The sequence below is a fragment of the Hyperoodon ampullatus genome (assembly GCF_949752795.1).
Source record: "Hyperoodon ampullatus genome assembly, chromosome: 14".
In the NCBI taxonomy this organism is placed as follows: domain Eukaryota; kingdom Metazoa; phylum Chordata; class Mammalia; order Artiodactyla; family Ziphiidae; genus Hyperoodon; species Hyperoodon ampullatus.
In genome coordinates, this window is record NC_136927.1 from 73,651,585 (window position 1) to 73,793,885 (window position 142,301).

The 142,301-nt window shown below is 47.9% G+C and overlaps 6 protein-coding genes across 10 annotated transcripts in view; 5 read left to right on the top strand and 1 right to left on the bottom strand.

Moving 5' to 3' along the window:
- The window catches only part of DBNDD2 (dysbindin domain containing 2), a gene marked incomplete at its 5' end in the record, with an annotated part of 4,472 nt that extends 457 nt beyond the window's left edge, over window positions 1-4,015 (top strand). Inside the window, 3 exon segments of the mRNA XM_079719829.1 lie at window positions 1,503-1,649; window positions 1,883-2,020; window positions 3,362-4,015. Coding sequence (XP_079575955.1) covers window positions 1,503-1,649; window positions 1,883-2,020; window positions 3,362-3,567 — 491 coding nt within the window. The 3' untranslated portion in view covers window positions 3,568-4,015.
- A 4,938-nt stretch (window positions 4,016-8,953) lies between these two features.
- PIGT (phosphatidylinositol glycan anchor biosynthesis class T) lies at window positions 8,954-22,136 on the top strand. Of its 5 annotated transcripts, none has more exons than XM_079718414.1 (12): window positions 8,954-10,226; window positions 10,778-10,955; window positions 12,736-12,863; window positions 13,166-13,266; window positions 13,421-13,537; window positions 14,035-14,122; window positions 14,231-14,328; window positions 14,430-14,595; window positions 15,275-15,475; window positions 20,150-20,315; window positions 20,432-20,515; window positions 21,462-22,136. In XM_079718414.1, the coding sequence occupies exons 1-12, from the start codon at window positions 9,773-9,775 to the stop codon at window positions 21,712-21,714; spliced, it is 2,034 nt and encodes a 677-aa protein (XP_079574540.1). In that variant the 5' UTR covers window positions 8,954-9,772; the 3' UTR covers window positions 21,715-22,136. The 5 variants fall into 5 exon arrangements, with proteins under 5 accessions (XP_079574540.1, XP_079574541.1, XP_079574543.1 ...); XM_079718415.1 differs by having other exon boundaries at window positions 13,421-13,507; XM_079718417.1 differs by lacking the exon at window positions 15,275-15,475 and having other exon boundaries at window positions 13,421-13,507.
- Window positions 22,137-40,391: 18,255 nt separating this feature from the next.
- On the top strand, window positions 40,392-45,111 carry LOC307062828 (serum basic protease inhibitor-like). Its single transcript, XM_079718710.1, has 3 exons — window positions 40,392-40,495; window positions 43,874-44,065; window positions 44,525-45,111. Exons 1-3 carry the CDS (start codon window positions 40,402-40,404, stop codon window positions 44,533-44,535), a joined length of 297 nt encoding a protein of 98 aa, XP_079574836.1. The 5' UTR covers window positions 40,392-40,401; the 3' UTR covers window positions 44,536-45,111.
- A 5,951-nt stretch (window positions 45,112-51,062) lies between these two features.
- On the top strand, window positions 51,063-55,781 carry LOC307062896 (serum basic protease inhibitor-like). Its single transcript, XM_079718806.1, has 3 exons — window positions 51,063-51,165; window positions 54,544-54,735; window positions 55,195-55,781. The coding sequence occupies exons 1-3, from the start codon at window positions 51,072-51,074 to the stop codon at window positions 55,203-55,205; spliced, it is 297 nt and encodes a 98-aa protein (XP_079574932.1). The 5' UTR covers window positions 51,063-51,071; the 3' UTR covers window positions 55,206-55,781.
- A 5,952-nt stretch (window positions 55,782-61,733) lies between these two features.
- LOC307062975 (serum basic protease inhibitor-like) lies at window positions 61,734-66,471 on the top strand. Its single transcript, XM_079718939.1, has 3 exons — window positions 61,734-61,841; window positions 65,221-65,412; window positions 65,872-66,471. The coding sequence occupies exons 1-3, from the start codon at window positions 61,748-61,750 to the stop codon at window positions 65,880-65,882; spliced, it is 297 nt and encodes a 98-aa protein (XP_079575065.1). The 5' UTR covers window positions 61,734-61,747; the 3' UTR covers window positions 65,883-66,471.
- Window positions 66,472-102,806: 36,335 nt separating this feature from the next.
- Window positions 102,807-119,677, bottom strand: LOC307063127 (thrombin inhibitor hemalin-like; the record flags this gene model as incomplete). The annotated part of the gene is made up of 5 exons (XM_079719104.1): window positions 102,807-102,844; window positions 102,938-103,180; window positions 106,811-106,969; window positions 116,137-116,307; window positions 119,584-119,677. The coding sequence occupies 5 exons, from the start codon at window positions 119,675-119,677 to the stop codon at window positions 102,807-102,809; spliced, it is 705 nt and encodes a 234-aa protein (XP_079575230.1).
- Between the last annotated feature and the right edge of the window lie 22,624 nt (window positions 119,678-142,301).

Consider the following 142,301-nt stretch of genomic DNA (forward strand, 5'->3'; position numbering starts at 1 on the left):
AAGAGGGAGCGCTCCATCCCACTGGCCGGGCCCCTGGCCGCCTCCGGCCCCCCAAATCTCTTCAGCTCTCTCCACCCCTCTCCCCTGCACCTTCAGTTATGTAAACAACCCCCTTCCTCTCCCCGGAGCTCAGCTCCGCACCTCCCCAGGGGGCAGCCCCTCCAGTTTCCTGAGGTTGATGGGGTGAGGGGGAAAGAGAGGGGGCGTCCCGGAGCCCGTGGCCCCCTCCAGCTCCCCGACCCCGACGCTCTTTGTCGCCCTTCCCCGCCCCCAGACAGCCCCAGAGGCCCTGGGTATTTTTAGTATTGTGACCTGGGCGGCAGCGCTAAGAGCCTTTCCCAGGAATCGGCGTCAGCGCCTCCCTCCTCCGCTGCCAGCCCCGGCCACATGCTCTCCCCACACTTCCTTGGCCCTGCCTGGCCCACTTGGGTTCGGGTCTCTCGCGGCCCACCCCAGCGCCGGTGGAGCCGGCCAGGGTCTCAGATATGCCGAGTCCAGATGAGGTGGGGAAGGCAGTAGGCGGAGGATGATGATCTGGTCCTCAAGCTTGATACTCCCTTGCCTCCGGTGATGGGCTCAGGAAGGGAATGGAGCGAATCCGAGTGAATGGTGTTCTAGAAAGCTCTCAGCACTGGGGCCCAGAAGGCCTGGTCTGAATTGCACCCTTCCGATTGCTACTCGATGCCTAGTGGGGAGATGAGTGAGATGTGTCAGAGGAGAGGAGCTCAAATAAAGAGCTGTGGGGGGCAGAGAAGAGATGATGTCCTCTAAATAGCACGGGGACCAGAGCTTTCCGTTTTACAGAGCACCTTCACCGGCTGTGTCTTGTGCTGGACGCAGGTCGGAGGATGATGCCATTTTCAGATGCGGAGACTGAGGCTGGAAAGCTGACTTCCTTAGGGGCAGAGCCAAGTCTAGAAGTCAAGTCTGTGATTAAAGAGCAGGGTTTGGAGGGGATGCTGGTGGTGTGTGTGTGTGTGTGTGCGTGTGCGTGTGTGTGTGTGCGCGCGCGTGTGTGTGTGTGGAGAGAGGGAGAGTAGGGGAGGGGGTACTTTAGCTTTCGTCTGGGTTTTGAAGAACGGCCAGGAACCAGAGCTGCAGCCTGGAGGAAGGGACCTTCTTCTCTGTCCTCTTCCCCAGCCTTCTGAGGAGAGGCTGGGTCCATTAAGCGGAAAAAAGTGCCTCCCCCATTTGAGCTGAACCAGCCCTTCCAACCCCTCTCCGAAGGGCATGATGCTGAGACTTGGCCATTGACTGCGTTCCCTGAATACAGAGGAGCCTCTTTTGCTGTGCCTGGAACTGGCATCCCCTTTGTGGAGCTAGCGTCAGCCCCGCCTCTGCGTGAGACTTGAAGTTTGTAGTAATGGACTTTGTTTTAGGAAAGGGGAGGAGGTAGTCAAGTCCAGAGGCCCCAGTGCTGGGATGCTGGCTGCTGGGGGGCTCCCCAAGCCCAGACCCCACAGAATCCCCTCTCAACTTCATAGCTGTACTTGCTCTTCCAGGAGCTGACATGGACCCAAATCCGCGGGCAGCCCTGGAGCGCCAGCAGCTCCGCCTTCGGGAGCGGCAGAAATTCTTTGAGGACATTTTACAGCCTGAGACAGAGTTTGTCTTCCCGCTGTCCCACCTGCATCTCGAGTCGCACAGACGTAAGTTCTGAGTCCTGGGGAGAGGGACTAGGGTGGGGCAGGGAGGAAGTCCTATAGGTCCTGAATCTTGGTACCTCCCCCCTGGTTTTCTTGGCCCTCTAAACGTCTATCGGTACCTCCCCCCTGGTTTTCCTGGCCCTCTAAACGTCTATCTCCAGACCTGACATATGTCTCTGACCATCCTATCAGCTCTGGCCTGGCTCCTCCTGACTTGCCCCCTTCTTGATCTGCAGCCCCCATAGGTAGTATCTCATCCATGGAGGTGAATGTGGACACACTTGAGCAAGTGGAACTTATCGACCTTGGGGATCAGGACGGAGCTGACGTATTCTTGCCTTGTGAAGATCCTCCACCGACCCCCCAGACGTCTGGTATGCCCCTCTACTTCGGGCACTTGGGCACCGGTTAGCCAGAGCCGGATGTCAGGGCTCTGAAGTGAGGTTGCAAGGCTGGACTGGGGAAGTATGCATGTAGGGGCTGGGAGTGGGCATTTCCACCCATGAAACAACTGTCTCTTCTGATTTTAGGGAAGTTGACCTTGAGGGAAGCTGGGTTACAGATTCCTAATCCAAAACTCTAGGAAGGCCCAACCCCCTTAGCCTTTGTCAATTTTATATTTGTGAAATTAATGTAGTTAATTAACATAATTAAAATAACATAAAAATATGGTTTTTAGGGCTTCCCTGGAGGCACAGTGGTTGAGAGTCCACCTGCCAATGCAGGGGACACGGGTTCGTGCCCCGGTCTGGGAATATCCCACATGCCGCGGAGCGGCTGGGCCCGTGAGCCATGGCTGCTGAGCCTGCGCGTCCGGAGCCTGTGCTCTGCAATGGGAGAGGCCACAACAGTGAGAGGCCCGCGTACCGCCAAAAAAAAAAAAAAAAAAAGATTTTTATATTAGACAACTTAAGCAGTTTTAGTCATCTTAATATTAATATTTATTTAGCACTTTATTAGGTTTCTAATACTGTGCTAAGGTATTTTACATATATTATCTCAGTCCTTACAATGTCCTATTAGGGCAGGTGGGATTATTCCCATCTTATAAAGAAGGACATTAGAGGGACTTTCCTGGTGGTCCAGTAGTCAAGACTCCAAGCTTCCAATGCAAGGGGCGTGGGTTCGATCCCTGGTCAGGAAACTAAGTTCCCACATGGCATGTGGCCAAAAAAAAAAATATATATATATATATGTATATATAAAAGAGGGACATTAGACTCAGAGAAATTGTTGTCACATAGCCAGAAAGTGGAAAAGCTGGATTCGAACCAGAGCTATCTGACTCCAAAGCCCACATCCTTAACCTGTAAGATAGATATTCTCTTACTTAAAACTGCTATTTATTGGTGGTCTATGTGCCAGACAGTTTATGAGCATTCTCAGATTTCATCCTCAAAACCCTCTGGAATGTCGGGGTTCCTTTTTTACAGAGGAGGGGCAGAGTCCTTGAGAGGGAAAGTAAGTGACTTGCCCAAAGCTACTCAGTAGCAAGGAAGTGACGTAGGTAGAATTTGAACTCTGGACTTGATTGACCTGACTCTAGAGCCCAGATGTGGTGCGGTGAAGTGGAAGGAACTGGGAGTCAGGAGCCTGGCTGGGTGACTGGTCAAGTCCCTGCTCCCCTCTGGGCCTCAGTGTCTCCTGGCCAGAACGCCTCTAAGGGTCCTCTGAAGCCCTGTTCGTGGCCCTGACAGGCTCTTCTCTCTGGGCAGGGGTGGACGACCGTCCCGAGGAGCCGAGCCTGCCGATGCCCACGGCAGACAGGACCACATCCCGCGCTTGCTCCTTGTCCTCTGACTCCTCCACCAATCCGCACAGCCCGGATGTCAGTGACAGCGGAGCAGACACGCCCTTGGCACAGTCTGACGAGGAGGAGGATGGGGGAGATGGCGGGGCAGAGCCTGGAGCCTGCAGCTAGCATTGGGCCCCCACCTACGGACTGATTGAGCTGTCTATTCTCCACTTGAGACCCCAGGCCCAGCCAGAGCGCTTCGGAGAAGACCAGCCTCTTTACCTGCAGCAGGCACCAGAGGGAGGAAAGGATGGTGGGTGGTGTACCTTTCTGGGAATTAACCCGCTCCTGCTTTGCTGCTAACCTTGCCCTGCTGCAACCTCCCTGCCAGGTTTTGGCTTACTCCTGAGGTAGGGCCTGCAGGTGAGGAGATGGAAGATGAGATAGGACAAGATGCCACTGCTTTTCTTAGCACTCTTCCCTCCTCCAAACTATCCTGCACTCTCCTGATAGAGTCTCCTAAACCAGTGTCTCTCAATGGCCGTGAACTCCTTAACACTCCCAGTGAGGTGGTACTCCAGCCATTCCGCTTCCTTACATCCTCTTTGGAACAGGGCACGGTATGAATAATAAACAGATAATAATATGCCAACCATTCCACTTCATCTGTTCACATTGTACAGATATCAAACCCAATACATTTCTTTAGCTCTCTAACCAATACCATATTCCCATGACTCATTTACTCCATTTATTCAAGACGTCGTTACTTGGAATTAGCTGCAGATTTGGAATACAGTTTTGAACAAGACAGGCTGCCTGCCTTCATGGAGGAGAAAATCAGGTAAACACCACAATTCACAGCATCATAAGTAGCATGCTGAGGGACTGTTCTGTTACCAGAAAATGGGCATCTTAACCGAGCTTTTATGGTCATTGAAGAGCTGACTTTTAAGCTGGGATGCAGAGGATGAGTAGGAGTTAGCCAGGTGGGGCTGTAACCCAGGCAGAAAGAGCAGCTTAGAAAGACTTTAAATGGAGAGAAAAGTCCTGAGGAACTGAAAACCATTCAGCTTGACTGAATTGTTGAATTTGAGCAGATGAAAGGAGAGGCAAGATTGACAAAGGTCAGGTCATGAAATGCTTTGAAGCCTGTATCAAGTTTCAGTTTGCTAGTAAAATATCAGTGACTTAAGATATAAATTTGGTTTCCTCATATAAAAGAAGTCCAAAGTACAGGACTATATGGTTGTTCCACAGTTATTGGACACCATATTAGAAAAAATAAATCACCAGGGTCCTTCTTGGCTCTTTTTGCTCAGCCATCTAAGGCCCATGGCTGGAATTCTCATTGATACCTCATGGCTAAAATGGCTGTTGAGGCCCCAGCCATCATGTCTCTGAAGCTGGTAGAAAGCAGGAGAAGAAATTAAGGATGGGCCAAAAAGGCACGGCCTGCTGCCTAGTCCCACTTCAACAAGCATTTTTGGAAGTTCTAACCAATAACGTCCACTTACATCTCATTGGCCAGAAGTTGGTAACCTGAGGGATGTTTCATTTACAGATGTTTTATAGACATAGGGACACAACATTATCTAGAAGAAAGGGAATTCTGGCATTTGGAAAGACAATAACCCTTCAAGTTTCAATTACCAATGCGTCTGATTCCTATACTTCCTGTCAAACCTCTCAGAAGCACCCTGGCTACTGCAGAGGCTGGGGTAGTCCTTTGGTAGGGCACCCTGCTGTCTTGATAAAATCAGGGTTATGTTACTGAGAGATAAGAGGACAGCAGTCATTGGGTAGATAACTAGCAGTTTACACGTTTCGACTTTGAACTTTATTGGGAGTAATGAAGGATTACAAGTGGTTGATGTTGCTTGTTAAAGAGATAATTCTGGGGCTTCCCTGGTGGCGCAGTGGTTGACAGTCCGCCTGCCAATGCAGGGGACACGGGTTCGTGCTCCGGTCCGGGAAGATCCCACATGCCATGGAGCGGCTGGGCCCGTGAGCCGTGGCCGCTGAGCCTGCGCATCCGGAGCCTGTGCTCCGCAACGGGAGAGGCCACAACAGTGAGAGGCCCACGTACCGCAAAAAAAAAAAGAAAAAGAAAAAAAAAAGAAAATTCTGGCTGCAGTGTAGAGAACATACTGGAAGAGGACAGGCTCCAGACAGACATAACACAGTAATCCAGGCAAGGGACAATGGTGGCCTAGAAGATAGTAGTGATGATTAGCTTAACTGGGTTGAGGCAGGGTATGAGCAAATAAATGACATTCATTCAATAAATATTAAATGTCAGTGTTTAACATGTGTAAGACACTGCCCTTGGCCTTGGGAATGTGGTAGTGGCACAAAAAAAGAAAAAAAGACCCCGTCCTGCTCTTGTGGAGTTCAGGGTCTATTGGGGGCCCAAATGTAAAACTGCAGCTAGAACTAGTGCTAGGAAGGAGTTAATAGCCGATTAAGAGAGGTCATGAGGTGTTTGCCTGGAGGAAGTGGTTTTGAGCTGAGATCTGAAGGTGGAGTAGGAGTAGTTTAGGGGGAGAATGGCTGCAAGGACTCCTGGTAGAGATGTACTGATTGGAGGGGACCAGAATGGATGCCTGGAAGCCAGGAGATGATTGCAGCCATCTAGATAAAAATGGAATAGGGTGGAGGTGGGGTGGGTTGTAGAAAAGTGGAAGGAATGGAGAGATATTGGGGAGGCAAATTTCAAAATATTCTCATAGGTGGGTGTGAGAGAGGAAGGGCTCAGGGGTGCCATCCTTGCTTCTGCCTTGTGCAGCAGGATGATTTGGAGGGTTCTTCATCCAGATGGGGAGTTTAGGACAGCACCAGGTTTGGGGAAGAGGCCATAAGTTGGGTTTCGGACATGTTGAGTTCAAGTTGCTTTTGAGACCAGGAGGACATTTTGAGTAGGCACTTGGACCCATGAGAGTGGAATTTAGAGGATTGGGCTGGAAAATCAGTAGGTGAGTTTATCAGTGCATAAGAGGTAAGTTTAGGTATGGGTGCAAGTGAGCTTGCCCAGGGAGAGACTGGAATAAAAGGAGGGTTGTAGGACCTAGCCTTAAGGAACATCAAGTCATTTTTCATATTAGAAAAAATAAATCATTCCACCTCCCTTCATACATCAAACCATCCATGGAGTCAGTGACCTTTGGCCTAAATTCCAAAGCTCTTTGTACCATCCAAGCTGAGTGACAGGGGTGCAGTCTTCCCAATAGCCCCATTTTGCTTCCACCCCTGTAGGAGGCCATTGTAAGTGACAGTTCTTAAGTGCTTTTCCTAGCGCTACTGAAAAACTTGTGGGAGTTCTGTGTTCCTTTTGTCTAAAAGTGTCTGTGTCAAAGTTGAGATCATCCACTAAGCTGGGCCAGGGCCCAGCTTCATGTTAAATTTTGTTTCTTCTGGGTTGCTGATGACTTTGCTGCACACAGAAGACGTGGTTTCTGTCCTCTTGTTCTTTGTCCCTTCCTTTGGAGTAGCGAGGCTCACCCTCCTGTCTGAGTACGGCTGAGTCTTCTCCTGGGGTGCACCCCATAATATCCACAGCTCAGCTCTGAGAACTTCTCAGCTCCTGGGATCTCCCCATTCTCCTCCAAGGTGAATGACGGGAAGCTAGCCTAACTTGGTTGCTGTCAGCGTGTCAACAACCCCAGGCACACAATGCTAAGATCTGTGGGGTCTGGGGCAGGGAGCCTGTCCGGGGAGACGGATCTGAAGCCCTCTGGAGAGGTGGAATTGTTTGTGAGCCTACGGGGAGCCTCCAGTTCAGCTGCTATGAGCCCCAGCCCTGCCTGGGAAAATCTAGGGTCAGCTGAGACCCCAGGACCACTTCCTGTTTGGACAATGACCTCTTCTTCTGCCAAACCACAGGGGCTTGGCTGGCCTTCAGAGCCAGAGCCAGCATCTCCAGCTGACTGTTTTATTTGAGGCCACACAGGGCCCTTGGAGATGGGGGATGATTGGGCTCCAACTCCGAGGCAAGTAGCCCAGCTATCAGTCTCCAAGCCACCGTGTGGTGTCTTCTGTCCATTGCATAGACTTGTCATAGACTCTGGAGAGGAGGGAAGAAGACAGACTCCTCCTGTAGAATCCTGTGCTCTGGAGGAAATAGGAGGGACCACATCTCAGGGGAAGATTCCCAGGACGGCTCACACTGTAGCAGCCCCCAGGGGTGCACAGAACTTGATATTGTGAACAGTATGGCGGTGTGGGGACAACATGGAACAGTGTTATGATGTTTTCTTGTTTGTTCATGCAAACATTACTGAGCCCCCACTATGTGCTAGCCTCCTTGCTTACGCAACAGAAACACTAAGGTGGCCAAGAGTTCTTCCAGGAAGAGACATGGCCACAGATAATGGAACTATAATGTGGGCTGTAGCACACTAGAGAGGGAGAAGGCAAGTCTTCTCTGGGGGTGGCTGGGTCTTGAGTGATGGGGACAGGCAATTTCAAAAGGAAACAAAGCATAGAAGTACAAGGCAATCATAATCATAACAGCAACTCCCTTAAAAATTTGTTTTTGAAGTTGATAGTGTGGACTCGAGTTCTGGCTCCATCACTCACTGTGATCTTAGGCAATTATCGCAGTTTCTGTACTCAGTTTACTCATCTGTAAGATGGAGATAATAGTGCCTGCCTCATAGAGCTCTTTGAGTAAAGGTTAGTAGAGGCTATTAAGCACTTACTACATTCCAGATTCTACATTCCAGCACTTACTAATTTCTGATCCTTACAACAACCCTGAAAGCAGGTTTATCCATTTTACAGAGCAGGAAGAGTGGCACTCAGGTTGCTCGTGCTCATATGGATTAAAGGCTGGCGTGGGGATTTGAACCCACGTCTGTCTGACATCTAAGCTCATGGCCTTCCTTCTACTCCATGTCTAGTGGGGCAGGAACACTAGATGTAAGTAGAATGAGGGCATAATGAGACAAAGACATCTTTTTGACACTTCCTCTCCAGTTGGTCAGGGGTATATCTAGGCAGACCTGGCAGACACCAAATCTCTGGTTCTTCAGAGCCAGATGGTTGTCAGTTTTACCAAAAGACTGTCTACAAAATCCTTCATGAATGTGTACCCCGTTAGGCAGGTGGAAAAACCAAAGCAGGAATTGCTTGGAACTCCTACAACTCAAGTCAGCACAAAAGGGGAGAGGTGGAAAAAGATTTTAACAGATCTTTCGCAAAAGAAAATATATGAATGGCCAAGAAGCACATGAAAAGCTGTTCGACATCACTAGGTACCAAGGAAATGCAAATTAAAACCACAATGAGATACTACTACAAACACGCCCACGTGGCAAAAATGAAAAAGCCCCCCAAATTAAATGTTCACCAGGACGTGGAGCAATGGGGACTCTCATACATTGTTGGTACAAGTATGAAATGACACATTTTGGAGAAAGATCTAGCAGTTTCTTGTAAAATTAAACATATACCTATTCTTTGACCACTCCTAAATATTTACCTAAAAGAAATGTAAGCATACGCCTACAAAGAAACTTGTATAGCAGCAAAGCTCATAAGAACTAAAAACTTGAACGAGCTCAGGTGTACATGGACAGGAGAGCAGATAAACTATGGTATATTCAGACAATGTATGAATACTACACAGAAATGAAAAGACACAAACTGCTGATACATGCAAGAACATGAATGATTCTCCAAAACATTCTTCCCATGAAAGAAGCCTTTTACAAAAAAGTACACATACTATATGAAGATTTCATTTATACGAAGCTCTAGAACAGATCAATCCATTTTCTGGAGAAAAATCAGAACAGTGGTTGCATCTGGAAGGCAGGGGTCACAGACATTGACTGGCAAGGGGCATTAGTCAACTTTCAGGGATTTTCCAAACATATCTTGACAAGAGTTACACAGGTGAATCCATTTGTTGAACTCAATGAATGTGCACTTCAGAGTTGAGCATTTCATTGTTTGTAAATTTTACCCCGGAAGAAAAATGTAAACAACTATTGAACTCTAGTTAATGATATGCATGCTGAACTATTTAAGGGGAAGTGTCCTTATGTCTGAAATTTCTTTGAAATGCATCAAAACATAAGATAAACTGGGGGAGATAGAGGCTGTTATGTGACAAAACAAGTGCAGTAACATGTTAATAGTGGAATCTAGGTGATGGGGATACAGATGTTCATTGTAACAGGTATTCAACCTTTCAACTTTGTTGTATGTTTGAAATTTTTCTTAATAAAAGGGTGAGTTATTTGAGGGTTTTGCAGGAAAGTTCTTGGCTAGGCTTAGGACAGGGCAAATAGAGACACGAAGCTCAGGGAGACAGGAGCCCGGCAGTGTGAACTTGCAAAAGTAATAACATTTTTCAGTCTGTTTCTTCAACTATCACGGAGGCACAATGGCGGTCGGTATTATTAAGAACCTTGTCGTGGGGAAGGGGGACCTCAATCCAGGTCCCAGCCACGCCACGTGCCCACGGCCCTTTGTGCCCTATCAGCGACCCTTTACACCCAGCAGCCCTTCAAAGGCCTATCCTGGCAGTCGCTGTGGTAGCCGCACCCCGGCTTCCGGGACGGCACCGGAAGTCACTTCTCAGACGCTCTTCCTATTGGAGGCCGGCCTTTCGCGGGGGCGGGGCCATTGGGAGGCGGAAACAGCCGCAGGTATGGCGGCAGCAGCGCAGCTCTGTCTGCTGGTGCTGCTGCTTCTCGGGCCGGGCGTCTGGGGCCAGACAGAGCCCCCAGGCGACAGCCTGCGGGAGGAGCTCGTCATCACCCCGCTGCCTTCTGGGGACGTAGCCGCCACATTCCAGTTCCGCACGCGCTGGGATTCGGAGCTGCAGCGGGAAGAAGGTGAGGAGAGCACACTGACGGGAGAAAGATACTGTGGCACCTGCCGGGAGTGGGGTGGATGCTAGCCTTGGGGGCGAGGACTGATCCCTCGGTGAGGTTCTGGTCCCTGGGCTTGGGGCCTGACAAAGATGGTCCTTGCAGAAGGATGGGATCGTTTTTGAAGAATCCCATTATACCAGTGAAGGAACTGAGCCCCGGAGAGAGGCAGTGACTCTTCCTGACTTCTAGTCCAGTGCTCTCTCCGCAGCTCCAGGCTGCCACTCTAAACCTTTAGTTAAAACCCTCTGTTGACAACACTGATGATGATGCTATTGACGGTTACGGTTTATCGTGGGTGCTGGGCACGGTGATAAGTTCTGTGAACGGTTACAAGGAAGAAATTGGAGGTACAGAGAGGTAAGGCACCTGTCCAAGATCACATCGCTTGTAAGTGACTGAGTCTGGTCAGGAATCTAGATTCTTCTGACCCCAGAACTGGGGTGTATTGTCTCTTTGGGGTGGCTGAGAACCCTCCCTCCAGGATCATCACTCACCTGCACCTCCTTCTCCAGTATCTCATTATAGGCTCTTCCCCAAAGCACTGGGGCAGTTGATCTCCAAGTATTCTCTACGGGAGCTGCACCTGTCGTTAACCCAAGGCTTCTGGAGGACTCGATACTGGGGGACACCCTTCTTGCAGGCCCCATCAGGTGCAGAGCTGTGGGCCTGGTTCCAAGACACCGTCACTGAGTGAGTGCCCACCTTGAAGCCTGTGGCAGGCCGTGGTGGGAACATGGCAGGGCAGGTGTTGTCCTCCTGCTACTGCCCTTGGGGGCAGCAGTTCCATGGGGGTAAATATGGCGTTGGAAGTAAGAAATATTATGACTTAGTGGCATTCTTTACTTGGCTGAATATACTTCCTTCCCCTAATACTTCCAGACCTGAGGTAGTGTATGTGTATATCTACAGAGGCAGATAACAAATATCTGAAGCTTACTTGGATGTAAGGCAGTAGGAAGCTGTGGCAAACTGGATAGCCTTTTAAAAGACATTCATTCACATAATAATAACAAAATGCCACAAGGGCCAAACAAAATATATGTGGGCTAGAATTGGCCTACAAGACACCAGATCTCTGTATTAGAAAAATTGCTTTTATTTGCGGGGCAGGGTGGGGGGGGGTAGGTACTGCGGTTGGACCACAGTGTCCTCTTAATCCGACTATGGGAAATCAGTAGCACATGTATGATTAAAAAAAAAAATTGGAGTCAGAATAGGGAGTGATGGGGACTGTGGCAGAGCTTGGGAGGACAGCTGCCACTCAGCTCCTATGGATTGTTGCCACGTGGGAATAGGGGCCGAGGGTCGTCAGATACTCTCATTTTTAAAGAGTTACCAGCAGTCTGGATTTTAATGTGAAAATTGGCAAATTTAAATATCAGCAAGTAATTTAAAAATTTAAGAAATGCCACATGGGTTAATGTTGTGCATGTCAAATGAAACATGGCTATGGTTTGGGTAGAGCTTTCAGGCTTCCAGTTTGCAGTCGTTTTTTGAGGCCTAAGGATTGGAGCAGTTGGAAAGCTCTGAACAGAGGACTATTGAAAACCCCCAGGACGGCTCTAAGGTGATGTCAGATGAGGAGCAAACCCCACAGTAGCCAAGGCTTCCTCTCTTGTCTGAACCCTGGCTTCTTTGCCTTTTATCCCAACTGCTCTGCTGTCTCTGTCTCCCCTCATAATTACCTATAATATGGAGGTGATGCTCAGAATTCTAGTTTTATTCTCTTATGAGTATAAAGAGCAAATCTGTTTTGGTATTTCTCTAAGAAAAACATCTAATTTAATTTGATGTTTCTGTGGGGTCCTAGAATGCTTGTTTTCCCTTGCTCAGTGAGCCTCGTAGATGTAAGAGTTCCCACCCCTGAGGGGAGAACCAGGATTCACCCAGGGTATTCTGAGGGAAGTATGTCGTTTTGCCCAGCTGAGCACACCTCAGCGTGGATCAGTGAGCTGATCTCAGCCCCTGGCATGGGGGGCGTTTTGCATAGCATTGTGGGAGGTACGTGGGTGACCCAGACTTGCTCCCTGTCCTCAGGTTGCTCACAGCCTAGTTGAGGAGAAAAGATGCTTAGGACGCGATGCTGTTGCCACCCAGCCATTTCCCAGGAGGACCCTGGTGAGAGGCTCGGATGGTCAGAACTGCAGCAGCCCAGGAGGAGGCTGTGGTTGAGGAGGGTGGGAAGGCTTCCTGGAGGAGGGAACCTCTTCGAAGGGGAGCAGAGAGGAGTTAGGAGGGCATTACTAGGTGGGAGGAGGAACCACCCAAGGAGAGGCCTCTGGGGATGCAGGGGTGTCCAGAGGGGAGTGAGGACGAAGGGGCTGATTGGGGCGACCCAGGAAGCAGGCCGGACGGGGCAGTTCCGGCTCCAGCAGCTGGCCGGCCTCATGGCTTGGCAGCCAGCTGCAGGCTTTGAGGGAGGAAGCAGACGCAGCCCCGGGACAGTGAGCGGGTTTGTGTCTCCGTTTAGCGTGGATAAGTCCTGGAAGGAGCTCAGTAACGTCCTCTCGGGGATCTTCTGCGCCTCTCTCAACTTCATTGACTCCACCAACACAGTCACGCCCAGCGCCTCCTTCAAACCCCTGGGGCTGACCAATGGTGAGACAGCCTCCGCGGCCCCTTCCTTCTTCCTGTTCCTCCTACCCAAGCCTTTGCCTCCTTTCCCCTCTGCTTCCTTCTTCCTCAGCGGGGCCAGGTCATAAATCCCCTGGGTGTGCAGGCCCCAGAGGAAGGTTTCCCGAGACTCTGCTGTCTCCGCATTGCCTTCTCCCAAAGGGAGGAGGGTGTCCTCCCCGCTTCCCCCTGAGCTGACGCTGTTAGGGCGGTGGTGCTAGAGAGTATGTGTGGGTCCTGAGGAGGGGCGCCCCGAGAGCCTCCCCAGACAGGCTTCCATCTCTCAGGCACAGATCACTCCTTCCTGCGCTATGCGGTGCTGCCTCGGGAGGTCGTCTGCACTGAGAACCTCACCCCGTGGAAGAAGCTCTTGCCCTGCAGTTCCAAGGTGAGGCCAGAGGGGCCTCAATGTAGGTGGGAGCCCCAGAGAGTGGATGGAGTCGGCAGATGCCCCCTCACTGCCTGACAGATAACCTCGGCCCCATGCCCGGGTGCCCTGCCGTGCGGGGCACTGACCTTTTCTCTCTTGCCACCTCCTCCAGGCAGGCCTCTCCGTGCTGCTGAAGGCCGATCGCCTGTTCCACACGAGCTACCACTCCCAGGCAGTGCATATCCGCCCTGTTTGCAGAGTAAGTCACAGGGAACAGGTGATGGGGGCCGTCCAGAGGCTCTGAGAGAAGGTGCAGGTAGAGCACATAGCCCAGTGTCTACCGAGGGCTGAGCCAGTAGTCATTGGCAGATGTGATGATGATGATTCAGGGCACTGGCCACGCACCAAGGAAACCGAGTGGTTGCCTGGCAAGCATTCACTCAGTGTTCGTCGTGGTTAAGAGTGATAGCCGTGTGGGTGCAGCTGCTAGCTCAGCCACTCGCCAGCTGACTTGACCTTGAGTGAGTCATTTTATTTTCCTGGTTTTCTCATCTGTCAAATGAGAATAATAGTAGTATCAGTTCCTCTGGTTGTCGGCGATGGTTCATCCCAGTGATGCGCATAAAGCTGCTGGCACAAGGGCAAGTGCTCGGTAGTGGATGGTAGCAAATTGATGGGTGGGGAGATACAGAATAGACAAGGGACTGAGTCCGGGTAGTAGTCCCTGGGGCTGTGTGTCTGGGGGAGTGGTAGGTCCTCACTGCTGCCTTCTGGCCCTCGTGGTAGGATGCACGCTGTGTCAGCATCTCCTGGGAGCTGAGGCAGACCCTTTCCGTTGTATTTGATGCCTTCGTCACGGGGCAGGGGAAGCAAGGTAAGCTACCTTGGCAGCCCATCTCTGCCCACCCACTGCCAGCCCCACCCCACTGACGTGGAGCAGGCCTAGTCCCGCCCCTGCTCAGCGCCTCTCTCTGCTCCTCAGACTGGTCCCTCTTTCGGATGTTCTCCCGAACCCTCACGGAGCCCTGCCCCCTGGCTTTGGAGAGCCGAGTCTATGTGGACGTCACCAACTATAGCCAGGTACCAAGACTAAGGCCTCCAGCCACACACATCGTCCCCCCCAGCCCCCAAGGCCAGCCTGCCCCTCTGCTCGCTTCTCAGCCCTGCCATTGTGTCCCCAGGACAATGAGACATTGGAGGTGTACCCGCCCCCGCTCACCACATACCAGGACGTCGTCCTGGGCACCCGGAAGACCTATGCCGTCTATGACCTGCTGGACACGGCCGTGATCAACAACTCGCGCAGCCTCAACCTCCAGCTCAAGTGGAAGAGACCCCCAGGGAGTGGTGGGTGGGAGGTGGGCGGCCGCAGCCCCCATAGGCTACAGAGGGTTCAGCTACTGGGGGAGACTCACAGTCCTGCCTCTTCACCGCGAGGTAACAGGCTTGTATTTAGACCCAGAACTCTTGAGTCAGACGTCCTGGTTCTAACTCCACCTCTTCTAAGCTCTGTGCCCTTGGCAGGTTCCTAACCTTACTGCCTGGTCTTGAAAGCGGGGACAGTAATACCTAGCAGATCAGATGAGGTAATTAATGGAAAACATGGAGGTCACTCATGCATTCATTCATTCAGTCAACAAAATTTTTTTTGAAGACAGAAGTACCCTGCTTTCAAGCAACCTTAGCATCTGATAGTTGAAGCAGGCATCAAACAATTGTGATTATGTTCAGTGTTACCAAGGAAAAATGTGGAATATCGTGAGGAGCACTTGGTTTGGGTTGGAAGAAGCTCGGCCTGTATAAGTACTTAGTAAATATTTGTAATTCTGTTATCACTGCTGTGGGTTGGGGAAGCCAGGGATGGTTCCAGAATGCAGGTTTCCTAGTTCTGATGGCAAAGCATTACCCCCTCCCCTCCCTGGCTTTGAGACTCTGAACCTGGCCCAGGGAGTGAAGGTGGGGAGTGATGCTTTTTTTTTTTTTTTTTTTTAAAGGAGTGGTTAACTGTTGACTTTACTCTGAACAGAGGCCCCACCCACGCCCTTCCTGTACACCCAGCGGTACGTGAGCGGCTACGGGCTGCACAACGGGGAGCTGAGCACGCTGCTGTATAACACCCACCCGTACCGGGCCTTCCCCGTGCTATTGCTGGACACTGTGCCCTGGTACCTGCGGCTGTACGTGCACACCCTCACCATCACCTCCAAGGGCAAGGAGAACAAACCAAGTGAGTGCCGAGTCCCGACCCAGCCCCCCACCTCCCCTCCAGGTCCCCCAAAGCCTCAGTTCCCAGTGTCATTCCGGAAGTGCCTCAGCAGTCTACACAGGCATCACGAGTTAGGAATAGTTTGAGAAATGGAAAGGGTAGCCTCACCAGTGCCAGATCTGGAAGTATTTATAAAGCCAAAAGAGTTAAACCACGTAGTTCTGGTGACTCTTAATAAGACTTGATAAGGGCAGGAGTTTCCATATCTTTTTCATTTGCTTCCTCCTGCTTCCTGGTGCTCTGGGCACATGTTTTTGTTTTCTGATGATTCATAGGCTCTTTCAGGTGGAGAACGGGTCAGCAAGAAAAACAGAGTACTGGAAACGAAGAAGATAACAGTTGGAATAGATGGTTTTGCTTCCTCGGGTGGGGTAAAGAGGTGTGATTTTTAAAATTTGTTTTTATTTTCTATTATTTTTCTAAGGAGGAGTTAATATTTACTGAGTGCTTTCTAAGAGATGCCAGGCATAGCACAAAAGCACTTGTTTTCCTTTGGAGTGGAGGGAGACTAGTAATACAGAAGACGACTTCCTAGGAAGAGGTTACAGCACATCCCAAACAGCTAGACTTACAATCTTCTCTAAACCCCTCTGTTGTTTCCCATATTTTCAAGCCTGTGGTTAATAGTTTTACTTATTTTCAGCCCCACTATCTGTACCACCTTCAAAATCTCTACTTCGAACATCCTACCTATGTATTTCGTAGGTTTTTTGGTTTTTTCTGTTTGTTTCTTTGGTTTTTTTAACCTTTCGCTCTGGAAAATTTCAAACACATACCCATATGGAATAGTGTAATGAACCCCCCATGTACCCATTATCCAGCCTCAGCAGTCTCCAGCTTCATCTACTATTTTTTGTTTGTTGTTGTTGTTGATGTCTTTCTTCCAGTTTTATTGAGATATAATTGACATATAGCACATTATAAGTTCAAGGTGTTCAGCATACTCATTGAACTTACATCCGTCATGAAATGATGACCACAGTAAGTTTAGTGAACATCCACCATCTTGTACAGATACAAAATTAAAGAAATAGAAAAAAAATGGTTTTTTCCTTGTGATGAGGACTCTTAGGATTTACTCATAACAGCTTTCATACATAATGTACAACAGTGCCTATTATATTTACCACGTGGTACATGACATCCCTAATTCTTAGAACTCGAAGATTGTGCCTTTTGACTGCCTTCATCCAATTCCCTTTCCCCCTGCCCCTCACCTCTAGTAACCACAAATCTGATCTCTTTTTCTATGAGTTCATTTATTTCTTTATTTTTAAAATTTATTTATTTATTTATTTATTTGGCTGCAGCGGGTCTTAGTTGTGGCATGCAGGATCTTTGTTGCCGTGTGCGGGATCTTCATTGCGGCATGCAGCATCTTTAGTTGCGGCATGCGAACTCTTAGTTGCGGCATGTGGGGTCTAGTTTCTAGACCAGGGATGGAACCCGGGCCCCCTGCATTGGTAGCGTGGAGCCTTAGCCACTGGGCCACCAGGGAAGTCCCCTTTTTTGTTTATTTTTGAAGTATAATTGACCTATAACACTATGTTAGTTCCTGGTATATAACATAGTGGTTCAGTGTTTCTGTACATTTCAAAATGACCGTCATGATGAGTCTAGTTACTGTCTGTCACCATACAAATATTATACGTAGTTACTGACTATATTCCCCACACTGTGCATTTCATACCTGTGATTCATTTATTTTGCAACTGAAAATTTGTACCTCTTACTCTCCCTCACCTATTTCTCTCCTCCCCCCCACCCACCCCCCAGCCTCTGGCAACCACCTGTTTGTTCTCTGTATTTCTGACTGTTTCTGTTTGGTTATGTTTCTTCATTTGTTTTTATTTTTTAGAGTCCACATATAAGTGATATCATACAGTATTTGTCTTTGTCTGATTTATCTCACTTAGCATAAGATCCTCTAGGTCCTTCCATGTTGTTGCAAATGTCAAGATTTCCTTCTTTTTTATGGCTAATATTCCATTATTTATATGTATCACATCTTCTTTATCCATTTGCCTATCGATGGGCACGTATGTTGTTTCCATATCTTGGCTATTGTGAATAATGCTTCAGTAAACGTTGGGGTGCATACATCTTTTTGAATTACTGTTTTCATGTTCTTCAGATAAATACCCATGAATGGAATTGCTGGATTGTATGGTAGTTCTATTTTTAATTTTTTGAGGACTCTCCCTGCTGTTTTCCATAGTGGCTACACCAATTTACGTTCCCAACACAGTGCACCGGGGTTCTGTTTTCTCCACATACTCACCAACACTTGTCATTTGTTTTTTTTTTTGTTTTTGTTTTTTTTTGTCTCCGTTGGGTCTTTGTTGCTGCATGCGGGCTTTTCTCTAGTTGTGGTAAGTGGGGGCTACTCTTCATTGCGGTGCGCAGGCTTCTCATTGCGGTGGCTTCTCTTGTTGCGGAGCATGCGCTCTAGGCACATGGGCTCCAATAGCTGTGGCTTGTGGGCTCAGTTGTTGTGGGTAACAGGCTTCAGTAGTTGTGGCACCTGGGCTCAGTAGGTGTGGCTCGTGGGCTCTAGAGCACAGGCTCAGTAGTTGTGGTGCACGGGCTTAGTCGTTCCACGGCACGTGGGATCTTCCCAGACCAGGGCTCGAACCCATGGCCCCTGCATTGGCAGGCGGATTCTTAACCACTGTGCCACCAGGGAAGTCGCTATTTGCTGTCTTTTTGATGATAGCCATTCTGACAGGTGTGAGGTGATAATCTCATTGTGGTTTTGATTTGCATTTCCCTGATGATCAGTGATGTTGAACATTTTTTTGTGTGCCTGTTGGCCATCTGTATGTCTTTGGGAAAATGTCTATTCAGGTCCTCTGCCCAGTTTGTAATTTTTGTTTTTTTTTTTACGTTGAGTTGTATGTGTTCTTTGTATAGTTTGCATATTAACCCCGTATTGGATATATCATTTGCAAATACCTTTCCCATTCAGTAGGCTGTCTTTTCATTTTGTTGATAGTTTCCTTTGCTGTGCAAAAGCTTTTTAGTCTAATGTAACCTCATTTGTTTATTTTTGCTTTTGTTTTCCTTGCCCGAGGAGACACACTCTCCAAAATATTGCCAGGTCAAAGAGCATACTGCCTATGTTTTCTTCTAGAAGTTTTATCTTTCAGGTTTTACATTTAAGTCTTTAATCCATTTTGAGGTTTTTTTGGTGTGTGGTGTGAGAAAGTAGTCCAGTTTGATTCTTTTGCATGTAGCTATCTAGTTTTACCAATACCATTTATTGAAGGGGCTGTCTTTTCCTCATTGTATATCCTTGCCTCCTTTGTCATAGATTAATTGCCCATATAAGTGTGGGTTCATTTCTGAGCTCTCTATTCTGTTCCACAGCTTCCTGTCATTTTTGTTTCATCTCTCCCTTTATTTATTTATTTTTTGGTTTGGTTATGTTTCTGCTGGAGTATCTTAAATTCTAGACATTGTATCAATTCACCTTTAAATACTAAAGTACACAAATATATAATCTATCATTGTCACTCCTGTTTCCCCAGTGTTCTTGAAAATAATTTTATAGTTGGTTTGTTTGAATTGGACCAAAGTAACCTTGTCACATTACATTTGCTTGATATGCTCTTAAGTTTCTTTCCCTCTCTTTAAGGTAATAGACTTTATTTTTTTAGAGCAGTTTTAGGTTTATAGAGAAGCTGAGCAGAAAGTATAGGGCTCCTATATACACTCCCTGTCACCCCCATTTCCCTTGTTATTCACGTCTTGATTAGTGTGGTACTCTTAAATCTCCTTTAACCTATAAAACAGTTCCCAGGCTTTTTTTTTTTTTTAATTTATTTGTTGGCAAAACTGGGTCATTTGTTGTATAGGATGTTCTACATTCTGGATTTGCCCGTGTTTAACACGTTCCTCTGTCCCTTGTGTATTCTTGGGTTCATCAGTGGTTAGATTTAGAAATTTGATTAGATTCAGGTCTTATATTTTTGGCAAGAAAACTTCCCAGGTGGTTCTGTGGACTCCCTTTCGCATCACGTGAGGCACCTGATGTCTGGTGGCCCAGTTTTCATGATGTGAAGATGGATTAGTTTGAACACGTCCTGGGATGGCTGCCCTGGAAACACCTTTTCCCTTTTCTGTGATCCTCCTCCCTCCTGTGAGCCTGCCTGGCTTCTGTGATCCAAAGCCCTCCTTCTAGGCACCCCGATCCAGGCCCCAAGGCTTTGATAGGTAGGGATGAGAGGTGCAGATAGTCTGAGCCCAGGAAAGAGCTATGGGTGGGATTTCCCTGGTGGCGCAGTGATTAAGAATCCGCCTGCCAATGCAGGGGACACGGATTCAAGCCCTGGTCTGGGAAGATCCCACATGCCACGGAGCAGCTAAGCCCGTGCGCCACAACTACTGAGCCTGCGCTCTAGAGCCCACGAGCCACAACTACCAAAGCCCGCGCGCCTAGAGCCCACGCTCCGCAACAAGAGAAGCCACCTCAATGAGAAGGCCATGCACCGCAACGAAGAGTAGCCCCCGCTCGCCGCAACTAGAGAAAGCCCGCGCGCAGCAACAAAGACCCAGTGCAGCCATAACTAACTAACTAACTAACTAACTAACTAACAAAAAAAGAGCTATGGGTGGCCCCTACCTGTCCCCCAGGTTACATCCACTACCAGCCTGCCCAGGACCGGATGCAGCCCCACCTCCTGGAGATGCTGATTCAGCTACCGGCCAGCTCGGTCACCAAGGTCTCCATCCAGTTTGAGCGGGCGCTGCTTAAGTGGACCGAGTACACCCCGGACCCCAACCACGGCTTCTATGTCAGGTGGGCTCCCCCGACCTGCTGCCCCCACCCTCCTGACCCACCCTCTCTGCCACTTACCCTTGATGGAGGCACCGTGAGGAACACGGCTCAGAGAATATCTGTCTGCTTCCCTGCAGCCCATCTGTCCTCAGTGCCCTCGTGCCCAGCGAGGTGGCCGCCCGACCCGTGGACTGGGAAGAGAGTCCCCTCTTCAACACCCTGTAAGTGTGACCTCAGCCGCTGGGCTTCGGGGTGACACCAGCACAGAGGAACAGGTTCCTGCGGGCTGGGCTGGGGCTAGATGCTGCCTCTTCCAAAGTAATGAGTAGGTTCCCTCGGTCCTAATTAAAATCCTAGTGGAACAGGTTCCTGCGGGCTGGGCTGGGGCTAGATGCTGCCTCTTCCAAAGTAATGAGTAGGTTCCCTCGGTCCTAATTAAAATCCTAGTGGAACAGGTTCCTGCGGGCTGGGCTGGGGCTAGATGCTGCCTCTTCCAAAGTAATGAGTAGGTTCCCTCGGTCCTAATTAAAATCCTAGTGGAACAGGTTCCTGCGGGCTGGGCTGGGGCTAGATGCTGCCTCTTCCAAAGTAATGAGTAGGTTCCCTCAGTCGTAATTAAAGTCCTGGTGGTCTCTAATATTTGTACAGTCTTTATGGAATGATCCTAAAGAGCTTCTAGGAGAATCAATAGGTGAGAAGCGCAGTACATGTAGCCCAAGTTTACTCATTATTTCTCCTAACAAACATTTCATTGAGCGCTTATCAGATGCCAGGCACTTCAGAGAGCACCATGTGTAGCACAGTAAACAAAACAGACTCGCCCCTGCCCTTCTTGTGCTCAGTCTAGAGGGGAGCTGCTAGGGTCACTGGGGAGTAGTCTGGTGGGTAATTCAGGAAGGCTGCTTTGAGGAGATGGCCTTTAGGCTGAGACCAGAAGGCTAAGGAAAAGGCAGCCAAGCGAAGGCAGGGCCCCTTCCCTCTCCCTCAGCACACCGGAGCTGCTCTCCTGTGATCAGATTTCTGTGTTGAGCTTTAAAAGGCTTTGAAGCTAAGAAGGCTTTGAAAACCCTTACTGCCAAGACTGGCCCAGTGCGGCCTGAGGAGGCGGTGGCGAGACGGCGCGGGGTAGCAGCCGGTCCAGCCTCACCGCTCCCTCCCAACCCCCAGCTTCCCAGTGTCCGACAGCTCCAGCTACTTCGTGCGGCTCTACACGGAGCCACTGCTGGTGAACCTGCCCACGCCGGACTTCAGCATGCCCTACAACGTCATCTGCCTCACGTGCACAGTGGTGGCCGTGTGCTACGGCTCCTTCTACAACCTCCTCACCCGAACCTTCCAGATCGAGGAGCCCAGCAAGGGCGGCCTGGCCAGGCGGCTGGCCAACCTCATCCGGCGCGCCCGAGGCGTCCCCCCGCTCTGAGGCGCGCCCTCCTCACCGCTGGGCTGCTGCTCCTGTCCGAGGTGGGTGGTGACTGACCCCCAGGGCTGCTTCTGCCGCGTGCCCTCCCCCGAGGCAGTTTTTGAACCAAGCTGACCCCTGGATTGGGCCGGGGCCTAGAGTGGCGCTCTCAGGACAGTAGCCGCGAGCCAGGTGTATGTTTGAATTGAAATTAATTTAAATTGAAAGTGTACTTCCTCAGCCGTACTAGCCCCATTTCAAGTGCTCGGTAACCAGAAGTGACCAGCAGCTGCAGTACTGAGTAGCGAGGACAGATGTTTCCGTCCCTGCAGAAGGTTCTGTCACGTGGTGGCCTGGATAATAGGATGTGCTGAGGAATTCGTATTGCTCTGCGGTAGGTGGAGTTCACTGGGTGTGGAATAAAAAGTGCCTCATTCCTTGGTTCTTTGCCTCCTGTCCCTGAGGCCTGGGAAGAGCTGGGGACTAGGGCGTGTCTGCTGGGTGCCTGAACAGCACCTCCTACCCCATTCCCTACTCCCCACCAAAGAAACAACCAACCAACCAAATAAAATTCCCCTACCTCCTCCCACCCCTGCCAGAAATTCCTTCTCGTCTCCTGCTTCCCTCCCCGCCCACCATCGTCTGACTGTAATTCCCAGAACTCCCTGGGTTTGGCTGGGAGTGTTTTATGTCAGCATTTCCATGACCATGAAAATGAATCATCCTGCGCCTTTGAGGAGCCCTGAGAACCAGTCCCCTATCACCAAGGGTAGGGCTGGAGAGATGGAAGAACTCCGCCTGGTGGTTTTCCAACCAGACTGTGTATTAGAATCATCTGGGGCTCTTGTGAAATAGTGCAGATTCCTGGGGTCCAGACCCTGTGAATTCAGTCGTTCTGGGTGTAGCCTAGCCTTCGAGTTTTTATGTTTTTATCAGGCTCCTCTGGAGCTTCTGTTGCAGGTGGTCCTTAGACCACCCACAGGCTTTGAAGCCCACCCCTGCCTACCTCTCCTGGTCGTATAACCCTGGATTCCTGTAAAACGAGTCCTTAGGCAGATGTCTGCCCTGCCCCCATCGTCTGTCTGTTCTTCTGACACACTTGGCATCAACTGTATAAGCTACTTGTGGTCTGCCCCTCCCTCCCCCAGTTCTCCCATCATGATGGTTTGGTGGATTCCCCATCAAACAGAATGCCCTCCTCCACCACACACGCCCCCCTCAACTGCTAGGTTCACTCTGACTTACAAAACCAGGTGGGATGTTGCTTCCCCCAGGAAGTCTTCCCTGATACACCGAGCTGCTGTGTGCCCCTCCCCTCCTTGGACTTAGCTTTCATGTTCCTTATCACCCTGGCTGTTACTGTCCTTTAGACTACTGTCCATTAGACTAGGAGCTTCCTGGAGGCACAGGGGCTGTCCTCCATCTGGATCTGACTGCACTCAGGACAAGTTGTAAGTGCTCAGTCAACAGACGTAAATGTATGAATGGGTGTGGGCTATTCTGGCTCGGGGTCTGGGATCTAGAGGTAGGGATGGGTAGGGTGAGGGGCTTTCTAGAAACCCCACAAGTATGAGTGCAGAGTCTTTAACACAGTAGGATTGGTCATGTCTGTACAGCTAACATAGATGGGGCTGTTCAAGTTACCTCTGAAGGTTTTCCAAGAGCCTCTAGAACATACAAACGATGTGTGTGTGTGTGTGTGTGTGTGTGTGTGTCTAGGAAGGGAGGTGATGTGAGTGAGCTAGTCCAGACCATGGGCAAAAGCAACTGGGTCAAGATGCTTTTACTCAAGTTTACTTCCAAGCAGTAAATACACAGGGTGTAAGTGAGATAAGAATGCAGGTGGGTAGATAAGGGAAGTGGTCTTGGCTGCCTGCATGGAGCAGGGTGTCTGCCAAGTCAGAAGAGCACAGAGTTGTGGCCTGGCTGTCTTTTATACCCCCAGCCAAGTCAGCACCTAGAAGTGCCCTCCACTACCATGTCTTATGTAATCTGTGTACAGACAGCACCCCATATCCTTAGTCTAGACCTCCTCCCTGAATTGCAGGTTCATTTACCCAGCTGCCTACTTGCCATCTCCACTTGGATGGCTAAAGGCATCTCAAATTCAATATCCCCCAAACCAAACTTCTGATAATCTCCACCCCCACCCCAAACATGCTCACCCGTCATCAGCTCGTCTCTGCTAATGGCAGCTCTCATCATTCCAGTTGTCCAGGCCAGAAACCTTGACTCATCCTTGATCCTTCTTTTCATTCCCCATTGTGCTCTGTCAACAAATCTGTTTGCTCTCCCTTCAAAATAAATGCAGAATCCAACTCCTCTCCACCACCTCCACCATCAAGTTATTGAGGTCTTCCTGGCCACCCCGATTTTAAATTGTTGCTCCAGCCACCAGCTCACCACTTGCCTATCTTGTTTTCCTCTGTAGCCCTCACCACCATCTAACGTGCTGTGTGTCTTACTTATCTTGTTTATTGACGATTACTCTCTATAAGGGCCAGGATTTGTCTTTTGTAGCTGCAGTGTCTGAAACACTGCCTGGCATGTCGTTAAGGCTACCCTCACTCTCATCTTCCAGAGCTCAGTCTCTGGTAACAGTTCAGAACACAAAAGAGAGTGGGGAAATAAAGAGAAAAGCATGCCCTTTGTCTCAAATATATATATACTCATGCCTATTTAATTTAAGTATTTCAGGCCTTGGATAAAGCCCAAGCGTCCATTCAACTTTTTTTTTTAAGATTTTTTTTTTTTGATGTGGACCTTTTTTTTGTTTTTAAGTCTTTATTGAATTTGTTACAGTACTGCTTCTGTTTTATGTTTTGGTTTTTTGGCCGTGAGACATGTGGGATATTAGCTCCCCGACCAGGGATCAAACCTGCACCCCCTGCATTGGAAGGCGAAGTCTTAACCACTGGACCACCAGGGAAGTCCCAGTCCATTCAACTTTGGATTCCCACTTTGAGCCTAGGGCAAGGCTGGCTACTCAGCATGTCCTTCCTGACGTGATTTCACATGATCTAGATTGGCTCCTGGGCAATAGGATATCTGAAGGGGATGGAGGTGGGAAGGGCACACCAAGGGTACCAGTGATATCACCAGGACAGGGATCTAGTCTAGGGATTCCAGGTTCTGGCTTCTAGTATTGCTCTTTGACTTTGGGCAGCAGTTTCCCTTTCAGCAAGAGGAAGTGGTTAGATTAGACGCAGGACAGGAGGAGACAGTTACAGGGGGTGGTGGGCATGGTGGTCAGGCAGGCCTGTCCGGTTTTCAAAAATGTATATAAGAGTGGAATATTATTTAGTCTTTAAAAGGAAGGAACTTTTGGGAATGCCCTGGCGGCCCAGTGGTTAGGACTCCACGCTTCCACTGCTGGGGGCACAGGTTCGATCCCTGGTTGGGGAACTAAGATCCCTCATGCTGTGCGGAGCAGCCAAAACAAAACAAAAACAAACAAACAAAAAGAACAAAAACCAAAAAAGGAAGGAAATTTTGATACAGGCTACAACATGGATGAACCTTGAGGACGTGATGGTAAGTGCAACAAGCCAGTCACGAAAGGACAAATACTGTGTGATTCCACTTAGATGAGGTTCCTAGAGCAAACTCAGAGACAGAAATTAGAGCGGTGGTGTCCAAGGGTTGCGGGGAGGGGGAAAGAGGAGTTAATTTTTAATGGGTACAAGCTTCAGTTTGGGAAGATGAAAAAGCTCTGGAGGTGGGTGGTGGTCATGTTAGCACAACAGCGTGAGTATACATAATGCCACTGAGTTGTACACTTAGAAATGGTTAAAATGGTAAATTTCATGTTGTATTTTACCACAATTTAAAAAAATATGTAAAAATTTCATTTTTCCAGTATCCCCCTGGGTGGAGAGGGGAGTGCCACCCCAGCTGGCCAAGATTCCCTGAATTTCCACCCCTCGCCACACTCCTCCAGGCCATGGTTCCTGCTGGACAGGAAGGACCTTCTGGCTCGTCCTGCAGCCCCGGGCGGGAAACAGCAGCAGGCCAGCATCTAGGGACAGACTCAAGGTCCCCAGATTTCCATTCAGTCTGGCTTGCGTGAGGACCCCTGGCAACAGGGGAACTTGTGTCCTCTGTCCTCATCTTCATTCTGGGGACACAGGGCAATGCGGGTCTGAAGGAGGTTAGGGGTGGGGGTGATGCAGGTTTGATTGCCCCTGTGGCTGTGAGCAGTTTTGGAGGACAGGCCCAGGGCCCTTGTAGGAAGGCTTCAGGTCACATCAACTTCGAACACTTTATTGACTCAGTCCCGGAGGGTTACAGGATGGGCTCAGAACAGGGCCTCTGCGCAGGAATGGCTGCCGAGCCAGCTTTCGGTCAAGGCCTGGGAACGTGCAGGTATCACCTTCAGCTGCTCTTGACCTTGGTCTCTGTAATGGAGATGACAGCCAGCTCCCTATTTGGCTGGCCTGTTGGCGGCCTAGAGCCAGAGTCGTCAGGCTGGACTCCTTGCCCAACCCCTTCAACACCCACGAACCTGGGGGCCTCCTCATTTCCATCACTTCCCACTGTGATCAGTGCTACAATCTCGTTCATCACCTCTGTCAACAGGATCACCCCTGTGAAAGTTGCATTGCTGTCTTCACCTTTACGAGCCCCACCATGTATTTTAAAAGGGCTTACTGCAATAACCAAGCTTCCTTTCATCTTTACCATCCATGCCACCATCCACCGCAGCCTTACTGTCTACACCTCATTACCACCATCACCAGCCCATCTCTTACTCCCATTATTCTCATCATCACCAACTTCCATATTTACATGATCATCTGAATCACTGCCAGCATCCTCACCAACACCACCTCCCTTCACATGCCCAGCATGCTGTCACCTCCATTACTCCTGTTTCCATCAGAGGACTCACCAGGGGGTTTGCAGACCCTCAAACAGGTCTCTGTGGTCTCAAAATTGTTGGCATTGCCCTGACAACCACCATAGGTAAAGGGCTCACACTCAGTGGACGTAGAGTTGTAAAAGTATCGGTGCAAAGAGGCTTTGCAAGGGCCCCTCACTGGGGGGAGCTGGCAGAGGGCAGGGGGAGTCTCTTGCTGAAGATTGGCTGCAAGGTAAAGGAAGAACAGGATTGTCACGTATGTGTCCTTTTAAAGAACTGATAAGTATTTTTTCCCCAGTATTTATTCTACACCAAGCACCTCCTAGGTGTTTGCTATACTTGCCATTATTTAAATAACCTAATGGAGAGGGTATTACTGTCCCCACTTCACAAGTGAAGAAACTGAGGCTCAGAGAGGTTTGGTAATTTCCCCCAAATCATAAGACCTGTAAATTGAGAGAGGCTTGGGATTTAAACCCAGATCCAATTTCAAATCCCAAGTGCTGTGTCCTACAGCCTCTCATAACTTGACATCAAGATGTTTGTTGTAGCTTTGTTTATAATTGCAAAGAATTATAATTTGGAAAATATGTAAATGTTCACCAACGGGGGATCCATGGGCCATTATGCAGTCACTAAAAAGCATAGTGTTGGGACTTCCTTGGCGGTCCAGTGGTTAAGACTCTGGCTTCCACTGCAGGGGCACTAAGGAAGTAAGATCCCGCATGCTGCACAGTGTGGCCAAAAAACAAAAGCATAGTGTTGATCTATACGCATCAGCATGGAGAGAGGTCCATAACTTTTGTTGAATAAAAAAACCAAATTACAAAATAGGAGATCTAGTATGATCTGTGGATGTAAAATATATGTATAAACCAGTAGAATGATGACATGAAAGTTGTTCAATATATTTAGAGTAGTTACCTCTAGGTGGTAGAATTTGAAGGGATTTTTATTTTCTAAAAAAAATTTTTTTTTTGGCTGCGCCATGTGGCTTGCGGATCTTACTTCCCTGATCAGGGACGGAACCCGGGCCCATGGCAGTGAAAGTGCCAAGTCCTAACCACTGGACTGCCAGGGAATTCCCTAAAAATTCTTTTTAGTTATCATTTGAATGCCAGTGAACAGGTATCATTTTTTATAACTAGGAAAAAGATATTTACATTAAATAATCTTAAATATCCATGAGTAATCAGCAAATAAGGAAACTGGCCTCTTTTACTGAATCACTTGTTATTTTAACTCCTAACTACATCTAGGTCCAGTTATCACACAAAGGAATTTATCAAACACTCACACACACCCTCCCTCAACCATTAGCCTTGGACACTCAGGACTTTTTATGGGATGCAACAAACTCCACTTTGATAATTACACTTTCCCTAATAAGGACAGCATCCCTCAAACAAATAAGCACATGGGTCCACTCACCTCTACCGAACCATTTTGTGAATCTTCACTGCATATGACACTGACCATGCTGAATATACTGGGAGAAACTTAACCCAGAATAAGGAAGAGGCCATTCTAGGAAGGGAATTCGAGACCTTCTGTTAGGCAGCAATTCTCAATCTTGGTTAGAATATTAGGATCTCTTGGGGAACTTTTAAAAAATGTCCCAATGCCCAGGCTTCATCCCAGACCAATCAAATCAGAATTTCTGAGTGTGGGACCCAGAGACTCCTCAGGGCACTTCAGTGTGCAGCCAAGTCTGAGAATCTGGCCTCATCTTCAAAGAAGTATGAACATTTATTTTCTTGCTTAAGAATTCTAGGGAGTAGGATTCTGGAGAGCAGGATGGTTGGCGCTGTGTAAAACGGGACCCACTTTTTAAACTTCGTACATTTACATATGGTTTGTCTTTAACACAAACGTGTATTGCTTTTTAAGAAAAATTAGAATTCGGTGAAGATGTCACATAGACACCGGGGAGGTCTGGTCCCACATTTTCCTGAAGCCAGATGGTGACCCCATGGGAGCCCCTTCCCATACCTAGGCCCTGGTTTCCTCCTGAGGGGGAAGAGACCAGGTGGCCTCTTGGATCCAGCATCCTCCCAACCCATAGGCTATGATCTCAGGGACCCTTTTCCCAACCCCTCAGCTCACCTAAGGTCTTTCCTGAGCTGGCCAAGCCCACCAGGCAGAGGGTGAGGCAAAGGGCAAGGAGGCGGCCGGGCTTCATGGTTGTGAGTAGCTGCTTGTTCTGGGCTAAGGCTGGGAGGCGGGAACTTATATCTGCAGCTGAAGGAGAAGGGGTCCTCTTCCCCAGGGCTGAGGGAAGTACTCGCTTTTCATTACTTGGAATAGGAAGCACCCTGGGCAAGGGGTGTGGGCTGGAAAAACTGGACTTCTTACCTGGAGGCTGTGCCACTGGCCTTGGATGGGCTCTTCATGGCTATTGAGCAAGTCCCCTAAGACGGTGCTTCTGTAGCATCCGGAACGCAGTCCGCAGCCTCATCTACTGCAGACTCGAGTCTCTGTGACCTTGGACTGAAAAGGGACCTTTGGGGACCTTGGTTTCCCTCTCTGTAAAACAGGTGGGCTAGACCACATGGCCTAAGGGCTCAGCACAGCTATTCTCCATTCTGTTATTATTGGTTCCTATCCAGAGCCTCCCAGCTAGTGTCAACATCCCAGGAGAGAGAACATAGCTCTTTGTTCATTGGCTTATTTATTTAATTTTGGGATAACGAGTTTATTGTTTAATAGAAATCATCATATTTATTTTTAAAAGATCAAGCTATACTGAATAGCATAAACAAAAGGCAAAATCACTCCCCACAGATTCTACCATAGTGCTGTGCAGCAGAAATATAATGCAAGCCACAGAGAGAATTTTAAATTTTCTAGTAGCAGCATTGTTTTTCCCACACTGCATAGCCTGTGGGATCTTTGTTGTTGTTGTTATAAATTTCACTTATTCATTTATTTTTGGCTGCGATGGGTCTTCGTTGCTGTGCATGGGCTTTCTCTAGTTGTGGTGAGCGGGGGCTACTCTTCGTTACCGTGCGCGGGCTTCTCATTGCGATAACTTATCTTGTTGCGGAGCACGGGCTCTAGGCACACAGGCTTCAGTAGTTGTCACACGCGGGCTCAGTAGTTGTGGCTCGCAGGCATAGTTGCTCCACAGCATGTGGGATCCTCCTGTACCAGGGCTCAAACCCATGTCCCCTGCATTGGCAGGCGGATTCTTAACCACTGTGCCACCAGGGAAGTCCCAGCTTGTGGGTTCTTAATTCCCCAACCAGGGATTGAATCCGGGCCCACGGCAGTGAAAGCACTGAGTCTTAACGACTGGACCGCCAAGGAATTAGCAGCTTTTTTTTTTAGCAGCAGCATTTTAAAGATTAAAAAGAAAGAGGTAAAACTAGTTTTAATAATAGTTTAACTCAATAGATCCAAAAATAGTATAATTTCAACATATAATCAACATGTAATAAAGATTAATATGATATTTTACTTTTCTTCGTACTAAGTCTTTGGAATCTGAGTGTATTTTGCACTTAAGGCACATCCTGATTCATACTAGTCATATTTCCTGTGCTCAGTAGCCACATGTGGCTAGTGGCTACCATAGTGGACAGTGAAATTCCACTACGTGAAATAAATATCTCTACTTCAAGTTATCCTCATAAACATTTTGTTAGGTAGATAAAAAAATAATAATTCTAAAAAACAAAGGGTTTACAGGTATTGTTTTCCCTGAATTTTTGCATATTGCCTTTATATTTCAAGGACAATTTGATGGGATAAAAAATCCTGGATCAGACTTTCTTTTCCCAGAACAATTGTGGACCTGGTTCCACTGAATTCTGCCATGGAGTGTCGCTGTGAAGTGGCCTGAATGTTTTTCTCCCTTAGGGGTGACTTTTTTCCTACCTGCAAAGCTTGAAGACCTCTTTGCTTATCCTTGAGATAACGTATTTTGGTATCATTCTGCATCATTTTTTTTTTGTACTGGAACATGGAATGCTTTTTCCAATCTACACTTTTTTGTAAGGGAAATTTCCTTGTATTACATCTTGAAATAAAGTTTCTTTTCCAATTATTGAGTTTGCTATATGAGGTATCAGTTATGTTAGATTATCTTCACTTGTGCTTCAGTAGTTGTTAAAAACCTCACCATTGGAGATGGAGGAATTCTAATTCCAGCTTTGCTATTCACTATCTGTGTGACCTCAGACAAGTTATTTACCTTCTATGGTTATAGTTTCTACTTGGGGATAACAACGGAAACTGTTGCCGAAAACCCGGCCTCTCTTCACCAGTACAGTATAGAAACCCGGAGACAGAGCTTTGGAGGAGTAGAAAGGAGTAGCTTTATTACTTTGCCAGGCAAAGGGGGCCACAGCAGGCTAACACACTCAAGGCTGTGCCCCGCTTCCTGGGAAGTAGAAAAGGGTCTTATAGTTTCAGGGTGGAAAATAGGGCTGTAGATAAGGATCGGGGCTGATGTAGTTTGCATCCTTCTTTCCTCCTGGAGACATTGAGATCGTTAGGGCTGGCGTCACGTGGTTCCAGAATAGGTTCTGGTGGTCCTCGAGATTATCGTTCCGTGACCTTCTTTTTGGAATGAAGAACGCTCACAAAGGAAAGGAGTGTTAGGGAGGGTTGTCTTGGAGAAGTGAACATCAGGTGCATAGTGCAACCTTAGCTAGAGGGCAATCATTTTCAGAGTGCAGTTAAGCAAGAAAAGGGGAAAAACATCTGTAGGAGACAGGTGGAATGGGTGGAGGTCTAACATAATGGGGGTGCCTCAACTATTTTCTGCTACAGCAAGACTACTTGTGTTTGGAGTTCACAAGACCACACTCAGGTTTAATTCATAAAAGGACTCACAGGACACAAAGGTGTTATACTTAAGTTTATATCAAATGGATGCAGAGTAGAATCACCAAATGGGGAAAGTGCATGGGGTGAAGCTGGAGGAGCACAGGCACAAGCTTCTGCTTGATTCGCTCAGCCCAACACATCGGAGGTGTTGCCAACCAGGGGAGCTCACTCCTGTCTGGGAGTCTTGGGTTTTTACTGTGGTCAGGCATGCAGGCATATACTGCCTGCACAGCTGACCTCAGGGAAGCCCCAGACCCCAAAGGGAAAGCAGGCATTTCCCTTGTCTAAAATGATTAAAGAAGACAGTTCAGGTGATACAAACTTAACACTTCATGAAGTGGGCAGTCTCCAACCCCAAGGGTCCAAAGAACTGTAGATCATTTACAAGAATAGAGAATTAAGTTTCAACTTGCTGACATGGCACCCCAGACATCTTGGGTCTAGATATTTATTTCAACACAGGCCTGAGATCAGATCCAGACGTTCCTACTGGGAGTTGGGTGTCATGTTGATGATCACAAGAGGAGCCCTGAATCTTTGAGTATTTACCACCTGGAGGCACAGAGCTGAGCATTCTCTATTCATTAGTCGCAAATGCGTTCACAGCATCTCAAAGAAATGGAGTTGATTTTATAAATAATCCCGTTTTACAGATGAGGGCACCAAGGCCCAGGAACACTAAGTAATTTGCCAAACCCAGGTCCTCCTACTGTTGTTGGGGAGGAAACCTTTCCCTGTTTCCCTTCTAGGTTCCTTGGCTGGTTTGGTAATTCAATCAACATAAGACAGATGAACAGGAGAAAACCAAATTTCATATGTAGAGCACCCCCAAAGACATGGGACCCAAAGACGGTCAGGCAGTTGAGGCTTATATGCCATCCTGAGTGAAGGAGAAGGGGATGGAGATCTAATCAATCACTTCATCCACGGGGAATGGAAGGAGACTCATGTTTGTTTTTACAAAAGAAGTCCTGTGACTTGTACTTGTCATAGGCCACCAGTGTGTGATCATTGCAAAGAATTAAGGTGAAGGCAGAGAATTAGGCAGAGTCGCAGGTTAGTGGGAGAGAATGCGGGGCTTTCTGAGATTCAGCTCTTCCCGACCTTGGCTTCTCCGCTCTACTTCCCAAGGTGCGTGGGAAAGGCAGCTTTTCTCTGCACCTGCTACCCTTCTCCTCCACCCCGGTGAGTCTCCTCCAGGCTTGCTATCAAATTGTGGTCCTGTGGACCATCTCATAGGAGGGGAAACTGGGACTGGGGACACACCTGTAACGGTGAGCCTGTTAGGAATGCAGCTTCTCAGACGTCACCCAGACCTGGGGGATCAGAATGTGTATTTACTTGCACAAGACCCACAGGCAGAGTCAAGTTTGAGAAGCGCTGTTACTGGGCATTTGGCCTCAGCAGGCAGAAGCAGGAACCCTGGTTACGTGGGAGGAGAAGCATGAACAGCATTGACCCCAGATCCTCCCCTTCCTCACTCCCCTCCTCATTACCTGATCCCACCCCTCAGCTGGGATATGAAAAGCTCGGTCAGCCCCCAGCTTCCCTCAGAAGCCCTCCTGCCAGGCCACGAACATGAGCCAGCTCTGCTTCTCCATCGCCCTTCTCGTCCTTCTGGTTACCCTGGTGGCTGGCACCCCGGGGGGTAAACACAAGAGCCGTGCCAGAGATAAGTCCCGGCTCACCTCTCCTCCACAGGCTGGGGGAGAAATGAGGCTAGTCCATTGTCGACTGAAAAAAGTGTGCAACCTAAAAGTTGAGAGTTGTTTTACTCAGAGGAAATTTTTTGAACTTCAAGCCTGGGAGGCAGCATCTCAAGTAACCGTGAGAGAACTGCTCTGAGGAGGTGAGGGGGGAGCCAGGATATATAGAAGGAAGTTTTCCAACAAAGGGCAGGTAGTCTGAATGTCAAAAGATTATTGTATATTAAAGAAAACCAGATATCCCAAGTTAAGGAATTTAGCACTTTTATTTAAATTAAAAAAATTAAAAAAATTTTTTTTGTTTTTAACGTTTTTTCCCCTGTAATTTATTTCTAATCTCATAGCATTGCGGTTGGAAAAGATGCTTGATATGATTTCAATTTTCTTAAATTCACCGAGGCTTGATTTGTGACCCAAGATGTGATCTATCCTGGAAAATGTTCCGTGTGCACTTGAGAAGAAAGTGTAATCTGCTCTTTTCGGATAGAATGTCCTATAACTATCAATTAAATCTATCTGGTCTATTGTATCATTTAAAGCGTGTGTTTCCTTATGAATTTTCTGTCTGCATCATCTGTCCATTGGTGCAAGTGAGGTGTTAAAGTCCCCCACTATTATGGTGTTACTGTCGATTTCCTCTTTTATAGCTGTTAGCATTTGCTGTATGTATTGAGGTGCTCTTGTGTTGGGTGCATATATATTTATAATTGGTATATCTTCTTCTTGGACTGATCCCTTGATCATTATGTAGTGTCCTTCCTTGTCTCTTGTAACATTCTTTATTTTAAAGTCTATTTTATGGTTCAGAAGAACCTAGGGTCAGGACAGGAATAAAGATGCAGACGTAGAGAATGGACTTGAGGACACTGGGAGGGGGAAGGGTAAGCTGGGACGAAGTGAGAGAGTGGCATGGACATATATACACTACCACATGTAAAATAGATAGCTAGTGGGAAGCAGCTGCATAACACCGGGAGATCAGCTCGGTGCTTTGTGACCTCCTAGAGGGGTGAGACAGGGAGGGTGGGAGGGAGACGCAAGAGGGAGGGGATATGGATATATATATATATATATATATATATATATATATATATAGCGATTCACTTTGTTATACAGCAGAAACGAACACAACATTGTAAAGCAATTATACTCCAATAAAGATGTTAAAAAAAAAAAAAAAGCTAGGTGGCTTCCCTGGCGGTGCAGTGGTTGAGAGTCTGCCTGCCGATGCAGGGGACGCGGGTTAGTGCCCCGGTCCGGGAGGATCCCACATGCAGCGGAGAGGCTGGGCCCGTGAGCCATAGCCGCTGAGCCTGAACGTCCAGAGCCTGTGCTCCACAACGGGAGAGGCCACAGCAGTGAGAGGCCCGCGTACCGCAAAAAAAAAAAAAAAAAAAAAAAAAAAAGCTAGAACAATATTATCCAAAAATAAAAAAATAAAGTCTATTTTACCTGATATGAGTATTGCTACTCCAGCTTTCTTTTGATTTCCATTTGCATGGAATATCTTTTTCCATCCCCTCACTTTCAATCTGTATGTGTCCCTAGGCCTGAAGTGGGTCTCTTGTAGACAACATATATATGGGTCTTGTTTTTGTATTCATTCAGCGAGCCTGTGTCTTTTGGTTGGAGCATTCAATCCATTCACATTTAAGGTAATTATCGATATGTATGTTCCTATGACCATTTTCTTAATCGTTTTGGGTTTGTTTTTGTAGGTCCTTTTCTTCTCTTGTGTTTCCCATTTAGAGAAGTTCCTTTAGCATTTGTTGTAGAGCTGGTTTGGTGGTGCTGAGTTCTCTTCGCTTTTGCTTGTCTGTAAAGGTTTTGATTTCTCCATCGAATCTGAATGAGATCCTTGCTGGATAGAGTAATCTTGGTTGTAGGTTCTTCCCTTTCATCACTTTAAATATGTCCTGCCACTCCCTTCTGGCTTGTAGAGTTTCTGCTGGGAAATCAGCTGTTAACCTTATGGGAGTTCCCCTGTATGTTATTTGTCATTTTTCCCTTGTTGCTTTTTTTTTTTTTTTTTTTTTTTTTTTTTTTTTGTGGTACGTGGGCCTCTCACTGTTGTGGCCTCTCCCGTTGCGGAGCACAGGCTCCGGACGCGCAGGCTCAGCGGCCATGGCTCACGGGCCCAGCCGCTCCGCGGCACGTGGGATCCTCCCGGACCAGGGCACGAACCCGTGTCCCCTGCATCGGCAGGTGGACTCTCAACCACTGCGCCACCAGGGAAGCCCTCCCTTGTTGCTTTTAATAATTTTTCTTTGTCTTTAATTATTGTCAATTTGATTACTATGTGTCTTGGCATGTTTCTCCTTGGGTTTATCCTGCCTGGGACTCTCTGTGCTTCCTGGACTTGGGTGGCTATTTCCTTTCCCATGTTAGGGAAGTTTTCAACTATAATCTCTTCAAATATTTTCTCAGGTCCTTTCTCTCTCTCTTCTCCTCCTGGTACCCCTATAATGTGAATGTTGGTGTGTTTAATGTTGTCCCAGAGGTCTCTTAGGCTGTCTTCATTTCTTTTCATTCTTTTTTCTTTATGCTATTCCGTGGCAGTGAATTCCACCATTCTGTCTTCCAGGTCACTTACCTGTTCTTCTGCCTCAGTTATTCTGCTATTGATTCCTTCTAGTGTATTTTTTTCATTTCAGTTATTGTATTGTTCATCTCTGTTTGTTTGTTCTTTAATTATTCTAGGTTTCTGTTCTTTAATTCTTCTAGGTCTTTGTTAAACATTTCTTGCATCTTCTTGATCTTTGCCTCCATTCTTTTTCCAAGGTCCTGGGTCATCTTCACTATCATTATTCTGAATTCTTTTTCTGGAAGGTTGCCTATGTCCACTTCCTTTAGTTGTTTTTCTGGGATTTTATCTTGTTCCTTCATCTGGTACATAGTCCTCTGCCTTTTCATTTTGTCTGTCTTTCTGTGAATGTGGTTTTTGTTCCACAGGCTGTAGAACTGTTCATCTTGCTTCTGCTGTCTGCCCTCTCTATTTTTTATTTTTAAATTTATTTATTTATTTTTGGCTGCATTGCTGCATGTGGGCTTTCTCTAGTTGCGGCGAGTGGGGGCTATTCTTTGTTGCGGTGTGCAGGCTTCTCATTGCGGTGGCTTCTCTTATTGCAGAGCACAGGTTCTAGGCATGTGGGCTTCAGTAGTTGTGGCACGCGGGCTCAGTAGCTGTGGCTCATGGGCTCTAGAGCAGAGGCTCAGTAGTTGTGACGCATGGGCTTAGTTGCTCCGCGGCATGTGGGATTTTCCCGGACCAGGGCTCAAACCTATGTTGCCTGCGTTGGCCGGCAGATTCCTTTTTTTTGTTTTTTTGTTCAAAAATAATTTAAAAATAGAACAACATAGAGATAGAAACTATTTATATATTTTCCAATGCCTATTGTGACCCAACAAGGTTCCTGCAAGGGCTGTCCTCCCAACAGTTTCCTGAATTCTGTATTTTCACCATTAAATACCACAATAAAGTTGGAAATCCATTCACCATTTTTAAATACATACTGATGTATTTAATAAAATGGCATGGACTATATCTTTTTCATTCCTGAATCCCAGCATTAAGTACGGTGCCTACCATGGACCAGGTTCTCAATACTTGAATGACACATAAATAGCCGAGACCAGCAAGTGTTTTCTGGGTGGGCTTGACAGAATTTCTGTACTTGTTGGGGTCACCATGAAATCCATGGTCTTCAGCTTTGCACTTTCAGCAACGTAGCTTTATCAAGTTATCCTCAGGTGAGTAGTGAGACTCTTGGGAGCTGTTTCATGGCAGGGTGGCTTTGTAACGTGTCACCTTGACTAGACTACGTTTCCCAGTACTCCCTTCCTCGTACGCTTCTGGTTAGAATGGGCCACAAGAGACATTTTGCATGATAACTGGAGGGCAGAAGTGAAGCAGCAGTGCACTCGGAAGGTTGGTGCAGTGGCACCAGGCACTGTTGCAGTTCACACATGTCATTTATCTGCTGGTTCACCTCGTTGGTATGGGGCAGCAGTCAGGCCTGCAGCTGCTTCACCTTCCCCAGGATCTTCCTTTGGCTTCGCTAATTCCTGGGCCAGATGCGTATTTAACTCTGTGATGAAGGGCACCAGCTTCTTCTGCAGGAAACCCACATCATCGAAGTTAGGGGGGGGTGAGGGGCTGACATGGGTTCTGGGCCATCCGCGTGGTTTCCAGCTTGTACTCGTGGGTGCCAGTGTGTCCTCGGTCTCCCACTCTTTACGTCCATCTTCCCTTTCCGATTGCCTGTCCTTGGCAACCATACTGCTGTGTCCTGGAGGCAGGTTCCACCCAGGCTGAAAATCTCCATGATCACAGGCGTGTCGCCCCTCCTACCTCCTCCTCTGGGGCCAAGTCAGAGGTGGAGTCATCCCTGTCCTCCTTAGGGTCAGGTGGCTCTTGCTTCACAGGTGGCAGGCCAAGGGGAGCTTCAGGGTCTGACCCGGACAGGGCCTTCATATAGAGCCAGGCCTGTTTCGACAGAGGTAAGGTGTGGGTGGCCCTGTGCCATCCTCGGACCCTGGCAGGCAGATTCATAACCACTGTGCCACCAGTGAACTCCCCAGACTAAGACATCGTGCTGGAAATGGATAGCAACGGCCATGGAATTTGAAAGAACTCTTTATGTGACGATGGGTAATCCCTTCCTAGAACCTGCGTGGCAGGTGTCACCTGTCTACATGGGGAAACTGCAGATACGTGAGTGGCCCCTGGTCACTTCGTGGTGAGTGGTAAGTTCAAGTCAAGACACTATTCTGTCAAAATCCAGTCAGTGAAGCACCTGACATCTGCAGGGACTTGTTAACATGCAGATAATGGGTAAGAGTTTCTGGATGCACTGCCCCACACTCATTCCTCCCCTGTCCCGAAGCTGCATCTCAGCCACCAAAGCCCAGCGACGAGTGGGTCTGGGGTTTTTTCCCCCAGACACCAAATCCATGGTGTCTCTACCAACACCAACCAACTCTCCGACACCCACTGGGCATCCCCCAAGTCAATTCCCTTCTGACATTAAATCCCCAGAGTTAGACTAAAGCCCACAGGTGGAAGACTCTGTGCCACAAAACTGCCCCACTTCAAGGGCCAGCCACAAACCCGTCCCGTCCTCTGCAGCTCATCACCCAGCTGTGTGCCTCTGTGACACTTGGCTGGGCTTGCTCCTGGGGCTTCTGGGCATTGAGCCAGCTCCCTTCTCCTTGACCCTGGAAATGGAGCACAGGGTGTGTGTGTGTGTGTGTTTGTGTGTGAGAGAGAGAGAGAGTGTGTGTGTGTGAGAGAGAGTGTGTGTGTGTGTGAGAGAGTGTGTGTGTGTGTGTATGATTGCCTAGAAGGCTAGACTGCGGTCTTGTTTCTACTGCTGATTAGCAGTTTGGTGCTGGGTGATGCCTTCACCTCTCTGTGCTGCATTTCTTCTCCTCTGTGATAGGTGGTAAGGTAGAAATATACCCTAGAGAGGAGAGATTTGATGTGATCATGAAAGGAGATAAAAGATTTACACAGAGGGAATTGTAATCAGCACATCTCGGCAGTGTTAGCTGTTAGTGTGTGTGTGTGTGTGCGTTAGTGGGAGGATGCTTGTCTGTGTGTGGATGAGTGAGTGTGTATGGGGGGCCTTGCTGTACACGGTTGTAATTGGGAGTGAATAGATGGGACAAGTGGAGAGGGGAGGGTATGTAAGCCTTCACACGTGCCTGCACTTTATACCTTACAAAGCAGCCGAGTGCATGGTGCGCAGACTCTGAAGCCGGTTTCCTGGGTTCAGGTCCTGTTCCTACCCAGCATGACCTTGGGCAAATTACAGATTTCCTGTTGCCTCAATTTTCTCCTCTGTATTGTTAGGAAATATTAAGATTTCTTCGCCCTCTTTTAGGATTATCGTGAGGATGAGATGAGTTAATATACGTCCAATGCTTAGGATAACGCCTGGCACGTGGAAGGAGCTAAGTGTTTACTGCTGTCCTTACTCATTATTCTTCTTCTTGTTAAAAAATTAATTAATTAATTTTCAGCTGTGTTGGGTCTTCGTTGCTGCACGTGGGCTTTCTCTAGTTGCGGTGCGTGGGCTTCTCATTGCGGTGGCTTCCTTGTTACAGAGCATGGGCTCCAGGCGTGCGGGCTTCAGTAGTTGCAGCACACGGGCTCAATAGTTGTGGTGCACGAGCTTAGTTGCTCTGTGGCATGTTCGAGTCCGGACCAGGGCTCGTATCCGTGTCCCCTGCATTGGCAGCCGGATTCTTAACCACTGCGCCACCAGGGAAGCCCCTGTTATTCTTATTACAAGGACTGACTTTGCAGGGAGAAGGAATATATGTCTGTTGACTCCACTGCTTCCATAGCAACCCCACGACGTGGGCAGCATGGATCTCAGATGACACCTGACAACACAGGGCTGTGGGAGATTTCTGGCCACAGGTCACAGAGTTAGGGAAAGGGAGAGCTGGGATGCAAATTGACATCCTCCGACCCCAAAACCACAGGTGGAGAGACCCGAGAAGGGGAGATGTTGCAGGCGATCTTTGCAGCCTCCCACAGATCACTCCAGCCCCTGCGGTCCGCTCAGGCAGGCAGCTCTCCTGTTGGTGTAACCAGGTGCGGGGTGGTGAGTGGTCGTGCTGTGGAGACGTGTTCAGCTCCCTGCTTCCCCTCTGCCCACGCCCCTTACTCTTTTTTCTACCCAGAAAACCAGGGTTTGTCTCCCAGGAGAACATTGCCTTCCCCCAGCTCAGCTTCTGCTTGGACCAGTGCCAGGTAAATAGCAAGTTCCATCCAGCTGAGAAGCTGTGGCAGTGGTTGCCGGAAGGTGTCCTGTGTCACGCCTGTCTTCGGAGGTTAGTGAATTTGGGGTGGGGGGTGAAGGGCATTGATGCCCAGACGTGATGACATCAGCAGGAGGCTGAAAAGGAGGACCAGAGCTAATGCACTCCCGTTCATTTATCTGTCCTTTGATTTGCTCTCATCCACTCACTGACCATCCATCTCCTGCCACGCACTGCTCTAGGTGCTGGGATGCTCCCTGAGTCAACATATTGGACAAAACTCCACCCGTGGAATCACAATCTGTGTTTCCACAAGACCCACAGGCAGAGTCAAGTCTGAGAAGTGCTGTTACTGGGCATTTGGCTCCAGCAGGCAGAAGCAGGTTAGGTGGGGAGATTACGCAATAAACAGGACTGAGCCCAGCTCCGCCCCTTCCTCACTCCCCTCCTCATTGCCCGTCCCACCCCTCAGCTGGGATATGAAAAGCTCAGTCAGCCCCCAGCTTCCCTCAGAAGCCCTCCTGCCAGGCCACAAACATGAGCCGGCTCTGCTTCTCCATCGCCCTTCTTGTCCTCCTGGGCACCCTGGTGGCCTGCACCCCAGGGGGTAAACACATTAGCCATGTTAGAGGTAAGTCCCGGCTCACCTCTCCTGTACAGGCTGGGGAGGGATGAGGGGAGTCCATGGAAGGGGTGGGGCGCAGGGGTGGGGTGGGTGCTGACAGCCTCTCTGGATTTCTCCTGGGAAGCTGGGCAGTTGGAACTCCAGGGACATTTCATGACTCTCAAAAGGAATCATTATGTCTCAGCTTTTAATAAAAGTATCCCACCGAACTCCACCAGACCAGGGACCCCATCTCTGAGACTATTCCTGGTCACTGCCTTGTCCCTGACCCTCACTGTAGTGTAATGAAAAGCTCCATATTTGATCCTTGTCCTGGTTCCTGGCCCAGATGTCCTGCAACCCTTGGAATTTACTGTCTTCTGTATGGTAATGCGATGAGTCAAGGAAGGGGACCCAGGATAGCTTAAGGATGGGGCCCATCTCCAAAAAGTCTCATCAGGTGCTTAGAGAATTAGAACTTTCAACCTGTAGTACTTCTGGGGAGAGGAGAGGGTAAGTACTGAGGCTGAGTTCAATCATCAGTGACCAATGATTCAATCAATTTGCTGACCTATTGAAACCTCAATAAAAAACCGTAAACTTCAGGGTTTTGGAGAACGTCCAGAGTGGTGAACATTCGAGGTGATGTGAGGGGAGAGTGTCCTGAGAGGGCATGGAGGCTCTGCACCCCTCAACCCCCCTTTGCCCTATGTGTCTCCTCCATTCAGCCGTCCCTGAGCTTCAACCTTTGTAATAAACTGGGAGCAGTAAGTAAGGGGCTTTCCTGAGTTCTGTGGGTGGTTCTAATAAATTACTGAAAATGGGAAGTAGGGTCATGGAACCTCCGAATTTATAGCAAGTTGGTCACATGTATGGGTGACCCCAGGACTTGTGACTGGCATTTGAAATGGGGGCTGTCTTGTGGGACTGAGCCCTCATATTGTTGAAGCTGCACTAACTCTGTGGTTTTAGTGTCAGAAGTGAATTGACTCGTGGGACGCCCAATTGGCGTTGCAGAATTGGTTGGTGTCAGTAGGGACACCACATATTTGCTCTCAGGGAGAAAACCCGGAGTCACTCTCCCCTTTAATTTGGTGACTGTGGCTCAGGGGCAGGGTTGTGTTTAGTATGCGTCGGTGCTCCCAGAAACTCTTATCAGTTATCTGTATTTTCAGAATTCCTGGCAGAATCAGGTAGTTATCAAATGGGTTGTGACATGATAGTATCATGGTGACCTAAATACTTACCTGCTGTGTGTGCTGGGGCAAGTCGTCTGTGGTTTCCTCACCTGACTGGGGACACGTGTTACACAGGTTCTCTGAAGGGATAACCAACCAATCATGAATTTCATAACCAATGATGTCCATTTCCCCCCAAGAGGTATTTATCTGGAAGACTTAGTCTACTTATCTTCCCCTTCCCAGACCAAAATATTTAGGTGTCAAATAATGATTATTTCTCTATTATTAAAATTAATCAGAAAAGTGCGGGGCGGCTGAACTTCTGCTCTGCCTGAGGCAACTACAGGGAGGGCAAGAAATCTCGCACTGCTGTGAGTCTGTTCGTGGACCGAAGGCTGCTTTCCTTCCAGGCGGGAACAAGATTAGTCAAAACTCAATGCCCTCCCCCTTGCTCCCCGTCCATCACTTTACTATCCTCTCAAGATATAGAACGTTAGAGCTAGATTCATGGTTCTATAGCCTTGCCTCCTCATTAAATAGACTTTTCACTAACAGCAATTCAGTGATATCCATTGTATTCAATGAACGTACACTTAGCATGAGCATGAACTGAGAGGTCAATTCCATTAACAATATTTCTCAAGTCCTTGCAAGCATTGTTCTTGATGTGGGGAAACAGCTGTACACAAAATAGCAAACTAACTTGCCTCCTAAGAGGGAGACAGATCACAGAGAAAGGGGAAAATAATATGCCAGGTCGTGAAGAAGAGTTTGAAGAGAGTGATGGGGATAAAGGAGGCTGTGCTCTTTCCACAGACTGGTCGGCAAACCTTCTATGATCAGGAGGTGCTGGAGCAGAGGCTGCAGTAAACCGTGCCTGGTGTGTTTGAGCAGCAGCCAGGACCCGGGTGGCTGGAGCTGAGTGGGTGAAGGGGTGGTGGTGCGGAAGGGCATGAGGCAGAGGGGCCATGGGGCAGGTCGTGTAAGATAAGAGTCAGAATTTGACTGAGAGGGATGAGGGCTTGGTCATGGGAGCAATGGGATAGGATTCAAGTTGTAACAGGGTCCCTGCGGCTGCAGTGTGGAGAGTGGCCTCTAGGGGGCCAAGGGCAAAGACAGAGGCCCATGGGCAGGCTGCTGCAGGGGTCCAGGTGAGCCATGATGGAGTGTGTACCTATGTTGTTCCCTGGGTCCATCCCAGTTCTTCTGAAAAACATGAATGCCTTGGTGTGTTGAGGGTTTTATGCAGGTTTCACTACCTAGTCATGGCCACTGGTGATTGTTCAACCTCCAGCCCCTTTCCCCTCCCTGAGCGGGGCTGGGGGAGGCCATGGAGGAGGGTGGGAATGAAAGTTCCAACCCTCTGGTCAGGCAGTTAGTTCCTGTGGTAACCAGCGCCCATCCTCGGGTTACTAGGGGCTTCCCAATAGTCAGTCACCTCCGTCCCATAACAAAAGACAACTTATAGCTCTATTCACTTTGGCAATTCCAGGGGTTTTAGGAGTCTGTTACCAGAAATGGGATGAAGGACAAATATATATTTATTATAAATCACAATATCAATATTCCCTCAATATTCCATTATTCCAGTCCCCATGAGGTAACCAAAGCTAACACACTGTTGTGTTTTCTTTCGTGCCTTTCTCCGTTACATCGTGATTCCTTCACACATTTTTTTTTTTTTTTGGCTGCACCACTCAGCTTGTGGGATATTAGTTCCCTGACCAGGGATCGAACCTGGGCCCCCTGCAGTGGAAAAACGGAGTCCTAACCACTGGACCACCAGGGGATTCTCTTCACACTTTTTTTTTTTAACAGTGGAAACTTTCAACCATTCAATTAAGTACAGAGAATAGTGTTATAAACCCCATTTACCCATCATCCAGCTTCAACAATTATCAACATGTGGAGAATATTATTGATGTGGGTCCTCTTTTTTTTGTAGACTGTTTCAAAACTAATCTAAGGTATTATGGCAATTAATCCATAAATACTTCATGAAGAAGATATAATTTTTTAAGGTGATTACCATATCGTGGTCACACCACAACATTAATAGTAATGTGTCGGAGCACAGGCCCTCGACTGGCCTTTTCACACTTCACACCCCTGCACCCCAACATTCTCTATTGCAAACAAGCTGGGTGTTGCTGTTGTTGACCTTATAGACCAAGCTTTGATGACCATCCTCATAACTGACCTAGAGTCCCTCCCATCCTTGCAGACCCACGGCCTGCCTTCTGCCTGGACCCTCCCTACACTGGTCGCTGCATGGCCATATTTCCGAGGTACTTCTACAATGCCAGCTCCGGGCTCTGCGAGATCTTCGAATATGGCGGCTGTGGGGGCAGGCAAAACAACTTCCTGACATCAGAGGACTGCATGAAGACCTGTGGTTTTTCCAGTGGTTTTTTGAGTAAGACAGGGGCTGGGCAGGGTGGGAGGGGAAGGGCTGGGGAAAGAGAAGGGGCTCAGGGGACCACCCACCATTCACAGCTGCTCAGTGTCTTTCCTCCTCGCTGCCTCCCAGGAGAAGTGGCTGCAGTGTCCTGTGAAACCACACACTGAGCAGATCCTCCACGGGCCAGCTTGGCCGAAGGTCACCCTAGAAGCCCCGTCATGAGAATCTGAGCCTCCTCACATGCTCCCCTTTTTCAGATGGGAACACTGAGTCAGCCCCCCTACAGAGCAGGTCTGCAGAGTTCCTGAGCACCCCACCTAGGCTTGGAAAACTCACTTCCTTCTTGTTGGTCATCCTGGTTCTGGGAGGACTGTGGTTGCTCATTTCTGGGATGGTCTAGGACCCAACAGAGTGTACCGTGTCCAAGTCTGGGGCTTCAGAGATGTCATTCAGCCAGTCCCTTTCTTTTTGCAGAGGACCAGTGAACTGTGCTCCCTCAACATGCTGAAGTCCAAGGAGGACCCACGCAGGGCTGGCTGCGGCTGCTTCTGAAACAGTTCAGCCTCCCCGGCTCCCTTCTCAACCTCACCCTCCTCAGCAGAACCCTGGCTCTCTCCTTCCCCACATGGGTCTACTTGCTTTAGCTCTGTCTCATCCAGTCAGCTCTAAGCGCCATGAGAGAAAGTCTTCCCTTTATCCCTAGCGCTTAGCACGGTTCCTGTCACAAAGTAGACCGTCCATAAGTATTTGAGGAAGGAAGGAATGAATGCAGGAGCACATTCCTCATGAGTGGAGTGACTACAGGGCTTGGGATTTGAAGCAAGTGTTCTAGTCCTAACCCTCATCCTCACTGCATCCTCACCTTCATCCCCCTCCCCACCATCACTATTCTCCTTGTGGGTATCGTTGGTATAATTTCTGGAATCTAGTTCTGAGAATCAGTGATGGCAGAAGTCTTTTCATTAAAGAAGTCCCTTTCCCCCACCGTGATGTTGAACATTTTCCTATCTGTCATTTAAAATTCTACATCCTTATAATCAATAAAATAATTTCCTAATTAAGCTAACTTGCGTGGAATCTGATTTTTGCACCTAAGAACCTTATCCAACACTGTCCATGGAGATGGTGGTCCTTCTCATTATTCTGCAGAGCAGTGGACACCTCCCCTCTTTCTGCCCTCAGACTGGGCCCTACCAAGTATTGGAAGAAAACCTATTACAATACCATCTACCTCTTAACGGGCACCCCAAGCTACAAAAATATCTGGGAGACACCTCAACATGAAAGCTTTCTTTCTTTACTTCTTGGGCCAGGTCAAATTTGGGGGCAAGTTGTTCTCCTGGACTCTTAGAAGGACAAAAGAAGAAGCATGAGGCTCAATTGTCCATTTTCCCAAGGAACACCCTTCCTCAAGTCATTTGTATGGAGAGTGGGCTTCTTACTTCTGTTAAAGAAGGGCAACTAACCTTTTTTGTGAGACTGGCCACATGCCAGGCTCTCTGCTTGTCATTTTGCCCGAATTATTTCTTTCGATTTTCCTAATGATACTGCGAGGGAGGAAATGGGAGCACGGAGATGTCAGTTAGCTGGAGGATTAGTTTCCTGGGGCTACTGTGGGAGCCGAGATGTAGGCCCTGGCTGTCACCTGAAGAGGTCCAGGCCAGCCTCCCTGAAGAGGTCAAGGCCAGCTTCTCTGAAGAGGTCAAGGCCAGTTTCCCAGAAGAGGCGATGACTGAGCTGAGTTTGGAAGGGTGAGTGGGATTCTGTCAGGTAGAGAGAAGAGGGCAAACAGGAGCTTTGGGGCAAGACAAAGAGGCAGAGATGAGAACAGAGATTGTACATCCGTCCATTTCCCAGGTCGGAGTCTGTATTGGTTTCCAAGTAGCCTTTGAGCATCACGAGGAGACCTCAACTTGTTCCTCAGAGCCCACCCAGCCCTGAATACAATGAACCTGGGAGTCCCCCTGTACAGAGTAGGGGAGCAGAAGTTACCTACGAGGGGTGGGGGAACCACCGTATTTGCATGAGAGCCCTGGTTCCACAGCTTGAGTTTTCTGCTCCCTTCTGCTAGTCCCAGCTCCTGAGGGGAGGGAGGCAGCCGCTTTTATCATCTCTAAGAAGCAGACTCATTAGAGCTGAGCCATATGGGTGTGTAGAGGTACCAGTGGAAGAGAAATTCGGTTTTGGAAAAACACTGGAGAAGGCTTCTGAATAATTAAATGTTAAAATTTCATAGAAGGTAGCTAGTCAACCAACCTCAGTGTTTTTTACCTCCTGCTAGGGGGAGCTCACTTTCTCTTGGGCAGCAGGTGCCAGCTGGTAGCATTCATGAATAGAACACTCTTCTGTCCTATTGAACCAATAAGAGTCCCCCTCCTCTCTGGCCCTGTGTTTCCACATTGGTCCTGATTCTCTTCCTAAGAACCCTACAGACAAATTCTGCTGTCTTTGTTAGTTCTACAGACATTGGGAGATGGCTGTCAGGGCAGTACCCCTCCACCACCATCCAAGTCTCTTTTAGTTTCTTAACATTTGCTAAGTCCCTTTCACCATCTTTCAGATTCTCAGGACTCAGAGTTAAGGGAATGACTCTTTAGAGCTCCATACAATTTATGCTGCTAGGATGGTTGGCACCTTCCTGAGGTGCCCGCTCACTCGGCTGGAGATGAGGTTAGTGTAAGAATAAGAGGATGGTCAGTAGGATCACAGCTCCCAGGTCACCCTCCAGTCTTTTTTTGTTGTTCTTGTAATTTATTTAATTAATTAATTTTTGTCTGCGTTGGGTCTTTGTTGCTGCGTGGGGGCTTTCTCTAGTTGCAGTGAGCGGGGGCTACTCTTCGTTGCGGAGCACGGGCTTCTCATCGCGGTGATTTCTCTTGTTGCGGAGCATGGGCTCTAGAGCACAGGCTCAGTAGTTGTGGCGCATGGGCTTAGTTGCTCCGCGGCATGTGGGATCTTCCCGGACCAGGGCTCGAACCCGCGTTCCCTGCATTGACAGGCGGGGTCTTAACCACTACGCCACCAGGGAAGGGAAGCCCCACCCTCCAGTCTTCCTTTCCCCAGTAGGTCAAGGGCTGTGGCAATCAGATACTGTGGAAATATGAACACCTAAGTGAGGGTGGCTGAGAGGAGCGGGTAGGATGTAGGTGGGGCAGGAATCCAAGGCTTATGGAGGTATTTCCCAGGATGCACCACACTTCAAGTTCATTATTAGACCTTCCCAGCTGCAAGGCATTGTGGGAATGACTTGTTTAGAATCCACTGGGTTCTCAGTCAAAAGGAGGTCCCAGCTCTCCCAAGCCAAGCCACTTTGACAATGTTTTCATGCCCCTGCCTCTAGGAAGACGTGAGCTGGAGAGACCTTTGGAGAACAGTGTCTAACTGCATCACTACAGATAAGGAAACTGATGCATAGAGACTCACATAGCAGGGTCTTTAAATATGAGAAAATAGAAAGAGCTGGTTCTGTCACTTACTACCTTATAGTCTTGGGAATATCTCTCCAAATCTCTGAGTTTCTCTTTCCTTTTTTACAAAATAAGGCTAATGATTCTACCTCTCAACGTCTCTAGCCACACACCTCCAGAAACACTCCTGTTGCCGGTTGAACCAGTTGGGTTTATTACTCACTACAGTAAGGAGAACACACACCTTGGGGAACCACCTAGCATCTCATTAAGAGGATGTTAGAAAAGACCTAAAGAAATGTGCTATGGTTAGGTGATTTGAGGAAGGTTTCATAAGCTGGCTTTGCTTTGGATGGATGCTGTCAGGAAGTGGGGCAGTTCTCTGAGTATGTATCATAATCTTAACTCTAAGAAGAGAGGACAAGATAGAGTTTAGAACTGTATTTGGTAAAGCAGCATCAGTCACTCATATGAGGCAGAATAGGGAGATGCTTGGTCATTTTGGTGGCTTGTTAACTTAGCTTGTTTTGTCTGTGTTCAACCATGATTACAGGGTGTCCATTTATTTATTTGTTTATTTGTTTATTTATTTGTTTCTGGCTGTGTTGGGTCTTCATTGCGGCACGCGGGCTTTCTCTAGTTGAGGTGAGCAGGGGCTACTCTTCATTGTGGAGCATGGGCTTCTCATTGCGGTGGCTTCTCTTGTTGTGGAGCATGGGCTCTAGGCATACGGGCTTCAGTAGTTGTGGCTCACGGGCTCTAGAGTGCAGGCTCAGTAGTTGTGGCACACAGGCTTAGTTGCTCCACGGCATGTGGGATCTTCCCGGAACAGGGCTCGAACCCATGTCCCCTGCATTGGCAGGCAGATTCTTAACCACTGTGCCACCAGTGAACTCCCCAGACTAAGACATCGTGCTGGAAATGGGTAGCATTGGCCATGGAATGTGAAAATATTCCTTATGTGATGATGGGTAATCCCTTCCTAGAACCTGCGTGGCAGGTGTCACCTGTCTACATGGGGAAACTGCAGATACGTGAGTGGCCCCTGGTCACTTCGTGGTGAGTGGTAAGTTCAAGTCAAGATACTATTCTGTCAAAATCCAGTCAGTGAAGCACCTGACATCTGCAGGGACTTGTTAACATGCAGATAATGGGTAAGAGTTTCTGGATGCACTGCCCCACACTCATTCCTCCCCTGTCCCGAAGCCGCATCTCAGCCACCAAAGCCCAGTGACGAGTGGGTCTGGGGTTTTTTCCCCCAGACACCAAATCCATGGTGTCTCTACCAACACCAACCAACTCTCCGACACCCACTGGGCATCCCCCAAGTCAATTCCCTTCTGACATTAAATCCCCAGAGTTAGACTAAAGCCAACAGGTGGAAGACTCTGTGCCACAAAACTGCCCCACTTCAAGGGCCAGCCACAAACCCGTCCCGTCCTCTGCAGCTCATCACGCAGCTGTGTGCCTCTGTGACACTTGGCTGGGCTTGCTCCTGGGGCTTCTGGGCATTGAGCCAGCTCCCTTCTCCTTGACCCTGGAAGTGGAGCACAGGGTGTGTGTGTGTGTGTGTGTGTGTGTCTGTGAGAGAGAGAGTGTGTGTGTGTGTGAGTGTGTGTGTGTGTGTGTGTGTATGATTGCCTAGAAGGCTAGACTGTGGTCTTGTTTCTACTGCTGATTAGCAGTTTGGTGCTGGGTGATGCCTTCACCTCTCTGTGCTGCATTTCTTCTCCTCTGTGATAGGTGGTAAGGTAGAAATATACCCTAGAGAGGAGAGATTTGATGTGATCATGAAAGGAGATAAAAGATTTACACAGAGGGAATTGTAATCAGCACATCTCGGCAGTGTTAGCTGTTAGTGTGTGTGCGTGTGTGTTAGTGGGAGGATGCTTGTCTGTGTGTGGATGAGTGAGTGTGTATGGGGGGGCCTTGCTGTACATGGTTGTAATTGGGAGTGAATAGATGGGACAAGTGGAGAGGGGAGGGTATGTAAGCCTTCACACGTGCCTGCACTTTATACCTTACAAAGCAGCCGAGTGCATGGTGCGCAGACTCTGAAGCCGGTTTCCTGGGTTCAGGTCCTGTTCCTACCCAGCATGACCTTGGGCAAATTACAGATTTCCTGTTGCCTCAATTTTCTCCTCTGTATTGTTAGGAAATATTAAGATTTCCTCGCCCTCTTTTAGGATTATCGTGAGGATAAGATGAGTTAATATACGTCCAATGCTTAGGATAACGCCTGGCACGTGGAAGGAGCTAAGTGTTTACTGCTGTCCTTACTCATTATTCTTCTTCTTGTTAAAAAATTAATTAATTAATTAATTTTCAGCTGTGTTGGGTCTTCGTTGTTGCACGCGGGCTTTCTCTAGTTGCGGTGCGTGGGCTTCTCATTGCGGTGGCTTCTCTTGTTACAGAGCATGGGCTCCAGGCGTGCGGGCTTCAGTAGTTGCAGCACGCGGGCTCAATAGCTGTGGTGCACGAGCTTAGTTGCTCTGTGGCCTGTTCGAGTCCGGACCAGGGCTCGTATCCGTGTCTCCTGCATTGGCAGGCGGATTCTTAACCACTGCGCCACCAGGGAAGCCCCTATTATTCTTATTACAAGGACTGACTTTGCAGGGAGAAGGAATATATGTCTGTTGAGTCCATTGCTTCCATAGCAACCCCACGACGCGGGCAGCATGGATCTCAGATGACACCTGACAACACAGGGCGGTGGGAGATTTCTGGCCACAGGTCACAGAGTTAGGGAAAGGGAGAGCTGGGATGCAAATTGACATCCTCCGACCCCAAAACCACAGGTGGAGAGACCCGAGAAGGGGAGATGTTGCAGGCGATCTTTGCAGCCTCCCACAGATCACTCAAGCCTCTGAGGTCCGCTCAGGCAGGCAGCTCTCCTGTTGGTGTAACCAGGTGCGGGGTGGTGAGTGGTCGTGCTGTGGAGACGTGTTCAGCTCCCTGCTTCCCCTCTGCCCACGCCCCTTACTCTTTTTTCTACCCAGAAAACCAGGGTTTGTCTCCCAGGAGAACATTGCCTTCCCCCAGCTCAGCTTCTGCTTGGACCAGTGCCAGGTAAATAGCAAGTTCCATCCAGCTGAGAAGCTGTGGCAGTGGTTGCCGGAAGGTGTCCTGTGTCACGCCTGTCTTCGGAGGTTAGTGAATTTGGGGTGGGGGGTGAAGGGCATTGATGCCCAGACGTGATGACATCAGCAGGAGGCTGAAAAGGAGGACCAGAGCTAATGCACTCCCGTTCATTTATCTGTCCTTTGATTTGCTCTCATCCACTCACTGACCATCCATCTCCTGCCACGCACTGCTCTAGGTGCTGGGATGCTCCCTGAGTCAACATATTGGACAAAACTCCACCCGTGGAATCACAATCTGTGTTTCCACAAGACCCACAGGCAGAGTCAAGTCTGAGAAGTGCTGTTACTGGGCATTTGGCTCCAGCAGGCAGAAGCAGGTTAGGTGGGGAGATTACGCAATAAACAGGACTGAGCCCAGCTCCGCCCCTTCCTCACTCCCCTCCTCATTGCCCGTCCCACCCCTCAGCTGGGATATGAAAAGCTCAGTCAGCCCCCAGCTTCCCTCAGAAGCCCTCCTGCCAGGCCACAAACATGAGCCGGCTCTGCTTCTCCATCGCCCTTCTTGTCCTCCTGGGCACCCTGGTGGCCTGCACCCCAGGGGGTAAACACATTAGCCATGTTAGAGGTAAGTCCCGGCTCACCTCTCCTGTACAGGCTGGGGAGGGATGAGGGGAGTCCATGGAAGGGGTGGGGCGCAGGGGTGGGGTGGGTGCTGACAGCCTCTCTGGATTTCTCCTGGGAAGCTGGGCAGTTGTAACTCCAGGGACATTTCATGACTCTCAAAAGGAATCATTATGTCTCAGCTTTTAATAAAAGTATCCCACCGAACTCCACCAGACCAGGGACCCCATCTCTGAGACTATTCCTGGTCACTGCCTTGTCCCTGACCCTCACTGTAGTGTAATGAAAAGCTCCATATTTGATCCTTGTCCTGGTTCCTGGCCCAGATGTCCTGCAACCCTTGGAATTTACTGTCTTCTGTATGGTAATGCGATGAGTCAAGGAAGGGGACCCAGGATAGCTTAAGGATGGGGCCCATCTCCAAAAAGTCTCATCAGGTGCTTAGAGAATTAGAACTTTCAACCTGTAGTACTTCTGGGGAGAGGAGAGGGTAAGTACTGAGGCTGAGTTCAATCATCAGTGACCAATGATTCAATCAATTTGCTGACCTATTGAAACCTCAATAAAAAACTCTAAACTTCGGGGTTTTGGAGAACGTCCAGAGTGGTGAACATTCGAGGTGATGTGAGGGGAGAGTGTCCTGAGAGGGCATGGAGGCTCTGCGCCCCTCAACCCCCCTTTGCCCTATGTGTCTCCTCCATTCAGCCGTCCCTGAGCTTCAACCTTTGTAATAAACTGGGAGCAGTAAGTAAGGGGCTTTCCTGAGTTCTGTGGGTGGTTCTAATAAATTACTGAAAATGGGAAGTAGGGTCATGGAACCTCCGAATTTATAGCAAGTTGGTCACATGTATGGGTGACCCCAGGACTTGTGACTGGCATTTGAAATGGGGGCTGTCTTGTGGGACTGAGCCCTCATATTGTTGAAGCTGCACTAACTCTGTGGTTTTAGTGTCAGAAGTGAATTGACTCGTGGGACGCCCAATTGGCGTTGCAGAATTGGTTGGTGTCAGTAGGGACACCACATATTTGCTCTCAGGGAGAAAACCCGGAGTCACTCTCCCCTTTAATTTGGTGACTGTGGCTCAGGGGCAGGGTTGTGTTTAGTATGCGTCGGTGCTCCCAGAAACTCTTATCAGTTATCTGTATTTTCAGAATTCCTGGCAGAATCAGGTAGTTATCAAATGGGTTGTGACATGATAGTATCATGGTGACCTAAATACTTACCTGCTGTGTGTGCTGGGGCAAGTCGTCTGTGGTTTCCTCACCTGACTGGGGACACGTGTTACACAGGTTCTCTGAAGGGATAACCAACCAATCATGAATTTCATAACCAATGATGTCCATTTCCCCCCAAGAGGTATTTATCTGGAAGACTTAGTCTACTTATCTTCCCCTTCCCAGACCAAAATATTTAGGTGTCAAATAATGATTATTTCTCTATTATTAAAATTAATCAGAAAAGTGCGGGGCGGCTGAACTTCTGCTCTGCCTGAGGCAACTACAGGGAGGGCAAGAAATCTCGCACTGCTGTGAGTCTGTTCGTGGACCGACGGCTGCTTTCCTTCCAGGCGGGAACAAGATTAGTCAAAACTCAATGCCCTCCCCCTTGCTCCCCGTCCATCACTTTACTATCCTCTCAAGATATAGAACGTTAGAGCTAGATTCATGGTTCTATAGCCTTGCCTCCTCATTAAATAGACTTTTCACTAACAGCAATTCAGTGATATCCATTGTATTCAATGAACGTACACTTAGCATGAGCATGAACTGAGAGGTCAATTCCATTAACAATATTTCTCAAGTCCTTGCAAGCATTGTTCTTGATGTGGGGAAACAGCTGTACACAAAATAGCAAACTAACTTGCCTCCTAAGAGGGAGACAGATCACAGAGAAAGGGGAAAATAATATGCCAGGTCGTGAAGAAGAGTTTGAAGAGAGTGATGGGGATAAAGGAGGCTGTGCTCTTTCCACAGACTGGTCGGCAAACCTTCTATGATCAGGAGGTGCTGGAGCAGAGGCTGCAGTAAACCGTGCCTGGTGTGTTTGAGCAGCAGCCAGGACCCGGGTGGCTGGAGCTGAGTGGGTGAAGGGGTGGTGGTGCGGAAGGGCATGAGGCAGAGGGGCCATGGGGCAGGTCGTGTAAGATAAGAGTCAGAATTTGACTGAGAGGGATGAGGGCTTGGTCATGGGAGCAATGGGATAGGATTCAAGTTGTAACAGGGTCCCTGCGGCTGCAGTGTGGAGAGTGGCCTCTAGGGGGCCAAGGGCAAAGACAGAGGCCCATGGGCAGGCTGCTGCAGGGGTCCAGGTGAGCCATGATGGAGTGTGTACCTATGTTGTTCCCTGGGTCCATCCCAGTTCTTCTGAAAAACATGAATGCCTTGGTGTGTTGAGGGTTTTATGCAGGTTTCACTACCTAGTCATGGCCACTGGTGATTGTTCAACCTCCAGCCCCTTTCCCCTCCCTGAGCGGGGCTGGGGGAGGCCATGGAGGAGGGTGGGAATGAAAGTTCCAACCCTCTGGTCAGGCAGTTAGTTCCTGTGGTAACCAGCGCCCATCCTCGGGTTACTAGGGGCTTCCCAATAGTCAGTCACCTCCGTCCCATAACAAAAGACAACTTATAGCTCTATTCACTTTGGCAATTCCAGGGGTTTTAGGAGTCTGTTACCAGAAATGGGATGAAGGACAAATATATATTTATTATAAATCACAATATCAATATTCCCTCAATATTCCATTATTCCAGTCCCCATGAGGTAACCAAAGCTAACACACTGTTGTGTTTTCTTTCATGCCTTTCTCCGTTACATCGTGATTCCTTCACACTTTTTTTTTTTTTTTTGGCTGCACCACTCAGCTTGTGGGATATTAGTTCCCTGACCAGGGATCGAACCTGGGCCCCCTGCAGTGGAAAAACGGAGTCCTAACCACTGGACCACCAGGGGATTCTCTTCACACTTTTTTTTTTTAACAGTGGAAACTTTCAACCATTCAATTACGTACAGAGAATAGTGTTATAAACCCCATTTACCCATCATCCAGCTTCAACAATTATCAACATGTGGAGAATATTATTGATGTGGGTCCTCTTTTTTTTGTAGACTGTTTCAAAACTAATCTAAGGTATTATGGCAATTAATCCATAAATACTTCATGAAGAAGATATAATTTTTTAAGGTGATTACCATATCGTGGTCACACCACAACATTAATAGTAATGTGTCGGAGCACAGGCCCTCGACTGGCCTTTTCACACTTCACACCCCTGCACCCCAACATTCTCTATTGCAAACAAGCTGGGTGTTGCTGTTGTTGACCTTATAGACCAAGCTTTGATGACCATCCTCATAACTGACCTAGAGTCCCTCCCATCCTTGCAGACCCACGGCCTGCCTTCTGCCTGGACCCTCCCTACACTGGTCGCTGCATGGCCATATTTCCGAGGTACTTCTACAATGCTAGCTCCGGGCTCTGCGAGATCTTCGAATATGGCGGCTGTGGGGGCAGGCAAAACAACTTCCTGACATCAGAGGACTGCATGAAGACCTGTGGTTTTTCCAGTGGTTTTTTGAGTAAGACAGGGGGTGGGCAGGGTGGGAGGGGAAGGGTTGGGGAAAGAGAAGGGGCTAATGGGGCCACCCACCACTCACAGCTGCGCAGTGTCTTTCCTCCTCGCTGCCTCCCAGGAGAAGTGGCTGCAGTGTCCTGTGAAACCACACACTGAGCAGATCCTCCACAGGCCAGCTTGGCAGAAGGTCACCCTAGAAGCCCCGTCATGAGAATCTGAGCCTCCTCACATGCTCCCCTTTTTCAGATGGGAACACTGAGTCAGCCCCCCTACAGAGCAGGTCTGCAGAGTTCCTGAGCACCCCACCTAGGCTTGGAAAACTCACTTCCTTCTTGTTGGTCATCCTGGTTCTGGGAGGACTGTGGTTGCTCATTTCTGGGATGGTCTAGGACCCAACAGAGTGTACCGTGTCCAAGTCTGGGGCTTCAGAGATGTCATTCAGCCAGTCCCTTTCTTTTTGCAGAGGACCAGTGAACTGTGCTCCCTCAACATGCTGAAGTCCAAGGAGGACCCACGCAGGGCTGGCTGCGGCTGCTTCTGAAACAGTTCAGCCTCCCCGGCTCCCTTCTCAACCCCACCCTCCTCAGCAGAACCCTGGCTCTCTCCTTCCCCACATGGGTCTACTTGCTTTAGCTTTGTCTCATCCAGTCAGCTCTAAGCGCCATGAGAGAAAGTCTTCCCTTTATCCCTAGCGCTTAGCACGGTTCCTGTCACAAAGTAGACCGTCCATAAGCATTTGAGGAAGGAAGGAATGAATGCAGGAGCACATTCCTCATGACTGGAGTGACTACAGGGCCTGGGATTTGAAGCAAGTATTCTAGTCCTAACCCTCATCCTCACTGCATCCTCACCTTCATCCCCCTCCCCACCATCACTATTCTCCTTGTGGGTATCGTTGGTATAATTTCTGGAATCTAGTTCTGAGAATCAGTGATGGCAGAAGTCTTTTCATTAAAGAAGTCCCTTTCCCCCACCGTGATGTTGAACATTTTCCTATCTGTCATTTAAAATTCTACATCCTTATAATCAATAAAATAATTTCCTAATTAAGCTAACTTGCGTGGAATCTGATTTTTGCACCTAAGAACCTTATCCAACACTGTCCATGGAGATGGTGGTCCTTCTCATTATTCTGCAGAGCAGTGGACACCTCCCCTCTTTCTGCCCTCAGACTGGGCCCTACCAAGTATTGGAAGAAAACCTATTACAATACCATCTACCTCTTAATGGGCACCCCAAGCTACAAAAATATCTGGGAGACACCTCAACATGAAAGCTTTCTTTCTTTACTTCTTGGGCCAGGTCAAATTTGGGGGCAAGTTGTTCTCCTGGACTCTTAGAAGGACAAAAGAAGAAGCATGAGGCTCAATTGTCCATTTTTCCAAGGAACACCCTTCCACAAGGTCATTTGTATGGAGAGGGGGCTTCTTACTTCTGTTAAAGAAGGGCAACTACCCTTTTTTGTGAGACTGGCCACGTGCCAGGCTCTGTGCTTGTCATTTTCCCCGAATTATTTCTTTGGATTTTCCTAATGATACTGCGAGGGAGGAAATGGGAGCACGGAGATGTCAGTTAGCTGGAGGATTAGTTTCCTGGGGCTACTGTGGGAGCCGAGGTGGAGGCCCTGGCTGTCACCTGAAGAGGTCCAGGCCAGCCTCCCTGAAGAGGTCAAGGCCAGCTTCTCTGAAGAGGTCAAGGCCAGTTTCCCAGAAGAGGCGATGACTGAGCTGAGTTTGGAAGGGTGAGTGGGATTCTGTCAGGTAGAGAGAAGAGGGCAAACAGGAGCTTTGGGGCAAGACAAAGAGGCAGAGATGAGAACAGAGATTGTACATCCGTCCATTTCCCAGGTCGGAGTCTGTATTGGTTTCCAAGTAGCCTTTGAGCATCACGAGGAGACCTCAACTTGTTCCTCAGAGCCCACCCAGCCCTGAATACAATGAACCTGGGAGTCCCCCTGTACAGAGTAGGGGAGCAGAAGTTACCTACGAGGGGTGGGGGAACCACCGTATTTGCATGAGAGCCCTGGTTCCACAGCTTGAGTTTTCTGCTCCCTTCTGCTAGTCCCAGCTCCTGAGGGGAGGGAGGCAGCCGCTTTTATCATCTCTAAGAAGCAGACTCATTAGAGCTGAGCCATATGGGTGTGTAGAGGTACCAGTGGAAGAGAAATTCGGTTTTGGAAAAACACTGGAGAAGGCTTCTGAATAATTAAATGTTAAAATTTCATAGAAGGTAGCTAGTCAACCAACCTCAGTGTTTTTTACCTCCTGCTAGGGGGAGCTCACTTTCTCTTGGGCAGCAGGTGCCAGCTGGTAGCATTCATGAATAGAACACTCTTCTGTCCTATTGAACCAATAAGAGTCCCCCTCCTCTCTGGCCCTGTGTTTCCACATTGGTCCTGATTCTCTTCCTAAGAACCCTACAGACAAATTCTGCTGTCTTTGTTAGTTCTACAGACATTGGGAGATGGTCGTCAGGGCAGTATCCCTCCACAACCACCCAAGTCTCTTTTAGTTTCTTAACATTTGCTAAGTCCCTTTCACCATCTTTCAGATTCTCAGGACTCAGAGTTAAGGGAATGACTCTTTAGAGCTCCATACAATTTATGCTGCTAGGATGGTTGGCACCTTCCTGAGGTGCCCCCTCACTGGGCTGGAGATGAGGTTAGTGTAAGAATAAGAGGATGGTCAGTAGGATCACAGCTCCCAGGTCACCCTCCAGTCTTTTTTTGTTGTTGTTGTAATTTATTTAATTAATTAATTTTTGTCTGCGTTGGGTCTTTGTTGCTGCGTGGGGGCTTTCTCTAGTTGCGGTGAGCGGGGGCTACTCTTCGTTGCGGAGCACGGGCTTCTCATCGCGGTGGCTTCTCTTGTTGCAGAGCATAGTCTCTAGAGCACAGGCTCAGTAGTTGTGGCGCATGGGCTTAGTTGCTCCACGGCATGTGGGATCTTCCCGGACCAGGGCTCGAACCCGCGTTCCCTGCATTGACAGGCGGGGTCTTAACCACTGCACCACCAGGGAAGCCCCACCCTCCAGTCTTGCTTTCCCTAGTAGGTCAAGGGCTGTGGCAATCAGATACTGTGGAAATATGAACACCTAAGTGAGGGTGGCTGAGAGGAGCGGGTAGGATGTAGGTGGGGCAGGAATCCAAGGCTTATGGAGGTATTTCCCAGGATGCACCACACTTCAAGTTCATTATTAGACCTTCCCAGCTGCAAGGCATTGTGGGAATGACTTGTTTAGAATCCACTGGGTTCTCAGTCAAAAGGAGGTCCCAGCTCTCCCAAGCCAAGCCACTTTGACAATGTTTTCATGCCCCTGCCTCTAGGAAGACGTGAGCTGGAGAGACCTTTGGAGAACAGTGTCTAACTGCATCACTACAGATAAGGAAACTGATGCATAGAGACTCACATAGCAGGGTCTTTAAATATGAGAAAATAGAAAGAGCTGGTTCTGTCACTTACTACCTTATAGTCTTGGGAATATCTCTCCAAATCTCTGAGTTTCTCTTTCCTTTTTTACAAAATAAGGCTAATGATTCTACCTCTCAACGTCTCTAGCCACACACCTCCAGAAACACTCCTGTTGCCGGTTGAACCAGTTGGGTTTATTACTCACTACAGCAAGGAGAACACACACCTTGGGGAACCACCTAGCATCTCATTAAGAGGATGTTAGAAAAGACCTAAAGAAATGTGCTATGGTTAGGTGATTTGAGGAAGGTTTCATAAGCTGGCTTTGCTTTGGATGGATGCTGTCAGGAAGTGGGGCAGTTCTCTGAGTATGTATCATAATCTTAACTCTAAGAAGAGAGGACAAGATAGAGTTTAGAACTGTATTTGGTAAAGCAGCATCAGTCACTCATATGAGGCAGAATAGGGAGATGCTTGGTCATTTTGGTGGCTTGTTAACTTAGCTTGTTTTGTCTGTGTTCAACCATGATTACAGGGTGTCCATTTATTTATTTGTTTATTTGTTTATTTAATTGTTTCTGGCTGTGTTGGGTCTTCATTGTGGCACGCGGGCTTTCTCTAGTTGAGGTGAGCAGGGGCTACTCTTCATTGTGGAGCATGGGCTTCTCATTGCGGTGGCTTCTCTTGTTGTGGAGCATGGGCTCTAGGCATACGGGCTTCAGTAGTTGTGGCTCACGGGCTCTAGAGTGCAGGCTCAGTAGTTGTGGCACACAGGCTTAGTTGCTCCACGGCATGTGGGATCTTCCCGGAACAGGGCTCGAACCCATGTCCCCTGCATTGGCAGGCAGATTCTTAACCACTGTGCCATCAGTGAACTCCCCAGACTAAGACATCGTGCTGGAAATGGGTAGCATTGGCCATGGAATGTGAAAATATTCTTTATGTGATGATGGGTAATCCCTTCCTAGAACCTGCATGGCAGGTGTCACCTGTCTACATGGGGAAACTGCAGATACGTGAGTGGCCCCTGGTCACTTCGTGGTGAGTGGTAAGTTCAAGTCAAGATACTATTCTGTCAAAATCCAGTCAGTGAAGCACCTGACATCTGCAGGGACTTGTTAACATGCAGATAATGGGTAAGAGTTTCTGGATGCACTGCCCCACACTCATTCCTCCCCTGTCCCGAAGCTGCATCTCAGCCACCAAAGCCCAGTGACGAGTGGGTCTGGGGTTTTTTCCCCCAGACACCAAATCCATGGTGTCTCTACCAACACCAACCAACTCTCCGACACCCACTGGGCATCCCCCAAGTCAATTCCCTTCTGACATTAAATCCCCAGAGTTAGACTAAAGCCAACAGGTGGAAGACTCTGTGCCACAAAACTGCCCCACTTCAAGGGCCAGCCACAAACCCGTCCCGTCCTCTGCAGCTCATCACCCAGCTGTGTGCCTCTGTGACACTTGGCTGGGCTTGCTCCTGGGGCTTCTGGGCATTGAGCCAGCTCCCTTCTCCTTGACCCTGGAAGTGGAGCACAGGGTGTGTGTGTGTGTGTGTGTGTGTGTGTGTGTGTGTGTCTGTGAGAGAGAGAGTGTGTGTGTGTGTGAGAGTGTGTGTGTGTGTGTGTATGATTGCCTAGAAGGCTAGACTGTGGTCTTGTTTCTACTGCTGATTAGCAGTTTGGTGCTGGGTGATGCCTTCACCTCTCTGTGCTGCATTTCTTCTCCTCTGTGATAGGTGGTAAGGTAGAAATATACCCTAGAGAGGAGAGATTTGATGTGATCATGAAAGGAGATAAAAGATTTACACAGAGGGAATTGTAATCAGCACATCTCGGCAGTGTTAGCTGTTAGTGTGTGTGCGTGTGTGTTAGTGGGAGGATGCTTGTCTGTGTGTGGATGAGTGAGTGTGTATGGGGGGGCCTTGCTGTACATGGTTGTAATTGGGAGTGAATAGATGGGACAAGTGGAGAGGGGAGGGTATGTAAGCCTTCACACGTGCCTGCACTTTATACCTTACAAAGCAGCCGAGTGCATGGTGCGCAGACTCTGAAGCCGGTTTCCTGGGTTCAGGTCCTGTTCCTACCCAGCATGACCTTGGGCAAATTACAGATTTCCTGTTGCCTCAATTTTCTCCTCTGTATTGTTAGGAAATATTAAGATTTCCTCGCCCTCTTTTAGGATTATCGTGAGGATGAGATGAGTTAATATACGTCCAATGCTTAGGATAACGCCTGGCACGTGGAAGGAGCTAAGTGTTTACTGCTGTCCTTACTCATTATTCTTCTTCTTGTTAAAAAATTAATTAATTAATTAATTTTCAGCTGTGTTGGGTCTTCGTTGTTGCACGCGGGCTTTCTCTAGTTGCGGTGCGTGGGCTTCTCATTGCGGTGGCTTCTCTTGTTACAGAGCATGGGCTCCAGGCGTGCGGGCTTCAGTAGTTGCAGCACGCGGGCTCAATAGTTGTGGTGCACGAGCTTAGTTGCTCTGTGGCATGTTCGAGTCCGGACCAGGGCTCGTATCCGTGTCTCCTGCATTGGCAGGCGGATTCTTAACCACTGCGCCACCAGGGAAGCCCCTATTATTCTTATTACAAGGACTGACTTTGCAGGGAGAAGGAATATATGTCTGTTGAGTCCATTGCTTCCATAGCAACCCCACGACGCGGGCAGCATGGATCTCAGATGACACCTGACAACACAGGGCGGTGGGAGATTTCTGGCCACAGGTCACAGAGTTAGGGAAAGGGAGAGCTGGGATGCAAATTGACATCCTCCGACCCCAAAACCACAGGTGGAGAGACCCGAGAAGGGGAGATGTTGCAGGCGATCTTTGCAGCCTCCCACAGATCACTCAAGCCTCTGAGGTCCGCTCAGGCAGGCAGCTCTCCTGTTGGTGTAACCAGGTGCGGGGTGGTGAGTGGTCGTGCTGTGGAGACGTGTTCAGCTCCCTGCTTCCCCTCTGCCCACGCCCCTTACTCTTTTTTCTACCCAGAAAATCAGGGTTTGTCTCCCAGGAGAACATTGCCTTCCCCCAGCTCAGCTTCTGCTTGGACCAGTGCCAGGTAAATAGCAAGTTCCATCCAGCTGAGAAGCTGTGGCAGTGGTTGCCGGAAGGTGTCCTGTGTCACGCCTGTCTTCTGAGGTTAGTGAATTTGGGGTGGGGGGTGAAGGGCATTGATGCCCAGACGTGATGACATCAGCAGGAGGCTGAAAAGGAGGACCAGAGCTAATGCACTCCCGTTCATTTATCTGTCCTTTGATTTGCTCTCATCCACTCACTGACCATCCATCACCTGCCATGCACTGCTCTAGGTGCTGGGATGCTCCCTGAGTCAACATATTGGACAAAATTCCACCCGTGGAATCACAATCTGTGTTTCCACAAGACCCACAGGCAGAGTCAAGTCTGAGAAGCGCTGTTACTGGGCATTTGGCTCCAGCAGGCAGAAGCAGGTTAGGTGGGGAGATTACGCAATAAACAGGACTGAGCCCAGCTCCGCCCCTTCCTCACTCCCCTCCTCATTGCCCGTCCCACCCCTCAGCTGGGATATGAAAAGCTCGGTCAGCCCCCAGCTTCCCTCAGAAGCCCTCCTGCCAGGCCACGAACATGAGCCAGCTCTGCTTCTCCATCGCCCTTCTCGTCCTCCTGGGCACCCTGGTGGCCTGCACCCCAGGGGGTAAACACATTAGCCATGTTAGAGGTAAGTCCCGGCTCACCTCTCCTGTACAGGCTGGGGAGGGATGAGGGGAGTCCATGGAAGGGGTGGGGTGCAGGGGTGGGGTGCGTGCTGACAGCCTCTCTGGATTTCTCCTGGGAAGCTGGGCAGTTGGAACTCCAGGGACATTTCATGACTCTCAAAAGGAATCATTATGTCTCAGCTTTTAATAAAAGTATCCCACCGAACTCCACCAGACCAGGGACCCCATCTCTGAGACTATTCCTGGTCACTGCCTTGTCCCTGACCCTCACTGTAGTGTAATGAAAAGCTCCATATTTGATCCTTGTCCTGGTTCCTGGCCCAGATGTCCTGCAACCCTTGGAATTTACTGTCTTCTGTATGGTAATGCGATGAGTCAAGGAAGGGGACCCAGGATAGCTTAAGGATGGGGCCCATCTCCAAAAAGTCTCATCAGGTGCTTAGAGAATTAGAACTTTCAACCTGTAGTACTTCTGGGGAGAGGAGAGGGTAAGTACTGAGGCTGAGTTCAATCATCAGTGACCAATGATTCAATCAATTTGCTGACCTATTGAAACCTCAATAAAAAACCGTAAACTTCAGGGTTTTGGAGAACGTCCAGAGTGGTGAACATTCGAGGTGATGTGAGGGGAGAGTGTCCTGAGAGGGCATGGAGGCTCTGCGCCCCTCAACCCCCCTTTGCCCTATGTGTCTCCTCCATTCAGCCATCCCTGAGCTTCAACCTTTGTAATAAACTGGGAGCAGTAAGTAAGGGGCTTTCCTGAGTTCTGTGGGTGGTTCTAATAAATTACTGAAAATGGAAAGTAGGGTCATGGAACCTCCGAATTTATAGCAAGTTGGTCACATGTATGGGTGACCCCAGGACTTGTGACTGACATTTGAAATGGGGGCTGTCTTGTGGGACTGAGCCCTCATATTGTTGAATCTGCACTAACTCTGTGGTTTTAGTGTCAGAAGTGAATTGACTCGTGGGACGCCCAATTGGCGTTGCAGAATTGGTTGGTGTCAGTAGGGACACCACATATTTGCTCTCAGGGAGAAAACCCGGAGTCACTCTCCCCTTTAATTTGGTGACTGTGGCTCAGGGGCAGGGTTGTGTTTAGTATGCGTCGGTGCTCCCAGAAACTCTTACCAGTTATCTGTATTTTCAGAATTCCTGGCAGAATCAGGTAGTTATCAAATGGGTTGTGACATGATAGTATCATGGTGACCTAAATACTTACCTGCTGTGTGTGCTGGGGCAAGTCGTCTGTGGTTTCCTCACCTGACTGGGGACACGTGTTACACAGGTTCTCTGAAGGGATAACCAACCAATCATGAATTTCATAACCAATGATGTCCATTTCCCCCCAAGAGGTATTTATCTGGAAGACTTAGTCTACTTATCTTCCCCTTCCCAGACCAAAATATTTAGGTGTCAAATAATGATTATTTCTCTATTATTAAAATTAATCAGAAAAGTGCGGGGCGGCTGAACTTCTGCTCTGCCTGAGGCAACTACAGGGAGGGCAAGAAATCTCGCACTGCTGTGAGTCTGTTCGTGGACCGACGGCTGCTTTCCTTCCAGGCGGGAACAAGATTAGTCAAAACTCAATGCCCTCCCCCTTGCTCCCCGTCCATCACTTTACTATCCTCTCAAGATATAGAATGTTAGAGCTAGATTCATGGTTCTATAGCCTTGCCTCCTCATTAAATAGACTTTTCACTAACAGCAATTCAGTGATATCCATTGTATTCAATGAACGTACACTTAGCATGAGCATGAACTGAGAGGTCAATTCCATTAACAATATTTCTCAAGTCCTTGCAAGCATTGTTCTTGATGTGGGGAAACAGCTGTACACAAAATAGCAAACTAACTTGCCTCCTAAGAGGGAGACAGATCACAGAGAAAGGGGAAAATAATATGCCAGGTCGTGAAGAAGAGTTTGAAGAGAGTGATGGGGATAAAGGAGGCTGTGCTCTTTCCACAGACTGGTCGGCAAACCTTCTATGATCAGGAGGTGCTGGAGCAGAGGCTGCAGTAAACCGTGCCTGGTGTGTTTGAGCAGCAGCCAGGACCCGGGTGGCTGGAGCTGAGTGGGTGAAGGGGGGGTGGTGCGGAAGGGCATGAGGCAGAGGGGCCATGGGGCAGGTCGTGTAAGATAAGAGTCAGAATTTGACTGAGAGGGATGAGGGCTTGGTCATGGGAGCAATGGGATAGGATTCAAGTTGTAACAGGGTCCCTGCGGCTGCAGTGTGGAGAGTGGCCTCTAGGGGGCCAAGGGCAAAGACAGAGGCCCATGGGCAGGCTGCTGCAGGGGTCCAGGTGAGCCATGATGGAGTGTGTACCTATGTTGTTCCCTGGGTCCATCCCAGTTCTTCTGAAAAACATGAATGCCTTGGTGTGTTGAGGGTTTTATGCAGGTTTCACTACCTAGTCATGGCCACTGGTGATTGTTCAACCTCCAGCCCCTTTCCCCTCCCTGAGCGGGGCTGGGGGAGGCCATGGAGGAGGGTGGGAATGAAAGTTCCAACCCTCTGGTCAGGCAGTTAGTTCCTGTGGTAACCAGCGCCCATCCTCGGGTTACTAGGGGCTTCCCAATAGTCAGTCACCTCCATCCCATAACAAAAGACAACTTATAGCTCTATTCACTTTGGCAATTCCAGGGGTTTTAGGAGTCTGTTACCAGAAATGGGATGAAGGACAAATATATATTTATTATAAATCACAATATCAATATTCCCTCAATATTCCATTATTCCAGTCCCCATGAGGTAACCAAAGCTAACACACTGTTGTGTTTTCTTTCATGCCTTTCTCCGTTACATCGTGATTCCTTCACACTTTTTTTTTTTTTTTTTGGCTGCACCACTCAGCTTGTGGGATATTAGTTCCCTGACCAGGGATCGAACCTGGGCCCCCTGCAGTGGAAAAACGGAGTCCTAACCACTGGACCACCAGGGGATTCTCTTCACACTTTTTTTTTTTAACAGTGGAAACTTTCAACCATTCAATTACGTACAGAGAATAGTGTTATAAACCCCATTTACCCATCATCCAGCTTCAACAATTATCAACATGTGGAGAATATTATTGATGTGGGTCCTCTTTTTTTTGTAGACTGTTTCAAAACTAATCTAAGGTATTATGGCAATTAATCCATAAATGCTTCATGAAGAAGATATAATTTTTTAAGGTGATTACCATATCGTGGTCACACCACAACATTAATAGTAATGTGTCGGAGCACAGGCCCTCGACTGGCCTTTTCACACTTCACACCCCTGCACCCCAACATTCTCTATTGCAAACAAGCTGGGTGTTGCTGTTGTTGACCTTATAGACCAAGCTTTGATGACCATCCTCATAACTGACCTAGAGTCCCTCCCATCCTTGCAGACCCACGGCCTGCCTTCTGCCTGGACCCTCCCTACACTGGTCTCTGCATGGCCATATTTCCGAGGTACTTCTACAATGCCAGCTCCAGGCTCTGCGAGATCTTCGAATATGGCGGCTGTGGGGGCAGGCAAAACAACTTCCTGACATCAGAGGACTGCATGAAGACCTGTGGTTTTTCCAGTGGTTTTTTGAGTAAGACAGGGGCTGGGCAGGGTGGGAGGGGAAGGGCTGGGGAAAGAGAAGGGGCTAAGGGGGCCACCCACCATTCACAGCTGCTCAGTGTCTTTCCTCCTCGCTGCCTCCCAGGAGAAGTGGCTGCAGTGTCCTGTGAAACCACACACTGAGCAGATCCTCCACGGGCCAGCTTGGCCGAAGGTCACCCTAGAAGCCCCATCATGAGAATCTGAGCCTCCTCACATGCTCCCCTTTTTCAGATGGGAACACTGAGTCAGCCCCCCTACAGAGCAGGTCTGCAGAGTTCCTGAGCACCCCACCTAGGCTTGGAAAACTCACTTCCTTCTTGTTGGTCATCCTGGTTCTGGGAGGACTGTGGTTGCTCATTTCTGGGATGGTCTAGGACCCAACAGAGTGTACCGTGTCCAAGTCTGGGGCTTCAGAGATGTCATTTAACCAGTCCCTTTCTTTTTGCAGAGGACCAGTGAACTGTGCTCCCTCAACATGCTGAAGTCCAAGGAGGACCCACGCAGGGCTGGTTGTGGCTGCTTCTGAAACAGTTCAGCCTCCCCGGCTTCCTTCTCAACCCCACCCTCCTCAGCAGAACCCTGGCTCTCTCCTTCCCCCCATGGGTCTACTTGCTTTAGCTTTGTCTCATCCAGTCAGCTCTAAGCGCCATGAGAGAAAGTCTTCCCTTTATCCCTAGCGCTTAGCACGGTTCCTGTCACAAAGTAGACTGTCCATAAGTATTTGAGGAAGGAAGGAATGAATGCAGGAGCACATTCCTCATGACTGGAGTGACTACAGGGCCTGGGATTTGAAGCAAGTATTCTAGTCCTAACCCTCATCCTCACTGCATCCTCACCTTCATCCCCCTCCCCACCATCACTATTCTCCTTGTGGGTATCGTTGGTATAATTTCTGGAATCGAGTTCCGAGAATCAGTGATGGCAGAAGTCTTTTCATTAAAGAAGTCCCTTTCCCCTACCGCGATGTTGAACATTTTCCTTGAACATTTTCCTATCTGTCATTTAAAATTCTACATCCTTATAATCAATAAAATAATTTCCTAATTAAGCTAACTTGCGTGGAATCTGATTTTTGCACCTAAGAACCTTATCCAACACTGTCCATGGAGATGGTGGTCCTTCTCATTATTCTGCAGAGCAGTGGACACCTCCCCTCTTTCTGCCCTCAGACTGGGCCCTACCAAGTATTGGAAGAAAACCTATTACAATACCATCTACCTCTTAATGGGCACCCCAAGCTACAAAAATATCTGGGAGACACCTCAACATGAAAGCTTTCTTTCTTTACTTCTTGGGCCAGGTCAAATTTGGGGGCAAGTTGTTCTCCTGGACTCTTAGAAGGACAAAAGAAGAAGCATGAGGCTCAATTGTCCATTTTTCCAAGGAACACCCTTCCACAAGGTCATTTGTATGGAGAGGGGGCTTCTTACTTCTGTTAAAGAAGGGCAACTACCCTTTTTTGTGAGACTGGCCATGTACCAGGCTCTGTGCTTGTCATTTTCCCCAAATTATTTTTTGGATTTTCCAAATGATACTGCGAGGGAGGAAATGGGAGCACGGAGATGTCAGTTAGCTGGAGGATTAGTTTCCTGGGGCTACTGAGGGAGCTGAGGTGGAGGCCCTGGCTGTCACCTGAAGAGGTCAAGGCCAGCTTTCCTGAAGAGGTCAAGGCCAGCTTCTCTGAAGAGGTCAAGGCCAGCCTCCCTGAAGAGGTCTAGGCCAGTTTCCCAGAAGAGGCGATGACTGAGCTGAGTTTGGAAGGGTGAGTGGGATTCTGTCAGGTAGAGAGAAGAGGGCAAACAGGAGCTTTGGGGCAAGACAAAGAGGCAGAGATGAGAACAGAGACTGTACATCCGTCCATTTCCCAGGTCGGAGTCTGTATTTGTTTCCAAGTAGCCTTTGAGCATCACGAGGAGACCTCAACTTGTTCCTCAGAGTCCACCCAACCCTGAATACAATGAACCTGGGAGTCCCCCTGTACAGAGTAGGGGAACAGAAGTTACCTACGAGGGGTGGGGGAACCACCGTATTTGCATGAGAGCCCTGGTTCCACAGCTTGAGTTTTCTGCTCCCTTCTGCTAGTCCCAGCTCCTGAGGGGAGGGAGGCAGCCGCTTTTATCATCTCTAAGAAGCAGACTCATTAGAGCTGAGCCATATGGGTGTGTAGAGGTACCAGTGGAAGAGAAATTCGGTTTTGGAAAAACACTGGAGAAGGCTTCTGAATAATTAAATGTTAAAATTTCATAGAAGGTAGCTAGTCAACCAACCTCAGTGTTTTTTACCTCCTGCTAGGGGGAGCTCACTTTCTCTTGGGCAGCAGGTGCCAGCTGGTAGCATTCATGAATAGAACACTCTTCTGTCCTATTGAACCAATAAGAGTCCCCCTCCTCTCTGGCCCTGTGTTTCCACATTGGTCCTGATTCTCTTCCTAAGAACCCTACAGACAAACTCTGCTGTCTTTGTTAGTTCTACAGACATTGGGAGATAGCCGTCAGGGCAGTACCCCTCCACCACCACCCAAGTCTCTTTTAGTTTCTTAACATTTGCTAAGTCCCTTTCACCATCTTTCAGATTCTCAGGACTCAGAGTTAAGGGAATGACTCTTTAGAGCTCCATACAATTTATGCTGCTAGGATGGTTGGCACCTTCCTGAGGTGCCCCCTCACTGGGCTGGAGATGAGGTTAGTGTAAGAATAAGAGGATGGTCAGTAGGATCACAGCTCCCAGGTCACCCTCCAGTCTTTTTTGTGTGTGTGTGATTTATTTAATTAATTAATTTTGTCTGCGTTGGGTCTTTGTTGCTGCGCGGGGGCTTTCTCTAGTTGCGGTGAGCGGGGGCTACTCTTCGTTGCGGTGCACGGGCTTCTCATCGCGGTGACTTCTCTTGTTGCGGAGCATGGGCTCTAGAGCACAGGCTCAGTAGTTGTGGCGCATGGGCTTAGTTGCTCCGCGGCATGTGGGATCTTCCCGGACCAGGGCTCGAACCCGCGTCCCCTGCATTGACAGGCGGGGTCCTAACCACTACGCCACCAGGGAAGGGAAGCCCCACCCTCCAGTCTTCCTTTCCCCAGTAGGTCAAGGGCTGTGGCAATCAGATACTGTGGAAATATGAACACCTAAGTGAGGGTGGCTGAGAGGAGCGGGTAGGATGTAGGTGGGGCAGGAATCCAAGGCTTATGGAGGTATTTCCCAGGATGCACCACACTTCAAGTTCATTATTAGACCTTCCCAGCTGCAAGGCATTGTGGGAATGACTTGTTTAGAATCCACTGGGTTCTCAGTCAAAAGGAGGTCCCAGCTCTCCCAAGCCAAGCCACTTTGACAATGTTTTCATGCCCCTGCCTCTAGGAAGACGTGAGCTGGAGAGACCTTTGGAGAACAGTGTCTAACTGCATCACTACAGATAAGGAAACTGATGCATAGAGACTCACATAGCAGGGTCTTTAAATATGAGAAAATAGAAAGAGCTGGTTCTGTCACTTACTACCTTATAGTCTTGGGAATATCTCTCCAAATCTCTGAGTTTCTCTTTCCTTTTTTACAAAATAAGGCTAATGATTCTACCTGTCAATGTCTCTAGCCACACACCTCCAGAAACACTCCTGTTGCCGGTTGAACCAGTTGGGTTTATTACTCACTACAGCAAGGAGAACACACACCTTGGGGAACCACCTAGCATCTCATTAAGAGGATGTTAGAAAAGACCTAAAGAAATGTGCTATGGTTAGGTGATTTGAGGAAGGTTTCATAAGCTGGCTTTGCTTTGGATGATGCTGTCAGGAAGTGGGGCAGTTCTCTGAATATGTATCGTAATCTTAACTCTAAGAAGAGAGGACAAGATAGAGTTTAGAACTGTATTTGGTAAAGCAGCATCAGTCACTCATATGAGGCAGAATAGGGAGATGCTTGGTCATTTTGGTGGCTTGTTAACTTAGCTTGTTTTGTCTGTGTTCAACCATGATTACAGGGTGTCCATTTATTTATTTATTTACTTACTTACTTATTAATTAATTTATTTATTTATTTGTTTCTGGCTGTGTTGGGTCTTCATTGCGGCACGTGGGCTTTCTCTAGTTGAGGTGAGCAGGGGCTACTCTTCATTGTGGAGCATGGGCTTCTCATTGCGGTGGCTTCTCTTGTTGCGCAGCATGGGCTCTAGGCATACGGGCTTCAGTAGTTGTGGTTCACGGGCTCTAGAGTGCAGGCTCAGTAGTTGTGGCACACAGGCTTGGTTGCTCCACGGCATGTGGGATCTTCCCGGACCAGGGCTCGAACCCATGTCCCCTGCATTGGCAGGCAGATTCTTAACCACTGTGCCACCAGGGAAGTTCCACTTTTTGTCTTAACCCATCACGGGCACAGAATGACTTTGTCTGATACTGACATCCTATAAAATAGTTTATGCTCAGCAGGAGACATGAGTCCAACTGTGGTGCCTGGGCAGCTCCTGGAAATCAGGGCTCAGTAGTTGTAGTTCGTGGGGTTTAGAGTGCAGGCTCAGTAGTCATGGCGCATGAGCTTAGTGGCTCTGTGGCATGTGCTATCTTCCCGGACCAGGGTTCAAACCCATTTCCCCTGCATTGGCAGGCAGATTCTTAATCACTGCACCACCAGGGAAGTCCCATGGGTTTGTATATTTGTGAAGACCATGTTGGTTATGGTGCTAAAGTGCTTTGAATACCACAGACCAAAGCACTTGCCTAAAAGCACATAGACTTTTAGTTTTCTTGATTCCTGACTCCTTGTTAAATGTGCCGCCTACTGCATTCAAGAAAGGAATAAATAGCCTTTTGTTTGTAGTGTCACCCACCTTTCATAAGCCCCCTCAGGGAGTTCCTCAGTGTCCAAGGAGCGTCACTGTCTGTTTCCTGAAATTGTCCCTTTCTTCCTCAGAGGTAACCTAAAGCCCTCTTGCTTCAGTGATAGGTCTCATCCAGGTCAAGTCCCTTGCCCACCCCATCCTGCCCTTTATTTGACCCTCTGGTTCCTCAAAAATGTAGGTGGGGTTGGGGACTTCTGCTGGTTCTCTTTGGGATCAAGTCACCAGTACCTCAACCATTAGGAACCACATTTTAAGGAAGGCCCTTCCTGCCCCCTGGTGGCAGCAGTGGGGCCTGGTGGGATTCTCTGAAGGCTGTAGGGAGGCACCCAGGGCCAGAGACAGAGATATCCTGGGAGACTGAGATTTGTGGTCCTAGGACAGGAGATGGGCATCCTCCGAGACTAGGACTCTGGTCCCTCACTGCCCAACCGCCTCCCAGGCACAGGAGCAGAGAAATCAGGCGTGTGCCCTGCGCTAGAAGTGGACCTGAACTGCACGCAGGAGTGCCTCTCAGATGGGGAATGCGTGGCCAACCTCAAGCGCTGCCAGGCCAGCTGTGCCACCGTCTGCCAGATGCCCAGTGGTAACCCCAGGGGCCTCCACCAGGCAGGATGGGAGACGGTACTGGTAGGAGGTCGGAGCTTCTGGTTCGGGGAAGTGGGGTGCTCCCAACTCTGGGACATCTGGCTGGGTGGAAGGAGATGGAAGCAGTTCAGCTGAGGCACTCCCTCCAGGGACCTTGGGGAGACAAGGCATCTGAAGTGCAGCCGCGGGAAGGGAGACCCCTGCACCTGGCTGGATTCAGTGCTCTAGTGCATGTCTTTGCTTCTGGGACACAATGTGGGGACTTTGTTGCCTGAGGTCTGGGGAGGGCAGCCAGAGGCTGCTGAGGGGACTGACTCCCAAGGCCTAGGACACTCGCCCCACTCCGAGTCCCCCTCTCGGGCCTTCCCCACTCCCAGCACCTGGCCTGGCACCCCCGAATTCCTCCATTCAGGCAGAAAGAGACTTTACAGATTTCGGAGACCACCCAGGCCATCTTAAAGATGTGGAGTGAGCATCTGAGAGAGACAGTTCTTGCCCAAGGTCACACTGCCATCCCTGGCTGGGCAGCAGTCACAGCAAGAAGGTTCAGCTTTTGCCTGAGTGGTATGAAGAAAGTCGGGACGCCTCCCTGAGCACCCCTCCCCCTTCCTCCTCTTTAACACCCTCTCTTCCACTCTAAGGATTGAGTGAGAGAAAGCATGTGAAGCTTGCCTGTCATAAAAAGCACTTGCTGCCGAGCCGGAGGAAGATGGCGGAAGAGTAAGACGCGGAGATCACCTTCCTCCCCACAGATACATCAGAAATTCATCTACACGTGGAACAACTCCAACAGAACACCTACTGAACGCTGACAGAAGACCTCAGACCCCCCAAAAGGCAAGAAACTCCCCACATACCTGGGTAGGTCAAAAGAAAAAAAGAATAAACTGAGACAATAGGATATGGACGGGACCTGCACCAGTGGGAGGGAGCCGTGAAGGAGGGAAGGTTTCTACACACTACAAGCCCCTTCGAGGGCGGAGACTGCAGGTGGCGGAGGGGGAAAGCTTCGGAGTAGCGGAGGAGAGCACAGCAACAGGGGTGTGGAGGGCAAAGCAGAGAGATTTTGGCACAGAGGATCGGTGCCCTCAGGCACACACCAGCCAGAGAGACTTGTCTGCTCGGCCGCCAGGGCGGGCGGGGCTGGGAGCTGAGGCTCGGGTATCGGCTTTCAGTCGGAGCGCAGGGAGAGGTCTGGGGCTGGCGGCAGGAAGAGACCCTGAAGGGGTTAGTGCTAGCCCGGAGGGAGTCCGGGGAAAGGGTCTGGAGCTACCGGAGAGGCAAGAGACTTTTTTCCCTTTTGTTGCCTGGTGCGCGAGGAGAGGGCATTCCCCTCCCTCCCCTCTGCCTGAGTGAGCCAGAGCCCCCGAATCAGCGGCTCCTTTAAACCCGTCCTGTCTGAGCGAAGAACGGACGCCCTCCGGCGACCTACGCGCAGAGGCGGGGCCAGGTCCAAGGCTGAGACCCGGGAGCTGTGAGAGCAGAGACAGGGAAATCTCTCTGTGCAGCCTCCGAGGCAGCGGAATAAGCTCCACGGTCCATTTGATGTGCCCTGCGTCTGTGGAGTGCATGAATGGACAGCGAATCATCCCAAATTGAGGAAGTGGACCTTGAGGACAAGATTTAAGACTTTCCCCCCCTTTTTTTCCCTCTTTTTACAACGAATTATCTCAAATTAAGGAGGTGGACTTAGCAAGATTTCAGACTTTTCGCCCTTTTCCTCTTTTTACAACGAATTATCCCAAATCGAGGAGGTGGACTTGGAGAGCAAGATTTTTGATTTTTCCCCCTGCTCTCTTTTTGTGAATGTGTATGTGTAATCTTCTGTGTAAGATTCTCTCTGTATAGCTTTGCTTCCACCATATGTCCCAGGGTTCTTTCGGTCCGTGTTTTTTTTCAATAATTACTTTTTAATTTTAATAACGCTACTATATTTCATACTTTATTCTATTTTACTTTACCTGCTCTTTCTTTTTTTCCTCCCTTCCCTTCCTCCCTCCCTCCCTCCGCTCCTCCTTTCCTTCTTTCTTTTTCTTTCCTCTATCCCTCCCTCCCTCCCACCCTTCTTCTTTCGACTTTCTTTTTCTTTCCTTCCTCCCTCCCTCCCTCCCTCCTGTCTTTCTTTCTTTCTTTCCTTCCTCCCTCCCTCCCTCTCTTCTTCCATTCACTCTTCCTTTTGCTTTCATTCCTCCCTCCCTCCCTCCTTTCTTTCCTTTCTTTCCATCCTTCCTCCCTCCCTCCTTTCTTTCTTTCTTCCTTCCTTCCTTCCTTACTTCCCTTCTTCCTTTCTTTCAATCTCTCTTTCTTTCTTCTACTAATTCTTTCTTTCTACTTTTTCTCACTGTTATTCTGAGCCGGGTGGATGAAAGGCTCTTGGTGCTGCAGCCAGGAGTTAGTGCTGTGCCTCTGAAGTGGGAGAGCCAACCTCAGGACACGGGTCCACAAGAGACCTCCCAGCTCCACATAATATCAAGCAGCGAAAATCTCCCAGGGATCTCCATCTCAACACCAGCACCCAGCTTCAGTCAACGACCAGCAAGCTACAGTGCTGGTCACCCTATGCCAAGCAACTAGCAAGGCAGGAACACAACCCCACCCATTAGCAGAGAGGATACCTAAAAACATAATAAGGCCACAGGCACCCCAAAACACACCACCAGACGTGGACCTGTCCACCAGAAAGACAAGATCGAGCTTCAACCACCAGAACACAGGCATTAGTCCCCCCCACCAGGAAGCCTACACAACCTACTGAAACAACCTTAGCCACGGGGGACAGACACCAAAAACAACGGGAACTACGAATCTGCAGCCTGCAAAAAGGAGACCCCAAACACAGTAACATAAGCAAAATGAGAAAGCAGAAAAACACACAGCAGGTGAAGGAGCAAGATAAAAACCTACCAGACCTAACAAATGAAGAGGTAATAGGCAGTCTACCTGAAAAAGAATTCAGAATAATGATAGTAAAGCTGATCCAAGATTCTATTTCCCAGATCCAAAATCTTGGAAATAGAATAGACAATATGCAAGAAACAGTTAACAAGGACCTAGAAGAACTAAAGATGAATCAAGCATCGATTAAAAACACAATAAATGAAATGAAAAATACTCTAGATGGGATCAATAGCAGAATAACTGAGGCAGAAGAACGGATAAGTGAGGTGGAAGATAAAATAGTGGAAATAACTGATGCAGAGAAAAATAAAGAAAAAAGAATGAAAAGAACAGAGGACAGTCTCAGAGACCTCTGGGACAACATTAAACGCACCAACATTCGAATTATAGGGGTTCCAGAAGAAGAAGAGAAAAAGAAAGGGACTGAGAAAATATTTGAAGAGATTATAGTTGAAAACTTCCCTAATATGGGAAAGGAAATAGTTAATCAAGTCCAGGAGGCACAGAGAGTCCCATACAGAATAAATCCAAGAAGAAATACGCCAAGACACATATTAATCAAACTGTCAAAAATTAAACACAAAGAAATCATATTAAAAGCAGCAAGGGAAAAACAACAAATAACACACAAGGGAATCCCCATCAGGTTAACAGCTGATCTCTCAGCAGAAACTCTACAAGCCAGAAGGGAATGGCAGGACATAATTAAAGTGATGAAGGAGAGAAACCTGCAACCAAGATTACTCTACCCAGCAAGGATCTCATTCAGATTTGATGGAGAAATTAAAACCTTTACAGACAAGCAAAAGCTGAGAGAGTTCAGCACCACCAAACCAGCTTTACAACAAATGCTAAAGGAACTTCTCTAGGCAAGAAACACAACAGAAGGACTATACCTACAATAACGAACCCAAAGCCATTAAGGAAATGGGAATAGGAACATACATATCAATAATTACCTTAAATGTAAATGGACTAAATGCTCCCACCAAAAGACACAGAGTGGCTGAATGGATACAAAAACAAGACCCATATATATGCTGTCTACAAGAGACCCACTTCAGACCTAGAGACACATACAGATTGAAAGTAAGGGGATGGAAAAAGATATTCCATGCAAATGGAAATCAAAAGAAAGCTGGAGTAGCAATTCTTATATCAGACAAAATAGACTTTAAAATAAAGACTATTAGAAGAGACAAAGAAGGACACTACATAACGATAAAGGGATCGATCCAAGAAGAAGATATAACAATTGTAAATATTTATGCACCCAACATAGGAGCACCTCAATACATAAGGCAAATACTAACAGCCATAAAAGGGGAAATCGACAGTAACACAATCATAGTAGGGGACTTTAACACCCCACTTTCACCAATGGACAGATCATCCAAAATGAAAATAAATAAGGAAACACAAGCTTTAAATGATACATTAAACAAGATGGACTTAATTGATATTTATAGGACATTCCACCCAAAAACAACAGAATACACATTTTTCTCAAGTGCTCATGGAACATTCTCCAGGATAGATCATATCTTGGGTCACAAATCAAGCCTTGGTAAATTTAAGAAAATTGAAATTGTATCAAGTATCTTTTCCGACCACAATGCTATGAGACTAGACATCAATTACAGGAAAAGATCTGTAAAAAATACAAACACATGGAGGCTAAACAATACACTACTCAATAATGAAGTGATCACTGAAGAAATCAAAGAGGAAATTAAGAAATACTTAGAAACAAATGACAATGGAGACACGACGACCCAAAACCTATGGGACGCAGCAAAAGCAGTTCTAAGGGGGAAGTTTATAGCAATACAATCCCACCTTAAGAAACAGGAAACATTTCGAGTAAACAACCTGACCCTGCACCTAAAGCAATTAGAGAAAGAAGAACAAAAAACCCCCAAAGTTAGCAGAAGGAAAGAAATCATAAAGATCAGATCAGAAATAAATGAAAAAGAAATGAAGGAAACGATAGCAAAGATCAACCAAACTAAAAGCTGGTTCTTTGAGAAGATAAACAAAATTGACAAACCATTAGCCAGACTCATCAAGAAAAGAAGGGAGAAGACTCAAATCAGTAGAATTAGAAATGAAAAAGGAGAAGTAACAACTGACACTGCAGAAATACAAAAGATCATGAGAGATTACTATAAGCAACTCTATGCCAATAAAATGGACAACCTGGAAGAAATGGACAAATTCTTAGAAATGCACAACCTACCAAGACTGACTCCGGAAGAAATAGAAAATATGAATAGACCAATCACAAGCACTGAAATTGAAACTGTGATTAAAAATCTTCCATCAAACAAAAGCCCAGGACCAGATGGCTTCACAGGCGAATTCTATCAAACATTTAGAGAAGAGCTAACACCCATCCTTCTCAAACTCTTCCAAACAATATCAGAGGAAGGAACACTCCCAAACTCATTCTACGAGGCCACCATCACCTTGATACCAAAACCAGGCAAGGATGTCACAAAGAAAGAAAACTACAGGCCAATATCACTGATGAACATAGATGCAAAAATCCTCAACAAAATACTAGCAAACAGAATCCAACAGCACATTAAAAGGATCATACACCATGATCAAGTGGGGTTTATTCCAGGAATGCAAGGATTCTTCAATATACGCAAATCAATCAACGTGATACACCATATTAACAAGTTGAAGGAGAAAAACCATATGATCATCTCAATAGATGCAGAGAAAGCTTTCGACAAAATTCAACACCCATTTATGATAAAAACCCTGCAGAAAGTAGGCATAGAGGGAACTTTCCTCAACATAATAAAGGCCATATATGACAAACCCACAGCCAACATTGTCCTCAATGGTGAAAAACTGAAACCATTTCCACTAAGATCAGGAACAAGACAAGGCTGCCCACTCTCACCACTCTTATTCAACATAGTTTTGGAAGTTTTAGCCACAGCAATCAGAGAAGAAAAGGAAATAAAAGGAATCCAAATTGGAAAAGAAGAAGTAAAGCTGTCACTGTTTGCAGATGACATGATACTATACATAGAGAATCCTAAAGATGCTACCGAAAAACTACTAGAGCTAATCAATGAATTTGGTAAAGTAGCAGGATACAAAATTAATGCACAGAAATCTCTGGCATTCCTGTACACTAATGATGAAAAATCTGAAAATGAAATCAAGAAAACACTCCCATTTACCATTGCAACAAAAAGAATAAAATATCTAGGAATAAACCTACCTAAGGAGACAAAAGACCTGTATGCAGAAAATTATAAGACACTGATGAAAGAAATTAAAGAGGATACAAATAGATGGAGAGATATACCATGCTCCTGGATTGGAAGAATCAATATTGTGAAAATGACTCTACTACCCAAAGCAATCTACAGATTCAATGCAATCCCTATCAAACTACCACTGGCATTTTTCACAGAAGTAGAACAAAAAATTTCAAAATTTGTTTGGAAAAACAAAAGACCCCGAATAGCCAAAGCAATCTTGAGAACGAAAAACGGAGCTGGAGGAATCAGGCGCCCTGACTTCAGACTATACTACAAAGCTACAGTAATTAAGACAGTGTGGTACTGGCATAAAAACAGAAAGATAGATCAGTGGATCAGGATAGAAAGCCCAGAGATAAACCCACGCACATATGGCCAACTTATCTTTGATAAAGGAGGCAGGAATGTACAGTGGAGAAAGGACAGCCTCTTCAATAAGTGGTGCTGGGAAAACTGGACAGGGACATGTAAAAGTATGAGATTAGATCATTCCCTAACACCATACACAAAAATAAGCTCAAAATGGATTAAAGACCTAAATGTAAGGCCAGAAACTATCAAACTCTTAGAGGAAAACATAGGTAGAACACTCTATGACATAAATCACAGCAAGATCCTTTTGGACCCACCTCCTAGAGAAATGGAACTAAAAACAAAGATAAACAAATGGGACCTAATGAAACTTCAAAGCTTTTGCACAGCAAAGGAAACCATAAACAAGACCAAAAGACAACCCTCAGAATGGGAGAAAATATTTGCAAATGAAGCAACTGACAAAGGATTAATCTCCAAAATTTATAAACAGCTCATGCAGCTCAATAGCAAAAAAACAAACAACCCAATCCAAAAATGGGCAGAAGACTTAAATAGGCATTTCTCCAAAGAAGATATACAGACTGCCAACAAACACATGAAAGAATGCTCAACATCATTAATCATTAGAGAAATGCAAATCAAAACTACAATGAGATATCATCTCACACCAGTCAGAATGGCCATCATCAAGAAATCTAGAAACAATAAATGCTGGAGAGGGTGTGGAGAAAAGGGAACACTCTTGCACTGCTGGTGGGAATGTGAATTGGTACAGCCACTATGGAGAACAGTATGGAGGTTCCTTAAAAAACTAAAAATAGAACTACCATATGACCCAGCAATCCCACTACTAGGCATATACCCTGAGAAAACCATAATTCAAAAAGAGACATGTACCAAAATGTTCATTGCAGCTCTATTCACAATAGCCCGGAGCTGGAAACAACCTAAGTGTCCATCATCGGATGAATGGATAAAGAAGATGTGGCACATATATACAATGGAATATTACTCAGCCATAAAAAGAAACGAAACTGAGCTATTTGTAATGAGGTGGATAGACCTAGAGTCTGTCATACAGAGTGAAGTAAGTCAGAAAGAGAAAGACAAATACCGTATGCTAACACATATATATGGAATTTAAAAAAAAAAAAAATGTCATGAAGAACCTAGGGGTAAAACGGGAATAAAGACACAGACCTACTTGAGAATGGACTTGAGGATATGGGGAAGGGGAAGGGTAAGCTGTGACAAAGGGAAAGAGAGGCATGGACATATATACACTACCAAACGTAAGGTAGATAGATAGTGGGAAGCAGCCGCAGAGCACAGGGAGATCAGCTCGGTGCTTTGTGACCACCTGGAGGGGTGGGATGGGGAGGGTGGGAGGGAGGGAGATGCATGAGGGAGGGGATGTGGGAACAGATGTATATGTATGACTGATTCACTTTGTTATAAAGCAGAAACTAATAAAAAAAAAAAAAATAAAAAAAATAAAAAAATAAAAAAAATAAAAAGCACTTGCTGGAGTTTAAGACTGGCCAGCAGGCCATGGGAGCTCCCATCAGGGAAGGAAGCGTGGAATCCAAGCTTTTCATTTTTCAGAGGCAAAAACTGAGGACTAGAAGCAGGGATATGACCTGGGTCCCAAAGTGCTGGGGTCACTGGTCTTTACCCAGAATCCAGCCCCTGTGATGCTCCCTGCTTGTTATTTGTCTGAAGATGCCCCCAGGGGCTGGGATGGTTTGTAATTAGAGACTCAGTCACTTGAGCAGGGAGATGGGGGGTGGAGGGAGGACAGGCCCCTCGGGGGCCCCTGGGTCTGGGGACTTGTAACCTGGACCAGAGGGAGGAGGACACTGGGAGAGAAAGACAGACACATGAGAGCGGAGGTGGGGGAAAAGAGGAGTCCCTGCTGTTGGGAGGAGTCTCTGCTGTTCCCTGGTCTCAGATGGACAGACTGGGGCAGGAAGAGGGGCAGGACCAGAGGGCCTCCTGAGCTAGAATCCTAGTCGTGCCATCAGCTGGTTGTGGGTCCTGAGCAAGTCGCTTTACCTCTCTGAGCCTCTGCTTTCTCGCTGGCAAAATGGGATGAGAATCCCAGATGTTGTAGGGTCGACATGAGGCTAAACGAAATCATACATGTGAAATGTCTCAGGAGAGAGTAGACCCTCCACACACTGTGGCTTGTTTTGCGAGTACCCTGCTCCCTCTGAGGGATTCTCCATCGCTGGCCCTGGTGCCCCCTATGGGCCTTCAGAGAGCCCCACCTCCAGGCATGGGGTCCCTGCACCCCACACAGGAGTGACCTAGCCCTTGGCCTCAGAGCCCTCAATCCTTAGGTGACCCCGCACAGTTGAGCGTCTAGGAGCTTCTGATGTTTAAGTAGGAGGTCCCCTCTCTGGCCACTGAGTCTCAACCCTTAGCCCAGAGCCTGCTCTCAAATGTGAGCCTTCAGGGTCTCCCCACCTCCAGCACATTGGACCCTCCACCCGAAGCTCCAAGGGTCACCAGTTTTAGGCACCAGAGACCCCCAAATGTTATTCACCATGGGTCTCCCCACTCTGGCCCTGGGGATGCTCAGTTCTCTGTTCCCAGAACTAAGCCTTTGCCAAACTGTGCCAGGCCCCTCCCTGCCCCACTCACCTGGGAGCCGAGGGCGGGCCTAGCAGCGGGCCAACGAAGAGGGCGGCAACGAGGGGACCAGCGCTGCACGTAGGCATGGTGCTTTCTTGCGCGGGCGCAGGAGCGAGGGGCTGCCCAGGTGGAGGTTTTAACGGTGTGCCTCGGGGGTAGGTGGCACAGGTCTGAGTCAGCTGGAGTGGAGGGCTCAGCGGACAAGGCAGGCGGGCCGGCTGCCACCTTTGCCATTTCCCAGTCCCCGAGGATCAGATGTCACCCTGGCCCCAGTGGGAACCAGAAACCTAAGCTGCTTCCAGCCCGGGTGCAGCTCCACCAGCTGCAGCTGGACCCTTGTCCACTCCTGCTTCCCCACCTCCCTCCTGGGGCCTGTGGGCGGGGCAGCAGGAGGCCAAGGGCTAGATCCAGGCCTCTGGGGTTCCCATTCTGAGACTGAGAGGTCCCGTGGGAAGGTCCTACCCAAGTCCCATTTGAAGCTGTAGAGAAAAGGTTTGATCCCAGGTCTCTATCCCACCAAGCCCTTGTTTTTTTTTTTTTTTTTGGTTTTTTTTTTTGCGTTACGCGGGCCTCTCACTGCTGTGGCCTCTCCCATTGCGGAGCACAGGTTCCAGACGCGCAGGCTCAGCGGCCATGGCTCACGGGCCCAAACGCTCCGTAGCATGTGGGATCTTCCCGGACTGGGGCACGAACTCGTGTCCCCTGCATCGGCAAGCGGACTCTCAACCACTGCGCCACCAGGGAAGCCCCAAGCCCTTGTTGTTTCCCTTCCATCATATATATTGCCCAGGTGTCTTCTTCGTGACACTTCTAGGGTGCACAGTTGGTGTAGAGACAGTAACAAAAGGAGCCCTCGACACTAGCCTTGGGGTGAAGGGTCTGGGTTTGTCTCCCACCCCCACCACCTCCCAGCTGAGGGACCTTGAATGAATCACTTCCTTGTTCTGAGCTGCCACGTTGTCATCTCCAAAGATTGGTGAGTGGTGGATTTCCCTGGGTGGCGTAGCAGTTAAGACTCTGAGCTCCCAATGCAGGGGGCCCGGGTTCAATCCTTGGTCAGGGAACTGGATCCCACACTCATGCCACAACTAAGAATTCATATGCCATAACTAAGGGGCTGGCGAGCCACAACTAAGGAGCCCGCCTGCTGCAACTAAGACCTGGCTCAACCAAATAAATAAATAAATAATTAATTTTTAAAAAAAGAAAGAAAGATGTGTGAGTGGTTCAGAAATGGTGTCTCCTGTTAGTAAGGAGACTGTTGAGTATACACCAAGCTTTAACGTGCAGGCTGGTAAATGCCAAAACACAGTTACCCAGCAAGAAGTGCCTTCAAACTTACTTTCTGACCCAAAAATCTGAGGTCTGGTGACTTTCCTGGTGGTCCAGTGGGTAAGACTCCATGCTCCCAATGCAGGGGGCCCGGGTTTGATCCCTGGTCGGGACACTAAATCCCGCATGCCGCAACTAAGAGTTTGAATGCTGCAACTAAGACCCGGCTCAGCCTAAATAAATAAATAAATAAATAAATAAATAAATAAAGATTACAAACAAACAGACAAAAACCAAAATCTAAGGTCTGTAAGCCCCAGGAGGTCTTTGCTGCTGGAGGGTACAAGGGGTCGGGGGCAGTGACCATTGGGATGACAGGTGAGTAAGAGTTGGCGACAGAAGCACATCCAGCCACTGTCCCCACAGATGGGTCCCGGGGGAAAGAGGTGAGAATGCCTCCCCAATTCCCACGTTCAGCCTGGGGACTGGAGACAGGTGCTGGCTGGGAGGGGCCAGGGCTGTTTACTCTGAGCACAGGGAACAGTCCACAGCCATGACGCAGGAGCCAGGTAGGGGCACAGCCCAGGGCGGCTCCTGGAACGCAGTCTAGGGCAGCAGGGGACACTTTGATGAGCAAATGGTCTCAGCCTGTGGACCCAGCTGCCTACTGGACCTTCAGCCTCAGGCACTGCTGCCCACGGATTTCTTCTGGCACCTAGCCAGCTCCCCAGGCCAGGAAACTGCCCAGCCTCACCCCTCCCCAGCACTCTTGGGCTCCCCTGTTGACTTGATCTCTTTTACAAGAATGTGGATTTTCTGAAGCCAAGTGGATGGGGCGGGGCACATGGATGGAGGAGAAAGTTTTTGCTTAAGTGTTTTACTGGCGCCATGGACTCAATATTGACCAAACTGAACTCTTCGCCCTCCCCGCAAGGACTTGCTTCGCCTCCCTTCTCCCAGGAAGCTGCCCGCTGTCCGTGCTGCTTCCCTTTCCTCGCCCCCAGGAGCAATCTCGTAGCAAAGCCTGTTGGTTGTTCCTCCTCACTGCCTCCTCTGCAGCCTCTGCTCTCTGCTGAGTCCAGGCCCATCCTGTGTGCCCTCTGGACACTTGTCACGACCCCACTGCCTCGGCCCCGCCCCTCCTCTCCATCCTCCACCAGGGTCTCCTAAGATGTCCAGGTCCTTCCTGTGGCCTCGGGTAAAGCCCCAAGCTCTTAACTCGTCTCACAGGGCTCCTCAGGCCTGGTCCTTCAAGTCTACACCCAGTGCCACCTCATCCCATCCTCCCACTCATTCTCACACACCTTCTCCTCCTCATCATCCATCTCTTGCTTTTCCATGTGCTGAGAACACTTTCCCCACCTTCCTCTCAGGACTCTTGCTCATCCCTCAGGCCTCAGCTGAAAGTTCATTTCCTCAGGGCGTCCCTCCATCCAACTCCCACCACCTCCACACTTGTCCAGCCCCCTGCCAACCCTCCCTCCATACCCTGTGCTTTCTTCTCAATAAAGTGATCACCTTTCTTTCTTTTTTTTTAAATTAATTAATTTATTTATTTTTGGCTGCATTGGGTCTTCGTTCCTGCGCGCGGGCTTTCTCTAGTTGCGGCGAGTGGGGGCTACTCTTTGTTGCTGTGCACGGGCTTCTCATTGCGGTGGCTTCTCTTGTTGTGGAGCACAGGCTGTAGGCGAGTGTGCTTCAGTAGTTGTGGCGCACGGGCTTAGTTGCTCCGCGGCATGTGGGATTTTAGTTCCCAGACCAGGGCTCGAACCCGTGTCCCTTACACTGGCAGGCGGATTCTTTTTTCTTTTTTTTAAATTTTAAATTAAATTAAATTTATTTTTTATACAGCAGGTTCTTATTAGTTATCTATTTTATACATATTAGTGTATATATGTCAATCCCAATCTCCCAATTCATTCCACCACCACCCCCACCCTGCCGCTTTCCCCCCTTGGTGTCCGTACGTTTGTTCTCTACATCTGTGTCTCTATTACTGCCCTGCAAACCGGTTCATCTGTACCATTTTTCTAGTGGCAGGCGGATTCTTAACCACTGCACCACCAGGGAAGTCCCATGACCACATTTCTTATTTGCACATTATCTCAGAATTTCTTGCTGGAAAATGGACTACAGGAGAGAAGAGACTGAGTCAGCTTTGTGTACTTCAGTAGCTGAATAAATATTTTAAATTAATTATTCATGTTAACCTATGATTTATAAACCCACATCGTGTACACACAACAACAGCTTTTAAAGGCAGCTACCAAAAGACTTCAATATTCCTGCCTCACAGGGAAGGGGGTGTGCGCAGCTTCAGGTGGAGGTCGCACTTCCTCATGCTGCCTCCAGGGGCCAGGCAGGGTCTTCCTTAAAGTGTGGTTCCTAATGGCTGAGGAACAAGTGACTTGATCCCAAAGAGAATCAGCAGAAGCCCCCAATCCCACCTACATTTCTGAGACACCAGAGCGTCAAATAAAGGGTAGGATGGGGTGGGCAAGGAACTGGAACTGGGTGAGACCTATCACTGAAGCAAAAGGGCTTTAGGTGACCTCTGAGGAAGAAAGGGACCATTTCAGGAAACAGTGACACTCCTTGGACACTGAGGAATTTCCTGAGGGGACTTATGAAAGGTGACATCCCCCAAAATTCTATTTGTTCTTTTTTTTTAAAATGCAGTGGACGGCACACTTTAAAAGCAGTCAGGGGGCTTCCCTGGTGGTCCAGTGGTTAAGACTTTGCCTCCCTGGTTGGGAAGCTAACATCCCACATGCCTCAGGGCCAAGAAACCAAAACATAAAACAGAAGCAATATTGTAACAAATTCAATAAATACTTTAAAAATGGTCTGCATCAAAAAAAAAAAAAAAAAGAAAGAAAGAAAGAAAGAAAAAGAAAAAAGAAATCTAAAAGCAGCCAGGAACGAAGGAAACTAATACTCCATGTGCTTTTAAAAACGGGTTGGTCACAGAGCACTGAGCTGATCTCCCTGTGCTATGCGGCTGCTTCCCACTAGCTACGTATTTTACATTTGGTAGTGTATATATGTCCATGCCACTCTCTCACTTCGTCCCAGAGGGGTGGGATAGGGAGGGTGGGAGGGAGACGCAAGAGGGAGGGGATATGGGGATATATGTATACATATAGCTGATTCACTTTGTTATACAGAAGAAACTAACACAGCATTGTAAAGCAATTATACTCCAATGAAGATGTTAAAAAAAAATGTGTTGGTCTGCATGCACAAAAATAAACTCAAAATGGCTTAAAGACTTAAACATAAGACATGATACCATAAAACTCCTAGAAGAGAGCATAGGCAAAACATTCTGACATAAATCGTACAAACGTTTTCTTAGGTCCGTCTCCCAAGGCAATAGAAATTAAAACAAAAATAAGCAAATGGGACCTGATCAAACTTACAAGGAAGCCATAAAAAAAAAAAAAAAAAAAAAAAACCAAAAGGACAACCTACAGAGTGGGAGAAAATATTTGCTAATGATGCAACAAACAAAGGCTTGCATCTTTGTAAATGCAAATCAAAACTACAATGAGGTACCACCTCACACTGGTCAGAATGGCCTTCATTAAAAAGTCTACAAATAACAAATGCTGGAGAAGGTGTGGAGAAAAGGGAACCCTCCTATATTGTTGGTGGGAATGTAAGTCCGTGCAGCCACTACGGAAAAAAGTATGGAGGTTCCTTAAAAAACTAAAAATAGAACTACCATACGACCCAGCGATCCCACTCCTGGGAATATACCCAGATAAAACTATAATTCAAATACATTCAGGGACTTCCCTGGTGGCACAGCGGTTAAGAATCTGCTTGCCAAGGCAGGGGACATGGGTTCGATCCCTGGTCCGGCAAGATCCCACACGCCATGGAGCAACTAAGCCCGTGAGCCACAACTACTGAGCCTGAGCTCTAGAGCCTGTGAGCCACAACTACTGAAGCCCGCACGTCTAGAGCCCATGCTCCACAACAAAAGAAGCCACTGCAGTGAGAAGCCTGCATGTCACAACGAAGAGTAGCCTCTGCTCCCTGCAACCAGAGAAAGCCCACATGCAGCAATGAAGACCCAACACAGCCAAAAATAAATAAAATAAATAAATTTATCAAAAAAAGAAAAGACTATAGCCAAAAAGACTTAAAAAAAAATGCACACCTATGTTCATAGCAGCACTGTTCACAATAGCCAAAACATGGAAACAACCTAAATGTTCATTGACGAATGAATGGATAAAAAAATGTGGTACATATATACAATGGAATATTACTCAGCCATAAAAAGAATGAAATAATGGCATTTGCAACAACATGGATGGACCTAGAGATTATCACACTAAGTGAAGTGAGTCAGAAAGAGAAAGACAAATACCATATGATATCATTTATATGTGGAATCTAAAATATGACACAAATGAACCTATCTACAAAACAGAAACAGACTCATAGAGAGAACAGACTTGTAGTTGCCAAGGGGTTGGCGGGGGAAGGAGAGGGATAGACTGGGAGTTTGTGGTTGGTAGATGCAAACTATTACATTTAGAATGGATAAACAACAAGGTCCTACTGTATAGCACAGGGAACTATATTATATCCTGTGATACACCATAATGGAAAAGAATATAAAAAAAGAATGTCTATGTGTGTATAACTGAGTCACTTTGCTGCACAGCAGAGACTGGCACAACATTGTAAATCAATTATACATAATTTTTTTAAAAAGTGGGTTGGTCAGAGGTGTTCAAAGATCTTCAGCACCATAATCAATGTAGTTCCCAAAGTACCCATGTTTTTCTTAAGGCAGATACCAGCATCTTATTTTGCAAAGAAAGAAACTGTGGCTCAGAGAGGTGAAGGGACTTGCCCAAGATCACACAGCAATATCCACACCTACTGAAGTCAAATTCTTCTAATTAGTAATAAGTCCTTTTCCATTATACTGTTATAAAATAATAATTATTAATATATTAAATAAATTATTTGTTACAATTTGCAACTTATTTACTACCATTATTGTTATCAGAACAGTCATTCATTGAGGGCTTAGTCTCAACACTTGTGCAAAGCATTTTACAAACATCACATCCTCTTAATTCTCACCATAATTCTCTGAGATTGATAGAGAAGGAGAAAAGCAACCTCTGATTCGGGGGCTGACCTGGCACCATCACTGGCCTTAAGTTCTCCTGATGAATGTAAACATTTCACAAGACATCAACATCAAACAAGGCCATCCTGGGACCATGATATATCATGACAAAAATAGGACACTCTGTAATCATGTTTAAACACAGACAAAACCAGCTAATTTATACAAGCCACTCAAATAACCAAGCATCCCCCTATTCTGCCTCATATAAGTGACTGATGCTGCTTTACCAAATACAGCTCTAACTTCTTTCTAGTCTTCCCTTCTTAGAGTTAAGATAAAGATACCCATTCGGAGAACTGCCCCACTTCCTGACAGCATACATCCAGAGGAAAGCCAGCTTCCTGAAACCCTCCCCAAAAATCACCCAACACAAGCCCACGTCCTATAAGTTCTTTCTAACATTCTCTTAATAAGATACCATATTGTTTTCCAAGGTGATTCCTATTCCTTGCTGCAGTGAGTAATAAACCCAACTAGTTCAACTAGGAACGGGAGTGATTTTAGTGGTCTCTGTCTAGAGACATTAGCAGGTAAAAGCATTATCCTTATTTTATAATTAAAGAATGTAAAGCTCAGAGATGTTGAGAAATTTGCCCAAGACTACAAAGAAGTGAGTAACAGAACCAGCACCAATCTGTATCCTTGTTTATTTAAATACTACACTTTTGGTGGTCCCCGTGACTCAATTTCCTCATCTGTAGTGAACCAGATACTCTCTGTTCTCCAAAGGTACCTCCATCCCACATCTTCCCAGAGTCAGGAATATGAAAACATTGTCAAAGTCACTCTACTTGGGAGAGCTTGGACCTCCTGTGTTAGGAAACTCATACAGCAGTTAAGTGACATCACTATGTCGCCATTTCCTCCCTTGAAGGATTCTTAGGACGATTAATCGAAGAATGCAGGCAAAGTGCTAGCACAGAGCCTGGCGCACAAAAAGGGTAGTTGCCCTTCCTTAACTGTAGTAAGAATTCCCCTCCCCACATGTGACCTCAGGCAAGGGGATTCCTTGGAAAAATGGACAATTAAGCCACATGCTTCTTCTTTTCTCCTTCTGAGAGTCCAGGAGAGCAACGTACACCCAAATTTGACCTGGCCCAAGAAGTAAGGAATGAAAGCTTTCATGTTGAGGTGTCTGTCCCACGGATTTTTGTGCAGCTTGGGGTGGCCATTAAGAGGTAGATGGTGCTATAATGGGTTTGCTTCCTATACCTGGTAGGGCCCAGTCTGAGGACAGGAAAAAAGGAGGTGACAACTGCTCTGCAGAATAGTGAGAAGGACCACCATTTCCATGGACCCTATTGGTTAAGGTTCTTAGTTGCAAACAACAGAATCCACACCAGTTAGTTTAATTTGAATATGAATTTATTGGAATATAAGACAGACAGTTTGAAGCCACAGATACGAAAATGTGCAACATCACTGTGAGGGAAAGGGGTTTCTTTATTGAAAAGACCTCTCCCACTGTGAGGAATGTGCATCTGCATTCATTCTTTCCTTCCTCTAGTAATTATGGACTGTCTCCTTCGTGCCAGGAACTGTGCTAAGTGCTAGGGATAAAGGGAAGACTCGTTCTCATGGTGCCTAGAGCCGACTGGATGAGACGGAGCCAAAGCAAGTAGGCCCATGTGGGGAAGGAGAGAGCCAGGGTTCTGCTGAGGAGGGTGGGGTTGAGACAGACTCAGAGGAGACCACACTGTTTCAGAAGCAGCCACAGCCCAGCCCTGTGTGCGTCCTCCTTGAGTTCAGAGTTTGGGGGGAGCACAGTTCGCAGGTCCTCTGCAAAAAGAAAGGAACTTGCTGATTGACATCTCTGAAGCCCCAGACCTGGACACCGCTCATCTTGACAGATCCTAGACTCTCCCAGAAATATGCAGCCAAAGTCCACTCGAGAACCGGAATGACCAACAAGAAAGAAGTGAGTTTCCAAGCCTAGGTGGCGAGTTCAGGAGCTCTGCAGACCTGCTCAGTAGGGTAGCTGACTCAGTGTTCCCATCTGAGAATAGGGGAGCATGTGAGGAGGCTCAGGTTATCATGACGGGGCTTCTAGGGTGACCTTCTGACAAGCTGGCCTATGGAGGATGTGCTCAGTGTGCGGTTTCACAGGACACTGCAGCCACTTCTCCTGGGAGGCAGCGAAGGGGAAAGATACTGTGCAGGTGTGAATGGTGGGTGGTCCCCTGAGCCCCTTCTCTTTCCCCAGCCCTTCCCCTCCCACCCTGCCCTGCCCCTTTCTTACCCCCGGATCCCCACAGGACCACCGCAGGTCTTCACACAGTCCTCTACTGTCAGGAAGTTGTTCTTCTTCGCAAAGCAGCCGCCATATACAAAGATGTCGCAGTGCCCAGACTTGGCGTTGTAGAAGTACCTGATCTTCCGGGCCCTGCAGGGACCCGTGTAATGAGGCTCCAGGCAGAAGGCAGGCCGAGAAGCTGCTGGAATGGGAGGGGCTCTGGGTCAGTTATGAGGGTGGTTATCACAGCTCGGTCTACAAGGTCAACAACTGAAACTACCAGTTTGCGATAGAGAATGTTAGTGTTCTGGGGGCTGGTCAAATTGAAAAGGCCATTGACAACCTGCTTTCTGGGACATTATTATTAATGTTGCTAGGCGTGACCATGATATGGTAATCAGGTAAAAGTTTATATCTCCTTCATGAAGTATTTAAGGTTAATTGGTATGATGCTTTTGATTAGCTTCAAAAACTACCCATGTTGGGACTTCCCTGGTGGCACAGTGGTTAAGAGTCCGCCTGCCAATGCAGGGGGCACGGGTTCGTGCCCTGGTCTGGGAAGATCCCACATGCGGCGGAGCAGCTAAGCCCGTGCGCCACAACTACTGAGCCTAAGATCTAGAGCCCGCCAGCCACAGCTACCGAAGCCTGTGCGCCTAGAGCCTGTGCTCCACAACAAGAGAAGCCACCGCAATGAGAAGCCCGCACACTGCAACGAAGAGCAGCCCCGCTCACCACAACTAGAGAAAGCCCACACGCAGCAATGAAGACCCAACGCGGCCAAAAACAAACAAACAAAAAAACTCTACCCATGTCAATTATATCTCAATAAAGTTGGGGAAAAAAAACTCTACCAAAAAAAAGGAGGACATAGGTAAAAAATATTCTCCATATATCAATAATTATTGGAGCCGGTACCTGGGTTTTATAATATTATTCTCTGCACTTACTTGTAAGGTAAAAGGTTTCAACCATTAATAAAAAAGTGTGAAGGAATCAGGCTGTAATGGAGAAAGGCATGAAGAAAACATACCAGGGTGTTCACTTTTGTTACCTCATGGGGACTGTATAGATTGAATATTGACACTATATTGATATTGTGATTTATAATAAGAAATATATACATTTGTTCTTTGTCATTTTCCTGGCACGGAGTTTCTAAAAACCTTGGTATTTCTTTTTCTTTTTAAAGAATTTTTTGTTTGTTTGTTTTGTTTTATATTTATTTATTCTGGCTGCACCGGGTCTTAGTTGCAGCATGCAGGATCTTTTAGTTGCAGCATGCGGACTTCTTAGCTGTGGTACGCGAACTCTTAGGTGCAGCATGCATGCGGGATCTAGTTCCCCAACCAGGGATCGAACCTGGGCCCCCTGCATTGGGAGCACCAGGGAAGTTCCTAAAAACCTTGGTATTTCTTAAATGTTGAGAGCAATAACGGTGTCTTTTGTTATGTGAAGTAGGTGACTTTTGGGAAGAACCTAGTAACCCCAGAATGGGCTCTGGTTGCCAGGGGAAACCACTGCCTGACAGGAAAGTTGCAACTTTCATTCCTACTCTCCTCCAAGGCCTTCCATCCACAGTCCCCCAACCCCAAACCTCAGAGATTGGAGAGGAGCTGGAGGTTGAATAATCACCAATGGCTAATGATTTAATGCATCATGACTAGGTAATGAAGCCTCCATAGCAACCTAAACACAGCAAGACATTCATGTTATTCCAAAGGACTGGCATCGATCCAGGGAACAACATAGGGACACGTTCCATCATTGCTCACCTGGACCCCTGCAACAGCTTGCTCCCTGGGCCTCTCTGTCTCTGCCCTTCGCCCCCTAGAGGCCATTCTGCACACTGCAGCCGCAGGGATCCTGTTACGACTTGAGTCCTACCCCATTGCTCCCACGACCAATCTCTCAGTGACTCCCCATCTCTCTGAGTCAAATTCTGATTCTTATAAAGTCCTACTTGCCCCCATGGCCTCTCTGCCTCATATCCTTCCACGTACCCCCCCACCCACTCAGCTCCAGCCACCCTGATAATTGTTGCTGCGCCAACACATCAGGCACGTTCTTTCTGCAGCCTCTGTTCCAATGCCTCCTCATCACAGAGGGTTTCGCTGATCAGTCTACAGAAAGAGCACAGCCTCCTTTATCCCCATAACTCTCTACCTTCAAAACACTCATAACCTAGCAGAGTATTCCCCCCTTTTGCTATTGTCTGTCTCCCTCCTAGAAGGCAAGGTATTTTGCCATATTTTGTCTACAGTTCTTTCCCCACACCAAGAACCATGCTTCGTAGGGACTTAATAAATATATGGCAAGGGAACAAATCTCCCATTTCATGCTCACGCCAAGTGCACAATCACTGAAGAGAATGGATATAACTGAATTCCTGTTAGTGCAAAGTTTACTTGATGACGGGGCAGGTCTACATAATTATCAATCTACCTTTAACATTCTGTATCTTAAAAGGATAATAAAATAATAGTCAAAAGGGGACAAAGGAGGGACTTCCTTGGTGGTCCAGTGGTTAAGACTCTGTGCTCCCAATGCAGGGGTCTGGGTTCAATCCCTGTTCGGGGAACTAGATCCCACATGCTGCAACTAAGAGTTTGAATGCTACAACTAAAGATTCTGCATGCCCGCATGCTGCAAATAAGATCCTGCATGCTGCAGCTAAGACCTGGTACAGCCAAATAAATAAATATTTTTTTAAAAGGTTGGCGGGACAAGGGAAAGGGACTTGAGCCTTTGCTAAGATTGTATCAGCCTTGGTCCAAGGAGCCAACTCACACAAGCGTTTTGTTTCTTGCTTTCCCTGCAGTTGCTCAGCTCAGTGGTCCCACATCTTTCTGATTAATTTTAATACTAAAGGAATAATCATTATTTGACACCTAAATATTTTTTCTTGCCCAAAGGAGGTGGGTAGAGAAATTTTTTCAGATTAAAACATCTTGGTGGAAAACGGACAAAATTGGCCGTAAAATGTGATTAAACTCTTTAAATTCATGACTGGTAAGCTGTTCAAAGAACCCATGTAACATAGTTCCCCTGTTCAGTGAGGAAACTGCAGAAGACTTGCCCCAGGACACACAGCATGTGGGTCGTAAGGTCAGGACAAGATACTATCATATCACAACCCATTTGATAAACTACCTGATTCTGCCAGGAATTCTGAAAATACAGATAACTGGTAAGAGTTTCTGGGTGCAGTGTCCCATGTTCATTACTCCCCTATCTCTGAGTCTCACCTAAGCCCCTGAATCACAGGGAAGAGTGAGTCTGGGTTTTTCCCTGACGCAAAATATGTGGTGTCTCTACCACCATTAACCAATTCCCCAAACATCCACTGGACAACGCACAAGTCAATTCACTTCTGACACTAAATCTGTGGAGTTAGTGCAGATCCCACAGGTTGAGGGCTCAAGACTGTCCTTACTTCAAATGCCAGCCACGTGATCCCGAGTTACACTTGTAACCGACTGGCTAAAAATCAGACGTTCCATGACCCCACCTCCATGTTCAATAACCAATAGAAGCGGTGACCAAAATCAGGAAAACCCTTTACTTACCGTTCTCATGTTATTATAAAGGATAAAGCTCAGGGACAGCGAAATGGAGGAGATGCACTGGGCAAAGGGGGAGAAGAGGTGTGCGGAGGCCCCGTGCCCTGGTGGAGCGCACCCCCCACAGCACCTCCATGTGCTCACCACCCCGAAAGCTCTCTGAACCCCAAGATTTATGGATTTTTACTGAGGTGTCAATAATAGGCATATTGATTGAATCATCGGCCATTGGTGATTGATCTCCGTTTCAATACCCTGCCCTCTCCCCAGAGGTGCTGGGATGTGGGGTGATGAAAATTTTAGCCTCTAAACACATGATTGGGTTTTTCTGGAGACCAGCCCCACCCTGAAGGTGTCTCGGGTCCCATTCCTTTACTCACCTCATTACCATAAAAAAGACAGTAAATTCCAGGAGTCTCAGGAGGTCTGTTCCAGGAACCAGGACAAGGATCAAATATTGATCTTTTTATTACACTACACTGAAGTTCAGGGACACGGCACTGACCAGGAATAGAGAGTCCCAGAGATGGGATCCCTGATCTGGTAGAGGTAGGCAGGATATATATTTAAAATTTTTGACTTTTAATTTTTTTCCTATTGAGAGTCATGAAATGTCCCTGGAGTTAAAACTACCCAACTTCCCAGGAGAAATCCAGAGAGGCTGTCAGCACCCACCCCACCCCTGCGCCCCACCCCTTCCATGGACTCCCCTCATCCCTCCCCAGCCTGTACAGGAGAGGTGAGCCGGGACTTACCTCTACCATGGCTCTTGTGTTTACCCCCTGGGGTGCCGTCCGCCAGGGTGCCCAGGAGGACGAGAAGGGCGATGCAGAGGCAGAGCCGGCTCATGCTCGTGGCCTGGCAGGAGGGCTTCTGAGGGAAGCTGGGGGCTGACCGAGCTTTTCATATCCCAGCTGAGGGGTGGGACGGGCAATGAGGAGGGGAGTGAGGAAGGGGTGGAGCTGGGCTCAGTCCTGTTTATTGCGTAATCTCCCCACCTAACCTGCTTCTGCCTGCTGGAGCCAAATGCCCAGTAACAGCACTTCTCAGACTTGACTCTGCCTGTGGGTCTCGTGGAAACACAGATTGTGATTCCACGGGTGGAATTTTGTCCAATATGTTGACTCAGGGAGCATCCCAGCACCTAGAGCAGCGCATGGCAGGTGATGGACGGTCATTGGGGGAATGAGAGCAAATTAAAGGACAGATAAGTGATCAGAACCGTGTTAGCTCAGGTCCTTCTTTTCAGCTCCTGCAGGTGTCATCCCATCTCAGCATCAATACCTGTCACCCGCACCCCTACCCCTACCTAACTCAGAAGACAGGTGTGACGCAGGACACCATCCTGTAACTGCTGCCACAGCTTCTCAACTGGATGGACCCTTGCTGTTTACTTGGCACTGCGGTCCAGGCTGAAGCTGAACTGGAGGAAGGCGTGTCCTCTGGGGAAGCAACCGTGTTTTCTGGGTAGAAAAAGGAGGAAGGGGTGTGGGCCGAGGGGAAGCAGGGAGCTGAGCACGTCTCCACAGCACGACCTCCCACCGCCCCTCACCTGGTTTCAGAAACAGGAGAGCTGCCTGCCTGAGTGGACCTCAGGGGAGCTTGGAGGATCGCCTGCAATAGCCTCCATCCTTCTGATCTCTCCGCCAGTGGTTTTGGAATTTTTAGACCTCAGTTTGGGTGCCAGCTCTGTCTTTTCCTAACTTTCTGCCTGAGGACTTAAACCTCCCAGAGCCCCATTGTCATCAGGTGTCACCTGATATCTGTGCTGCCCACATCACAGGGTTGCTGTGGAAGCAGTGGAGGCAACAGACATAAATTCCTTCTTCCTGTAAAGTCAAAGTCCTTGTAATAAGAATAATAATGAGTAATGACAGCAGAAAAAACGTAGCTTCTTCTATGTGTCAGGCGTTATCCTAAGCACTTGACACATATTAACTCATCTAATCCTCAAAAATCCTGAAAGAGGGGAAAGAAACTGTTGGTATTTCCTCATGTTACAGAGGAGGAACCTGCGGTAACGAGAAATAATTTGCCTAAAGTCATACCTTGTAGAGAGAGGATTTGAACCCAGGGATCTGGCTTCAGAGTCTGTGCACGTGCACTCTGCTGCATTGTAAGCTGTAAACTATAGTGCATGTGTCAGGGCTTACACACCCCCAATCTCTTCACTCACTCCCATATGTTCACTCCCAGTTACAAACATGTAGCACCAAGCCCCACACCCCCTCACTCATCTACACACAGACAAGCATTCTTCCACTAACACACACACACACACACACACACACACACACACACACACACACCCTGTGCTCCACTTCCAGGGTCAAGGAGAAGGGAGCTGGCTCAATGCCCAGAAGCCCCAGGGGCAAGCCCAGCCAAATGTCAAACGGGCACACAGCTGGGTGATGAGCTGCAGAGGACAGGAGGGGCTGTCTTCCTCGCACAAAGTCACCCTTTCCCTTGAGAAGCACAGGAGCTCTCAATACCGAGCTGCCCCCGGACAGAAAGGCATCGGGAGCGGGGTTCTCACAAAACAAGCCACTGTGTGTGCAGGGTCTACTCTCTCCTGAGACATTTCACATGTATGATTTCATTTAGCCTCATGTCGACCCTACAACATCTGGGATTCTCATCCCATTTTGCCAGCGAGAAAGCAGAGGCTCAGAGAGGTAAAGCGACTTGCTCAGGACCCACAACCAGCTGATGGCACGACTAGGATTCTAGCTCAGGAGGCCCTCTGGTCCTGCCCCTCTTCCTGCCTCAGTCTGTCCATCTGAGACCAGGGAACAGCAGAGACTCCCCCTAACAGCAGAGACTCCTCTTTTCCCCCACCTCCTCTCTCATGTGTCTGTCTTTCTCTCCCAGTGTCCTCCTTCCTGGGCCTCCTCCCTCTGGTCCAGGTTAGAGGCCCCCAGACCCAGAAGCCCCCGAGGGGCCTGTCCTCCCTCCACCTCCCACCTCCCTGCTCATGAGTGACTGAGTCTCTAGTTTCAAACCTTCCCGGCCCCTGGGGGCACCTTCAGAGAAATAACAAGGCGGCAACATCACAGGGGTTGTATTCTGGATAAAGACCAGTGATCCCAACACTGTCGGACACAAGGTCATATCTCTGCTTCTAGTCCTCAGTTTTCCCCTCTGAAAAATGAGAATCTTGGACTCCATGGTATCTAGGGCCCCTTTGTGAAATGGATAGAATGCACCCGGGGCAGGCAGAAGATGTTTATCTGTTTGTGATGCTGTGCCCTGTGAGAGGTACATTCATATCCAAGACATGGGTGGCCACTTTCTGGCTACGTGATATAACAGCACCTCACTCTTTAGAGGTACATAGTCTTCCTCCTTCCTTATGTTAAATTTTATATATTTATTTGGCCTGGTCGCGCAGCACGTGGGATATAGTTCCCCAATCAGGGATCTAACCCGCACCCCCTACATTGGAAGCGCAGAGACTTAACCACTGGACCGCCAGGGGAGTCCCTTAGTCTTCCTTCTTAATAGAGGTGTCATAAGTACTGGGTTTTTTTAGGATTATTTTAAGGATTGAAAGGAAAAGCATAAACCAGAGCTTTCAATCTGGCTAGAATATATAAGTATTTTTAGCCAAACAGTACATTTTATAATTTGAAACATTTGCCAAGATTTAACAGTGGGTGATTTCATATAAAAGAGAATTTCTAGCATTGTTGGGAAGGTAAATGATTTGGCAACACAGTCCTGCAATTTAACAAGAGCTGTGAGTCTCAAACTTGAGTGAAAATCAGAATCACTTAGCCAGGCATTCAAACACAGATTTGAAATCTCCCCCTGCAGAGTTTTGATTCAGTAGGACAGGGGTGGGACCTGAGTATCTGCATCAAACAGGTTTCTGGGGCTGCTGTTGGTGCTGCTCAAGGGACCACACTTTGAAAACCATGAACTAAGCTAAGTAGAGCTGCTCTCTTCTCATGAGGGGAGTGCTCTCTCCAGTTTCCATAATCCCCACCATTCCTTATTGTCCCCCCAGCCCCACTCCCACTCCAAATACTTCCATCCACATCAATCACCTGGCCTGGAAGGAATTCAAAATTGTGACCCCTGGGGTGGGCTCACAGTAAGTGTTCAGTAAAAGGTAGCTTGTTCTTATTTAACAATCTTCTGAAGTAAGTATTATTATTCCTACTTTACAGATGAAGCAACTGAAATTCAGCTAAGGGAAAGTGACTTGCTGGAGGAAAAACAGAAGAAAGAAGACACTTGCCGAAAACTATAAGTCATGTGGCCCCGGTTATTTCAATGTCACAAATACACAAACACACAAACAATACACAGTCAAATGTATCTGATATTAACATAGATGATGCATCAAAGATTGTGGACATGACTTCATGAGAGTAAAATTATATTTATCAAAAAAGGAAGAGGGCTTCCCTGGTGGTGCAGTGGTTGAGAGTCCGCCTGCCGATGCAGGGGACACGGGTTTGTGCCCCGGTCCGGGAAGATGCCACATGCCGTGGAGCGGCTGGGCCTGTGAGCCCATGGCTGCTGAGCCTGCACGTCCGGAGCCTGTGCTCCGCAACGGGAGAGGCCACAACAGTGAGAGGCCCGCTTAATGCAAAAAAAAAAAAAAAAAAAAAAAAAAGGAAGAAAAGAAATAGAAAGGGAAAAGGAAAGGTTAAAATAGGAGGAGACATGAGTCAGCTGTAGACATGCCCACTCTAAGATGACTGTAAACAAGTGAACATTTAAGATCTGAGAAATTCCCAGGAACAAACAGGGTACTTTTCAACATACAATGGAGCATTCCCCTCTTGGACTGTTGGACCCATTCGAACTCCCTTCTCTCCATGGAAGCATCTCTCTCTGAGGATAGGAGCTATTTTGTTGTTTTGTCACCTAGCGTCTCTTTGTCCTTTTCCTGATACAGTAGCGTGATTTTGCTTGAGGAATGACTCTTCCTCCACCCAGGACTGATGGGATTGGGTGTCAATCAAAGTGCCTGCCCTACCCCCAGACAGAGTGGCCAATCAGATGCTCTCCCTGGAATTTAATCATAATCAATGAATCCCAAAAGACCTAAAAATGGTGATTATTCAGAGGTGGCCTGGGAAGACCTTAATTCTTCCTTGCTTACCATCCTTTCCAAGTTGGGATCTTTTAGCACTACCTTAAGTCCTTGAGCTGAACTAAATCAATTAGTGCTTTGGGTGCCAACAGAAGAGTCCAAAAGGATCTCACTTAAGGGTACAATCAGGAAGGGAGAATGGATGCCCACTACATCCCCACACCATTGTCACAAATTCCTTCTCTGCTTCCAATAGCCAGAGTCAGTTTCTGTTGCTCACAACAAGCGAAATCTGATGCCTTCACCAGGGTCACTACCAAGTTCCTCATTTTAAAATCCAGTGGCCTTTTCTCAGCCCTCATCCTCCTCTAACTCACAGCTAAGGCCCTCATGGCATAAATGCGAACAACATTCTTTACCAAAATTGGTTTCCACTTGGTCGCAGCATAAAAAAATGACGAAGGGCAGAGCTATCTATTTGAAGAACTTTGAGTCTCCTCTGGTGAATCATCGGGGCTTTTGAAGGCGCAGCTTTTAAACCTCTTTCAAGGAAAATCATAGGAGACAGAGAGTGTTGAGTTTGAATCCCAGCACCTGCCAATATTTGTTATGTGACCTTGGAGGAGGGATGAAACCTCTGAGCTTCAGCTTGAATGTCTTTAAAATGGAAAAAAAAGTATTAAGATTGTTGCGATGTTTAGAGATGAAGATGTATGTGCAGGGCTTGGTACATAGTAGGTTGTCAGTAGTAGTGGTGGGTGTTTTACATTATTAATTCTACCTCTCTCAGTTACTTAGACATTCTCATCGACTCAGTGACTTTTACCAGCACATCAGGACAGGGAACTCACATTGCTACTTTCACCCTCTGAGGTACTAGCAATCCCCACTTTCTCTGAACCTCAGGTTCCTCCTATGTAAATGGAAGGATGACTCCCTCTCTGTGGATACCGTTCAAAGTTTATCTGCGCTCACAGATGTAAAGCAGTAGCAAACTGATTAGACCACACACCTAGTAAATTGGCAGAGCCAGAGGTTGAAGCCATGGACTCTGAAGAAAGGTTTCAGTCATCACATATTTTATACCTAATAAACATTTCATGAACAAGTGAATGAACGAATCAACGTCTACTCAACCTATTTGCCTATGTGTTCTGCAAGCACCATAGACTCAACGTTGACCAAACTGAATTTATTGTCCTTCCTTCTAAAGACTTGCTTCCCCTACCTTCCCCCAGAAGGCTGAGTGTTGTCCTTCATTCTACCTTTTTCTCACTCCCTGTGAGCAATCTCATAGCAAAGTCCATTGGTTGTACCTCCTCAGTTCTCAGCTGAAAGCTCACTTCAGAATAAGATGAAGACACCTGATCGTAGAACTGCCCCACTTCCTGACAGCATCCATCCTGAGCAAAGCCAGCTTCCTGAAACTCTCCTGCAAATAACCTCATGGAAACCCACATCCTGTAGCTCCTTCAAACATCCTCTTAATGAGATGCCATATAATTCACTGTCCCTTGCTACAGTGAGTAATAAACCCAACTCGCTCAGCTTGGAAGGGGACAGTTTCTAGTGGTCTGTGGTTGGAAACATTGACAGGTATAAGCCTTTTTCCTTATTGTATAATTAAGGAATGTAAAAGTCAGAGACATTGAGATATTTGCCCAACACTACAAGGTATTGGGCAACAGAACCAGCTCTATCTGTGTTCTGGTTTATTACACTACCTCTGTTTTTTGGGTTTTCTACGCCTCAATTTCCTCATCTGTATTGAGGCAGTTAGGCTCTGCTGTCCTAAGTTTCCTCCAGCTCACTTCTTCCCAGAGCCAGGAGTATGAAAACAGCGTTAAAGTTGCTCTAATAAGGAAGTTGTGACATCCCTTTGACTCGGGACCACTAGATTATGCATAAGTCATTCCCACAATGCCTTGCAGCTGGGAAGGTCTAATAATGACCTGTGGTACATCTTGGGAAATACCTCGAAGAGTCTTGGATTCCTGCCCACCACCTACCTCCTACCCCCTCCTTTCAGCCACCCTCATTCAGTTGTTTAAATGTCCACACTAGCTGATTGCCACAGATCTTGCCCAACTGGGGGAAGTAAGGTGGGAGGGTGACCCGGGAGCCTTGATCCTAGTGATCATCCTCCTCTTTTTAAGCTAAATTCTTTCCTCCAACCAGATTAGAGGGCACCTTGCAAGGGTGCCAACAATTCCAGCAGCCTCAGCATAAAATGTAGAGAGCTGCAAATAAGGGCTTCCCCCAACATTCAGTTTTGAGTATCTGAAGCTGGTGGTGGAAACTTAGCAAATGTTTTCCAAGAACCTAAAAGACACTTGGTGGGAGAGAGGGGTCCTTCCTTGATTCCCATCTCGCAGTGTCTGTAGGACTGTTTTAGGACAAAGGCAGCAGAATTGGCCAACAGGTTTCTTGGGAGCAGAGTCTAGAACAGTTTTGAATGGCAGAGCCAGAGGGGAGAGGGAATCCTTCTGGTTCAATGGAACAAACCAGTGTTCGAGGTGGTATGAAAACTGAGGCTAGAAGAATCTATAGGAAAGGGAAAATCACAATAAAAATGACAAATATATCGAAGAATTAAAGATCATTTAGATAAAACTGTACATAGTTTAAAAAACAAAAAATTGTAAAAGCAATGATAAGAAATAAACAGTGAAAGGATCGGCATGAAAATGTAAAGTAGGGCATCAAAATCACAAAATGTGGAGAACGGGAGTGCAAAAATGTAGATCTTTTACAATGTGTTTGAACTTGAATGACTTTCAGTTTAAAGCAAGGAGGTATTGTTATGGTTCAACATACTTGAACTCCATGGTTACCACAAATCAAACACATACAGTAGAGTCACGAAAACTAAAAACAAAGGATCTCAAGCATACTGAAAGAAAATCATCAAACCACAAACAGAAAAACCAAAAGAAGAAATGAACAGAGAAGAACTACAAAAACAACTGGAAAACAAGGATTAAAATCCTATCAAAATACTCAAGACAGTTTTCACAGATCTAGCACAAATAATCCTAAAATTTATATAGAACCGCAAAAGACCCAGAATTGCCAAACTACTCTTGAGGGAAAAAAACAAAGCTTAAGTCATCACCCATGCAGACCATAGAGTATACTACAAAGCTATAGTAATCAAAACAGTGTGATATCGCCAGAAAACAGATATATAGACCAATGGAACAGAATAGAGAGCCCTGACATAAACACATGCCCTAAGGTCAATTTATGTACAACAAAGGAGGCAAGAATATACAATGGAGAAAAGACAGTGTCTTCAAGAAATGTTGTTGGGAAAGCTGAACAGCTACATGTAAATCAATGAAATTAGAACACTCCCTCACACCATATACAAAAATAAACTCAAAATGGATTAAAGACCTAAATATAAGACATGACACCATAAAACTCCTAGAAAAGAACAAGGGCAAAACATTTTTGGATATAAATCACAGCAATATTTTTATGGATCAGTCTCCCATGCCAAAAGAAATAAAAGCAAATATAAATAAATGGAACCTCATCAAACTTAAAAGCTCTTGCCCAGCAAAGGAAATCATCAACAGAACAGCAAGAAAACCTACTGAATGAGAGAAAATATTTGCAAAACATGCAAGGAACAAGGGCTTAATATCAAAGTATACAAATAATTCATGCAACTCAATATTGAAAAAACAGAAAATCCAATTAAAAAAATGGGCAGAAGACCTAAATAGACAGTTCTCCAAAGAAGACCTACAGATGGCCAGAGGCACAAAAAGAGATGTTGACATTGTTAAATATTAGAGTACAGCAATGAAAATCAAAACCACAATGAGGTATCATATCATACCAGTCAAAATGGCTATCATTGAGAAGTCTACAAATAATAAATGCTGGAGAGAGTGTGGAGAAAAGGGAACCCTTGTACACTGATGGTGTGAATGTAAATTGGTGCACTCTCCATTGAAAACAGTATGGAGGTTGCTTACAAAACTAAAAACAGAACTACAGCATGATCCAGCAAGCCCACTCGTGGGTATATATCTGGAGAAAAGATAACTTTAGTTTGAAAAGATACCTCCACCTCAATGTTCAGAGAAGCCCTGTTTAAGTAGCCAAGACGTGTGCGTTGTAAGTGCCCATTAACAGACAACTGGCGTAAGAAATGTGGTATGAAAATAGAAATAGACTCACAGTCATAGAAAACAAACTTATGGTTATCAAAGAGGAAAGAAGGGGGGAGGATTTGGGAAAATGACAAACACAGGGCCTGACAAATGGCATGTGCTCATTAAAGGTGAGCTTGATCCTCATTAGCTGGATTTGAAAGCCACCTTCCCACACAAGACGACAGAGAAGGGGTTTCCTTGGACTAGTGGAAAATTGAGCCTCATGCTCCTTCCTTTCTCTTCTGAGAATCCAGGAAAATAACCTGCCCCAAAGTTTGACGTGGCCCAAGAAGTAAAGGGTAAAAGCAATCTTGTTGAGGTGTCTGTAAGCATTTTTTGGTGTATATTGGGGTGGCCATTAAGAGACAGATGCCACTATAAGGGGCTGGCTTCTTATTCCTTGCATGTCTGAGGGCAGAAAATGGGGAGGCACCGGCTGCTCTGCAGAAGAATGAGAAGGACCACCATTTCCATGGAACCTATGCGTTAAGGTTCTTAGTTGCAACAACAGAACCCACTCCAGTTAGTTGAATTAGAATATGAATTTTTTAAAATATAAGGCCAGACTGTTTGAAGCCACAGATGTTCAACATCAATGTGGCAGAGGGTCTTCCTTAGATGAAAGACCTCTCCTACCACCAGTGCTGAGAACAGGATGCCACAAATTTTACTTTTGCCAGCACAAGGAGAGCAGAGATGGTGGGGTGGAGGATGAAGGTGAGGATGCAGTGAGGAAGAAAATTAGGATAAGAATCGTGAATTCAAATCCCAGGCTCTACAGTCACTCCAGTCATGAGGAGCTTTGCTCCTGCATTCCTTCCTTCCTTCCTCAAATATTTATGGACTGTCTCTTTTGTGTCAGGCTGTGTGCGAAGTGCGAGGGATAAAGAGAAGACTTGCTCTCATGGTACTTAGAGCCAACTTGATGAGACAGAGCTAAAGCAAGTCGACCCATGGGGGAAGGAAAGAGGCAGATTTCTGCTGAAGAAGGTGGGGATTAGATGGAAGAGGAGGAGGTGAACTACTTCAGACGCAGCCACAGCCCAGCCCTGGGTGGGTCCTCCTCGGACTTCAGCAGCAGTTTACAGGTCCTCTGCAAAAGGAAATAAACTTGCTGCTTGACCTCTCTGATGCCCCAGATCTGGACACTGTACACCTTGATAGGTCCTAGACCATCCTAGAAATGAGCAACCACAGTCCTCCCAGGACCGGAATGAACAAAAAGAAGGAGGTGAGTTTTCCAAGCCTAGCTGGGATGCACAGGAACACTGCAAACCTGCTCTGTAGAGTGGCTGACTCAGTGTTCCCTTCTGAGAAAAGGGGAAGAGCCTCAGATTATGAAGACGGGGTTTCTAGGGGTGACCTTCTGCCAAGCTGGGCCATGGAGGACTTGCTCAGTCCATGGTTTCAAAGGACATTGCTGCCACTTCTCCTGGGAGGCAGAGAGGAAATAAGTCACTGTGGGGGTGTGAGCGGTGTGGGACCCCCTGAGTTCCACCTCTCTCCCCAGCCCTTCCCCTCCCACGTGCCCTGCCCCCTGTCTTACTCCAGGGCCCGATGGTCCCAGCGCAGGTCCTCACGCAGTCCTCCCCCATCTTGAAGTTGTTGTTCTTAGCATTGCGGCCACCATATACAAAGGTCTCGCAGAACCCGGACTTGGTGTCATGGAAGCACCTGAAGTACAGGAAGTACCTGATGATTTTGACCTTGCAGGGACCCGTGTATGGAGGCTCTAGGCAGAAGACAGTCTTCAGGGATGGGAGGGCCTCTGGGTCAGATAGGAGGATGGTCATCACCACTTGCTCTACAAGGTCAACAACTGAAACCACCAGTTTGTTTGCAGTAGAGAGTAGTAAGGGTGCCAGAATGTGAAATGTGAAAAGGCCATTAGATGCCCTGCTTTCCAGGACATTATCATTAATGTTTTTAGGCATGACAATGACAGGGTAATATTGTAAATAATTACACACCCTTAATGAATATTATAGATTAGTTGGCATGATGCCACTGATTAGGTTCAAAGAACAACAAAAATAGAGGATGTATATTAAGAAAATTCTCCATGTGTGGTCAGTTATTGGAGCTGGGCAATGGGTCCATGGGTTTTATAATACTATTCTTGTACTTGTGTGTGTGGTTGAAAGTTGCCACCATTAAAAAGAAAGTGTTGAGGACTTCCCTGGTGGCACAGTGGTCAAGAATCTGCCTGACACTGCAGGGGACATGGGTTTGATCCCTGGTCCAGGAAGTTCCCACATGCCGCGGAGCAGCTAAACTCATGCACCACCTACTGAGCCTGCGAGCCACAACTACTGAAACCCACGTGCCTAGAACCCATGCTCCGTAAAGAGAGAGACCACCGCAATGAGAAGCCCGCGCACCACAACGAAGAGTAGGCCCCGCTTGCCGCAACTAGAGAAAGCCCACGCAGCAACAAAGACCCAACGCAGCCAAAAATAAATAGATTTATTTAAGAAAAAGGTGTGAAGGAATCATGCTGTAATGGAGAAAGGCATGGAAGAAAACACACCAACGTGTTTACATTGATTAACTCGTGCGGGCTGGAATAATGGAATATTGAGGGAAGATTGATATTGTGACTTATATAAAAATTTGAATTTCGTCTTCATCCCATTCCTGGCACAGAGCTCCTAGAACCGTTGGAATTTCCTAAGAGATGAGAATGAAAAAGGAGTCTTTTATCATGTGAGGGGGTTGACTTTCGTAAAGCCCCAACCTAAACCAAAAATGGGGACTGGTTGCCAGGGGAAACAACTGCCTCATGAGGGGGTGGGAATTTTCACACCCACCCTTCCACCTTTTTCTGTCCCCACACCTCAGGCTCAGGAGAGGGGTTGAAGGTTGAATCAATCACAAACGGGTAAAGATTTAATGAATCATGATCTGTGATGAAGCCTCCATAGAAACCTCAACAGAGCAAGTCATTCATATTATTCAAGACAACTGAGATCAACCCAGGGAACAACATAGGTACACACTCCATCGTGGCTCACCTGGACCACAGCAGCAGCCTGCCCATGGACCTCTGTCTCTGCCCTTGGTCCCCTAGAGGCCACTGTCTGCACTGCAGCCACAGAGACCCTGATAGAACCCTGAGTCCTATCCCATTGCTCCCATCACCAATCCCTCAGTGACTCCCCAGCTGTCTCACAATCAAATTTGGATTCTTATAAAGTCCTACAAGGCTCCTAACCACTTACCCCCATGGCCTCTCTGCCTCATCCCCTTCCTCTCCCCTCCCCGTCACCCACTCAGCTCCAGCCACCCTGGTCCTGGCTGCTGCTCAAACACAGGAGGCACTTTTTTTTTTTTTTTGTAGCCTCTTCTCAACGCCTCCTTATCACAGAGGGTTTCACTGACCAGTCTACAGAAGGAGCACAGCCTCCTTTACCCGCATCACTCTCTTTCTTCAAAATACTCATCTTGACCTGGCATAGGATTTTTCCCTTTCTTTATTGTCTGTCTCCCTCCTAGAAGTCAGATTATTTTACTATATTTTGTTTACAGCTGTTTCCCTACACTAAGAACAATGCGTTTTAGGAACAAAAAGCATAAATATTTGATAAATATTTGTCTAAGGAATGAATTTCCCATTTCATACTCATGCCAAGTGCACAGTCATTGAAGAAACTGGAAATAGTAACATTCTTGTTAGTGAAATGTCTATTTGGTGATGGGGCATGTCTATATAATTATGAGACAGCCTCTAACATTGTATATCCTAAAAGGAAAATAAAATAGTAGTCTGTTGGGGTGCAAGGGGAAGGGCCTAGAGTTTTGACTAATATGGTACCAGCCTGGAAAAAAGTCTGGGCCCCACGTGCAAAAACACAAAAGTACTGCATTTCTTGCTCTCCCTGCAGTTGCCTCAGAAAGGGAAGAAGTTAGGTGTCACTCAACTTTCTGATTAATTTCATAATAAAGAAATGATAATTATTTGACATAAGTTTCATTTGGGAGGGTGGTGAAGAAATGCAGGCAGACAAGTCTTTACAACTAAGATATTTAGGTGGAAAATGGACATCACTGACCATGAAATGGGGAGACTCTTTATACTCATGATTGGTAATCCTTTCAAAAAACTCATGTAACACGGTCCCGCTGTTCAGGTAAGGAAACTGCAGAAGACTTGCCCCAGGACACATGACATGTGGGTGGTAGGATCAGGAAAAGATACTACCATATCACAACCCATTTAATAAAGTACCTGATTCTGCCAGGAATTCTGAAAAGCAGATAACCAGTAAGGACTTCTGAGTACGCTTTCCCACCCACGTACAATAGTCCCCTGTCCCCAAACCTCATTCCAGCCACATATTATAGAGAAGAGTGTGTCCGGGTTTTGTCCCTGACTGCAAATATGTGGTGTCCCTACCAACACCCACTGGGCGGCCCACAAGTCAATTCACTTCTGACATTAAATCTGCAGAGGGACCCCACACCCCACAGGTTGAGGGCTCAGTCCCTGAGGACGGACCCCACTTCAAGTGCCAACACAAGTGCCGGGGTCACCCATACATGTGGCCAACTGGCTATAAATTATAAATTCAGGGGTTCCATGACCCCACCTCCCATATTCAATAATTTATTAGAACCACTCACAAAACTAAGGAAAGCCTTTTACTCAATGTCCCAAGTTATTATAAAAGATAAGACTCAGGGACAGCCCTATGGAGGAGATACATAGGGCAAAGGGGGAGTTGGGGGTGACGAGCCTCCATGCCCTCTCAGAACAACCCCCTCCCTCACAATCCCTTTATGTGTTCACCTCCCCTGAAGCCCTCTGAACCCAGTGTTTATGGGTTTTAATTGAGGGTTTGAGGTAGGCAATTTGATTGAATCGTTGGCCATGGGTGACTGAACTCTACCTCAGTACACTCTCCTCTCCCCAGAGGGGCTGCGGGTTGAAGGTTCTAACCCTCTAATCACCAGGTGGGATCTTCCGGAGTCCAGTCCCATCCAGAAGCTATCTAGGGTCCCATCCCTGACTCCTCTCATGACCTACGAAGTCAGTAAATTCCAAGACTTTCAGGAGGTCTGTTTTAGGAACCAGGACAAGGATCAAATGTGAATCTTTTCTTTACATTAAAGTGAGGTTCAGGGACAGGCAGTGACCAGGAACAGAGAGTCTCAGAGATGATGGGGTCCCTGGTCTGGTACGGTTTGGCGGGATACTTTTTTTAAAAGCTGAAACATAATGATTCCTTTTGAGAGTCATGAAATGTCCCTGGAGTTCCAACTGCCCAGCTTCCCAGGAGAAATCCAGAGAGGCTGTCAGCACCCACCCCACCCCTGCGCCCCAGCCCCTCCCATGGACTCCCCTCATTCCCTCCACCCACTCCCCAAGCCTGTAGAGGAGAGGTGAGCCGGGACTTACCCTGGGCCCGTTTGCTGGTTTCACTCCCCAGGGTGCCAGCCAACAGGGTGCCCAGGAGGACGAGAAGGGCTGCAGAGAGGCTGAGCTGACTCATGTTCGTGGCCTGGCAGGAGGGCTTCTGAGGGAAGCTGGGGGCTGACACAGCTTCTGACACCCCACCTGAGGTGTGGGAACAGGGGATAAGGAGGGGAGTGAGGAGGGGAGGATCTGGGGTCAGTGCTGTTCATGCGCATCTCCCCACATAACCAGGCTTCCTGCCTCTGCCCGGTGGGGCCAAATGCCCAGTAACAGCGCTTCTCAAACTTGACTCTGCCTGTGGGTCTTGTGGAAACACAGACTGTGGTTCCACAGGTGGAATATTTGTCTGATTTGTTCCTCACGGAGCGTCCCAGCACCTAGAGCAGTGCATGGCACGTGATGGCCGGTCTGTGGGTGGATGAGAGCAAATCAAAGGACAGAAGTGAACAGCAGTGTGTTAGCTCAGGTCCTCATTTTCAACCTCCTGCAGGTGTCATCGCATCAGGGGCTCACTGTCCTTCACTCCCTTCCACCCCCGCTACCTCAGAAGACAGGTGTAACACAGGGCCACTTCCTGCATCCCTTGAAGCAGCATCTCAACTCTATGGACACAAGCTCTTTACCTGGCACTGGTCCAGGAGAATGGTGAGCTGGGTGAAGACTATCTCCATCTGGGGGAGAAACCCTGATTTTCTGGGTAGAAAAAATGTAAGGGGTGTGGGCAGAGGGGAAGCAGGGAGCTGAACACGTCTCCACAGCATGACCACTTACCACCCCGCACCTGGTTACACCAACAGGAGAGCTGCCTGCCTGAGTGGATCTCAGGGGCTGGAGTGGATCTCAGGGGAAATTGGAAGATTGCCTGCAACATTTCTCTTCCCATTCTGGTCTCTCCACCAGTGGTTTTGAGATTGGAGGACCTAAGTTTGCATCTCACATCTCCCTTTTCCTAACTCTGTGATCTAGGGCAAGAAATCTCCAAGAGCCCCAGAGTCATCAGGTGCCACATGAGACCCATGCTGCCCATGTCGTGAGGTTGCTGTGGAAGCAGTGGAGGCAACAGACATATATTCCTTCTCCCTGCAACGTCAAAGTCCTTGTAATAAGAACAATAGTGAGCTATATGACAGTTAACACTTAGCTCCTTTGACCAGGGGGTCAAATAATGGCAACGTGGGGTGGGAAAAGGGCAGGACCAGGGTAAGGTCAGTCAGTGAAGCAAGAGGGCTTCCGGTTACCTCTGCCAAAGAAGGAGACCTATTTGGAAGAGAGACTGTGGCTCTCCTCTGGCACTGGGGGAACTTCCTGAGGGCGGACTTCTAGAAGGGGACACTGCAACAATCAATGCTATTTGTTCCTTTCTTTTCTACAGTCGACAGCACATTTAAAAAAGTAGTCCAGAGCTAAGGAAACTAAAACTCTATGTGCTTCTAGACACTTTGCTTTGGTAAGTGGTGTGCAAAGAACTTTAGCAGCCTAATCAACACGGTCCTCAAAAGGGCCCAAACCTGGGGATTTCTTAAGGCAGATACCATCATCCTATTTTACAAAGAAAGAATCTGTGGCTCAGAGAGGTGGAGCGACTTGCCCAAGATCACACAGCAACACAGTGAGTTATTGAAGCCAAACTCTTTTCATGAATACCAAGTCATTTCCCCATTACACTGTTATAAATTAATAATTATTAATAATAATTAAATAACTTACATATTTATAGTATTACTCTTACTGTTATCAGATCTGATATTCATTAAAAGCTTACTCTGCCAATACATGCACAAAGCATTTAACAAATATATCTTTCTAATTCTCACCACAACATTATGAGATTGATATAGAAAGAGAAAAGCAGCCTCTGAGTTCCAAGACCTGACCTGGCATCACAGTGCACCTTGTGTTCTCCTCAACAGAAATATTTCAGAAACCTTCAACATCAGACAAGGCCATTCTGTGTCCATGAAAGATCAAGACAAAACTAGGACATTCAGTAATGATGTTTGAACACTGACAAAGTGAGGTAAATTATACAAACCACCAAAATATCCAAGCATCCCCCTATACTGAGTGACTGCTACTTCTTTAGCAAGTACAGCTTTAACCTCTATCTAGTCTTCCCTTCTTAGAGTTAAGATAAAGATACCCATTCATAGAGCCGCCCCACTTCCTGACAGCTTCCATCCAGAGCAGAGCCAGCTTCCTGAAACACTGCCCCCAAATCACCTAACACAAGCCCACATCCTATAAGCTCTTTCTAACATTCTTTTAATGAGACATCATATTGTTTTCCAAGGTGATTCCCATTCCTTGCTGCAGCGAGTAATAAACCCAACTAGTTCAACTGAACCAGATTCCCCTCTCTACACTCTATGACTTTAGGCAAAGTGCTTTATTTCTTGTTACCTCAGGTTTCTCCTCTGTATCATGAGAAAATACTAACAGTTTCTCTCCCTTCTTTCAGGATTTTTTTTATTTTGGCGGCACGCGGGCCTCTCACTGTTGTGACCTCTCCCGTTGCGGAGCACAGGCTCCAGACGCGCAGGCTCAACAGCCATGGCTCACGGGCCCAGCTGTTCCGCGGCATGTGGGATCTTCCCAGAATGGGGCACGAACCCGCGTCCCCTGCATCGGCAGGCGGACTCTCAACCACTGCGCCACCAGGGAAGCCCCTCTTTCAGGATTTTTGAGGATTAGATGAGTTAATATATCACATGTGCTTAGGATAACGCCTGACACATAGAAGAAGCTACGTTTTTTCTGCTGTCATTACTCATTATTCTTATTACAAGGACTTTGACTTTACAGGAAGAAGGAATTTATGTCTGTTGCCTCCACTGCTTCCACAGCAACCCTGTGATGTGGGCAGCACAGATATCAGGTGACACCTGATGACAATGGGGCTCTGGGAGGTTTAAGTCCTCAGGCAGAAAGTTAGGAAAAGACAGAGCTGGCACCCAAACTGAGGTCTAAAAATTCCAAAACCACTGGCGGAGAGATCAGGAGGATGGAGGCTATTGCAGGCGATCCTCCAAGCTCCCCTGAGGTCCACTCAGGCAGGCAGCTCTCCTGTTTCTGAAACCAGGTGAGGGGCGGTGGGAGGTTGTGCTGTGGAGATGTGCTCAGCTCCCTGCTTCCCCTCGGCCCACACCCCTTCCTCCTTTTTCTACCCAGAAAAGAGGGTTGCAGCCTCAGGAGGACAGGGTCTTTCCCTAGCTTAGCCTCTGCCTGGACCAAAGCCTGGTAAACAGCAAGCATACACCCAGTTGAGAAGCTGTGGCAATGGTTGCATGAAGGTTTCCTGTGTCACACGTGTCTTCTGAGGTAGGTTGGGGTAGTTCTTGTGGGGGCCGGACATTGATGCCCAGATGTGATGGCACCTGCAGGAGGCTGGGTAGGAGGACCGGAGCTAACATGCAGCTGTTCACTTATCCGTCCTTTGATTTGCACTCATGCACCCACTGACCGTCCATCTCCTGCCACGCACTGCTCTAGGTGCTGGGATGCTCCCTGAGTCAACATATTGGACAAAATTCAACTCGTGGAATCACAATCTGTGTTTCCATGAGACCCACAGGCAGAGTCAAGTCTGAGAAGTGCTGTTACTGGGCATTTGGCTCCAGCAGGCAGAAGCAGGTTAGGTGGGGAGATTACGCAATAAACAGGACTGAGCCCAGCTCCGCCCCTTCCTCACTCCCCTCCTCATTGCCTGTCCCACCCCTCAGCTGGGATATGAAAAGCTCGGTCAGCCCCCAGCTTCCCTCAGAAGCCCTCCTGCCAGGCCACGAACATGAGCCGGCTCTGCTTCTCCATCGTCCTTCTCGTCCTCCTGGGCACCCTGGTGGCCTGCACCCCGGGGGGTAAACACATTAGCCATGTTAGAGGTAAGTCCCGGCTCACCTCTTCTCTACAGGCTGGGGAGGGATGAGGGGAGTCCATGGAAGGGGTGGGGCGCAGGGGTGGGGTGGGTGCTGACAGCCTCTCTGGATTTCTCCTGGGAAGTTGGGCAGTTTTAACTCCAGGGACATTTCATGACTCTCAATAGGAAAAAAATTAAAATTAAAATTAAAAAACTATATATCCCACCAAATTTACTGGATCAGGGATCCGATCTCTGAGACCCTCTATTCCTGGTCAGTGCTGTGTCCCTGAAACTCACTGTAATGTAATAAAAAGATCAATTTGATCCTTGTCCTGGTTCCTAGAACAGACCTCCTGAAATGCTTGGATTTACTCTCTTTCACAGGTCACGAGATGAGTCAAGGAAAGCGATCCGAGAGACTTTCAGTCTGGCCTTCAAAAACACTCAAACACGTGTTTAGAGGTTAGAACTTTCAACAGCCCGCATTCCAGCACCTCTGGGGAGAAGGGAGGGTATTGAAACGGAGATCAATCACCAATGGCCGATGACTCAATCAATATGCCTATTATTGACACCTCAGTAAAAATCCATAAATCTTGGGGTTCAGAGAGCTTTCGGGGCAGTGAGCACATGGAGGTGCTGTGGGGGGGTGCACTCCACTAGGGCGCGGGGCCTCCGCACACCTCTTCTCCCCCTTTGCCCTGCGCATCTCCTCCATTTCACTGTCCCTGAGCTTTATCCTTTATAATAACCTGGGAACGGTAAGTAAAGGGTTTTCCTGAGTTCTGTCTCCACTTCTATTGGTTACTGAACATGGACGTGGGGTCATGGAGCCTCCGATTTTCAGCCAGTCGGTCACAAGCATGAGTAACTCTGGACCACATGGCTCGCATTTGAAGTGAGGACAGTCTTGAGTCCTCAACCTGTGGGATCTGCAGTAACTCCACCGATTTAGTATCAGAAGTAAATTGAGGGACCTCCCTGGTGGTCCACTGGCTAACACTCCCCCCTTCCCATGCAGGGCTCCTGGGTTCGGTCCTTCGTCATGGAATCAGATCCTACATGCCAGAAATAAGAGTTCCCATGCTCCACTTAAAGTTCCCTCACATCGCAACTAAAGATCTTGCATGCCGCAACAAAGATCCCGCATGCATAATGAAGATCCAGCAAGCTGCAACAAAGATTCCGCGTGCCTCAACAAAGACCCCGAACGCCTCAACCAAGATCTTGCATGGGGCAACGAACATCCCACACCGGGCAACTAAGATCCTGCATGTGGCCACGAAGATCCCATGAGCTCCAGCTAAGACCTGCCACAGCCGAATACATACATACATACATATTTTTTAAAAAAAGAACTAAATTGATTTGTGGGATGGCTACTGGTTATTGGGGAATTGGTTCATGATGGTGGAGACACCACATACTTGGTATCAGGGAAAAATGCAGACTCCCTCTTCCCTGTGATTTCGGGGCTCAGGTAAGGCTTGGGGATAGGGGAGTAATGAACCTGGGACACTGCACCCAGAAAACCCTTACCAAGTTACCTGTATTTTCGGAATTCCTGGCAGAATCAGGTAGTATATCTAATGGGTTGTGACATGATGGTAGGTTGTCCTGACCCTATCACCCACATGCTATGTATCCTGGGACAAGTCATTTGCAGTTTCCTCACCTGAAAGGGGATACATATTACTTGGGTTGTTGGAACAGCTTACCAGTCATGCATTGAAAGAGTTTACTCACATTTCATTGCCAACTTTGTCCATTTTCCACCAAGATGTGTGAATCTGAAAAAAACGTCTCTATCTACTTTCTTTGGGCAAGAAAAAATATTTATGTGTCAAATAATGATGATTCCTCTAGGATTAAAATTAATCAGAAAGATGTGGGACCACTGAGCAGAGCAACTGCAGGGAAAGCAAGAAACACAACGCTTGTGTGAGTTGGCTCCTGAGACCAAGGCTGATACAATCTTAGTAAAGTCTCAAGGCCCTTTCCCTTGTCCCCTTTTGACTATTATTTTATTACCCTTCAGGATATAGAATGAGAGGTGGATTGATAATTATGTAGACCTGCCCCATCATCAAGTAGACTTTGCACTAACAGGAATTCCATTATATCCATTCTATTCAATGACTGTGCGCTTGGCATGATCATGAAATGGAAGATTTGTTCCCTGGCCATATATTTATTAAGTCCCTACAGGCTTGGTTTTTGGTGTGGGGAAAGAGCTGTAGACAGAATATGGAAAAATACCTTTCCTTCTCAGAGTGAGACCAACAATAGCAAAAGGGAAATACTCTGCTAGGTTATGAGTTTTTGAAGGTAGAGAGTGATGGGGATAAAAGAGGCTGTGCTCTTTCTGTAGACTGATCAGCGAAACCCTCTGTGATAAGGGGGTGTTGGAGCAGAGGCTGCAGCAAGAACATGCCTGGTGTGAACCAGCAGCAGCAATTACCAGGGTGGCTGGAGCTGAGTGGGTGGGAGGGGAGGAGGGGGGAAGGGATGAGACCAAAGAGGCCATGGGGACAGGTCCTGACCAGCCTTGTAGGATGAGAATCAGAATTTGACTGTGAGAGAGATGGGGAGTCACTGAGGGACTGGTCATGGGATCAATGGGCTAGGATCCCTGTGGCTGCAGTGCGGAGAGTGGCCTCTAGAGGGCCAAGGGCAGAGACAGAGGCCCAGGGAGCAGGCTGCTGCAGGGGTCCAGGTGAGCAATGATGAAACGAGTACCTATGTTGTTCCCTGGGTCGATGCCAGTCCTTTTGAATAACATGAATCTCTTCCTCTGTTGAGGTTTCTATAGAGGCTTTATTATCTAGTCATGATGCATTAAATCATTGGCCATTGGTGACTGTTCAACCTCCAGCTCCTCTCCGATCCCTGAGGTTGGGGGTCGGGCTGAACTGTGGACGGGAGGCCATGAGGGAGAGGGTAGGAACCCTCCTGTCAGGCAGTGGTTTCCCCTGGCAACCAGAGCCCATTCTGGGGTACTAGGGTCTTCCCAAAAGTCACCTAGTTCACATAACAAAAGACAATTTTATTGCTTTCAGCACTTAAGAAATAGCAAGGTTTGTAAGAACTCTGTGCCAGGAAATTACAAAGAAAAAATTATAAGTCACAGTATCAATATAGTGTCACAGTATCAATATAGTTGATACTGTAACACTATATTATTATGTCACAGTATCAATATTATAAGTCACAGTATCAAAAAAGAGGTAAATTATACAAACCACCAAAATATCCAAGCGTCACCCTGTATTGAGTGACTGCTACTTCTTTACCAAGTACAGCTCTAACCTCTATCTAGCCTTCCCTTCTTAGAGTTAAGATACCCATTCAGCGAACTGCCCCACTTCCTGAGAGCATCCATCCAGAGCAGAGTCAGCTTCCTGAAACACACACCCCCGCCAACCAAATCACCTAACACAAGCCCACATCCTATAAGTTCTATCTAACTTTCTCTTACTGAGACATCATATTGTCTTCTAAGGTGATTCCTATTCCTTGCTGCAGTGAATAATAAACCCAACTAGTTCAACTAGGAAAGGGAGCGTTTCTAGTCATCTCTGGTTAGTTAAAAAGTACAAGCATTATCCTTATTTTATAATTAAAGAAAGTAAAGCTCAGAGATGTTTGGAAATTTGCCCAAGACTATAAGAAAGTGAGTAACAGAATCAGCACCATCTGCGTTCGTCTTTATTTAAATACTATGCTTGTTGTGGTCCCCATGCCTCACTTTCCTCATCTGTAGTGAAGCAGATACTCTCGGTTCTCCAAAGGTGCCTCCATCCCACATCCTCCCAGAGGCAGGAGCATGAAAACATTGTCAAAGTCGCTCTACTTGGGAGAGCTGGGACCTGCTATGTTATGAAACTCATACAGCAGCTCAGTGACATCTCCGTGTCACCGTTTCCTCCCTTGAAGGATTCTTAGGATGATTAATAGAAGAATGCAGGCAAAATGCTAGCACAGAGCCAGGCACACTAAAAGGGTAGTTGCCCTTCTTTAACTGAAGTAAGAAGCCCCCTCCCCACATGTGACCTCAGGCAAGGGGATTCCTACTGCAAATGGACAACTGAGTCTCATGCTCCTTTCTTTGTTCTTCTGAGAGTCCAGGAGAACAACCTCTACACCCAAATTTGACCTGTCCCAAGAAGTAAAGAAAGTAGGCTTTCATGTTGAGGTGTCTCTCACCCGGGTTTTTGTGTAGCTTGGGGTGGCCATTAAGAGGTAGATGGTGTTGTAATGGGTGTGCTTCCTATACCTGGCAGGGCCCAGTCTGAGGACAGGAAAAGGGGAAGTGCCCGCTGCTCTGCAGAATAGTGAGAAGGACCAGCATCTCCATGGACCCTAGTGGTGAAGGTTCTTAGGGGCAAACCACAGAATCCACTCCAGTTAGTTTAATTTGAATATGAATTTATTGAAATATAAGCAAGACTGTTTGAAGCCACAGAAGGAAAATGAACAACATCACTGTGAGGGAAAGGGGCTTCTTTATTGAAAAGACCTCTGCCACCACTGATGCTGAGAACTGGATGCCAGAATTTCCACCTTGGCCACCCACAAGGAGAGCAGTGATGGTGGGGTGGGGGATGAAGGTAAAGATACAGTGAGGATGTGGCTTGAGACAAGAATGCTGACATGAGGAATGTGCATCTGCATTCATTCCTTCCTTCCTCAAATAATTATGGACCGTCTCCTTTATGCCAGGACCTGTGCTAAGTGCCAGGGATAAAGGGAAGACTTTCTCTCATGGTGCTTAGAATCCACTGGATGAGACAGAACTAAGGCAAGTAGACCCATGTTGGGAAGGAGAGAGGCAGGGTTCTGCTGAGGAGGGGGGGGATGAGACGGACTCAGAGGAGACCACAGTGCTTCAGAAGCAGCCACAGCCCAGCCCCGCGTGGTTCCTCCTCGGACTTCAGAGTTTCGGAGTGGTAAAGTTCGCAGGTCCTCTGCAAAAAGAAAGGAACTTGCTGATTGACATCTCTGAAGCCCCAGACCTGGACACCGGTGACCTTGACAGATCCTAGGCTTTCCCAGAAATATGCAACCACTGTCCACCCAGGACCAGAATGACCAAAAAGAAAGAAGTGAGTTTTTCAAGCCTAGGTGGGGTGCTCAGGAGAACTTCAGACATGCTCTGTAGGGTGGCTGACTCAGTGTTCCCATCTGAGAAAAGGGGAGCATGTGAGGAAGCTCAGGTTCTCATGACGGGGCCTCTAGGGGTGACCTTCTGCCAAGCTGGCACGTGGAGGATGTACTCAGTGTGTGGTTTCACAGGACACTGCAGCCACTTCTCCTGGGAGGCAGCGAAGGGGAAAGATACTGTGCAGGTGTGAATGGTGGGTGGCCCCCTGAGCTCCACCTCTTTTGCTCAGCCCTTCCTCTCCCACCCTGTCCTGCCCCCTTTCTTACCCGTGCGTCCCCACATGACCACCGCAGGTCTTCACGCAGTCCTCTGCTGTCAGGAAGTTGTTCTTCTTCGCAAAGCAGCCGCCATATACAAAGATGTCGCACTGTCCAGACTTGGCGTTGTAGAAGTACCTGACCTTCCAGGCCCCACAGGGACCCGTGTAATGAGGCTCCAGGCAGAAGGCAGGCCGAGAACCTGCTGGGATGGGAGGGGCTGTGGGTCAGTTATGAGGGCTGTCATCGCAGCTTGGTCTACAATGTCAACAACTGAAACCACCAGTTTGTCTGCAATAGAGAATGTTATGGTTCTGGGAGCTGGTCAAATTGAAAAGGCCATTTGACAACATGCTTTCTGGGATATTATTATTAATGTTCCTAGGTGTGACATGATATGGTAATCATGCACAAATTTATATCTCCATCATGAAGTATTTTAAGATTAATTGGTATGATGCCTTTAATTAGCTTCAAACCAAAAAAGAATAAAAAACGGCAGACAAGGTAAAAAATATTCATCATATGTCAGTAATTACTGGAGCTGGTACCTGGGTTTTATAATACTATTCTCTGCACTTACTTGTATGGTAAAAAGTTTCCACCATTAATAAAAAAGTGTGAAGGAATCAGGCTGTAATGGACAAAGGCATGAAGAAAATATACCAGGGTGTTCACTTTTGTTACCTCTCAGGGACTCTATAAATTGAATATTGACACTATATTGATACTGTGACTTATAATAAGCAACATATATATATATATATATATATATATATATATATATATTTGTTCTTTGTAATTTCCTGGCACAGAGTTCTTACAAACCTTGCTATTTCTTAAGTGCTGAAAGCAATAAAATTGTCTTTTGTTATGTGAACTAGGTGACTTTTGGGAAGACCCTAGTACCCCAGAATGGGCTCTGGTTGCCAGGGGAAACCACTGCCTGACAGGAGGGTTCCTACCCTCTCCCTCATGGCCTCCCGTCCACAGTTCAGCCCGACCCCCAACCTCAGGGATCGGAGAGGAGCTGGAGGTTGAACAGTCACCAATGGCCAATGATTTAATGCATCATGACTAGATAATGAAGCCTCTATAGAAACCTCAACAGAGGAAGAGATTCATGTTATTCAAAAGGACTGGCATCGACCCAGGGAACAACATAGGTACTCGTTTCATCATTGCTCACCTGGACCCCTGCAGCAGCCTGCTCCCTGGGCCTCTGTCTCTGCCCTTGGTCCCCTAGAGGCCACTCTCCGCACTGCAGCCACAGGGATCCTATCCCATTGATCCCATGACCAGTCCCTCAGTGACTCCCCATCTCTCTCAGAGTCAGATTCCGATTCTCAACCTACAAGGCTGGTCAGGACCTGTCCCCATGGCCTCTTTGTTCTCATCCCTTCCCCCCTCCTCCCCTCCCACCCACTCAGCTCCAGCCACCCTGGTAATTGCTGCTGCTGGTTCACACCAGGCATGTTCTTGCTGCAGCCTCTGCTCCAACACCCCCTTATCATAGAGGGTTTCGCTGATCAGTCTACAGAAAGAGCACAGCCTCTTTTATCCCCATCACTCTCTACCTTCAAAAACTCATAACCTAGCAGAGTATTTCCCTTTTGCTATTGTTGGTCTCACTCTGAGAAGGAAAGGTATTTTTCCATATTCTGTCTACAGCTCTTTCCCCACACCAAAAACCAAGCCTGTAGGGACTTAATAAATATATGGCCAGGGAACAAATCTTCCATTTCATGATCATGCCAAGCGCACAGTCATTGAATAGAATGGATATAATGGAATTCCTGTTAGTGCAAAGTCTACTTGATGATGGGGCAGGTCTACATAATTATCAATCCACCTCTCATTCTATATCCTGAAGGGTAATAAAATAATAGTCAAAAGGGGACAAGGGAAAGGGCCTTGAGACTTTACTAAGATTGTATCAGCCTTGGTCCCAGGAGCCAACTCACACAAGCGTTGTGTTTCTTGCTTTCCCTGCAGTTACTCTGTTCAGTGGTCCCATGTCTTTCTGATTAATTTTAATCCTAGAGGAATAATTATTTGACACCTAAATATTTTTTCTTTCCCGAAGGAGGTATGTAGAGAAATTTTTTCAGTTTAACACATCTTGGTGGAAAATGGACAAAATTGGCCATGAAATGTGTTTAAACTCTAAATTCATGACCGGTAAGCTGTTCAAAAACCCATGTAACGTGGTTCCCGTTTTCAAGTGAGGAAACTGCAGAAGACTTGCCCCAGGACACATGGCATGTGGGTGATAGGGTCAGGACAAGATACTATCATGTCACAACCCATTAGATAAACTACCTGATTCTGCCAGGAATTCTGAAAGTACAGGTAACTGGTAAGAGTTTCTGGCTGCAGTGTCCAACTTTCATTATTCCCCTGTCCCAAGCCTCACTGGAGCCCCCAAATCACAGGGAAGACTGAGTCTGGTTTTTCCCTGACACCAGATATGTGGTGTCTCTACCAACACCAAACAATTCCCTAAACACCCACTGGGCAACCCAGAAGGCAATTTACTTCTGATACTAAATCCATGGAATTAGTGCAGATCCCACAGGTTGAGAGCTCAAGACTGTCCTCACTACAAATGCCAGCCATGTGATCCGGAGTCACTCATGCTTGTGACCGACTGGCTAAAAAGCAGAGGTTCCATGACCCCACGTCCATGTTCAGTAACCAATAGAAGTGGAGACAGAACTCAGGAAAACCCTTTACTTACCCTTCTCATGTTATTATAAAGGATAAAGCTCAGGGACAGCGAAATGGAGGAGATGCGCAGGGCAAAGGGGAAGAAGAGGTGTGCGGAGGCCCCGTGCCCTGGTGGAGCGCACCCCCCACAGCACCTCCATGTGCTCACCGCCCCGAAAGCTCTCTGAACCCCAAGATTTATGGATTTTTACTGAGGTGTCAATAATAGGCATATTGATTGAGTCATCGGCCATTGGTGATTGATCTCCATCTCAATACCCTGCCCTCTCCCCAGAGGTGCTGGGATGCGGGCTGTGAAACTTGTAACCTCTAAACACATGACTGGGTTTTTTTGGAGACCAGCCCCATCCTACTGGTCTCTCCGTGGCCTTCCTTTACTCACCTCATTACCATAAAAAAAACCCAGTAAATTCCAGGAGTTCAGGAGGTCTGTTCAGGATCAGGACAAGGATCAAATATTGATCTCACTACAGTGAAGTTCAGGAGCACGGCACTGACCAGGAACAGAGAGTCTCAGAGATGGGATCCCTGATCTGGTAGAGGTAGGCGGGATATATATTTTTTAATTTGACTTTTAATTTTTTCCCTATTGAGAGTCATGAAATGTCCCTGCAGTTAAAACTACCCAACTTCCCAGGAGAAATCCAGACAGGTTGTCAGCACCCACCCCACCCCTGCTCTCCAGCCCCTTCCATGGACTCCCCTCATCCCTCCCCAGCCTGTACAGGAGAGGTGAGCCGGCACTCACCTCTGGCATGGCTCTTGTGTTTACCCCTTGGGGTGCCATCCACCAGGGTGCCCAGGAGGACGAGAAGGGCGATGGAGAAGCAGAGCCGGCTCATGTTCGTGGCCTGGCAGGAGGGCTTCTGAGGGAAGCTGGGGGCTGACCGAGCTTTTCATATCCCAGCTGAGGGGTGGGACGGGCAATGAGGAGGGGAGTGAGGAAGGGGCGGAGCTGGGCTCAGTCCTGTTTATTGCGTAATCTCCCCACCTAACCTGCTTCTGCCTGCTGGGGCCAAATGCCCAGTAACAGCACTTCTCAGACTTGACTCTGCCTGTGGGTCTCGTGGAAACACAGATTGTGATTCCACGGGTGGAATTTTGTCCAATATGTTGACTCAGGGAGCATCCCAGCACCTAGCGCAGTGCATGGCAGGTGATGAGTGAATGAGAGCAAATCAAAGGACGGATAAGTGAACAGCAGTGTGTTAGCTCAGGTCCTCCTTTGCAACTCCTGCAGGTTTCATTACAGCTGGGAATTATGCACTTCACCTCCACCCCTACCACTGCCTAACTGAGAAGACAGGTGTGACACAAGACACCTTCCTGCAACCTTTGCCACAGCCTCTTAACTGGATGGACACTTGCTGTTTACCTGGCACTGGCTCAGGCAGAAGCCCTCCTGGGGCAGCAACCCTGTTTTCCCAGTAGAAAAAGGAGGAAGGGGTGTGGGCCGAGGGGAAGCAGGGAGCTGAGCACGTCTCCACAGCACGACCTCCCACTGCCCCTCACCTGGTTTCAGAAACAGGAGAGCTGCCTGCCTGAGTGGACCTCAGGGGAGCTTGGAGGATCGCCTGCAATAGCCTCCGTCCTCCTGCTCTCTCCCCCAGTGGTTTTGGAACCATAGCACCTCAGTTTGGGTACCAGCTCTGCCTTTTCCTAACTTTGTGCCCTGAAGACTTAAATCTCCCAGAGTCCTGTGTTTTCAAGTGTCACATGAGGTCAATGCTGCCAACATCATGCGTTTCTGTGGAAGAAGTGGAGGCAATAGACATATATTCTTCTCCCTGAGAAGTCAAAGTCCTTTGTAATAATAATAATAATAAGTCATTACAGCAGATAAAACTTAGCGTCTTCTATGTGTCAGACATTATCCTAACTACTTGACATATATTAACTCATCTAATCCTCAAAAATCTTAAAAGAAGTGGTGAGGAATTTTTGATATTTCCTCATGTTACAGAGGAGGAACCTGAGATAACAAGAAATAATTTGCCTAAAGATATAGAGTGTAGAGAGAGTATCTGAACCCAGGGATCTGGCTTCAGAGTCTGTGCACCATGCACTCTGCTGCTTTGTAAGCTGAAACTATAGTGCACATGTGAGGGCTTACACACCACACCCACAATCTCTTCACTCACTCCCATATATTCACTCCCAGTTACAACCATGTAGCACCAATGCCCCCTCAACTCACTCGTCCACACATATTCAAGCAATCTGCCATTAACACACACACACACACACACACACACACACACACACACCCTGTGCTCTACTTCCAGGGTCAAGGAGAAGGGAGCTGGGCTCAATGCCCAGAAGCCCCAGGGGCAAGCCCAGCCAAATGTCAGATGGGCACACAGCTGGGTGATGAGCTGCAGAGGACAGGAGGGGCCGTCTTCCTCGCACAAAGACACCCTTTCCCTTGAGAAGGGCAGGAGCTCTCAATACCGAGCTGCCCCCGGACAGAAAGGCATCGGGAGCGGGGTTCTCACAAAACAAGCCACTGTGTGTGCAGGGTCTACTCTCTCCTGAGACATTTCACATGTATGATTTCATTTAGCCTCATGTCGACCCTACAACATCTGGGATTCTCATCCCATTTTGCCAGCGAGAAAGCAGAGGCTCAGAGAGGTGAAGCGACTTGCTCAGGACCCACAACCAGCTGATGGCACGACTAGGATTCTAGCTCAGGAGGCCCTCTGGTCCTGCCCCTCTTCCTGTCCCAGTCTGTCCATCTGAGACCAGGGAACAGCAGAGACTCCTCCCAACAGCAGGGACTCCTCTTTTCTCCCCCCTCCTCTCTCATGTGTCTGTCTTTCTCTCCCAGTGTCCTCCTCTCCTGGGCCTCCTCCCTCTGGTCCAGATTAGAGGCCCCCAGACCCAGAAGCCCCCGAGGGGCCTGTCCTCCCTCCACCACCCACCTCCATGCTCATGAGTGAGTGAGTCTCTAGTTTCAAACCTTCCCGGCCCCTGGGGTCATCTTCAGAGAAATCACAAGGCGGGAACATCACAGGGGTTGTATTCTGGATAAAGACCAGTGAATCCAACACTGCGGGACACCAGGCTATATCTCTGTTTCTAATCCTCAGTTTTTCCCTCTGAAAAATGAGAAGCTTGGATTCCATGCTATCTAAGGCCATTTCCAGAAGTGGATGGAATGCACCTGGCAGGCAGATGATGTTTATCTTTTTGCCCTGTGAGATGTACGTTCATATCCAAATCATGAGTGGCCACTTTCTGGCTACGTGATATAACAGCACCTCACTTTTTGGAACCACGTAGTCTTCCTCCTTAAAAGTGGTGTCATGAATACTGTTTTTTTAAGGATTATTTTAAGGATTAAAAGGAAAAGCATAAAGCAGAGGTTCAAATCTGGCTAGAATATAAGTATTGTTAGCCCATACAGTGCAATTTACAATTTGAAACATTTGCCAAGACTGAACAGTGGGGGATTCTTAAAAAAGTAAATTTCTAGTATTGTTGGGAAAAGTAAACAATCTGGCTACACAGTCCTGCAATTTAACAAGAGCAGTGAGTCTCAAAATTGAGTGAGCATCAGAATCACTTAGCCAGTTGTTCAAACACACGTTTGAGATCCCACCCCCAGAGTTTTGATCAGTAGGACAGGGGTGGTACCTAAGTATCTGCATCTAACACGTTTCCAGAGCTGCTGACGGTGCTGCTCAAGGGATCACAGTTTGAAAACCATGAGCTAAGCTAAGTAGAGCTGCCCTCTTCTCACGAGGGGAGTGTTCTCTCCAGTTTCCATAATCCCCACCATTCCTTATTGCCGCCCCAGCCCCACTCCAAATACCTCCATCCTCAGCACTCAACTGATCTGGAATGAATTTAAAATTGTGACCTGTGGGGTGGGCTCACAGTAAGTGTTCAGTAAAAGGTAGCTTGTTCTTATTTAACAATCTTATGAAGTAAGTATTATTATTCCTATTGTACAGATGAAGAAACTGAAGTTCATCTAGGGGAAAGTGACTTGCTGGATGAAAAACAGCTGAAAATCACAAGGAAGAACTGCCAAAACATGTCAGTCATGTGGCCCCGCTAATTTCAATGGTATAAATACACAAACACATAAACAACACACAGGCCAATCTATCTGATATTAACATAGATGATGCATCAAAGATTGTGGACACGACTTCATGAGTGTAAAATCATATTTATCAAGAAAGGGAAGAAGGGGCTTCCCTGGTGGCGCAGTGGTTGAGAGTCTGCCTGCCGATGCAGGGGACATGGGTTCGTGCCCCGGTCCGGGAAGATCCCACATGCCGCGGAGCAACTAAGCCCGTGCACCACAACTACTGAGCCTGCGCTCTAGAGTCCGCGAGTCACAATTATTGAGCCCACATGCCAAAACTACTGAAGCCCATGCGCCTAGAGCTGTGCTCCACAGCAAGAGAAGCCACCGCCATGAGAAGCCCACGCACCGCAACGAAGAGTAACCCCCACTCACCACAGCTAGAGAAAGCCCTTGCACAGCAACGAAGACCCAACGCAGCCAAAAATGAATAAATAAAATAAATAAATTAAAAATAAATAAATAAATAAAAGAAAGAATGCTAGGAAAAAAAAAAAAGAACTACTATATGATCCAGCAATTCCTCTCCTGCGTATATATCCGGAAAAATGAAAACTTTAATTTGAAAACATACATGCACCTCAATGTTCATAGAAGCCCTGTTTACAATAGCCAAGACATGTAAACAATGCAAGTGCCCATCAACAGAGGACTGGCTTAAGAAGTGTGGTGTGAAAATAGAAATGGACTCACAGGATTTCCCTAGCCATTTCCCTAGTTTTTAAGACTCTGCGCTTCCACGGCAGGGAACTTGTGCTCGATCCCTGGTCAGGGAACTAAGATCCCACATGCTGCACAGTGTGGCCAAACAGAGAAACAAAACAAACCAACAAAAAACAAAAAAAGAAATGGACTCACCAACCTAGAAAACAAATTTATGGTTACCAAAGTGGAAAGGAGGGGGAAGAATATAATTTGGGGAATATGACAAGCACAGAGCCTGACAAGTGGCCATTGCCCACTAAACGTGAGCTTGATCTCCTTGAGCTGGAGTAGGAAGCCCCTCCCCACACATGACGACAGGGAAGGGGGTTCCTTGAGCCCCATGCTCCTTCCTTTCTCCTTCTGAGAATCCAGGAAGATAACCTGCCCCAACGTTTGACCTGGCCCAAGAAGTAAAGGACAAAAGCATTCATGTTGAGGTGTCTGTCACCCAGTTTTTTGTGTATACTGGGGTGGGCATTAAGAGGTAGATGTCACCATAAGGGGTTGGCTTCCTATACCTGGTAGGGCCCAGTCTGAGGGCAGGAAATGGGGAGGTGCCCGCTGCCCTGCAGAAGAGTGAGAAGGACCAGCATTTCCATGAAACCTACTGGATAAGGTTTTAGTTGCAAATAACAGAATCCACTGTCGTTGGTTTAATTATAATATGAATTGATTTAAACATAAGGCCAGACTGTTTGAAGACACAGATGTTCAACATCACTGTGGGGAAAGGGGCTTCTTTAGTGAAAAGACCACTCCCACCACCGATGCTGAGAACTGGATGCCACAAATTCTACATTTGCCAGCACAAGGAGAGCAGTGATGGTGGGGTGGAGAATGAAGGTGAGGATGCAGTGAGGAAGAAGATTAGGCAAGAATCCTGGCTTCAAATCCCAGGCTCTACAGTCACTGCAGTCATGACGAGTTTTGCTCCTGCATAATTCCTTCACAATGGGTCCATAGGTTTTATAATACTATTCTCGGTACTTGGGGTGTAGTTGCAAGTTTACACCATTAAAAAAGAAAATGTGAAGGAATCATGCTGTCATGGAGAAAGGCGTGGAAGAAAACACACCAGTGTGTTTATATTGATTTACTCATGGGGACTGGAAAAATGGACTATTGACGGAATATTGATATTGTGACTTATATAAAAATATTAATTTCATCTTCATCCCATTTCTGGCACAGAGCTCCTAAAACTGTTGGAATTTTCTAAGAGATGAGAGCAAAAAGGGACATTTTTATCATGTGAGGGAGGTGACTTTTATAAAGCCCCAACCTAAGCCAAGAATGGGGATTGGTTGCCAGGGGAACCAAGTGCCTCATTGGGGGGGGGGAATTTTCATTCCCACTTTCCCCCTTTCCCTGCCCCCACACCTCAGGGAGGGGAGAGGGGTTCGAGGCTGAATCAATCACAAATGGCTAAAGATTTAATGACTCATGATTTGTGATGCAGCCTCCATAGAAACCTCAACAGAGCAAGTCATACATGTTATTCAAGAGAACTGGGATCAACCCAGGAAACATAGGTGCTTGCTCCATCAAGGCTCACCTGGACCACTGCAGCAGCCTGCCCATGGCCTGTCTCTGCCCTTGACCCCTTGAGGCCACTCCCACACTGCAGCCACAGGGATTCTGTTATAACTTGAGTCCTATCCCATTGGTCGCAAAACCAGTCCCTCAGTGACGCCCCATCTCTCTCAGAGTCAAATTCTGATTCATATAAAGGCTGGTCAGGACCTGCCCCCATGGCCCCTCTGCCTCATCCCCTTCCACTCCCCTCCCCTTCACCCACTCAGCTCCAGCCACCCTGGTCCTGACTGTGGCTCAAACACACTAGGCACGTTTTTCTGCAGCCTCTGCTCAACGCCTCCTTATCACCGAGGGTTTCACTGACCCTCTACAGAAAAGCACAGCCTCCTGTATCCCCATCACTCTCTTTCTTCAAAACGCTTAGCACGACCTGCCATAGTATTTTCCCCTTTCTTTATAGTCTGTCGTTCTCTTAGAAAGCAGATTATTTTACTATGTTTTGTTTACAGCTGCTTCCCTACAACATGACCTATGTTTTTTAGGGATAAAAAGCATAAATATTTGATAAGTATTTGTCAAGGGAATGAACCTCCCATTTCATACTCATGCCAAGTGCACCATCGTTGAAGAGACTGCATATAGTAAAATTCCTGTTAGTCTATTTGATGATGGGGCATGTCTATATAATTATGAGTCTACCTCTAACATTCTATATCCTGATAAGAAAATAAAATAATAGTCTGAAGGGGGGGCTAAGGGGAAGGACCTAGAGTTTTGACTAATACTGTACCAGCCTGGAGAAAACAGTCTTCTCCCCACGAGCAAACTCACAGAAGTGCTGCACTTCTTGCTCTCCCTGAAGTTGCCTAAGGAAGGGAAGAAGTTTAGCCATCACTGAACTTTCTGATTAATTTAGTAATAGAGAAATGATCATTATTATTATTATTTTTTTTTGCTGTATGTGGGCCTCTCACTGTTGTGGCCTCTCCCGCTGCAGAGTACAGGCTCCGGACGTGCAGGCTCAGTGGCCATGGCTCACGGGCCCAGCCGCTCCGCGGCATGTGGGATCTTCCCGGACCGGGGCACGAACCCGTGGCCCCTGCATCGGCAGGCAGACTCTCAACCACTGCGCCACCAGGGAAGCCCGATCATTATTTGACCCATAAATTTCTTTTGGAGGCCTTGGTGAGGAAACATAGGTAGACAAGTCTTTCAGACTAAGAAATTTTGGTGGAAAATGGCCATCACTGACCATGAAATGGGTAAATTCTTTATACTCATGATTGGTAATCCTTTCAAAGAAGTCATGTGACATGGTCATGTTCAGGTGAGGAAACTACAGATGACTGGTAAGGACTTCTGAGTGCACTCTCCCACATACAATAGTCCCCTGTCCCCAGACCTCACCCCAGCCACAAATTATAGAGAAGAGTGTGTCCGGGTTTTGTCCCTGACTGCAAATATGTGGTGTCCCCAACAACACCCACTGGGTGGCCCACAAGTCAATTCACTTCTGACATTAAATCTGCAGAGGGACCCCACACCCCACAGGTTGAGGGCGCAGTCCCTGAGGACGGACCCCACTTCAGGTGCCAACACAAGTCCCGGGGTCACCCATACACATGACCAACTGGCTATAAATTATGAATTCAGAGGTTCCATGACCCCACCTCCCATATTCAGTAACCATTAGAACAACTCACAGAACTCAGGAAAGCCCTTTACTTACTGTCCCCAGTTACTGTAAAGGATAAAGCTCAGGGACAGCCCTATGGAGGAGATGCGTAGGGCAAAGGGGGAGTTGGGGGTGCCGAGCCTCCATGCCCTCTCAGAACACCCCCCTCACAATCCCTTGATGTGTTCACCTCCCCTGAAGCCCTCTGAACCCAGTGTTTATGGGTTTTAATTGAGGGTTTGAGGTAGGCAATTTGATTGAATCGTTGGCCATGAGTGACTGAACTCTACCTCAGTACACTCTCCTCTCCCCAGAGGGGCTGCGGGTTGAAGGTTCTAACCCTCTAATCACCAGGTGGGATCTTCCGGAGTCCAGTCCCATCCAGAAGCTATCTAGGGTCCCATCCCTGACTCCTCTCATGACCTTCGAAGACAGTAAATTCCAAGAGTTTCAGGAGGCCTGGGCCATGAACTAGGACAAGGATCAGATGTGAATCTTTTCTTTACATTAAAGTGAGGTTCGGGGACAAGGCAGTGACCAGGAACAGAGGGTCTCAGAGATGGGGTCCCTGGTCTGGTACGGTTCAGTGGGTTCCTTTTTTTAAAAGCTGAAACATAATGATTCCTTTTGAGAGTCATGAAATGTCCCTGGAGTTCCAACTGCCCAACTTCCCAGGAGAAATCCAGAGAGGCTGTCAGCACCCACCCCACCCCTGCGCCCCACCCCTTCCATGGACTCCCCTCATCCCTCCCCAGCCTGTACAGGAGAGGTGAGCCGGGACTTACCTCTAACATGGCTAATGTGTTTACCCCCCGGGGTGCCGTCCACCAGGGTGCCCAGGAGGACGAGAAGGGCTGCAGAGGCAGAGCCGGCTCATGTTGGTGGCCTGGCAGGAGGGCTTCTGAGGGAAGCTGGGGGCTGACCGAGCTTTTCACACCCCAGCTGAGGGGTGGGACAGGGGATAAGGTGGGGAGTGAGGAAGGGGAGGATCTGGGGTCAGTGCTGTTCATGCGCATCTCCCCACATAACCAGGCTTCCTGCCTCTGCCTGCTGGGGCCAAATGCCCAGTAACAGCGCTTCTCAAACTTGACTCTGCCTGTGGGTCTCGTGAAAACACAGACTGTGATTCCACAGGTGGAATATTTGTCTGATTTGTTCCTCACGGAGCATCCCAGCACCTAGAGCAGCGCATGGCATGTGATGGCCTGTCAGTGGGTCAATGAGAGCAAATCAAAGGATTGATAAGTGAACAGCAGTGTGTTAGCTCAGGTCCTCCTCTGCAGCCTCCTGCAGGTGTCATCACATCTGGGCAACCATGCCCTTCATCCAGACTTCCCTGATGGTGCAATGGTTAGGAATCCACCTGCCAGTGCAGGGGACACAGGTTTGATCCCTGGTCCGGGAATATTCCAGATACCCCGAAGCAACTAAGCCCCTGTACCACAACTACTGAGCCTGCGTGCCACAACTACTGAAGCTTGTGCACCTAGAGCCCGTGTTCCACAACCGGAGAAGCCACCGCAATGAGAAGCCCATGCACCCCAATGAAGAGTAGTCGCCGCTCGCCACAACTATAGAAAGCTTGTGCGCAGCAACGAAGACCCAATGCAGCCAAAAATAAATAAATAATTTTTTAAAAAATTATTTAAAATTATTTATTTTACTTTAAATAATTAATTATAATTATTTAAAATTAATATATTAATATATTAATATTTAATATTATATTATATTAATATTTATATAAATTATATATTATATATTTTTATATAAATTTTATATATTTATATTTAATATTATATATAAATAATATTTATATATTTATATATAATATTAATATATTTATATATATAATTTAATATAATTAATTAATAATAAATAAAAATATTTTAAATAATTATTTAAAAATTATTCACCCCTCACCTTAACCCCACCTACCTCGGAAGACAGCTGTGACACAGGACTGCTTCCTGCAACCATGGTGGCAGCATCTCAACTGGATGGATAAAAGCTCTTTACCTGGCACTGCTCCAGAGGATGGTGAGCTGGGGGAAGACTATCTCCATCCGGGGCACAAACCCTGATTTTCTGGGTAGAAAAAAGAAGAAGGGGCGTGGGAAGAGGGGAAGCAGGGAGCTGAACACGCCTCCACAGCACGACCACTTACCACCCCGCACCTGGTTACACCAACAGGAGAGCTGCCTGCCTGAGAGGACCTCAGGGGCTGGAGTGATCTGTGGGGAGCTAGGAAGACCACCTGCAAGCCCCCCTTCTCCTGCTCTCCCCCAGTGGTTTTGAGTTCAGAGGAACTCAGTTTGCTTCCCAGCCCTGCCTTTTCCTAACTTTGTGACCCGGGGCCAGAGATTTCCCAGAGCCCCGTGTCTTCAGGTGCCACAGGAGATCCCTGCTGCCCATGTCGTGCGGTTGCTGTGGAAGCAGTGGAGGCAACAGACATATACTCCTTCCCCCTGCAAAGTCAGTGCTTGTAATAAGGATAATAAGTAATGACAACAGTTAGTTCCTTCTTGACCTATATTAACTCATCTAATCCTCAAAATAATCCTAAAACAGGGGACAAGGAACTGTTACTATTTCCTCATGTTACAGATGAGGAAACTGAGGTAATAAGAAGTTAAGTAATTTGCCTAAGGTCATACAGGGTAGAGACAGGATTTGAACCCAGGAATCCGGCTTCAGGTCTGTGTGTCATGCACTCTGCTGCTTTGTAAGCTGTAAAGTACAGTGCTGGTGTGATGGCTTACACACCTCCAATCTCTTCACTCACTCCCAGTTACCACCATGTAGCACCAACCCCCCCCCAACTCATCCACACACAGACACGCATTCTTCCGCTAACACACACACACACACACCCTGCGCTCCACTTCCAGGGTCAAGGAGAAGGGAGCTGGGCTCAATGCCCAGAAGCCCCAGGAGCAAGCCCAGCCAAGTGTCAGAGAGGCACACAGCTGGGTGATGAGCTGCAGAGGACAGGAGGGGCTGTCTTCCTCGCACAAAGTCACCCTTTCCCTTGAGAAGGGCAGGAGCTCTCAATACCGAGCTGCCCCCGGACAGAAAGGCATCGGGAGCGGGGTTCTCACAAAACAAGCCACTGTGTGTGCAGGGTCTACTCTCTCCTGAGACATTTCACATGTATGATTTCATTTAGCGTCATGTCGACCCTACAGCATCTGGGATTCTGATCCCATTTTGCCAGCGAGAAAGCAGAGGCTCAGAGAGGTAAAGCGACTTGCTCAGGACCCACAACCAGCTGATGGCATGACTAGGATTCTAGCTCAGGAGGCCCTCTGGTCCTGCCCCTCTTCCTGTCCCAGTCTGTCCATCTGAGACCAGGGAACAGCAGAGACTCCTCCCAACAGCAGGGACTCCTCTTTTCCCCCACCTCCTCTCTCATGTGTCCATCTGCCTCTGGCTTTCTCTCCCAGTGTCCTCTGGCGTTCTCTAACCTGGTCCAGGTTAGAGGCCTCCGACCCAGAAGCTGCCCCCGATGAGGCCTCTAATTACAAACCTTCCCGGCCCCTGCGGGCACCTTCAGAGAAATTACAAGGCGGGAACATCACAGGGCATGGGGGACCCACGTCATTTACACAAGAGCCCTGGCCCAATAGTTTGAGTTTCCTGCTCCCTTCTGCGAGTCCCAGCTCCTGAGGGGACTGAGGCAGCCACCTTTGCCATCGCTAAGAAACAGACCCATCAGAGCTGAATGACATAGGTGTGTAGATGTTTGTATAAAGGAGGGACCCGGTGCTGGAAAAAGAACTGGGGAAGGCTTCTGAATAACTAAAAGCCAGAATTTTACTGAAGTTACCTATCAGGCAGCCTCGGTTTTGATATCTCATCTAATGGGGAGTCTACTATCACTTGGGCAGCAGGTGCCAGCTGGCAGCATTCATCATTAGAACACCCCTTTGTCCCATTGAACCAATAACAGCTCCCCCCTTCCTTCTGACCCTACTTTGTCACTTCGGTCTTGACTCTACTTTCAATAACACAATTGACCCATTCTAGGTTTTTGTCCTAAGACAGTTCTACAGAGACGTGGACATGGCAATCAAAGCGGTTCCCCTGTCTCCCACAAAGTGTCTTTTAGGGATCCAGTGGTTAAGACTCCACGCTTCCACTGTAGGGGGCACAGTTTCAATCTTTGGTTGGGGAACTAAGATCCGACGTGCCATATGCGCGTCAAAAAAAAAAAAAAGGTGTCTTTTAGATTTTTATGCAGTATTTTCTGAGTCCCCGCCATCAGCTTCAGATTCTTAGGCCTCAAAGTTCGGGGAATCCCTCTTTTTCACTTCCGACAATTTATGCAGATGTTGATAGGATGGCACCCACCCTCAGGAGGTGCCCCATCACTGGGTTGGAGGAGAGAGGTTAGTGTCAGAAGAAGAGGCTGGTCAGTAAGGTCAGAGCTCCCAACTCATCCTCCGGCTAGCTTCCCCCATTTGGGCAAGAACAAGGAAATCAGATACTGTGGAAATATGAGCTAGTGAATGAAGATGACTGAGAGGAGAGGGTAGGAGTAGATGGTGGGCAGGGGTCCATGGCTCAGGGAGGTATTTCCCAGGATGCACCTCTCTTCTAGTTTATTATAAGACCTTTCAGGTGCAAGGGATTATGGGATAACTTGTTCAGATTCCAGTGGGTCCCCACCGAAGGGAGGTCCCTGCTCTCCCAAGTGGAACCAGTTTGACAATATTTTCATGCCACTGCCTCTGGGACGATGTGAGCTGGAGGCACCCTAGTAGAGCAGAACCTAAATACCTCACTACAGATGAGATAATTGAGGCCTAGAGCCTTCAAATAGCAGGGCTTATTAAATAAGAGAACACTAACAGAGCTGCTGTGTCCTCACTACTTTGAAGTCTTGGGCAAATTTCTCAACATCTCTGAGTTTCACTTTCCTTCTATAATAAAGAAGGATAATGCTTATACCTGTCAATATCTCCAGCCACAAACCACCTGAAACACTCCTGTTCCTAGCTGAATGAATCGTGTTTATTACACACCCTGGGGAACTATAGGGCTTCTCCTTAAGTGGATTTTAGGAAGGATTTATAGGAGGTGGGCTTGTGTTAGGTGATTTGGGGGCAGTGTTTCAGGAAGCTGGCTCTGCTCTGGATGGAAGCTGTCAGGAAGTGGGGCGGCTCTATGAATGGGTATCTTTATCTTAACTCTAAGAAGGGAAGACTAGATAGAGGCTAGAGCTGTACTTGGTAAAGAAGTAGCAGTCACTCAGTATAGGGGGATGCTTGGATATTTTGGTGGTTTGTATAATGTAGCTCATTTTGTCAGTGTTCAAACATCATTACTGAATGTCCTATTTTTGTCTTGATCTTTCATGGACACAGAATGGCCTTGTCTGATGTTGAATGTTTCTGAAATATTTCTGTTGAGGAGGAGAACATAAGGCCCACTGTAATGTCAGCTCAGATCTTAGAACTCAGAGGTTGCTTTTCTCTTTCTCTATCAATCTCATAATGTTAGGATGAGAATTAAAAACATATATTTGTTAAATGCTTTGTACAAGTATTGGCAGAGTAAACTTTTAGTGAATGTGTGATCAGATAATGGTAAGAGAATACTATAAATATTTAAGTTATTTAATTATTATTAATGATTATTAATCTATAACAGTGTAATGGGAAAATGAGTTGGTATTCATGAAAAGAGTTTGGCTTCAATAACTCACTGTGTTGCGTGTGATCTTGGGCAAGTCACTCCACCTCTCTGAGCCACAGATTCTTTCTTTGTAAAATAGGATGATGGTATCTGCCTTAAGAAATCCCCAGGTTTGGGCCCTTTTGAGGACCATGTTGATTAGGCTGCTAAAGTTCTTTGCACACCACTTACCAAAGCAAAGAGTCTAGAAGCACATAGAGTTTTAGTTTCCTTAGCTCTGGACTACTTTTTAAATGTGCTATTGACTGTAGAAAAGAAAGGACAAATAGCATTGATTGTTGCAGTGTCCCCTTCTAGAAGTCCGCCTTCAGGAAGTTCCCCCAGTGCCAGAGGCGAGCCACAGTCTCTTCCAAATAGGTCTCCTTCTTCGTCAGAGGTAACCGAAAGCCCTCTTGCTTCAGTGACTGACCTTACCCCGGTCCTGCCCTTTTCCCCCCACCCCACGTTGCCATTATTTGACCCCCTGGTCAAAGGAGCTAAGTGTTAACTGTCATATAGCTCACTATTGTTCTCATTACAAGGACTTTGGCTTTGCAGGGAGAAGGAATATGTCTGTTGCCTCCACTGCTTCCACAGCAGCCCCATGACGTGGGCAGCACGGACCTCATGTGGCACCTGATGACACTGGGGCTCTGGGAGATTTCTGGCCCCGGGTCACAAAGTTAGGAAAAGGGAGAGGTGGGACGTAAACTTAGGTCCTCTGATCCCAAAACCACTGGTAGAGAGACCAGAGTGGGGGGTGGCTTGCAGGCGATCTTCCAAGTTCCCCTGAGATCCACCCCAGCCCCTGAGATTCACTCAGGCGGGCAGCTCCCCTGTTGGCGAAACCAGGTGAGGGGTGGTGGGATGTCATGCGGTGGACACGTTTTCAGCTCCCTCCTTCCCCTCTGCCTACGCCCCCTACTCCTTTTTCTACCCAGAAAAGCAGGATCTCTGCCCCAGATACAGAAGGCCGTCCTCCAGCTCAGCCTCTGCCTGGACCAGTGCCAGGTAAACAGCATGCCTCCAGGCAGTTGAGATGCTGCCACAATGGTTGCAGGAAGGTGTCCTGTATCACAATTGTCTTCTGAGTTAGGTGGGGATGGGGCATTGGTGCCCAGATGTGATGACACCTGCAGGAGGTTGAAAATGAGGACCTGAGCTAACACACTGCTATTCACTTATCTGTCCTTTGATTTGCTCTCATCCACCCACTGACCGGCCATCACATGCCATGCACTGCTCTAGGTGCTGGGACGCTCCATGAGGAAAAAATCAGACAAATATTCCACCTGTGGAACCACAGTCTGTGTTTTCACGAGACCCACAGGCAGAGTCAAGTTTGAGAAGCGCTGTTACTGGGCATTTGGCCCCAGCAGGCAGAGGCAGGAAGCCTGGTTATGTGGGGAGATGCGCATGAACAGCACTGACCCCAGATCCTCCCCTTCCTCACTCCCCACCTTATCCCCTGTCCCACCCCTCAGCTGGGGTGTGAAAAGCTCGGTCAGCCCCCAGCTTCCCTCAGAAGCCCTCCTGCCAGGCCAGGAACATGAGCCGGCTCTGCCTCTGCAGCCCTTCTAGTCCTCCTGGGCACCCTGTTGGCCGGCACCCCGGGGAGTGAAACCAGCAACCAGGTCCAGGGTAAGTCCCGGCTCACCTCTCCTCTACAGGCTGAGGGGTTGGAGGGATGAGGGGAGTCCATGGAAGGGGTGGGACGCAGGGGTGGGGTGGGTGCTGACAGCCTCTCTGGATTTCTTCTGGGAAGCTGGGCAGTTGGAACTCCAGGGACATTTCATGACTCTCAAAAGGAATCATTATGTTTCAGCTTTTAAAAAAAGGAACCCACTGAACCGTACCAGACCAGGGACCCCATCTCTGAGACCCTCTGTTCCTGGTCACTGCCTTGTCCCCGAACCTCACTTTAATGTAAAGAAAAGATTCACATCTGATCCTTGTCCTAGTTCATGGCCCAGGCCTCCTGAAACTCTTGGAATTTACTTACTTCGAAGGTCATGAGATGAGTCAGGGATGGGACCCTAGATAGCTTCTGGATGGGACTGGACTCTGGAAGATCCCACCTGGTGATTAGAGGGTTAGAACCTTCAACCCGCAGCCCCTCTGGGGAGAGGAGAGTGTACTGAGGTAGAGTTCAGTCACCCATGGCCAACGATTCAATCAAATTGCCTACCTCAAACCCTCAATTAAAACCCATAAACACTGGGTTCAGAGGGCTTCAGGGGAGGTGAACACATCAAGGGATTGCAACGGGGGTGTTCTGAGAGGGCATGGAGGCTCGGCACCCCCAACTCCCCCTTTGCCCTACGCATCTCCTCCATAGGGCTGTCCCTGAGCTTTATCCTTTACAGTAAGTAACTGGGGACAGTAAGTAAAGGGCTTTCCTGAGTTCTGTGAGTTGTTCTAATGGTTACTGAATATGGGAGGTGGGGTCATGGAACCTCTGAATTTACAGCCAGTTGGTCACACGTATGGGTGACCCTGGGGTTGATGTTATAAGTGGGGTATTCTTGGGAGACTGTGTCCTCAAATAGTGGGAACTTAGTGTCACAAGTGAATTGACTTGTGCAATGCTTGAGTGGTTTGGAGAATTGGCTGGTGTTGGTGAAGACTGGACTTACTTCGTTCATAGAAAAAACCCACACCCACTCTTCCCTGTGATTTGGTGGCTGTGGTGAGTCACGGGGACAGGGGAGTAATGAACGTGTGACACTGCATCCAGAAACTCTTACCAGTTATCTGCATGTTAAGGACTTTGGCACAATCGGGTACTTTATCACAGCGGTCTCTAACCTTTTTGACACCAGGGAGCGGTTTTGTGGAAGACAATTTTTCCATGGAAGGAGGGGGCTGGGGGATGGTTGAGACGCACTGTGAGCCATGGGGAACGATGGGGAGCGATAGGGGGTGATGGGGGGTGATGGGGGGCGAAGGGGGGCGACGGGGAGCGACGGGGGGCGACGGGGGCGATGGGGGGCGATGGGGGCCGATGGGGGGCGATGGGGGCCGATGGGGGGCGATGGGGGGCGATGGGGGCGACGGGGGGCGACGGGGGCCGATGGGGGGCGATGGGGGGCGATGGGGGGCGATGGGGGCGACGGGGGGCGACGGGGGCCGATGGGGGCGACGGGGGGCGACGGGGGGCGACGGGGGGCGATGGGGGGCGACGGGGGGCGACGGGGGGCGACGGGGGCCGACGGGGGCCGATGGGGGCGACGGGGGGCGACGGGGGGCGACGGGGGGCGACGGGGGCCGATGGGGGCGACGGGGGGCGACGGGGGGCGACGGGGGGCGATGGGGGGCGACGGGGGGCGACGGGGGGCGACGGGGGGCGACGGGGGCCGACGGGGGCCGATGGGGGCGACGGGGGGCGACGGGGGGCGACGGGGGGCGATGGGGGCCGATGGGGGCGACGGGGGGCGACGGGGGGCGACGGGGGGCGACGGGGGCCGATGGGGGCGACGGGGGGCGACGGGGGGCGACGGGGGGCGACGGGGGCCGACGGGGGCCGACGGGGGCGACGGGGGGCGACGGGGGGCGACGGGGGGCGATGGGGGCCGATGGGGGCCGATGGGGAGCGATGGGGGCCGATGGGGGCCGATGGGGAGCGATGGGGGTGATGGGGGTGATGGGGGGCGACGGGGGTCGATGGGGGGCGATGGGGGGCGATGGGGGGCAGCAGATGAAGCTTCCCTCGCTCGCCCTCTGCTCACCCCCTGCTGTGTGGCCCATTTCCTAACAGGCCAAGAACTGGTACCAGTTCGCATCCCAGGGGTTGGGGACCCCGGCTTTATCACCTCATTGCGACATGGTGGTCCTGACCCTAGCACGCACATGCTGTGTGACCTGGGGCAAGTCATCTGCAGTTTCTCCACCTGACCAGGGGGACCATGTTACACTGACTGGTTCTCTGTAAGGATTACCAATCCCAGATATAAAGAGTTTAAACACATTTCTGGGACAATGATGTCCATTTTCCACCAAGACGTCTTAATCTGAAAAAATATGTCTACCTACTTCCTTTGGACAAGAAAAAATATTTAGGTGTCAAATAATGATGATTTCTCTATTATTAAAATTAATCAGAGGGACTTTCCTGGCGGTCCAGTGGTTAAGAATCTGCACTTCCTCTGTAGGGGGCATGGGTTTGATCCCTGGTCAGGGAACTACGATCCCACAAGCTGCACGGTAAGGCCCCCCCAAAAAAAATTAATCAGAAGGACATGGGACCACTGAGTTGAACTTCTGCTCTGCCCGAGGCAACTGCAGGGAGAGTGAGAAACACAACACTTCTGTGAGTTGCTCACAGAACATGGGACCAAGGCTGGGTTTTTTTCCCAGGCTGGTACAACATTAGTGAAAACTCAAGGTCCTTTCTCTTGTCCTCCTGTTTAACTATTATTTTAGGATCCTACCAAGATATAAAATCTAGAGCTAGATTGATAATTATGTAGATGTTCCCCATCATTAAAAGGCATTTCACTAACAGAAATTTTATAATACCCACTCTAAACAATGACTGTGCAATTCCCATGAGCATGAAATGAGACATTCAATCCCTCAACAAATATTTCTCAAGACCCTACAAAACATTGCTCTTGGTGTGGGAAAATAGCTGTAGACAAAATAGAGCAAAATAACTTGCTTGCTAGGAGGGAAACAGAAAACAGATAAAGGGGTAAATACTACGCCATGGTATAGGTCATGACAAGTGTTTTGAAGAAAGAGAGTGATGGGAATAAAGGAGGCTGTGCTCTTTCTGTAAACTGGTCAGCGAAACCCTCTGTGATAAGGAGGTGTTGAGAAGAGGCTGCAAAACAAAAAATGTTCCTGGTGTGTTTGAGCAGCAGCCAGGACCAGGGTGGCTGGAGCTGAGTGGGTGAAGGAGAGGGGAGAGGAAGGGGATGAGGCCAGAGAGGCCATGGGGCAGGTCGTGAGGAGTCTTGTAGGACTTTATAAGAATCAGTACTTGACTCGGAGAGCTGGAGAGTCACTGAGGGCTTGGTCATGGGAGCAGTGGGATAGGACTCAAAAGTTGTAACAGGGTCCCTGCGGCTGCAGTGAAGAGAGTGGCCTCTAGGGGGCCAAGGGCAGAGACAGAGGCCCACGAGCAGGCTGCTGCAGGGGTCCAGGTGAGCCATGATGGAGCGTTGTCGAACCTCTGTTGTTTCCTGGGTCTATGTCAGTTCTTTTGAATAACATGAATGACTTGCTCCGTAGAGGTTTTGACAAAACATCATGGAAAAGAATAAGAAAAAGAGTATGTATGTATAACTGAGTCACTTTGCTGTCCAGAAGAAATCAATACAACATTGTAAATCAACTCTACTTCAATCATTTTTTTTTAAAGATACTGTTAAAGAAGATGAAAAAACAAGCCACAGACTGGAGGATAAAGAAGCATAAAGGTTTCTATGGCTGCTTCATCTTCCAATCATGAATATTAAATCATTAGCCATGGTGATTGACTCAAAATCCATGCCCTGTCCCCCCCGAATATTCACATTTCACACCCCGACACCCCACCATTCTCTATTGCAAACAAACTGGTGGGTTCAGTTGTTGACCTTGTAGACTGAGCTGTGATGACCAGCCTCACAGCTGACCCAGAGCCCCTCCATCCCTGAAGCCCTGCGACCTGACTTCTGCCTGGAGCCTCCCTACCGGGGTCCCTGCGGGGCCATGATAATTAGATAGTTCTTCAGTGCCTGTTCTCAGCTCTGCGAGCCCTTTATATTTGGTGGCTACAAATGGAAGAAGAACAACTTCGAGAAGGAGGAGGACTGCACGTTGCTATTATCCCCTTCTCTGGTAACACAGCGGGCAGGACAGGGTGGGAGGGGAAGGGCTGAGGGAAGAGGTGGAGCTCAGGGGGCCACACACCTCACGCCACCGTGTCTTTCCTCCTCGCTGCCTCCCAGGAGAAATGGCTGCAGTGTCCTGTGAAACCACACACTGAGCACATCCTCCATGGACCAGCTTGGCAGAAGGTCATGCCTAGAAGCCCTGTCATGAGAATCTGAGCTTCCTCACATGCTCCCCTTTTTCAGATAGGAACACTGAGTCAGCCACCCTACAGAGTAGGCCTGCAGAGCTCCTGAGCTCCCCACCTAGGCTTGGAAAACTCACTTCCTTCTTGTTAATCATCCTGGCCCTGGGAGGATTGTGGTTGCTCATTTCTGGGATGGTCCAGGTAGGACCTGTCAGGACATACAGTGTTCAGGCCTTGGACTTCAATGATGTCAATCAGCAAACTCCTTCTTTTTGCAGAGAACATATGAACTGTGCTCCCCTGAGATTCTGAAGTCCGAGGAGGACGCACACAGGGCTGGGCTGTGGCTGCTTCTGAAACAGTGTGGTCTCCTCTGAGTCCGTCTCATCCCCAACCTCCTCAGCAGAACCCTGCCTCTTTCCTTCCCAACATGTGTCTACTTGCTTTAGTTCAGTCTCATCCAGTCGGCTCTAAGCACCAGGAGAACAAGTCTTCCCTTTATCCCTAGCATTTAGCACAGTTCCTGTCACAAAGGAGACCGTCCATAATTACTTGAGGAAGGAAGGAATGAATTTAGGAGCACATTCCTCACAACCTGAGTAACTATAGAACCTACAGTTTGAAGCCAGGATTCTTGTCGTAACCCTCATCCTCACTGCATCCTCACCTTCATTCCCCACCCGACCATCACTGCTCTCCTTATGGGTACCCTAGGTGGAATTTCTGGCATCCAATTCCCTCAATTTTTTTTTTTTTAAGCCATGCTGTGAGGCTTGTTGGATCTTAGTTCCCTGACCAGGGATTGAACCAGGGCCCTTGGCAGTGAAAGCGTGGAGTCCTAACCACTAGACGGCCAGGGAATTCCCTGATGTTGCAAATTTCCTGTCTGTGGCTTCAAATAGTCTGGCTTATATTTCAATAAATTCATATTCCAGTTACACTAACTGGATTCTGTGGTTTGCCCCTAAGAACCTTCACCAATAGGGTCCATGGAAATGGTTGTCCTTCTCACTATTCTGCAGAGCAGCGGGCACCTCTGCTTTTCCTGTCCTCAGACTGGGCCCTGCCAGGTATAGGAAGCACACCCATTACAGCACCATCTACCTCTGAATGGCCACCCCAAGCTACACTAAAACCCGGGTGAGAGACACCTCAACATGAAAACTTTCTTTACGTCTTGGACCAGGTCAAATTTGGGTGCAGGTTGCTCTCCTGGGCTCTCCGAAGGAGGAAGGAAGGAGCATGAGGCTCAGTTGTCCACTTTTCTGAGGAACCTCCTTCCCTGAGGTCACGTGTGGGGAGGGGCTTCTTACTTCAGTTAAAGTAGGGCAACTACCCTTTAGTAAGCTCTGGCCTTGCGCCGGGCTCTGTGGTCGCATTTTGCCTGCATGATTTCATTTAATCATCCTAAGAATCCTGGGAGGGAGGAAATGGGGCACGGAGATGTCACTTAGCTAGAGGATTAGTTTCCTGGGGCTACTGTGGGAACCAAGGTGGAGGCCCTGGCTGTCACCTGAAGAGGTTAAGGCCAGCTGCCCTGAAGAGGTGATGTCTGAGCTGAGTTTGGAAGGGTGAGTTGGATTCTACCAGGTACAGTGAGGGTGAAATGAGCTTTGAGGCAAGACAAAGAGGTGGAGATGAGAACAAAGATTCTACTTCCATCCATGTCCCAGGTCGGAGTCTGTATCAATTTCCAAGTAGTCTTTGAGCATCATGAGGAGACCCCAACTTGTTCCTCAAAGTCCACCCAACCCTGAACACAGATGGACCTGGGGGTCCTCTCTGTACAGAGTAGGGGAGAGGAGTTACCTGGCAGGGTAGGGGGAATCACCTTATTTACATGGGAGCCCTGGCCCCAAAGCTTGAGATTCCTGCTTTCTTCTGCTAATCTCAGCTCCTGAGGGGAGTGAGGTAGTCGCATTTATCATCTCTCAGGAACAGACCCATCAGACCTGAGTGACATAGGTGAGTGGATGTTTGGACAGAGGAGAAATTTTGTGTTGGAAAATAAGTTGGAGAAGGCTACTGAATAAGTGCTAACATTTCATAGAAGACAGTTAGTCACCCAGCCTCAGTTTTTATACACTCCACCATGGGGACCTCATTTTCTCTTGGGCATCAGGTGCCAGCTCACAGAATTCATCAATAGTACACTCTTCCCATTTAACCATAAGAGTTACATGGAAAGGCCCCTAGGCCCTGGCTTTCCACATTGGTGTTCAGTCTGCTCCCAAGAAACCTTCTGACCAGTTCTACTGTCTTTGTCCTAAGAGAGCATACAGACTTTGGGAGATGGCAATCAAAAAGTAACCCCTGTACACAAAGTGTCGTTCAATTCCTTGTGCAAAATTTTGTTAAGTCCCCTCCACAAGCTTTCAGATTCTCAGGACTCAATTTGAGGGAATCCATCTTTTTCACTCCCTACAATTTATACAGAGGCTAATAGGATGGTAGCTACCTTCATGAGGTGCTCACTCACTGGGATGAAGGAGAGACGTTGGTGTAAGAATAGGAGGGTGGTCCGTAGGGTCAGAGCACCCAAGTCACCTCCCAACTTCCCTCCCCCAGTTGGGCAAGAGCTGTGGCAATTGGATATGTGGAAATATGAACAAGCAAAAGAGGATGGCTGAGAGACAGGGCAGGATGTAGAGGGTGGGCAGGGGTCCAAGACTAATGTAAGTATTTCCCAGGATGCACCGTATTTCAATTTCATATTAGACCTTCCCAGCTGCAAGGCATTGTGATAAATGACTTGTTCAGAATCTAGTGAGTCCTCAAAGGGAGGTGCCAGCTCTCCCAAGTAGAGCCACTTGGACAGAGTTTCATGGTCCTGCCTCTGGGAAGATGTGGAATGGGGCACCTTTGGAGAACAGAGTCTGTCTTATTACATACAAGGAAATTAAGGAATAGGGACCTCAAAAATCATAGCAGTTAAATAAATGAGGACATAGGTGGTGCTCGTTCTGTTACTCACTCACTACCTCGTCCTCTTGGGCAAATTTCTCAATGTCTCTGAGTTTTACTTTCTTTCATTTTAAAATAAGGATAATGCTTGTACCTGTCAATGTTTACAGCCACAGAGCACTAGAAACACTCTTGTTCCTAGTTGGATGAGTTGGGCTTATTACTCACTACAGCAAGAAACAACAGTCACCCTTGGGAACCACATGGTGTCTCATTAAGAGAATGTTAGAAAGGACTTACAGGATGTGGGCTTGTGTTAGGTGATTTTAGGGAGGGTTTCAGCAAGCTGGCTTTGCTCTGGATGGATGCTGTCAGGAAGGGGGGAAGTTCTATGACTATCTTAACTGTAAGAAGGGACAACTAGATAAAGGTTAGAGCTAGGTTTGGTAAAGAAGCAGCAGTCATTCATATTAGGCAGGATAGGGGGATGCTTGGTCATTTTGGTGGCCTGTATAATATAGCTCATTTTGTCTGTGTTCAAGCATGATTACAGGTGTCCACTTTTTGTCTTAATCCATCATGGACACAGAATGACTTTGTCTGCTGTTAATGTTTTGCGAAATATTTATGTTCAGCAAGGGAACATAAGACCAACTGTGGTGCCAGGTGAGCTCCTGGAAGCCAGAGGTTGCTTTCTCTTTCTTTATCAACCTCATAGCATTATGGTGAGAATTAAAAGGATATGAAGGACTTCCCTGGCAGCCCAGTGGTTAGGACTCCACGCTTCCACTGCAGGGGGCACAGGTTCGATCCCTGGTTGGGGAACTAAGATCCCGCAAGCCGCGCAGTGCAGCCAAAAAA

What these genes read in the sequence shown, in the direction of transcription:
- PIGT (XM_079718414.1), top strand. Translation starts at nt 9,773, where the DNA reads ATGGCGGTCGGTATTATTAAGAACCTTGTCGTGGGGAAGGGGGACCTC. An exon ending in GGGAACAGGTGATGGGGGCC is followed by an intron (nt 13,538 to 14,034) that starts GTCCAGAGGCTC and finishes CCCTCGTGGTAG; the next exon opens with GATGCACGCTGTGTCAGCAT. An exon ending in GAAGAGACCCCCAGGGAGTG is followed by an intron (nt 14,596 to 15,274) that starts GTGGGTGGGAGG and finishes TACTCTGAACAG; the next exon opens with AGGCCCCACCCACGCCCTTC.
- LOC307062828 (XM_079718710.1), top strand. Translation starts at nt 40,402, where the DNA reads ATGAGCCGGCTCTGCTTCTCCATCGCCCTTCTTGTCCTCCTGGGCACC. An exon ending in ACACATTAGCCATGTTAGAG is followed by an intron (nt 40,496 to 43,873) that starts GTAAGTCCCGGC and finishes CCATCCTTGCAG; the next exon opens with ACCCACGGCCTGCCTTCTGC.
- LOC307062896 (XM_079718806.1), top strand. Translation starts at nt 51,072, where the DNA reads ATGAGCCGGCTCTGCTTCTCCATCGCCCTTCTTGTCCTCCTGGGCACC. An exon ending in ACACATTAGCCATGTTAGAG is followed by an intron (nt 51,166 to 54,543) that starts GTAAGTCCCGGC and finishes CCATCCTTGCAG; the next exon opens with ACCCACGGCCTGCCTTCTGC.
- LOC307062975 (XM_079718939.1), top strand. Translation starts at nt 61,748, where the DNA reads ATGAGCCAGCTCTGCTTCTCCATCGCCCTTCTCGTCCTCCTGGGCACC. An exon ending in ACACATTAGCCATGTTAGAG is followed by an intron (nt 61,842 to 65,220) that starts GTAAGTCCCGGC and finishes CCATCCTTGCAG; the next exon opens with ACCCACGGCCTGCCTTCTGC.